Below are 121,896 nucleotides of genomic sequence, written 5' to 3'. Positions count from 1 at the left end.
GTAAACCGCCCAGAGGCCTCCGACAGGAGGAGATGGGCGGGGATAAATTAGATAAATAAATAAAAATAAATAAATAAGAGAATTCCATCTGGCAGGGTCCAGGAGGTGGGCCTTCTTGGCAGTAGCACCCGCCCTTTGGAACATCTTGCCCCCAGAGGTAAGATTAGCCCCATCGCTTTTAGCCTTCCGGAGGAAGTTGAAGACCTGGCTCTGCCACCAGGCTTGGGGCAGGGAGGAGAATTGACATATTTGGGGTTGGCTGGTGCCTTGAAGTGCCCCTCCTACATGATGGTTGAAGAGATCATAGCCATCTGGATTTTATGAGCTGGGGTAGTTAAGAAATTGTTTTGGTTTTTAATGGGATTTTATTGGAATTTTACTGTGTTTTTATTTGAGTTTTTATTGTATATTTATTCTGTGTTGTAAACCGCCCAGAGTCCCTCCGGTCGGAGGAGATGGGCAGTGACAAATTTGATAAATAAATAAATAAATAAATGGGCAGTTGTCCTTAGGGAGAGGCTGTCCCACAAATAACCTGGTCCCGTACCATATAGGGTTTTAAAGGTAATAACCAGCACCTTGAATTGCACCCAGAAGGAAGCTGGGGACTAGTTCGATAATTCAGCCAATTATCCTGAGATTCCAAACTGTCCTGTGACTCAGTGATCAGTCCTGCATGAAACAAATACTTAGTACCACAGTTTCCAATAAAGTGCTGGGTCAAGAAAAATCTTTTTTGATTGTGAGGATCCTATTGGTTTTAATCTGCAAAGATTATTTAATATAATCGTTACCAATTTCAAAATATAAACAATGATTATGAGAACAGTTTCTTCCACGTTTTCAGCAGTACATTTCATTGGAGTATAGACAAAAAATACTATATCTTGCATGGTCTAAGATAACAAACTGAAGATGAGATACATGTCTACAAATTTGATTTCTAAAATAATATGCTTTACTTCTACAGCTAAAAAAAATTTATTCATACAATTGCTCATTGTGTGAAATTTTAAGTACAGTAGCTAGCAGGAGAGCATGATCCAGATTGGAACCACAAAAGGATTAACCTTTTGCCCCTGCTCCTCTTTTAATCAGGTTTTTCATTCCCTTTGCAGCTACTATTTCCATTACTAAAAGCTTCCCTCCTGATGCAAGCACTAGTCATGGGCTAAAGCTACAAATATGAACAAGGTCGCAACACCATCAGCTGCTCTTTATTTAATACATAATCCTTAATGGCATGAATAAACATCATGGTTGTTTTGGCCTGAACTAGGTCCAATAGTCTGGTGGCCATTCAAGTACAAGAAAAAACATTTTTTCAGTGGAGCAACTAGATCAAGGAACAGGATCTAGGGAGGGAGGAAATACATAAATTAAAGGTATACAGTTTTCCAGCTCCAAAACTACTCTCCTTCTCCCTTGTTTGTTCTTCAGATTTCAGACAAATCCAAGTGTAAATCCTATCTTAAGCTGTTGGGTTTTCAGTGCTCTTTGAGCTTGGTTTTCAGAAGACTATTATAATCATTCACAAACATATTGACTGAAGTAGGCTGAGAGGATGACTTGGTGTGGAAAAGTGGCTAGAATGGTAAGGAACATAAAAATGCCATCAGGATATCCATTCCAGATTGACCTTTTCTGAAGCTACTTTTCTCCTGTAAAATTGCTACTGGCTTTTTATCACTTGTTTGTAAGTGAGTATCAAGTTAGGCCTTCAGTCATAGAAATCGCTGAATCCATCTTCCTGTGAACAGGGTACCTGAGGACGTAGGGCTGCTTCAATATCAGAATTGCTGTCGTCAGAATCACCCCAAAAAGCTGGTTTAGGAAAACAGACGGGGGAAGAAATGACAAGGCATTTATTTTCAACATAACCAATGATTTATATTATTTAGGATATTAAAAGCCTTCAACTAATGGCAACTAGGTAACTACAAATGTTAAATATTGCATGACACCCTATTTAACTGTAGTCAGAGCCATAGAAGTTTTCCTTCCATTGATCTATGGGCTGGTCCATCTGATTCATCATACCCATTGAAGGGGTTGTGCAGTTGTCACCTTCATTAAAACTTTTTTTTCTGGCTCATTACTTCCCTTATTATTATTATTATTATTTTTTAGGAAGGAAACAAAGGGCAAAACAAATTTCTTGTGGGAATAAGGGTTGAAAGATGGGGGAGTAGGGTTACATGCTCATCACCATTATAATGTAAAAAAAGAAAAAAGAAAAATACAAGAGCGCCTCACCTCCCACTCACTCAGACATAATAATCCTGAAGAAGTAGAAATTTTGCAGAAAAATGGTTTCCCATTTTGGGCAATGAAATTTTCTCAGGAAGTACCCAATGTAGTGACTATTAGCATCTGGTATACAAAAATGGCATCCGCATTATGATTGATGTAGCAAAACCTATCTTCTGTTTAGGGCAAAGGAAGACAATCTGTGGGCCCAGGGCCACTTGCAGCCCTCCAGTCCTGATTTTGCACCCTCTGGAATTCCATAATTGTTGAAAACTAAAGGTGTACTTTATCACCATTTTGATATATGAAACAAATGAAAACTGTAGTGTAAGTTCTCAAAATAGGCAGATCATAATTAAAAACTAAGCAATCTGCCAAAACTCCCTTTCCAAACCCTACCCCTGCTGCTTGGGATATGGCCCTAGCTACTTTGCTGCCCTCAAAAATGTGGCTTTTGGATACAAAAAGATTATTTACCCCTGATTCAGGTTCATAACAAAAATAAGAAATAAAATGTGAATGATCTAGGCCAGTTTATGTTTTAGACAATCAAATAAAAGCTGGAATCAACATATAAAAGTAACCACACTGAGAATGGTATTTATAGTACTGATGCTCATCTTCACAAGATTTTTGTAAAGCTAAAAATGATGCAGAAATCACTGGACTGGACTGGAGCACCTTCCTTATAATTAATGGCTAATTAGGGAACAAGAAATCTGTGGCTCTGCAGATGTTGGACTCTGGCCCCCCTCAGTCTCAGTGATAATGGCCAGTGGTCAAGTATAATGGAAATCCAACAACATCTGGAGGGCTCACATCTGAGTACATCTACAGTGTAGAGATAAATAGGTGGCCCCACGTTAAGTCTGTATAATACAAAAAAAGAAGTGCCTGTTCATATAATGCGTAATGTTATTTGTGGAAGTCACTGACAAAGATGTGAAGAAGTAGCATCTTCAGGCTCTCACTATTTTCATCAAAATGATGAAAGGAGGTTGCAAGGTAAGGTTCTGCCCTTTGTGGAAAGGCATACAATATTGTAATGCACATAGAAAAGGGATGGAGCTTGTATCACAATGCTGTTTACATCGTAACTGTGATCCCATTTGCCTCTCTCCGCAGATGCCACAGATACGAAGTTAACTATTAGCCCTTTTTCAAGATTCCTTTAACAGCTGTGATCACAAAATAAAGTCTTACTCTGCAAATAACTAAAGCTAGTTTGGTGCAGTGGTTAAAAGCACCAGGCTAGAAACCAGGAGACCTGCCATAGGGACAAAGCCAGCTGGGTGACCTTGGGCCAGTCACACACTCTCAGCCCTAGGAAGCAGGCAATGGCAAAGCACTTCCGAAATCTTGCCAAGAAAACTGCAGGGACTTGTCCAGGCAGTCACCAGGAGTCAAGACTGACTTAAGTGCACAACATTTATTTTACCTAACAGTTGGGGGCAAAAATGCTGAATGTTGTTCCAGTCCTTCTTGCAGGCTTCTCAGAAGCATTTAGGTTCTTAGAAGCAAGATGCTGGACTGTATGAGCCCTAGACTGTGTCTGGCAAGATTCTGTGCTGCCAGAAAGGCGGGGGGGGGGGGGAATGACATCTCAAATTGTGTTAGTCACTACAACTGATGATATCCTTACCTTTAGATTTTACTGTCGATATTATTCCTCTTTGGTTTTCATCTCTGAAAAAAAGAAAGAAATAGATATTATAGGGCATGTGAATATACTCAGACATAATTTTAAAAGATTAGAATGAATTCTAAGAACAGTGGACTAACAACTTTACCATTATTAGGGTTCAGTTACAACCAAAGCCAACCCCGACAGAAAGAATACTTGAGTTCCACTGTTCAAGATTTCCCAGTTTCCAAAGGGCTTCTCTATTCCAATGTGAGACCAGTTTTGCAATTTTTTCTGGACTAAGATTTTTTACATTTTTTTGCGGATGTGCATACAATACATCCAGCATGTAGTAACCCAGCATCATACCCCAGAAAAACAACACACTATGAACAATTTTTAAAAAATAAGCAAAGAAACACAAGCTTGTAAGTTGTTTAATAAAATCATATTTTTTAGGAAATGAATAGCTTGGAGGAAACAAAGTTCTACTGAAAGTACGTTCTATTGGTTAGAATAAAAGAGTTTTGAAATTTATTCACATTTGGTAAGCTATGGCCCCAAATGTCCTTATTAAAAATACCTGAACCTTCTGAAACTCAGCAGACTGGATTTTTTAAAAGTATTAGAAAAGAAATACATTTTTTCCTCCTCACCATATAACTTCATTCCCTGGCTTAAAAATATTCTGCTAGTTGAGATCCCTTACCTGCATCCCTCTTTCTATATAAATATAAGAGGTTTTTGGCTGCTTTTGATCTTGATGCAAATGCAACTCCCATTAGATTCTGCTAAAATAATGCCTTTGTCCCTTGAGCATCACAAATCCTATGAGCTCACAAACAAGCTGAAATCATTTAGATCTTTCGTGTGTTATGTGTCTAATTGTGTTGCTGCTACAAAATCATCTTAGCACAATATAATCGAATTAACTATTTGTATTATGAGACAGAGGTCACTGAAGCCATATATCCTAACTAGAGAAACCGTGAGTTGTTGGGTCATCATTTCAGAAATATTTCCTTACCAGATTCCTCAATGCCTTCAACATTCTAATGTACTGCCTTCACTGGAAAAGTTCTTAAAAATTCAAGGAGACATTCAGAGATGTTTCTGCCTTGAGAGCCAATGTTGAACTGTATAGCCCAGTCAAACATTAGGGGTTGACCACAGGAAATGTTTTATGACATTTTGTATTATGTCATAAAATGTTTTATGATAATTTTTATATAAAATGTTTTATAAAATATGCCAAATTTCTATTCCATGGGAGTCATGGGTCCCAGATTTTGGACGCATTTTGTAAGTTAGTCCATTTGAGGTACCTTGGTTGAAAAAGTTTTGCCCTATGACATGCCGTTTTATCCAGTTAAAGGTTACAGACACCAGAGTTTTAGTAGTAGTTGCAAATTTCAGTGAAGGTAACTGGCAAAAAATGGGGATTCTGCACAACAGAAGATTCCCCTACCACTTGTTCTGAATGTGCTTCTTGTTGGTGAGATATTGCTAAGTGGATAGTCGGACAGTCAACACTAACCAAACCAGGGCTGTAATCTAGGCAAGCTCTTCCACACTGCCTCTTTGCTATAGGTGATCAGTAGTGTCCAAACAAACAGTACCAGACAGCTTTATGGTGAAGAGATCTTTAGTTGTAGGCATTTGTCTGTCTGTCTGTCTGTCTGTCTATTTCTGAGGTGCATCGAGAGCCTGCTGTTTCAAATGAGACACTCTGTAATGGGAAGGAAGTGCTTACAGATGTTTCTGAAATGCAAAGGCACATTAAAATGTATTGAAGAGGAAATCTGCTGTCAGCCAAAAGTTAACATTTAAAAGCCAGCACATATAATCAAGGCTAGGATCTGACAAACTGCTGTTTCTCTATTAAAGACAAGTAAACCCCCTCCAGAAGTAAAATGTAAGACATTTGTATTAAGAGACCAACGTTATAGAATTACTTCTTGGTAAGTTTACTTCTTGTTTAATATATGAAACATGTTAATGAAGTACAATGAACACTTTTTCTCCAGAAGTCAGCCTTTTCAGATTTTGTATTTGAAAAAAACTAAGACTAATTGAATCAGTTAAAGGTTCTAACAAAGCTATGCTAACAAAGCTGAAGAACAACATAGTGCTCAACAGATTGGAAGAGGTCAATCCACATTCCAATATTAAGAAAAAAGGAGACTTAACATAGTGTGCAAACTATTTTACAGTACCCTTAATTTCACATGCTAGCAAAATAATGCTTAGGATCACCAAAGCAGAGTTTGGTCTAGTGGTTAAGGTTCTGGGCTAGAAACCAGGAGTCTATGAGTTCTAGTCCCACCTTAGGCATGAAAGCCAGCTGGGTGACCATGGGCCAGTCACTCTCTCCCAGCCCAACTCAGTGCAATGTATACTAGCCTCCTCATGGTGCACCCAGGCAACGTGACTTGCCACAGCTAAATAGTCTACACATCTGGCTGCTGGACCTCACAAGGATTTCCCAGCAAGAAAAAAGCAGCATGAACACCAAACTGCTGTGCCATAGGATTAAAAAAAAACAACCCAAAGTAGAGTAGATCCCTACATGGAAAAAGAGATGCCAGATATTCAAGCTGGCTTTAAAAAAGGCTGAGGAACACAAGAAATTATTGCTGATACATGCTGGATAATTGAAAACGCCAAAGAATATAAAAAGAAGTCACTATGGGCTTCACTGATTACAGAAAGGCCTTTAATTGTGTCAATCATGTCAAGCTGTGGAATGTGCTTAGAAAAATGAGAATCCCAGAACATTTCATTGTCCTCATGTGAAATCTATGTACAGCTCAGGAAGCCACAGTACAGACAGAACATGGCAAAACAAACTGGCTCCATGTTGGCAAAGGAGTGCAACAAGGCTGTATATTCTCCCCTTATTTATTCTACCTATATGCTGAATATATATTAAGAGATGCCTACTAATAAAAGTCAAGGAGTACAGTGAAAAAATGGGACTAAAATTAAATATAAAGAAGACCAAACTAATGACAACAGGTAGAACCACCAGTTTCAGAACTGACAATGGAGATATCGGTGGTGGATAGCTTCTGCTTTTCAGAATCAACCATCAATAGTAAAGGAACAAGCAGTCAAGAAATACACTGCAGACTAGCATTTGGTAGAGCAGCCATGAAGGCCTTGTAAAAGATATTCAAATGCCATGATGTATCTGTATCTACAAAGATCAGAATTGTGCAAGCAACAGAATTCTCTGTGACACTCTATGGAAGTGAAAGTTGGACTTTGAAGAAGCAGGATAGGAACAGTATTGATGCCTTTGAACATTTTGGGGGTTGGAGAAGACTCCTGAAAATACTATGGACAGCCAAGAAACCAAACAAATGGTTCATTGAACAAATCAACCCAGAGTTCTCACTAGAGGCACAAATGACCAGACTCAAATTATCCTACTTTGGACATATTACATGAAGACCTAACTCTCTGGAGAAGGCTCTAATGCTGGGAAAGGTGGAAGGAAAGAGAAGAGGCTGACCAGCAGCAAAGTGGATGGACTCATTTACAGTGGCTAAGAGCGCACTGTTGGAAGACCAGAAAGACCAGGTTAGGGACAGATTGTCATGGAAAAAAATTATCTCTATCTGATTAGACATTCAGATGGCAGCAACACTGTATAATTATGAAAGAGTGTCCAACTTAAATAATATATCGTTCTTTTCCCAAGATTTCCACAGAACTGCTATAAGCTTGTTGAAAAAAATGTCACATACTTATTGCAAGGTGACCGCATAAATAACGGGTAACGTGAATAAATGTCCTAACAGTCAGAAATCACGCTGAGACGAGGAGTAGGTCTCTAGTGTTTATTACTGCTACATTAAACAGAATCCTAACAAACTGAAGAACCGTGGGAAAAACCCAGACAGATAAACCCCAAAAGTTAAGGCGGGTCTGATCTGTCTCTCTTTGAATGGCTGCTTAATTCCTCAGTACTACGCATACGTTTTCCCCCCTGGATAGAGGCCCCCTCCTGCTCGCCATCAGTACTCATGACAATAAATGTGTATAGTACAATGATGGCACAGCACCATCTGAACTATTCGTATTTCTAGATTCAGACACTTCTCTATGGATATAAGAAAAGCGCTTACGTGCATACATGTATGTATGTGAAGTGGGAAGACAGGGAATAGCATAGACTAAAATTTTAAAGTAAATATACATACATTATGCTAAAATGGTGCTATGTTGAGAAGTGACCATGAATAGAGTAAGTGGCTTGATAGTTTTAATGGAAGATTTACAATAAGACAGACTCCAATGTGAGTAACATTAGTATACTATATTCCAGACTTTTCTTCTTAAGCCATACCATGATAGGGTTCCAATACCCTTCCATCTGACTGGTGTAGCTCCCCACCCCTACCCCTACTCTGTTTCTTCATTTTTTCCTGGTCTGTCTTTGCCACTTCTGTATAATCACAATTGTTATACCTTCTGATGCTAATTGCTGTATCTATGAGGCTGTTACTTTTATCAGTATTTTGAACTGTGCTGTAGTCTCAGTAGAAGAGGCTCTCAGGACACTATATAGAGTAGAGAAGGGAGGAGGCAACCCTGTTTTGTTCCTTGTATGCCTCTAGGGTGAAATGTTATTTTTTTCATTCCAATGTATTGGGAAGCCACCTAATCAGATTTCCATCTGTTTCTCCTTGATGTATCCATATTGGTTCAAATTAATGTATTTATCCATCACAAATTTAAATATATTAACAATTTGATTTGATAGTGAAATGAGTCTGTTATTCAAAATGCATGATTATTCTTTTCTAGATTTGAACCATTCATGGATTCTAGCTCTGGGAGCCCACCAGAACAAAATCCTGAAAACTTCCTGGTTGTGTCTAAGTGAACCTCTCTGGGCAGAGACCTGAATAACCTCTGTAACAGCAACAACACACATTAATCTAGGGGTATATAAAATGTGGAGAGAGAGAGAGAGAGAGAGAGAGAGAGAAGAAGGTAGAGAAAAATAAAATAGTCCAAGGACATTGAGCTCTCAGACTGAGTCTGAAGTTAACTATTGCCTAGTTTTAATTGTTGCAGTAATAAATTGACTACCGTGCGGGTGATATCACAATTTGAATTTGAGAGGAGGTAATGAGTTTAGAAACTATCTGTTTTTCCCTGCATGCACAGTGAAAAAGGAGTTATAATATTGTTTCAAAGATCCTTGTAGAAGACATAGTAAAGGAGAACATGTTGGACTGTTTTGATTTCCTTGGAGTTGCAAGGGCAGGTACGCTGTTGGCATACCTGCTGTATAGAAGCACTGATGGGGGCATGTTGTGCTAGCCCTAAAAGATCATTTCCTCAACTGAAAGGAAATGGAAGTGTACAAGAAGCTTGTTGGTTCCCAGGAACCTGTATCTAGTAGGAATCTAGAGCTCTGAGAGACTGAGCTGACTTCAGATTGATATTCATTCACTCAATATTTGCAGCACTAGCTTTTTGGCCCAAGTGTAGTCCAAAAATATCAAACAGTCTGCAGGCAACTCAGCAGTTCATCTTTAAATTTTATTTTTTATTTTGGTCATTGACCAGCATGTAACTAATAACATAGCAAGTACTCTAATTGTCAGTTGTCAGTTTCAGTTGGCTTCCAGATGCAATTCAAGCTCCTGATAATCACCAATAAAGCCTTACATAGTGCAGGGCCTAACTACCTGAGTGCCTACCTGTTTCCTGTAGTGTCTGCCTATCCTTTTTGCTCCATGGTCCCGTCAATTAAATAAGCTATAGATGTGGTAAATAAATACTGGGAAATAGTGCAAAAGCTCTAGGTAGAGAAAATGTGACACACAAGCACCTTCCAATAGTGGTCTCCATTACTTTTTATCTACAATATTTTGATAACTATTTTAATATTTATCAAAATATTAAAAATGTATTTATGAAATTTGTAATATAATTAAGAACCAGTAATACAAGTAGTTTAAACTTAATTATTACAGTTAGTTAAGTAATACTTGTGGCTACTGATTTCTTTTCTCCCTAGAATTAAGTGGCTGCTGCTATCATAGATTCTCCAAGCCTGTGCTACTGCTCCCCTTCCTTTCCATAGCTACGGAACTGGCACAGGAAGCTGAATTCTTTTGTCAGCCACACTCAAAACCATTTTTTTTAAACCTTCAAGAATACATGTCTATCCATTCTGTACTTAGACATCATACATAATACCAAAAGATAAATTTTCAATAACCATATTCAGAAATTTTGTGATATGTTATATTGCTACATAAAATAATATATCCTTTTCCTATAATCTAACAAATGAAATGGGGAAATAGAATAACCTACTACATTGATTATAAATGATTTGAATAGTTGCATAAATATAAATTGATTTCATTTGGAAATAGACTGAGAATGCAATTTTAATTTAGCAAAGAAACAGTGACCCCTACTGGTCATTGTAGTTACCTGTGAAGATTAAACTGAAGCATTTATCAGAGGATGTATTTGAAATCATCAGTACAAACAGCTATAATCAGCACCCAGCAATTTACTCAAGTGAATAAAATATTTAAAGAAAAAGAAGCTTCTGCACAGAAAGCCAATTTAAACAGCCAATCAGATATGAATTTTATGAAACTCAAAAGGAGTCCTATTGCCTTTAATGGGACATTATCTGGTAAATGGGTATAAACCGAAATCTTAAAGGCATATTTCTGGAATCCAACTTAAATATTTTGGGTAGAAAATAATTTATTTTTTACATTCAGATGTTGCAAAAGAAAAGGCATCTAAGAAAAGACATTGCATGTAGTCCAAACCTGCACAGACAGACTGCTACTGACATCCACTGGCTGATTGTATTGCTACAGAGCAATCAAATACCACACACATTGCACTGCGGCCATTGGTTTAATAATTAAGATATAACTACTAAGGATATGTTTCCTTTGGATCATTTGTTTCTTTTTTTTTTCCTCTCCTTTTAAAATAAGGTAATAATTAATTTTGAAACTTTATGTCCTAGTTTAAGCGTATTTGTCTTAAGCAGTAGAACTCTTCCAAGAAAAGGATTTTCAGCTAGGATACAACAGGGTAATATTTGCTGGAGAAGAGGAAGCTGTGGCATGCACCTCCATACAAAAGGGAACAAGTGACCTTCAATCGGAGAGCAGCTTCCTATTAAGACTCACTCCTTCGTACATTATGCCTTTCATCCCCACTCAACCACAAAATGATTTTGCTGTTGGACACACAATGGTGGAAAAGATTTACATTGAAAGAATCTTTAATAATAAACTGTTGCAGGTCTACACACTTCCCCCACAATTTATAATACAATAAACATTGGATTCTATTAAGTCTCATGTACTGAAGTTGCACTGGAAAAAAAAGAATATGAAAGCACTCAATTCTTCCCATCTTCAGTGCCATAATAGTGAAATGAGGATGGATAAATGTGCTAAGAGTATCTCTTTGCATCTTTTATAGCTTGTGTGTATTAATCTGTAAAGCTTATTAAGAAAGTCATTGCTATGCAAAGCAGCACCCAATCTCTTTTACTTGCTTTTCAACAGAGCGCAGTGTTTAGCCAATAGGACTTGTCCGCTGCCCCTCATTCTGCATTCATAACATGCAACATTTGCACAATGTATCTCTCAAAGACTGCTGAATAAAAGCCTTAATACTCATGTAAACAACTGCAAACCAATTACTTAATGAATCAGGCCCACGCATAATGAGGTGCCAGACAAAGAGCTATAAATGCATTTTTGCGCCCAAGCCTCTGGTTTAAAGTAAAATCCCTCAGCTGTAGTTTGAGCTTAACTAGCACATCATAATTATTGCCTGTAGGACATCAGTGGAAGCCATTAAAAAAAAAAAAAAAGGTCCATCAGGGTATTTTGCGAGTTGCTCATCAGCTCAGTGACTAAACACTGTGAGGGGGGAAAAAATTAAACGTACCACAGTGGTACTAGACTGTTATGTTTATTTTCGAGTACTGGGTTTCAAGACCACTTGTAATAGCAATAAAGTGCACGAAGTGACAATAAATGGAATCCTTAGACATCAGCCTGTAAGAAATTTCTCTGTATCCGAACTGCAAATAAGCACCTGAGTCGTATCTCTTCTTTCATACTTTATTCTTACACTAACATCTTTACATCTTTATAAGGTAGGGGTCCAATATGTGTTACTAATCAATGTGGTTTTAAAAGGCCTGTATTTTCCAGTTACAGAGAAAATTAAATGCAAGCTACTGATTTAGAAATAACTATTATTTCATGTTGTACTGTGCAGTGATTTTTTTTCCATTAGACTAAGAACAAATGTTTTCCACAAAACCATCCACCTTGCCTGCTTTATGCTAGAGAATTTGACCAATAATTTAATAAGGGTAAGAAACTGCTTGTTCATATTATAATTCAAACCACATTTCCAGAACATTTAAAAAAATGTTGATAGTGTTTACAAACATGCCTATTCCTTTTATATAGCAAACAGTAGTTGAAGACAATTCTTTGGCCTATTATTCCTTCAAATAGCAGTAACTTATTAAAATGAAAATGTAACCATTTTAATAAATAAGCTTCAGAAAGTATTACTCTCCAACTTCATTTCCTGAAAATCAGATATGAAAATGATTGTACTGTATAGTGTATAAAATGCATTACTATTTATACTATATGCTGCTCAATTAATTTTATTCCATGTCTAAAGAGTACCAATTTTACACAATTAGATAGTTAAAGCTTAAAAGCGAAAAAATATTGTTAAGAATATTACAAAGTAGGGACACATACTTTGTATCCCTTTGTATACATATCACTGTATAACTGTATGAATACATAATCATAAATATCAGAAATTACAAATGAGACTTTCCAACACAGAGCAGCACAAGAAGAACTAAGCTATGGAAGTGTGTTGACAATTATTATGTAACAATCTAAAGCCAATTTAAAATTCCAGAATTATTTACTATGCTTCATTTACTTGTACGTCTTGATTAAATCATGCTGCTGACAGGAAAAAAAAAGTGTAACACAAAATGACCCAAAGAACTGGGAAAAAAACCTAGATAAATTGCATCCCTTTAGGAAAAACAAGGGCATTAATTAAATGCTTTCAATTTGAAAATACAAAAAAAAGTAACGATCTAGTATCAAATGCTTATTTTAGTGGATACAAAAATAGGTATTGAGCTAAAGCTCATTTACATCTCAACTCCATCCAGAAGATGACAAACCACTTTATTTCTTGAAGACTTTATGTTTTACATCTGCCCTTTTCCTGACAACTTCCATTGTCTGGTCTCTAAGTAGTCCTACTGAGAGCAGCTGTACACGCTAATTTGTGGTTCACTGAGATGTCAATGGAGTCTTAAAATAAGAGAACAACAGCTGCAAAACAATACCTGGCTTTAACACAAATATTTTGTAAGGTATACTCATCTTTAAAGTTGTTGTTTTAGAAAAACACAGATCTGAACTGTAGCTCATAGATCAAAATATTGTTGACAGCATTCCATGAAATTCCCAGAGACATTTCTCACAAATAGTTGAAACAATTTACTAATGAAACACTTTAATGACTTTACCTTGACAAAGAGCTTTTCCTCTGCAGAGATGAAAAACTGGGCTCAGAACTGGTTCTATTACTTTTCTGTTCCTTTAAGCCCCTGTCATTGATGTTTAAACCTGTAAGATAAAAACCAAACACTTAATTAGTTGTTGGCTAAAATAAATGAGAAATTATAGTCCTGCATTGTAACTTCTGGCCTGAAGAATCCATAATAATAGATGCCATGTAGCGACAAAGTTTAAAAATATATTTAGATTTTAAAGTATATTATTAATAAACATAGTTCACTGCAGTACATCTAGCCAATTTAATGGTTTCCCGTAAATAATGTACCTATATTTTCCACTGCTATTGTTATTGTTATACAGTGGAAGAATAACATATAATGGTAGAAGGTAAGATAGAAGCTTTAATAGTACTTTTACAGGAGTTTATTTTCTTGTTAACAAAATGTCATAAGCCCATACCCAATAACACATTATAGAGCATGGTCATTTATCAGAGTAGCAAACAATGAAAATAAAACTAATCTGACATTGTGTGTTCTTTAAAATAATGATGTTTTCTGTCCTGATGGTAATTTGAGCTTTTCCTAAACTTTAGTTTACTCTTCCATACACTAGTATTTGATACTTATTTTCAGATGCAGAAATGGTCATAAATCTGGATTGATAATATGGCATTAGAAATCATTTGCCCTAATTCAACCCCCAGCATTGTTAAGGCCATGATGAACAAATATTGTGCATGATAGTAGAAACAAATCACAAATATTCAAAATAAACAGGAACCTAAGTAGAGAACATAATGTTATAATGCATGTCCTCTAAGTAGAGAACATAATGTTATAATTTTACTTATCATTATACATTGTCATGTCCTTATACATCATGTCATTATTGTCAGTAAGAAGACATGTAAAGATTGCAAGACCAAAGAAGTTAGCAACCAAAATCCCACTGATGACACTATATATTAATACTATAATTAGTAATTAATACTATAATTATACTATATATTAATACTTAAACCAGAAGCTAAACATTGCAAAATAGTTTATAACACACAAAACCATATTCATTTTTACTGATTTACATAAATTTTTCAGATAAAGATTAATGAAGCTTATAACCAAACGTGACCTTCTAAAATACTTTTTGTCTTATGCCTATCATTATAGTACATAAATTATGTTTCATAGAATACACTGGAGACTGAGATGGTTTTCCTAGCTATTTGAATGTGCAAATAATACAGGTAGTGCTGATACTCCTTGTAAGTCGCCTTGACCTCCATATAAAAACATCTGACGCACCACAGCATATTTAGTGCAGGACCCTTTCTCTCCATCTAAATGTAGGCTTTGAGGCCCACTAAGGCAGCTGCCAAGATGGTTTACCCTGAATTTGCCAAACCCTGCAATATGATTTCATCTGCACATCCAGTACTGAATTGCCAATATACTGGACCAGATCTCAAAGAATATGAAACCCGATATGGAATATCCTTTCTCTTCAGTGTAGTTCACACGCCAAGAGGGTTTTAGTTGCTTAACAAACATGATTTTTTTGTGAAGTTTCTTTAATATATTCCTAAGTGGTACCACAAATTCTGCTGAGCATATATGTTGGTTATGATTGAAACTGAAATAATTTTAAGCTTTCAAGCCTCAACTTAGTATTATGAGCACAAGAAAGAAATGACAATTTCTTTGTTTTAACTGTCATATGAAGATAGTGCCAATGATCCTTTACAGAATGCAAAAGATTTTCACATTTTTTCTCTGTGAATAAATTAATTATTCTCTGAGTAGATACTAATGGTATGTCCTCATTTTATTGGGTGAGGCACATTTTTTTGTCCAGTTTTTGCCTACTTCCCTCACTATGCATTAAAAATCATAATTCTTTGGTTGCCAACAGCAGGAGGAAAGAGTGAAAATATATGTAAAGGATATATCTAGTTAAACAATCCTATTTCTGTCCACTGCCCTATATTTCTTCTTTAGAATAACTTTCCAGTTATCATAAATGAACTAAAAGTTTCAGTTATTTATCTGGACTGAAATATACAGTATTGTAAAAAATAAAGGTTCCCATTCTTTTCACTATGCTACATGCAGTTAGTAAGTACAGTTTAAAACATTCATTAAAAATAAAATGACACAAAATGGATTTTTATTTTAAAGGGAAAACATTTATCAAATTTTTGCTTCTACCAAAAGGGTGAGTCAAGCAAGCAAACAACTTATAACTTAAAAACTGATGAGCCAGGATGGAAAAATATCTCACTGAATAAATGATCCTTCACTAAGAGATGTTTCTTAGACTTTTCACAATGCAGGAGTTTAATACTAGAATTAAGGTTAGATCCTAGCTTTAAGGAATATTGTAAAGCTGAAGGTGTTTAGATAGCCATCTCCAGAAAGTAAAAAATTCAGAGAGGAAAGTAAAAATGACTTCTCATAAGATTCTGACTAAAATCAGCCATATCTCCAGGCAAGTAGACCTTGTACTTATAATTAGAGGTGGGCACAAATGCCCTTTGGAAATTCTTGTGGGCAAAGAAATTGGGTGGACAATTTCTCTGAATTTCTCCAGGGATGGAAACATCTCCAACTATTTCTCAAGGGAAAGACTCCACTGTAGCTGTACAACTTAATAACTACTTACTACTTCCCATCCTGAAATATGGGAAGCCAGAGAGGCTGTGGAATGCTAGAAAAGATGATTATATAATATAATGGTTATATAATAAAAGATAGGACAATGGACCTACACTTAGGTCACCTTTTAACAAATTCAAACCATAAGCAAATTCTCTTTCATAAAATAGAATGAGAATTGATAGGAACAAATGCAAAGGATTTTTTTGGTATGCAATAATTATTAGGACTGCATGGCACTTCAGATTCATAAACAAAAAGATGCTTTAGAGTGGCACTTGTCTGCAGCTTCTTAAATCAAATTCATCTTTTTTCAAGGTCATGAAGCAGCTTGAAGAAGCTGCAGACAGATACTATGCACCTGTATTAAGCCAGGAAAGGAAACCCTCCAAACAGCAAAGCGTTCAATGGGTGAAAGGTGTTAATTATATGGAATGTGCTCTAAATGGCTCTCTTGTTCTCTGAGGTACACTTAACAATGAGGAGAGTTTAGAATGAGTTGTGCTCCGCAAGAAGATTCCATCCAGTTCAAGAGTTTCCAAGATCACCTATTAAGTAACATACATTTTACCATGGGTAAATGCAAATTTAAAAACTAACGAATTTAGATACTGTGTTAGCTACATGATCCTAAGCCATATATCTTAGATATAATCTTTGGAACATGGAGACAGAACATACAAGAGATGGAAATGTCCATTAGAAATGAAAGCAAAGAATAAAGTTATGATTTAGTAAAAACAATAATAATTATGGCACAATTCAGCCACAAAACATTATTGATCATACTAATTATAATAAGGACAGCCAATTACTAATATTGGGAATAATAATTTTGATTGAATATTGCTCCACATTTCAAAAACAGTTTTCTTGGATAAGAGTCTTCCCACTGTTATTCTAGACTATGCATAACTGTGTCAAAAATGTTAGACTGAAAGAATAGTTATGAACCTATCTAAGCATGACTTTCAAATGGACATTTACTGTGGACATAACTGCAGTTTAAAAATCCCAGCCCTTGCATGATTTGCATATTAATAAAAGTTTATTAGCCTTATATCTCCACTGTTTTTCTACTAAAAGTATTTAACATTTCGAATAAATAAGGCAGATAAAGTATGTACTTAAGTTTCCAAAGATGGCACAATTTGTAGGACTATGCAGCGCCTTGGATTTGAAGGGGGAAAAGTCCTCTGAAGCATACTGAAATGGTCATGTAGCACTTACTGAGAGCTCTTTAAAGTAGCTGTGTCTTTTCCCATGATGATATGCCTCCGTTCCACAAGTCTAAAATGATCCCAGGAAAAGATCTACTTGGTTTAAAAAGATGCAAGTGGATGCTAAATGAACACCAACGTGTGCTCTGAAGCACTTTTTTTTTGCCTTCAAAGTGCTACACAGTTCAGACAATTAGGAATTTTCTGTTGAATTTAATAGTACACCTGAGGGCAGCTCTTAACAAGACTATTTCTTTGATCTAGCCTCAGGAACGTAAGTCTATTGCTTCTTTGCCTTTTGGCTAAGATCAAGTGTAGTGTACCTTTAGAGAGAGAATAAAAGGACTCTGACTAAATCAGACAAGTGAATAAATTAAAGTTATTTAGTGCTAGTTAAGGCTATAGGATCACTGATGGAAAGCATGGCTATTCCAAATGTTCTGATGATTTGTGAAGGAAAAAAATTAGCACTATTTTATACACACACACATATACACATGGGAATGTTAGCAAAACTGTTTGCTCATTAAAACACAAAGGGCATTTTCTTTTTATATTATCTGATAAAGTGGGTATAGAACTGCAACCTAAATTATTCACAATTATTAACATCACCCATATTAATAAATCAATAGTCTTGAAAAGGCTACAGTATTTTTTAGCATTCTTCCTAATATTAATATGTTCATTATATTTGTTCAGTCTATTTATTTTGAATGTTAATGTGTCTTCACCTATATATTTGAAAAATGTCCTGAATATTGCTCAGAGGAAAGAAAACATAGCCATGTCCCTAGGGCAGCCAAACTTGTACAGTATTTCACTTCAACTGAACAAGTTACACTGGAGTAAATTTGGTTCAAATTGTATCTACAATCAGGAATTAGAAGATTAGAAGATAAATTTCACTCTCTTTGAACAAGCATTTCACCAAATCAACTATCACATATTTTATAAATCTTAGTCAAGAAAGCACTTTACAACATACTACAGATAGTCCTCGACTTACGACCACAATTGGGACCGGAACTTCCATTGGTAAGAGATGCGGTCATTAAATGAGTCGCACCCAATTTTACAACCATTTTTGCCATGGTTATTAAGTGAATCATATGGTTGTTAAGCAATTCTAGCTCCCTCCACTGACTTTGCTTGTCAGAAGCCCCCTGGGAAGATCACAAATAGCAATCACATGACACTAGGACACTGCAACCACCATAAATACATGCTGGTTGCCAAGTGCCTGAATTTTGATCATGTGACCATGGGGGAATGCTGCAACGGTCGTAAGTGCAAGGACTGGTCGCAAGTCACTTTTTCCAGCACCATCATAACTTTGTGCAGTCATTAAATGAACAGTCATAAGCTGAGGATTACCTGTACGCATTTCTCATTCACCTATAACTTGTTCACTAAAGAATAAAAAACTGATATGTTATACTTTTGCAAACTGAGCAATAAATTATTTTTAATATAAAAACTCTGAAGCAAATGCTTCAGGAATTATTCATTCAGATGTATTAACAGTACTCACTGATGATTCCTAGTGGTTTTCTTTATAAAGAGAAACTGCAGTCATTGTTGTTCGTTAGACTTCTCTCTCACCTTTCCTCCAGGAACTCAAGGTGGCATACATAAATCTTCCAACTTATGTAGATTGGATTGAGACATAGTAACTGGGCGAAAGTCCATTGGGTTTTTCTGGCTCAGGGTGAATCTAGGTTAGTCTAGCTGAACACTTTAACTGTTACAGCTACAGCAGTTCACCACACTGGCTCCAACTGAGTAAAAGTTTTCCGATAGGTTGAACAGATTTTTTGGAAATGGTTTACTTTGTGATATGTATGCCTGGTGCATTGATTAATATTTTACTGTTCTGCATTTTTTGTAAGACAGAATTCATTAATCGTATATTATTCAAGTGTCCAAGATATTTGTTTCAGTGGGCTGCTCTACTGAAATCAACCCATCTGTATAGCTAAAACTTTAAAAAAGAAAGGGACATAGACATGATTTTGTACAACAAAAACTTCACTGCAGCACAGAGGCATCTGCAGGGTCAAAAGCTTTCGTCAAAATGATGAAAACAGCATCATGCCATTGTAATGCAACCTCTGCCTGTACCATCACAAAACTTGTACAACATGGGCAGAGATTGGGTTGTGATGGTGTGATACTGCTTTTATCATTCCCACCCCACCCCTGCCACAAATGCTTCTTCTACATCTTTTCCCAGCTTCATATCTTCAGGTATGTTTGGATTTCAATTCCAGCATAGTTAAAGGTTTAGCTACACTGGCTACAAATTCTGGGAATTGACATCCCAACACATATGTGGGCAGAAGAGTGACAAAATGTAAGATAAAACACTATAGGGCTACTTTCTATTTAATTTTATAAAAAACAATATTTGTCTGCCACAAAATGGTATTTTGCACTTAGTCAAGAGCTGTGAGAGGGAAAGAATAGAAAAAAGTAGAACAAAGAAATTATGAAGATGGAACCAGATCATGAAGAAATAAAATACTGAATAATATTAATATATAATTCCATTTTAATCAATGTTCTCTTTCTTTTAAATTTAGTTTTAATATCTAATCAGTGAGCAAAGATGGTCAATTCACAAATTTGTTCATATCCTTAATAGATACAGTACTTCTAAGGCTGTATTTTGCCCTACATTATTTTAATGAAATACACTGATCATTTTATGATATACTGATCAATGATAGCAACCTTACATTTTTGTTAAACATTGACTTATTTGATTAGCTGTCTAATTAGCAAGGATTCAGAAAATGCATATGCTTTAGCATGATATGCATCACTCTAATACAGTAAGTATGTTTATTTTCTAAACATTTCATAATAAATAGCTCAGGTCCAGGATATCTAGAAGACTATCCCCTTTCAATGAACGGTATTAATAGCGGAAATGTATAGAACTCTGTGGGGAAAAAAATAACTTCACTCTTGCTCCCAACTGCTGTTAGTGCCCACTTGAAAGAGAGAGAGCTATGAACACTTTAGCAGCTTGATTCTAGTTCACTATGATTGACAACAACTTTTAACAGATGCATAGTAGAGTTTTTCATAGCTCTACCTCGAGATGCAACAAGGCTCCAAGATACAAAACTGTATTTGACATTGTGACTTCTTGAAGTAAGGCCAGTAGTAACAAAACAAATTGGATTATCTCCCCCCTTACAATTAAAGTTGTTGCCATTTTGTGCCTGATGCTTCCCTATTTGGCAGTTGGTCTATTGAGTTTTGTACTTCACTTATCGAGAAATATCCATTTTGTCATTACATTGGTCTTACATTCTGACTGCATGTTCTCTAGGTCATCCCTTACTGGCACACTTGCTCTATTTAATTTTCTAGTTTAACCTGAATATTTGACATCAATAAGTCATAGTCTGTTCTACAATCTGTATCCTGTAATGCCCTGGGTGACTGAATTTCACTTCTCCATCTTCTGTTTCCTATTACATTCCTGGTGTTATCCAGAAAAGTCCTTCAGGCTGCATTCAGAGTCCCTTTTGGGAGATGGGTGGTGATAAATTTGATTAATAAATAAATAATAAATAAATAAATCCATGCTGCTTGAAGCAGGCATCAGCAATAAAGAATTATTTTTGCAAAACTATTCAGTCCATGTTTTCCCATGATTCCAGAGAGATTGCCCCTCTATTTTTCTAAATTTTGCATCCCAATCACCCATTAGTAGTACTACAGTATGGTCTTTCTAATACTCTGGAATTTGCCTTTCATCCGAAGTAGTGTCAGACCTTCAAGATAGACCAGATCAGAAAACAGATTCCACGGGAGGACTACTACATTTTATTGAGAGAAGCTGTAAGAACATGTTGTTGTTTATTCGTTTAGTCGCTTCCGACTCTTCGTGACTTCATGGCCCGGCCCATGCCAGAGCTTCCTGTCGGTCGTCAACACCCCCAGCTCCCCCAGGGATGAGTCCGTCACCGTCACCTCTAGAATATTGTAAGAACATATTACTATTTCAATAAAGAGTAGTTTTAGTCTTCCTTTGGAATCTGTTTCCTGATCTGGTCTATCTTGAAGGGTTGACAAGTAGGTACATATATAAAATTTGTATTTGCTAGATAGCTGTTAATTCTAAAAGATATGACAACTGGAATATAGTTGAGCACACATTTCATGATGTCATTTTTAGCACAATTGCCACTCCATTCCTTCATGTGAATTCATGATCTGAATAACATCTCAAATGATCATTTGAACTGAGGTAGCCCATTCTGTTTCTATGACTTCAAATTTAAAACATTTTATTTCTGTTTTGAAATGTCAAGGTTTTCTTCCTTCATGCCTCTCACACTGCATCTTCCAGCTGTAAGTGCCCAAAGAGGAGGAACCGTCTAGGTTCAGAATTAATAGGAGACTACCAAAGAATACCATGGTTGCAGGGTTTACTGGGAAGTAAAAAACATCCCAAAATAAGGCAATGGTATGTACTGGCCTAAGACCGTAATAAATTATGAATGAAAAAAAGGCAATGGTAAACCTGTTTTGCAATGTTGCCATGAAGATTATGCATGGATGTATCCATGCAGTCACCAGCTGTTCAGCTACTTAATCATAGACAGTCTAGCTATACAACTACCAAAGAAAGCCCCTGGTTATGGCTTTCCACTATCATTTTCAAAAGACTGTGTTATAAATTTCATCCTAATGAATACTGTAGATATATCAGCCTCAGAACAAAAACAGGAGCATCCTAGTGAACTGGGCAACTTCCTCTTCTTCCAATGGCTAGTCATTCCATAAAATCTAGTTAGAAATGTAAACTTTTTTTTCCAAAATGACAAAGCTTGATTATCAGACACTAGGTGGTGCTGCAGTTGAAGTAGATACACAGGATTTTACTTTCTCAGATAATATAAAGAAACTGTCTTTTTCATTACTCCTTTAAAATCTACGCATGACTATCATAGACACAGCAACTGGTTCCTTTTAACATCTTTGAAATTTTGAAGGCCTTATTTTATGCTCTATCTTTTCCAAAGAGCAAACAAGCAGCAGAAATTCTTGGGCTACACAATAATCCAACATTCTTACTTTTAGTTATAAATGCATCTTAGAATAAGATCTTCACTTATAATTATCATGCACTGAAAACTGAAAAAATATCAACTTTAGTACTGCCACTTCTTAACCACACTAATTTCAAATAGTGTAGGGAAGGGAAATACCATTATTATTAAGGGCTGCCTTTAAGTGATTAAGTTACCAAACATAATTACTTGATAGGACAAGTACATATACTTAGCTATCAGATTTTCCAAATAATTTATACTACAATAATTGACATTTAAGGGACAAGCTATGCCCCTTTGTGTAAAAATAATCAAATAATAAAAGAGGTATGCACTCCTCCCTTCATTTCTTACATGAAAATAATTTTAAAAAAATATTGTTACTATTGTTATATAAGCATGAGAAGTTTCATCTCCCATCTTCTTCAATCATTCCTGACTGAAAAGCTTGATTAAAAATTGGGAGACTGCTACATCAGATCTATGGAAAGATGCACGCTTGCTCTTTCTCTTAAACACACAATCATATACACAAAGGTTTTATACATGTGTTTCTCTCTGGATCTGGCATGTGTTGGAAACATTATCACTATTCCAAGTTCTCTTTGAACATGCAAGTTTATGGTTATGCAAAAATTTAGATCCTTCAATTTTAAAAAATGTAACATCAAGCTATGAAACAAAATCATGAAAAAAATTGTAACAGTACTAACAAGTTAACTAACAGTTATTCTTTCAGTCTTTTTTTAATACTGCAATAAAAATCAAAATCTCAATAACGGAAAGAATGACATTAAATTTGTGTACATAATTCTGTTCTCATTTTTTCTCTCTCAAATCCCTTCAAAAGGTCATTTTCACTTGATACTTAAATTAGTTTTGCACATCCAGCGATCATAACCTATATTTTAAAAATGCCTTCTAAATCATTAACATTCACCTTTGATCACAAAGATACTTAGCCCTCAAGAGATATTTTTAGGCTGCTTCTACAATATACCGTATATTTCAGGCTTTTTCTGGAACTGACATATTTAGTTAGTATGAAGAAATCTGAATAAAATCACTGCTGAACTGCATTATAGTGCTTTTTTCCAATTTTTGTAGCAATCTACACAAACACAACTGACCTGGTTTGTTGCTATTTTTCCATAAAACACAATTGTATTATCCTTCTATTTGGATATAGCCAGAGTGGAATGGGCCCCAGTACCATACAAACTGAGACCAAGAGCATGTATACAGAGGATAATAATATAAGCAACAACAAGCTCAGTCACCAACTAAATCAAAACAGTTGCTTTTGCATTTTTAAATGCAAGAGATCAAGAACATGCACCAAGTACAATAATAATGAACAGCATATCAAGTCAACAAGCTAAACAAAATCTTTAAAAATTAAACAGTAGCAGCAGTAACTTACCTTCCACCCAGACAGGCAGGCAATGGCACAAAGTAGTTGATGATTCCTCCTGTCTCCCTCCTCTTTGTGTTTGAGTTGTGAAATCTGCTAGCCAGAGCATCCATGTTCCATTTGCGTGTTATTGTGGCCTCAGAGCCAGCATATCTTGCACAACCTAGTTGGGTCAGTGATTGGGGCCTGGCAACATCATCCTTGGCTGTAGGCAGGTCGGGGCCATGGTGCGGAGTTGTAAAGGTTCACTCAGATGTTTATCTGTCACCTCTTTTTCTTAGAAGATATACTATCTTTGGAATATCCAGTTTTATGGTATACTTGTTCTCAGTTGAGATCACCAACAAACTAGCCACTCCTGGGTCATGTTGTTTTGAATGACATTTTTGCAAAATTTAAATGTAGAGAATGACTTTTCTGCAGCTGCCACTGTCACAGGTATGCTTATAAATAAATAAGCATAAGACCTATAAATCTATGTTTTATCTGAGAGATTGCTATGCCCAATGTTGTAAAGAACCAGTTTACTCTGAAATGTTGGCCTTTGATTCTCTCAGAGGTCATCATGAAATTTCTTCATGTGTGGCAACATACTGGAAATTCCTATATCCCAAGACTGAGCGACTATATCTCACATGACGTTGTATTGGCATCTTGCAAATTATTGGAAAAGTCTGGTATGGAGAAGCCCTGTTGCTTTCCTTTGGTCAGTTTGTAATGAATAAACCAGTTCTGAAATGTAGCAGGTAAGCTCCAAAATTTTTGTAAGCAGCAAGTCAAATTGGAATTCCTCTGTTTGAAATTTCAGGGCCTTAGCTTCTGTTTTCTCATCCTTCTTTCCCATGAGAATAAACTCAGTGAGCACCTTGTGTATGTCTCTGAAACAGAAATGAATGTCTATCCTGCCATGCCTCCAGCATAATTTTGGACTGAGATGCCATAAATAGGGAGAGTGATTATCATAGTTTAATATTATGAACCAAGTAATTATAAAAATATTCTACAACTCTGAAGAAGTTTCTCATTTCTAAAAAGCTATAAATCTAGTTTAGACACCAGTGTACAGTCCACTCATAGCTGGAGCTCATAGCTTGATGGCACAATTTTGACATGCCCACTAAATTTTCACAGAATCCACCTGAAATATACCATGGTGTCTGTAACCATTAAGGGGCAGGTTAAAAGGAGCTGAGGTCACTGTGACCTTGATCATTCTATCAAGCACTTGTCTCCAAAAGCTTTGGGCAGCCTGTTCTAGATTCTATGTCAGTGTGTTCTATGAGCAGCATTGCTTGCAAATCAACAGCATCAAGTGATAGGGACCTGAGGCTTCATGAATCCAAATTTTGCTTTTTAAGTGAGGCCAGCCACAAGTATCAATCATCTAACTACTCATTCAGTTTCCTGGATGAAAAAGCCAACATGCCAGCGATGCATTTAATCTCAAGTTGAAGAGCAGAACTCCTCTCGTTGGACTTGCACCCCAACTTTGTTTTGTGATTATATAATCAGATTGTTAGAAGTTTCTCTCATCCCTTTCCCTTGGAAATGGACCAGGAGGATGGTCCATTTACGAAACGCTCAGCAGCCGGGGATTCACTAAAGTGAGCTGTCTGTAGAAAGTAACGGAGAAGCCAAGATAGCATCAGCACTGCTGTTGCCCTCTTGGCCTCTTAAGAGGCACGTTCTTTGTTTTGGTCATTAACAGACAGTGTAAGTAGTTCTCTGTGACTCAAAGGGTCCCTTTGGTCGGTAGGAAAATCTTGAGTGGTCAGAGTGCCATTCAGCAAATGCTGTGTTTCATTTTGTTCCTGATCACAATGATTACTCCTTTCTGTCCTTGGACTTTCCATATTTTCCTCACTGTGATTTCAGAAAAACAAACTAACCTTGGGGAGTCCTACTGTTTTCTCTTCCTGCTGTTTTCTCTGTTTTCACTTCTAGGTACCACTGTAAAAGTTTAGCAGCTTCTTTCCACTGCTACTTGAATTTGTCATGTTAAATTGGCCTGGATGACTCTCCTTGAACTTCTCAGAACAGAGGGTTTATAATCCAACCCTCAAAACCTTGAAGGAAGTTCATTAACTGCATGCTGTTCTGCACCAATATCCAGTAAACTATGCTGTATGATTTAGATCTTAACAAGTTTGTAATCCCAGCCAACTGTTGATATTTAATAAACTATGGTTAAAGAAATCATGACTTAATATTATGTGGGAATCCAGCATTAGTTTTAGTGGCAATTTATGTTAGATACGGCCAAAATAACAAAGAAGTCTATGGCATGTGTACACTCATGGGTATCAAATACCCAGGAGATGTAGGAGCAGTTGGGTCCCTTAGCCCTCCAAACAGCTACCTTCTGATAGCTAAGCCTCATTCCTGCTCCAAAGGTATCATCATTACCATACAATTGTACTAATAAAAAATTAACGATGACTTATAAGGACAACATGAATAGTTTGATAGTCTGGATAATGAGAAGCTGCCTTTACTTACTTCAAATGAGGAGACCTTTATCAACTGGTATTTAAAGTTTTGTTGATGGGGATGAACACTGCACATTTACATGGATTATGGCTTTTATTAAATACTAGAATTTTATCACATTTTTCCCCACAGAAATGTGGAAAAGCAGTATGAAAGGACATTAGTTGGAGAAACCTTAATTTCTCTGGTCTAGCAGATTTTCATGAAAAGTTGGAAATGTTACCTTTTTTGTTAGCTAATGGAAACAAATCTATACCAATCTTCTTGGATGATCTGTGGACCTCTTCAATAAAGTGACAACGTATTATAAAGAATAGAAGACACCCAAGAATTTATTGCACTGGTTTTGTGCTTTCTTTAACATCTAATAAAAAAGTTCCAACTATTTCTGATGACTGTAGAACCTGTTCTAATTAGAGATTTTTTTTAAAGAAGCTAACCAGAAATATACAAGAAAATATTAAAGCAGTTTTCATATTAAAAAATCTAATAGCTATTTAGATAATTACCCTTCAACATCTCTATGCTAATTGTTGACACAGTTATATATTTCAGTATTGATATGTGTACTTTGTTTCTTTTTCAAAAAAGGAAGGGATTGTAAAATGTTTACAGATGTGCATTTGTTACACACTATAGACTTACATACACATGTAAAAAAAAAAGAATGAGAAGAAAAATCTGCCATGCTATATTTCATATCCTTTTTAAACAAATATAATATAGCTACCAGTAAGAGACTGTAACAGATTCTGATGAAATCTTATTGCAAAATATTTTTTAAATTATCAGAATGCCTTTCTGAGGCAGACATCCAGCTTCTTGCCTGGCACTTTTTCCTGTGCTCTTACTCTAATGATACACATTCAATTACTGCTGAAAAGAAAAGAATCAAATCAGAAACATGTGTAGTTTGCCATATAATTACTGATCCTTCCCCATGGCGACTGACCTTTATAACACCGATACCAAGACCTGAAACGCTAAAATGACAGATGATATTCACGAGGTTTAAAACATATAACATGATTACAAAGAATTAAAAGGGGCATAAGCGTGGACTTTATGTTCTTGCATTTAATGTCTGAACCCAGAATGTAGTAGCTGGATTTATTCACTATCAGGATAATTCACAAGCCACTGAAATGCAATGTTTTATTGTATAATACAGTTAAACCCCACATTTGAGCCTATTATGCAGCCATTACTTTTACCTGTAATATGAATCTTTTCTAGGCGGCTCTTTTCATTACTCTCATCTTCACACCAGCTTGTGATTTTTGTATGTGAACACAAACAATAACGAAGCACATTTCAAAGTCACAGTGATCAGACCAGTTTGTTTTCTTTTTAAGTCCCATTCCCTTTAATTTTTCATTTTTGTTATCTCTTGTTTATTGATCTAAACTGTCCATTACAGTTTTTTACAAAGGACCCTACTGTGAACTTTAGTAAAATACTGTACATTGTTACTCTCTCTGTTCATTTGCCAAAGAAAACAGCAGCTGTATCTTGAGACTCTCTGTATTTAAAGTCAGCAATAACTTGCCAGCGAAAACATAACCAACTTGGCCATTAATCCCAAGAGTTTTTCTTTAATACACACACAAACATACACACACTAGATCTAGATAATTATTTTAAATCACTGCCTCTCTTTTATTGATAAAATTCTGCTAAAATAATCAAAACATGATTGCTTATATGTACTACAGTATATAAAAGAGCCTCTATCTATCTATCTATCTATCTATCTATCTATCTATCTATCAATCAATCAATCAATCAAATTTCTCACCACCCATCTCCTCCCACCAGAGGGACTCTGGGAGGTTTACAACAATAATCAATAAATATATTCTAATGGCTTGTTTCTTGTGGCCTTTGCTGAGCACATCACCATCTTCCACTTCTAAAATTATTACCTTTGGCACACAAATTTATCATTTAAACAAATAGATTTGGAAAATCCAGCAAATGCTTTTCTTGGTAAGGGAGTTTCCTTCTAAGATGGAGATGACACTGTTTCTTCTTTATTAACAAATTACAAATAAATCCCTACATCTTTGTTCTTCAATGTTTCTATGGAGAAATATATGTTACAGTATTCTACAGAATATTATTTTCTGTACTATCAAACCATTATGCATATTTACCTTGGGTTTTTTGGCTATTTTTTCCTTGTGAATTACAGGAGGTTTTATCACTACAGAAAAATGATCTGTCTTCACAGTCTTCTACAAAGCTGTCTTTCAACAGTGGAGAAGTCTAAAGCAAAAGAAATAAACAATATTTTTAAAATGTTCCAATATTTTGCAGAATAATAGTAAATGCAAAAATATACATTTCTGAAATCAGCTTCTCTCAGTTCCTGCCTTAACATATTTTGAAACAAATTAATGATGTTTCATATACATATTATTGCTCTGACTTTTTTTTTCTGTGTGTGAGAATTCTGAAAATGGAGATCTCATTATCACTGATCTTCCTTCAGAAAGTATACAATCCCTCAGACCCATTGCTCATTAAAGACCTTAGATGACCAAAATGCATTAGTTTTAGGCCTGTGCAAATGGTTTGTCAAGGCACTTTGCTTGTGAGCAAAGCATGCCTTGGAGTCCACTCTACAAAGTTGTAAAGCAGCTCTGAGATCCTCCTGAAGAATCGCTTTGCCTGCTATCCAGCAAAAGTGTCACCTGTGCATGCATAGGCATGTGCAGAATATTTTGGTAGGGCCTTGAAACAAACATACCAAGTTTTCAAATAACTGCATCTACTCTGCAGCTTCAAGGAGCACTTGAATAATGTGCACAGAACTATTCCAGATCTGCAAAAAGTTTGCTACTACTATAATTGATACCAATGTTGTTACAGTAGAGAGTCTGAACAATTGTGAGATGCTTGGATTATTCTAGTCTCCAGATAAGTTTCAGATAGTGGGAGTAGCCCTGAAAAAAAGACAAAAACTAACAATTTCTGATAAAAGAGATGTCAGCAAACACAGCTGTAAATTCAATCTCAGTAGGATCTTCTTTAAAATAGAAACAGTGAAAAGGTATAATATAAAATTGTATTTTCTGAATTTTTGCATATCGTTACCACCAATGATAGCAGAATATTATGAGGATCCTACTGATACATAAAAGGAGTGACTGAACAAATTATACCAAAGTTTGGTGCTTGTTTCATTTATTTTATAACGAAGTCATCTACTGTGCAATGTGACAGCATGAAAAAGTAATTGTTGAATCAATTCCATTAAAATAATAACTAGGGCAGTTGTGTGAGTACTTCTTTAAACAATGAGGGCCGATTTGGGCCAGCCTTGTCCTATATAAATCTCACAAACTTTGGTTTATTTATTTATTTTACAAATTTATTCACCGCCCATCTCCCCCTCACGGGTTCCCCTCACCCCAGTGAAGTACTCACAACACAGATTCTAGAGGCATATCATGTCCCACTCCGAATGAATTTCTGAAGATTTCCATTAAAAAGTAATTGATGCCTAATCATCTAGAAACAGTTACAATCCCAATTCTAAAGTTCTGGGACTTCATTGGTCCAGAAAAGTGGAGATTTAGAACAATAATGAATCTTCCCAAGAATGGCTACCCTGTCAAAATCATTCCAGAAGAACAGACAAAGAAGCCCACAAAAACTCTAGAAGAACATCCAGAGATCAGCAGGGTCCTCTTACCCTGGCTAAAGTCAATGTTTATGATTTCACTACCAGAAAAGCACTGGGTATAAACAGGATTATGGGAGAATAGCAAGGTGAAAACATTGTTCACTAAGAACATTGTTGCCAGTTTTCTAAAAAAAACACCTGAATGACTCTCCAAGCCTCTGTGGGAGAGTTCTATGGAAAAATGACTCAAAAGTGGAACTTTTCAGGCTATATTGAGATCATCACGTCTGCTAGAAACCAAGCATGCATTCCACTATAAACTGTCAAATAAATTCATATGAATTGTCAAACATGGAAGTGTCATGGTACAGGGATATTTTGCTCTCTTGAGACTCAGATGACTTGCCATTGGCAAAAGCATGACATCGACTTTGCATTAAATTATTCTACAGTATCTGTTTGCCCACTGAAACTAAAACACAAGTGGGTCATGCAGAAGTACAGTGATCACTAACATGCAAACAAGGGAGCAGATGAAGCAGTTCAGAGTTTTGGAATGGCCAAATCAACGTCTAGACTTAAACCACAGAGAATTTCTGGAAAATTCTCAAATGTTCCTGAGTTGAAGCAGTTTGCCATAGAAGAATGGGCCAACATTCCTGCATAGCATGGTAAGAGATCAATCAACAATGACAAGTGTTACAGTGTTGCATTTATTATAGCATAAGATGATACAACCACTTACTGAACCTAAGAGGGTAATTATGTTTTTTTCCTGTTTATTGTGTTGTTAAAAATCTTGATACATTGTATTATTTCAGTACAGTAATGTTTATACTGTATAATATAATTAAAGATTATTACATTCTATTATTTAGATCATTTAGAGTATTGTAATTGAGAAGAGAAAAAATATTCTATCCCTATCAATTACAGTTTAGGATATCAATATTACAAGCATTAAAATTATTTGGCTTTTTCATTCAAAGTTGAGGATAACATTGGAAAAAAAACTGCTGCAACTCACATCAAAGTATTTGTTATACAATAAAGGTTTCAAGGGTAATTATGTTTTCACCATGGCACCTCATATGTTAGATAATGTCATGAATTAAATGAAATAAAGACCAAACTTTGATGTTATTTTTATACTCTCTCCCTTTATATATCACTAGGACCCACCCGAAGCTCTGATAACATTCAGTGGCAAGGATATGCAAAAATGTCAACAATCCTAAAAGGGGGGGGGAGTATTTTTTTCACAAAACCATATGAAATAAGATGTATTCACCTCTTTATGGAAAGTTTTAGAAATTGTTTTGTACCTTGCCCTCAAATCAAAACATCTAGGTACTCTGACTAGTTACTGACCAGTAATCAGGACATGCATTTTTCAGAAAATAATCAGCAGCTAAATGCCAAAAAATCCTTCTTTTTCAGCAAACACACAACAGAACTTATATTGGTAGAACTACTACTACCCACACAGAGATACAGTTCCTCTATCCTAAAATCATTCATCAGATGTCATTCCCTGGCATTACCCAAAGAAGAAAAATTATACCAGCGGGAGGTTAAGTAACATACTGACCGGGCTTTCTTGTTTATGAGTCTCCAAAATCAGTAGGGTACCAAACATGTCTTTCACTTCTTGTCTGAGTAAAATGTGGTACTGTTGCAAGAATAAGATATGTTTGCTTAAACGTTCCCAAATCATAGCAAAATAAGATGTCAATTCAGGCCTAGCCAAAACAGAAAATAAGTTTTCATTTATATTTAAAATACTCAAAATACAGTTTTGTTGTCAGGAGATACTGCTTAAATAGAATTGAAATAAGGAATAATTCCCAATTGCCAAACTTTTTTGTTCCTGTTTTCATCAGTTCAGGGAGGTGGAATCAATTGTTTAAGATCTCAGACTCTTTTTGACTATGGAGGCTCTCTCCTATTGGATCTTGTCTTTGTTTTTTTTTTATTAAAATATATTGTTTTCACCAAAATCACTATTTTCAATATATATTATTTATAGAAAAATGAAATTATGTTAGAACATGGTCATTAAGATGTTTTGTGCTTGTATTGTTTTCTGTGTTTTTGCTATGCATTTGTGTTTTGTGGTATAAATTGCCAGGATTCACTTTCTGAGTTTGGCAGAATGTGAATACCATGCACAAAGATAATGGTTAGCGAAGACTAAACTCAGAGTTTTACCATCAATTTAATAGCTATGAAATCCAGTTATATAATCTGTAGTTGACATTGTAAAGGGGAAAAATATGGTATGTTTTCAAGAGTCCTAATGTTAGCACTTTGAGGTAGTCCAGACAAGAAGCACAACCAGGGGCATCAGCGCTTTCTTTATTGTAAGGTTACATTAAATAGAGTCTTGCAAGACTGAAAGTATTTCTCCCCTCCCCTCTTTTTAGTCTCTGGAAAACTAGGGAGGGTCCCTTCTGAAACACTTCCCATGCTTTCCCCCCACCTGTGGATTGAGCTGCCTCTTATCAGACGGTTGCCTAAGGTGCGGGTCTTCCTCCTGTCTCCCAAGGTCATTCCCACATACCGTCACACCTAAGATCATTATTCACTAAGATATTTTAGAAGTTAAGCATATTATTTTGAATTCAATATCTAATTCAAATGGCTGGAAATAACATATGCCATCCTAAAAAAGCTTCCAGAATTTTTTAAAACCATGAATAGCTCAGGACTGAAACAGGTTCTTATAGAACATTCAGACAGAAGCAAATATATTCAAACTAATTCAGGAACATGGATAGATGGAGGACTAATAACCTAACCGCTAAAGACTCAGCTAATTCTCAAACTTAATTCAAGAAGAGATAGCACCCTGATTTTATTTTACCTGAGTTCATATATATTACAAGTATATCTGAGACAATAACTATCTTGGATCATGTTTATTGTGCTAGATTATTGTAATGGATTGCCTCTCCTGTATTTTGTTATTATTTATTTATGACTCTGGACAGATAACAATATTAAAAGAAAATATGAAAACAGAAAAAACAGAAAAATAATAAACACAGAAACAATAACCAGGGGAAAAAGAGATTCATCAATCACAAATCAACATAACCAATGTACAGGCTCAGCCATACCTCCTGACCCCCAGTTCTTTCTTTCTTACAAAATTACAGGTAGTCCTCACTTAGCGACCACTCATTCAGCAACCATTTGAAATTATGACGGCGCTGAATGAGGAGACTTATGGCCTGTCCTTGAAGATGCGGCTGTTGCAACATCCTCGTCACATGATTGTGATTTGGGCGCTTGGCAATTGGCGTATAATTACAACGGTTACAGCATCCCACAATCACATGATCACTATTTGCAACCTTAGATGCAAAGTCTATCAGGAAGCCAGCAGGAAGATGCAAGTTGCAGTCATGTGACATCACACTTAATGACCATGCATGATTTGCTTAACGACCACAACCAGAACTGCCAGAGCTGCTGTCATAAGTTGGTGTGGTCATGTGATTTTTTGCTATATGACTGTGTCACTTAGCAACAGAGTTCCTGGTCCCAGTTACAGTCGTACCTGTACTTTCAAGTAAATTATCAACTAGAGCTTGAGCAGATAATCAAGCAATTAAAGTGACTATTCTTCCTAAAAATTATTGTTCTCCTAAGCATTTTCAATTTTTCTTGCCTATTACTTCATTTCACACTAATAATTTTTTCTTAATTAATATATAATTAGAAATTACAAAAGAATCGATGATAAAACAAACTTTGTAAGGAAAAACAAGGCTTAAATACACCAAACCAGAAACATTACCTTGGGTTTTTCATATTATTCAGGACTCAATTTTTAAAAGTTAGAATTAGAATTTTTGAAAAATAGAAACAACTTCTGCCTCATGGTCTTCCCCTCCTCTCCCACTCCTAGATTAGTTTCAAGTACCTGAATAAATATGATCAGTTCAAGGAATACAAAGAAAGAGAACTTCAATAGGACTAGGTGTCAGCTCTCACAGGTAAACCAGACAGGAAATACAACCAGATGAGCTAATTTTACTTTATTATAAGGCTACATTAACAGAATCTTGCAAGTCTGAAAGTACAAATCTCCTGCCGTCTCTTTTTACAGCCTGATCAATTATGGCGGATCCTTCCTAAGTTTCTTTTTTGACCGTTAAGCAGCTGCGGACTCCTCCCTCTTTTATCTGGTCGTTCCCTTGGTAGCATGTCTTCCCCTTGTCCTTAAAGGTTATTCCCACATACCATTACACTAGGGTAGAATTCTATCACTCAGGTTTACTTTTCTCACACATAATATGGTTTCCTCAGAATAGATTATCCTGCTGCTTTATTAGATGTAGCATTCATGAAATACAAACTGAAGATGAATTTAAATATAATTAAACATAACTTGGACAAGGTCAAATGGAGAAAAGCTGCTGCTTTTCACAAATGTCCTTTGCTGAAATTGTCTCTTTCTTCTTGGTTTTTCTCTATCTGAACTCTGATCTCTGACTGTAGCTTGAAGCTTCCAGGGAGCAGTGTTTTAAAGATATCCTGCATTAGTTAGCATGCAGCTCATACGTTCAGTATTCAAAAATTAGAACTTGATGACAACCTCTCTTTCTTGAATATATTTCACAACAGAACAGGTCATAATTATAGACCAGTTTCAAATAAGACTTGTGGAATAATTTAAAACTTATGAGACCTTAGCAATTAAAAATATTAAAAATATTTGAAAAGTGCATATTCATATCATTTAAAATCCAAGAAACATCTTCAGTAGTATACAAATGTTATGCAAAACTTTTATATCAAACATAACAGGCTCTCAAAAAGTATTTATGCAATTTATCTGCCCCTTCTATCCAGACAGGCTCTAGGCATTGGATGTATGAGAAAATGACTTGGGATTTGAACTCAAGTGATTTAGTTTGGAATTCTATAATAGAAAAAAATTCTCATATCTCAGTCATCAAAAATTGACTAAAATAATCTGACTTCCAGTGAGAATATGGCCAACTGAGCAGCTTTGCTCGTGAGCTCAGTGGGCAGACCTGACAGCATGGATTTTTGAGGGGGGGTGGAACAGGCAGGCTTTTCCTGATGCCCTAGAGTGCTTTCACGGACAGAAAATGCTCAGAATCATCCCATTTGTACTTCGGAACATCGCCTTGTAGCCTGAAGATCGCAAACAGCATTGTGTCAATTTGTAAGAGGCGAAGGGAGTCAGGGACGCCATCATTTTCCAGACCACATTGCAGCCGTAATGGGACACTAGATCAAGCCTTTCCCATGTCTAAATCACCCAATTTATATATTTTTAAAGTTTTTCTACCCCAAGAGAGGCTTTCCACAGCAAGAAGAAAAGAATCTCTTGGTGTTTACCGTTATTTCTGGATTAATCTTAAAACTTTATTTTAGTTGTTGGCTTACTTCCCATTTAAATTTTAAGGAGGACTGAGAATAAATAATCATCTCCCTGTTACTATTTTTGTATTTAATTTGAAGGATTTAAAATTTTCCTACACATTGACTTTGCCGTTTTGAATCTTCAGTTTTTCTATCCACTTTCTTTGGGCACGCAGTTGCTGGTTAGAATACTTTCTCTTTTGTCAGTATCACTCAATTATCACTCAATAACTTTCCGAAGCCTTTCCTTAACCCACTAGTTCTGATCTGTGCTAGCCAAGTATCCAGGGGGCGCCATAATCTACTGCCTGAAAGATGGACGACCTTAAGGAAACCTTCTCAGAGTTTCATTCTGGGTTTCACTGTGATCTCAAAGAGACTTTCCATGATACCTTTCAAGTTATTCTGCAAGATACTCAGGATATTTTAGAAAATATCTGGTCTAAAATGTGTCAACTGCCTGTAGATGCTCTGGAAGGAGAGGAAGAATTCTATCAAGAGCAAGATTTTTTTTTTTTTGACAACGAGAATGGATTTTTTTGGAGAAATGCCAGGCGATGAATACACTTTGGGGATGAAGGAGTTACAGTCTGACTTGCAAGATACTGATGGGTTTTTTTTTCCCCTAAGGGATTGTTTTGGGTATGAAATGGTTTTGTTTTCTGGGAGGATTTCAACTGAGGAGTTTGACTTTTTAAGTGGGGCAGTTGGGCTGTTTGATGTCTTTATGAAAAACACCTTATGTGTAACATGAAGACAAGTAAATGGTCTGGTTTATTTTGATGTGGGATAAAAAAAATTAAGAATATATATTTGGTCTGGTATTAGGGCTTATATGACTTCATTTTTCTTTAATGATATGATTGGATTTTTTAAAGGTTTGATTTATAAGATGTATAAGACACCTACTGTATAAGGTAGAATAATCATAGGTTTTTAGGTTTAATAGGGTTGTACTGTAGTATTATTAATTATAAAAGTAGACAATTTATATGTTTTTATAATTTGATTTTTGTTATAGTGGACAGAAATATATAGAATAGTGATAGGAAAGAAATAATTAAATGTTCTTTTTTGGGTGGGGAGGGAAACTGATCTATAGATTTATATATTATTTCTGTTTTTTTTATAAGGGGAAGGAGCAATTGTATTAGTGATTTATATATGTGCTAATGGAAGGATTTATAGAAATAACGTGAGCTGCATTTGATATAGAGTAAGGATTTGAATATGGAAATTGCTGTATATTCCTGTTATTGAAAGTCATAAGTCACTTTATGTAATCTCTAAAATTCCTTTTTCTTGCGTTTCACATTTTCATTTTTTCTTCTTTTTGTAGTTTTTCGGTGGGGGGTTGTAGTTTTTACGTTTCTTTCAAACTTAATGAAATTCTTATAAAAATGGACTAAAATAATCTCTAGATTGATTGTATTATATTTATCAGTCTTTCTAGATTGTTCTGGAGGGATTATAATTGAATGATAGCAATAGCTTTTAATAATTCATTTTGAATGAACACTTCTGAGAAAATTGGAAAAATACACAAATATTGTAATTTATTTGAGTATGGCTTTATTGTTTATTTTTTCTCAATAATGAAGCCATGTCAGCAATCAATTCGTTTTTCATGCTAGCTATTGGATATAATATAGCAAACAATAGTAAATGAGAGTACATCTTTCTTTAAATGATATTTAAAAGGGTAAGAACAGCATTGGAAAAAAAAATTTACCCTTCAGTACAAACACTTAAAGTTACAGCTAGAATTTTCAAAGTGTTTTGCTGGCAAATTCTAAATAGTGCTTGGTACTTGGAGCAAGTAGCACCTAGCCAACCTTGGCTGACTCAAAAAAACCAAGCAGGATCCGATGTAATTTGGATGGGAGAACTCCACAAAATCCCATGACTGTAAGCTAGCCCAGTGTTTCTCCACCTTGTCAACTTTAAGATGTGTGGACTTCAACTCCCAGAATTCCCCAGCCAGCTAGGCTATGCAGTTGAAAAGCACTTCCAAGAAGGCAATGACAAGCTATTTCCACTATATCCATGAAATCACCAGTTGGTAAGCTCAACTCTCGGGAGACTTTCCTTACATAGTATAATACTGAAGATTTCTTTCTCTAGCCTTCCTTTTCACACAGAAGGCCAGCACACCTGGTCTTCATAGTGCCCTTTATTTACTTGGCAAATATCTTTATTTGACTCAGGTCAAGACCCACATGAGCTGTTTCTGCTCTACAGCATGGCAATATAAATGTTCTTTAGCTGTAAATCTGAAAAAATGTAACAATAAATGACCCGGGATATGTATTCTTGTTCCCACTAGGGCAGGAGGCAAGCTGCAATTTGATGCACCCTTTCTATCTGTAATTGAAAGTCCATTATTAAATCAAATATTACACTTGGACAATATTCTCTACAAGGGGCTGTCTTTGAAAATCATCTGGAAGCTGCAACTAGTCCAGAATGCAGCCATCCAGATAATAATGGGTAAAGCTCAGTTCACCCATTTTACACTCTACTGCAGGAGTTGTACTGGTTACCAATATGCTTCTGGGTGCAATTCAAAGTACAAGTTATTAACTTTAAAGCTCTTTATGGCTTAGGACCTGGGTATCTAAGAGGCAAACTATTTCACATGAAATCTGCCCATCCAATGAGATCCAGGAAGGAGGTCTTGTAAAGGGCCCTACTCTGACAGAGTATCAACATCAGGGATCCCTTCTTGGTGGCAACCCCCCTCCTCTTGAAGAGCATAATTCTAGAGATAAGGTTAGCCCCATCACTATTAATCTGCTGGAAAGCTGTTGCTCTGAATTCTAGGAGGTGATTTCCTACACACAAGGGAAATGCTTTTCATAAAGAAACTGTTAGTGGGTCACTGGGAAGGATGATACTAAATACTTCATGACCCACAGACTACATGAAATGACAATCCAGATAGGTTTGTATCAATCAATTTCTTCAAGGCATTCTTGTACAATAACTACAAAATAATAACAACTTTACAGGAGCCTCTTCCTTTGATAAAAGGGAAGCTTCCTTGCAACTGGCTGGTAGGGTTTTCCCACCTTCCACTGAAATAAGATCCTGACTTGTGTTTCAAAGTGAGGAGGCGATTTCCAGAAAATAGGGCCAGGGGCAGGATTGTTCCTTAATTTCTGCTAAGGCAGTAGTTGGTAAGTTGGCTTGGTGACCAGGAGGCAGCAGTTGACTAGTTCAACATTCTGCTAATTTAAAATGGAGAGGCAGTAGCAACAACGGTAAGAATAAGTATGAGACAGTGCTGGCAGCAAAGTTAAGGAATAAAGGGTATAGGTGGAAGTAGCAAGGGTGAGGAGGAGAAAATAAAATTGTTAATTGATGCCTGCCATTAGCAGCAAATCAGTGATTTGTCCTCCATTGTTCAAAGGCAAATTCATTTTCTTTCCAGAAAAAATGCATTCAGAACTGCTCCATTTTATTGTTGGAAGAATAAAAAGCAACCTTTAAAAAGGAGGATTTTTAAGACAAACTACAGAATTTGAAGCACTTACACAGAATGAGGACCATCTATTAGGTCATATATAAAATGCTATTAAAATATGACATGGAGACAGAACAAGTAAAAGACTGTATGTTAAAGTGGATGTAAAATTTTCAAGGAACAATTACATTACACAATGGGAGGACTTAGGGAGAAATTCAATAAAATTTACCCCAAGCTATAATTGAAGAGAAAACTGGTATAAAATGTTTTACAGATGGTATATAACTCTGTCCATAATTGCAAAAAGAGATAAATCATGTAATAATAAATGTTGGAAATATATGTTTCTTCTATATCACAACATTTTATCATATGTGGTGGTCGTGTAAAAAAATTCAAAAGGACTGGAAAGAAATATGAAGGTGAAAGGTCCCCTGTGCAAGTGCCTAGTCATGTCTGACCTTTGGGGGGGATGCCGCTTTCGCGACGTTTTCTTGGCAGATTATAGTGGGGTGGTTTGCCATTACAGCATAATTAAAAAAAAATCTTAAAATCAAAGCTTGAATTGAAACTTCAGTCTTTTCTACTAGGAATCCTTCCAGAACAAATAAAAAAAATATATCACAGTCTATTAAAATGCATGCTGACAGCCATGAGGACAAATTTTGCCAGTGCTGGAAAAGTGATTGGGAAATTAAACGTGGCAAATACACAGCAATGGCAAAATTAATACGATACATCCAGAAGAGAATTTTGACTAAATTTAAGCAAGAATTGCTTTCCTATATATTACATGTGTAATGATTGCCTATTCTAGAACACCATCAGATGAGCAGGATCACAAAGATATCTGATTAATTAAAGAATAGTATGCAGGATCACAAAGAAAGCTGAGAATGAAAAAAGTGCGCCAAATGCAAACTAAAAACCCTCGGTGCAAATGAGATCCCTCCCCCCATAGAATCTTCCCAAGCTCACAATCCCGGTGCTCCTAATGGCTTCTGATGGTCCGCGGGAAAAGTCCTTGAGCAGAACACATAACCCAAACACTTTCCATTGAAATGAACATAGATACAGAGCTTGGCACAAGGTTTCACAGCAGCTCCCTCCCAAACAGAAACACGCATCAGCGCCATGGCATGTGAAACATTACAATGTACAGTGCACATTGAAACAGTGAACATGACAACATGTCACACAACAAGGCAAACCTAGATACTTAAAGAGTATGGTTTTTAACTGGCAAATATTTGATGGAAAGATAGTACCCAGAAGCAATTTTAATGTTAATAAATAATGTAATGTAATCACCAGTCAGGTATAATGGGAAGGAATTTAGAATTTAATATTATTGTTACTAATTGTTTTTAGTATTTTTCTTTTTCTTTTCATAAAACCATGTACATTTATTTTAGATGATGGCAACTAATGATGATTTCAATACAAATATTAACTCTTAGAGTTTTGCAGTGCATTCTCAGGATGATATATAAAGAGTTTAGTTTTATATATTCAATTAATTAATCAATGAAATAATGAATATGAAATTTTATGACAACTGTAAATTCTATTTACTGTTATTTTTTTTCCATCCACTATAATTTTTGCAATTTCTTCTTCCTTCTTTTGTGTAGTCATTTATTTTATTGTTGAAATGTTTTAAAACACAAATATTAAAAAAAAACCTGATCCATTTTTGCTGGCAATGGGAGTGAAAGTTATTTTATGCAGAACAAGGGTGGGTGTGTTGTGTGTGGGAAAGGTTTTGGTTTGTTGATTTGTGTACATCAGGGTATGTGTATACATATGGATTTATCTGAAGGGAAATTGTGTGCTATGAGTTGTCAAGCTCCATGTATCTGGCAACCTCAAGAAACTAGAACCACATGGATTTCAGAAAGGCATATTTAATGCTAGTCTGGGTAAAACTATAATTTTGAAAACTGAAGCAGCAGTAAACCAATTAGGGCAGAGTCACTGAAATATTTCCATCCCCAGCTCCCACCTCTGGGCTGGGCTATCCCTTGCCACACACATTGAACTCCTCCTCCCCTGTCTGCTTCTCACAGTCTCTCACATGAGTCTGTTTGAGGGGAGACTATGTGTGCATTGATGTGTTTGAGGGAGTTTTTGTGTGTTAGGGGTGGTGGGTTGGTAGCAGATTGTGTACATGTGTTATGTGTGTGCACCTATGTCCATGCTGACAGTTGCACTCCCAAGAGCCTAAGCTAGCATTTAACACCAAAAGCTGCCTGCCCCTGGCCTCAGCTGTTGTTCTGCTTACTTACCTCAGGTTTCCTTTTTCCTATTCATCTCCTTCCTATCCTTTTAAAGCTACCATCCAATACATTCTTCCCTGGGAAGAAGTCTCATTGAGCTCAGTGTAACTTACATCAAAGTAAACATGTATAGGTTTTGTTATTCAGTTGTTAAGTTGTGCCCGTGGACCATAGCACAGTAGTGTCCTGTAAAAACATCTATATTCTGAATAGTTAAAGTATACACCAGATACATGCGACTGTTTTGAAATGCTTTGATTTCAGTATTGCTCATGCATAGGATGTGACCTATAAGAATGATGACTGTGTGGGCCTTAAGTGATCATACCTGCCTTGTTCTTCATTCAGTTTCTCCCTTTTGTCGTTAAGCATTTTATCTTGTAGAAGACATCCATTCATTGTGTCTTGCAATAATTTCTGAAGTTGATAAAGGACAAGTGCTTCACATGCCTCAAAGTTTTCTTGTGCCAAATTGCCAGCTTTATTACAGAGGCTATAAACAAAAACAGGTACTTAAAACAGGTAGTTAATTATATTCTATTTTTATCAATTAAATTTAAAATACTGTTAATATATTGATCAAAATTTATATACCGTATACCCCAACTTCTTCAACTATAGCAACCTGACAATCAAGAAAAGTTCTTTCTTTGATTCCACATCTGAGAACTGATGTTTTACCCAGCTGGAATCATACAGATGGCCATGATATGCAGTTGGGTAACATGAAGTTTCCTTTGGGGAAGAATGTGATAGACCATTTAGGAAGTCTTTTTTCACAGTCAGCAGTTCTGCTTCAAGATTTGAGCCCACCTGCTTCAAGGTAACACAAGCAAAGCTAGGATATGAGCCTGCAATGTCAACATTGCCAAGTGTGAAATTTATTTATTTATTACTCACATTTCTACACTGCCCATCTTGCAAGTGACTCTGGGTGGTTTACAATTCAATTAAAATAACAAGAGATTAAAATCATAAAAACAAGTAAATCATAAAAATATAAATATAAAATATAAAAAATATGTAAAATTTATATAAAATATAAATTCCTCAGGGCCACATTACAGTGCCAACCACCCCCATGATTGACTATCCTGCCTCCCACTCAATGTGGCAAAGCCAGGTTTTCACTCCCTTTTGGAAGGCCAGAAGAGTGGGGCCTGCCTCACCTCTAGGGGTAATGTGTTCCACAGGGCGGGGGAACAGCAGAGAAGGCCCTCTTCCTGGACCCTGCCAATTGACAGTCTTTCATTGACAGCGTCTGTAGCATGCCCTCTCTGCCTGAACGGGTGGGACGGGTCAATTCAATGGGGGTTAGGTGGTCCCTCAGGTAACCTGGCCCCATGCCATGTAGGGCTTTAAAGGTGATAACCAACACCTTGAATTGGACCCAGAAGCAAACTGGCACCCAATGCAGCTTGCGCAGCAAAGGTGTTATATGCACCATCCTTGGGGCTCCTAAAACTGCTCGTGCAGCTGCATTCTGAACCAGCTGTAGCTTCCGGATGCTCTTCAAGGGTAGCCCCACATAGACCACATTGCAAGAATCTATACGGGAGATGACTAGGGCATGAGTGACTGACCGGAGGGCTTCCTGATCCAGGAAGGGGTGTAACTGGCACACAACATGAAGTTGGGCAAAGACTCCCCTGGCCACGGCTGCCACCTGCTCTTCGAGCAGGAGTCATGAGTCCAGGAGAACCCCCAGGTTCTGCACCGGATCTGTCTGGAGCAGTGCAACCCCATCCAAAACCAAAGATAGTAAGTTCCTGGATGCCAAGGAACCCCCAACCCACAGCCAGGGTTCAGCTGAAGCCTGTTGTTCCCCATCCAGACTCAGCATCACTTAAGTCACCCGGGATGGAGATGTATAATTGGGTATCATCAGCATATTGATGATACCTCAGCCCATGGTGACAGATGATCTCACCCAGCAGTTTCATGTAGATGTTAAAAAGGAGTGGAGAGAGAAGTGAAGAGAGGAGGAGGAGGAGGAAGCAGCGGAGAGTGAAGTATATGCATAATTCTTTCAACTATTCCTATCAGGAATGAGAAAGAAAGAGTCCTGGACTGGGTGTGGCCAATGAGAACACTCTGAGTACGACTTGTAATCCACCAAAGTAAATCAGAATAATGAAAACCTGGCTGCATTGCCAATATAAAGTCTCTTCAATTCAACAGTTTTTAAAATATGTTAATGAAGAATATTACTTTAAAGCAACCAAATTGTTTCTGCAACATTGTAATAAAGAGATCTTAACCACAGACTACTCAAGTATGGATGACCATTCCAAAAGGAAGAATATTTATCTTAAGTGTCAGGAGAGGTTTCTGGGTGTTATAGTGAGTCCACAAATTTGGGAGGGAAGTGAGAGGTGCCACACTAAATCTGTGCCTTCCTATCTTCCTCCAGTTTAACAAAACAAAATAATATTGCACTTTCACAAAATAAATAAATAAATAAATAACAATATATGTGCTGAAGAACATCTGCTGAGAGTTCTAATCACTTGGGCCCCATTAAATATGAACCCCAAAGTATACCGTGCATGCCACGGGGTTAAAACATTTCGTTTATATTATTCTTCTGACCAGACCAATTTGAAATGAGAACAATGCAGAATTTTTGCGATGACCAGTCTGAGATAAATTCAGATTGAGTTATCAAAGCCACAACCTGAATAATTAGGCAGACAGTATTCTAATTTTTCACTTTAAATGAAAACAGTCACTAACCTTATAAGCTTCTCTAGCTCTGCTGTATTCACAGCTTTCCTCTGGTATAATGCTGGGCATTCAGGAGGTACTCTGGCTACCAGCTCTTCTATGAATGTTAAGACATGACAGAATCCTTCAAATGACAGACGTTCTCTGCAGAAATAAAAGAAAAAATACATTTGCATTTCATACAGTAGCAAGAACAAATGCTGTTTAACAACCTACTAAAACATTGATATTAAAATAGGGCAAAGAAATATAAATGGGGAAGGAGGAACTTTTGTGTATTTCTTTGTATATCCTTCTCTGAATTATACCAAAAAACACTGAGCTACATCACCTAAAATAAAAACTTTTTCTCGTCCCTTTTCTATGACATTTAGATAGGGATACAACAGCATGATAAATGTTGTATGAGGCAATATTATCATATTATGTATTTTTTTATCTTCACAAGCAGCAATCAACAAAGCAAAGATAAGAAATTTGCAATGTGAAATCATATATATTGAGAATCCCTAAACGTCAAAGGAAAAAGAAAAGAATGAGACATACAAATCTGTATCAGCCATAGCTCAAGTTTTCACATCAGGGTTGTATACCATAAATTTGCAGAATTCATGTAACTAGTAGTAAAACACTGTCCTGATTTGGTTTATAAAAGTTGACTCTTTTCTGCTAGACTATTTTAGCACAAATAATTTATCTGATCATGTTTACTTCTATGTACAATATAACATGATGAGCAAAGAGACTTAATACATTTTAGGTCCATGTTTGAACAATACTGCAGTGACACTGCAAACTTTGAAGCAGCTCAGCATTCAGCTATTTCTAATTTAAAAGGGCCAAAAATGCTATAACTATATGAATGGAAAAGGCTAATGGCTCCCTACAGGTGGAAAACATAACTGCGACTTATGGGGAACTGTAATAATGGGATACCTCTATAATGATGCAAATTAAGATTTAAGCATTTTAACAATGGGGTATTGCTAATCCTTTTATAGACGTGTAAATAGCTATTCAGATGTTTATTTCAGACTGCCAGCTTTGTTCCAGCAGAACTCTATAAAGCAAACACACAGCTGGCCTATAAACTATAGTACAAAAACAACATTCAGAGATCTTACCAAGCTTCTGAAATACCTACAGCTTTAATGCATAGTCTGCATGATTCACATAATGGTGTAAAATATTTAAGTAAGTTACTGAAAACAATTGCAGTGCATTTCCACAACAGTAATGGTGAACACTGGAAAATGAAGGAGGTGTGGGAGTGAGGTTTTTAGTTTTGAACCAACACACAGTGAACCAGTAAGAACACACAGGCAGTTCAACAGGGCTTTTCACTACACTGAAGTCTTACAAAATCTCTATTTCAGCTAGGTCATTCCCTATTGTGCTCCTCCCTCTGGGTGGTCTTTCCAGGGTGCCACTTGAAGGGAATACATTAATAAAAAGAAGGGGAAGGAAAGGACACATAAATAAAGAAAAGCGAAATGGATGACATGATGCAGCAGGCTATGGATCAGGGGTCAGCAAACAAGGGGTCTTTCTCTTTACAGGTTGCTTCCTGGAAACAGTCTGATTAATCTGACAGCTTGAATTATGTGTTACATTTTGTAATGCACAATCCATCTGTGCTAAGTCCTCTTGAATGCAGCTGAAGCAACACAAGCAAAAGGTCTCTGCCTTGTTCCTTCTTAAACCTGAGCTTGAAATACTCATTATTTCCCTAAGTGCTAAGTCGAAGAGTCTGGACTTGCTAAGGCTCTAAATGAAGCACAGGTTAGTGATGGGAACTGACAAACTGCAAGACAAGATGTTGCCTCAGTTTGACAATATTGACACATCGAAAATTTCAAAAGATCCTCTACTATCTAATAGATTTGTTCATTGACTTATTTCTCATGGTAGAAGTATCAATACAAATAGGCTAATGGCTACAAGATTGCATTATACTGATCAGTTCCTATAAGATGTCAATAAGACGCTATCTTGTTGCTAGTTCCACTCTTAAATTTTAAAATAAAGATGTGGTAATGGGACAGGATTCAGATGTATCAATACAGGCACCTATGAAAACCAATGATAGAATTTTAAAAATACATATTGTGAAAGCCCAATGAACAAGAAGAAATACAAGAGTCAGAGAGATTCAATTCACAGAGATTTAATTACAATACAGTACATGTTGCTTAGGGACTTAAATGGACTAGTTAAACCTTAAATAGTACTGGGTGAGGGATGGGGAGTACATATTTAAAATACATAAAAGTATAATAACTTACTAAAAGTGTTACTGCCACTTGCAACAGCACACCACTTCAATTAACACAGAAAAAATATTTATAATAAAGACTGCATATAATAAAGGCTATACATATATAAGTGGGACGCGGTGGCGCTGCGGGTTAAACCGCTGATCGGAAGGTCGGCGGTTCGAATCCGCCTGACGGGTGAGCTCCCGTTGCTAGTCCCAGCTCCTGCCAACCTAGCAGTTCGAAAACATGCAAATGTGAGTAGATTAATAGGTACCGCTTCGGCGGGCAGGTAATGGCGTTCCGTTTAGTCATGCCAGCCACATGACCACGGAAGTGTCTATGGACAAACGCCGGCTCTTCGGCTTTGAAACGGAGATGAGCACCGCCCCCTAGAGTCGGACACGACTGGACTTAATGTCAAGGGAAACCTTTACCTTTACCTTTACACATATATAAAGGTGTTATTTTTATTTCCAAACAGCATCTAGCAAAATGTAAAACTGAACTACATTTTAAAACATCATGAAAGTTAACCAATTCCTTAATTACATTCAACTTTAATTAATAAATGCATTTATTTATTCCATTTATATCCTTCTGCAATCCAGAGTGACTCTTGGCATGTCTGTCACCATGATCCAATTATAATAAAAGAGCTTTAACTAAGATTTAAGGAAGATGACATCCTTGACACTATTAATATTTTTAAAACATATCAAATCAGAAGTTGCTTATCAACACATTCTCTGCAAACACAATCTAAAAGGGTCAGAAAAGAAGAAAGGTATAACCAGCAAGTAATTAGTAAGTATAAAAATACACAATAGCCACAGACTACATTACATATGAGCCCTAAACATATCTAACTGCTCAGATTTAACCTAAGCTTATGTTAGGACATAACCATCTATTGTTTTAAGGTATCTGTTCTAGAAAAATTTGTAAAAGATCAAACGGCACTTAGAAGGAAGACAGAGAAACTTATTAAGCAGGAGAGCTGGGGTGCAGGTACTTAAAAGGTACCTAATAAAACAAACAAGAGAAGCATCTGACTATTGTCCACATAAAGATCAGAAACTTCATAGGTAGAAAAGCACCACCCCACCCCAAACTGGACGACTATCAGAGTGGTTGTGTTAAGCTGGAATTTAGGAAAGCAACACAATTATTCTTGGTATCTCTCTGCAAGTTTTAACTGCTTTCCATAAAGTGCAGAGGAAAAACAGACTAGTTCTTTATGATAGTACCATATCTGCTAATAGCGAAAATCTTAACATAAGAGGCTGCAGTTTGCTACAATGTATGACACATGGAATTAAAATGAGAAGGCATACTCCATTAGACTGATCAATAGAAAGAAAAAATCCATAGCAGTTGAAAGGAATGGATATTATAGGGAATATATCATTGGTTATAAGGAATAGATATCCATCCTGTGCAGGCATCTAGAGAGGACATGATAATGATGCTGGCTGTGGTATGAGAAAAGTGAGAAAACAGGAGTCAGAAGACAGATCTTCTCAGTGGTTGCCCCTACATTATGGAATATACTCCTCCCAGAAGTACACCTAGCCTATCATTGTTGGCATTCAAGAAAATACCAACATTTTCTTTAACATTTATTTATTTAAATAAGTATTTAACAACGAATGCCTAAATGTTGGATCATCTTGATGTTATTCTTGTATTGTTATTGTTAATTATGTTCAACATATTTTAATTTTTAATTGTGCAGTAGTGTATATTGCTAGATACCTCTTTTGTTATTATTGTACACTATCCAGAATTGTAAGATGAGTGGGTATAAGAATAAAAAAAAATACAAATGAACATTAATGGTTTAGCTTTACCTTAGCTCAGGGCCAGAAGGTGAGTGTCCAGTTGAAATAAATGCTTGAGAATATTCTTCCTTATTACATACTGTGTTGTCAAATTTGCAGTCTACACTGTTTAGATTCTGTTGTAGTTTCAAAGAATATGATTCTTCCTCCTCCTCACTCAATGAAACAGTAAGATCAGTGCTTCCATTTAAACTTTTATCTTCCTCCTGCAGTATATTTTTGTCCAACTGCAGGGTGCTCCCCAAAACTATAACAAAAATATAACAGTGTTATTCCCATGTTTTAAAAAAGATTAAATGTAAATATTTATTTATAAACAATTTGAATAATGTCCTGAAACCTATCTGGAATACTATCATAGGATACAAAAGCTTTTTTTTAAATAATGTGTTTCCAAAAAAAACAAAATAAAACAAAACCAACCTGGCCAAAGAAATGCATACTATATATTTTATAAAACCAGCCACTATGATAAATTTTAAGACAAACCACCTCACAATATGTTTACGGAGGAATATTTTAGAAAACTATAACACATTTTAAAATTCTATTTAGAAATTCCCACAATACTGGGGAAGAAAATCAAGAGAACAGTGACAGAAACAGAGTATTTTCTTGTAGCTTAATGAGATTAATTTCTACCCTCCATTTCAAATTATATCCATCCTGAATTATCCTAGAGAGAACAGAAAGATGAGACTGCATACTTTTAAAAGCACTTTGATTATGCTCTATTACACCTTTACAGCCCTTTAAAGTAATAAAGAAAACAAGAGAAACACCTCTGTGCCTGAGTTCTCAGAAAACAGTTCCCAAATAAAGCAAGTTAAGGACACAAATAAACCAAACTTAACGTAAACAGTAATAGTTCCTAACTGCATTCTTATTATCCTTTGCTATTAAAAAGGTTTTGTTTTTGTTTTTTTTATATTTGTAGATCCTAGAGTTACAGGAGAGCATCATCAAAAATCCAGCTGAAGGATAGCTTTCCTTTCTCTATAAGCCCTGAGGTATATCATCTTTATACCTGGGATCTTTTCTTCTGAACTCTCATTTGCAGAAACAAGTAACTCAGGATGACTGAGCAATGAAATTGGCTCTTTAGCTCCTTGTTCATGTAGTAAAGAGTGGTCATGGGTCAATGATTTGGAGGAACTGTAACTTTTTAAACTGGAGGATCTGTTCTCAAAACTTAATTTTCTGTGTAACAGGGATTTAAGTTCAGGGTGGACACTGTTTTCCACAATATTATTGCTGTCGTTATTTGTCATACTTTCCATTGTTAAACAACAAGTTTTTTCATTCTCATATGATATACTGGATGTGACTGGCATTTCTCCACCCTTCAGCAGAGATGTCTTCCCATCTATTTTGTCAGACTTATTTGAGCACTGTAGATCGCTATTAGTTTGAACTACACAGCTGTCTGTCATATAGCAGCTCTGTGACGGTTGTCTATAGGAATGTGGGTCAGAAATTGAAAAGCTCTTTGTGAGTTCAGACTTCTGCAGTGCACTGAAATCTTCAACGCTTGAGACAGCTGACATTTGGCGGCCCATAAAGATAGTTGCTGTGTGATATAGTCCTCTTGACATGGCTGTCTTGGCATTAATTCCTGACTGCCTTGCTTCTGGCATCACCTGAAAAACAGTTGGAGATCAAGAGAGTACTGTATTTTCTATTATTTTTTTCATTATTATTATAGCAGATGGGATTTTTTTTAAAAATGCACCATTTTTTAAAAAAGATTAATCATAATGATAATAATAACACATTAAACTTGTATGTTGCCTGACTCTCAATGACTCAGTGACTGGATGCCTCACAACAATCAAACATAAAAAATAAAGAAAAAAGATGGCAAGCACAATGAAGTGAGGTGTCTCACTCTCACCTATATACCTATCTCACTTTAAAAATCTCATACATTAGTTAACTGAAATAAATGGGAAAGCATAGGAAATTTTCTAATGAAATTTAATCCCAAATCCATTTTGCAAATGCACATTGCCAAACGTTTTTCAGTTTTGTAATTTACACTGGGATTAAAGAGGATCACATACTGAGAAGTCTGGTATTAAAGCTAACTAATCAACAATATTAAATTTAATCATAACATGGAGGGTTATCATGTATGATGACCTTTACATGGCTTTTGACTCCTAGTGACTGCCTGGACAAGTCCCTGCAGTTTTCTTGGCAAGGTTTTTCAGAAGTGGTTTGCCCTTGCCTCCTTCCTAAGGTTGAGAGAGTGACTGGCCCATGGTCACCCAGCTGGCTCTAAAGTGGGACTAGAACTCACAGACTCCTGGTTTCTAGCCTGGTGCTTTAAACCACTACACCAAACTGGCTCCCATGTAAATGGTATAAGCATGAGGAAAGACACAGAAATACAAAGCAATAGGCAAACCAGAGCCATCTGATGACCCTGGAGAGAGACAGACAGATAACAGAAACCAGATTGTTTTTTCTTTGGCATGAAAGCAGGCTGTATATGGGCATAATAAATGCCATTGTTTATGGAGGACAGTGTTAGTATCTGTCATTAGCGTGGGTTAGAGTCCTGTTAGTAGAAAAGAATGTGGAGGTGCTGGAATAGCTATAGTAAGGTCATCCCATAGTATTACCAGATGTTATATTCCTGTTAGAAAGGTCAGAGTTCGATCTACATTGCTTTCTTTATCACTCCTATGTAACATTTCTTGGGGTATATAACCAAGAATCTTGCCTAGCTTGGGGGTCCTTTGCTTTCTTTTGGCTGGGAGCCCAGTGGCCACTGTGGTTGTGCATGCCAATAAAAGATACTTGGTTGCATCTATCTTCAAACACTTTGGTTCTTATGTAAGTGGGCATTTTTTCCCCAACCTTCTGGCCCAGTTGGCAGGATCAGAAGGTCAAGTGTCAGGGCAGCTTGCTGCTTTCGGTGCCCCCTGTCATTTCACAGGTTTGCGGTTTCTGCCATGCCTTTCTTCCTCTCCTATCCTGAACCTCTGGAGATACACGTTTAGGGTGAGGACACAGGGAAGTGTTTGGAGACTCTGCAGAAGCGAGTCTGGGTGAGTTGCAAATTTGAAAGGAGAGGGGCCAGTCCCTGCTGTCTGACTCTGCAAACAGACAGTGGAATGTTTGGATGCTGGCTTGTGTATTAATGCACAAAAGGGGGAATGTCTAGTATTATTTCAACTTGCAAGTTCTGTGATTGTTCTGTTGTTTTGTGGCTTAGTTAACTTTCTTTCTCAAGCCAGAAGAAGAGCAGCAGTTAAGTCTCTCTTGTTACTGGCTTTGATTAGATGTGATAAGGAATGCCAATATGCTGGGAAAAAAGAGAAGTAATTTAAACACATGTCTGAAGGCTAGTTTGGATTTAGCTCTACTACTGCAGAGGGAGGGCCAGGATTTTGCAACCAACCAACTCACACTACCTAGGCTCCTATACTGCTGGGATTTGCTGAGAAACATCTGACCACCTCAAGCACCTCACCCACAGCTCTATTTTTATAATGTTAAGTCGGCTTAGTTTTAAAGCAGTATAAGGACTCACAAGTTAGAGAAACAAAAAGATTGTCCCTTTCCCTCCCTGGCTTTTCAATTCATCGAATCATAGAATTAAGTGTTAGTGATCCCTAGTCTGAAACCCTGCCTGCTACAGGAATCCAGGATTCAACCATTAAAGTTAAAACACCTTTTTCCCTCTCCTTCAAAAAGAAGGAATGCTTGCTTAATTTGGGAAAATTAATTCTTCCAATGAGGTGTGTGTGTACTAGCTTGATAGCACAACAGTGCTGCTTGCTAGGCTGAACACATATGTGTGCACACACACACGTTATTAGGGTGCTTTCATTTTAAATCAAGCCTTACTTTTATGGCTTGATCCTCTCTTCCTTTCCTATAAAAGCTCAATTTCCCAGCATCGTGATCTGAAAAGGCAGAGGGGCAATTGGGAGGGTCAGAGAGAGAAGGCCAGGGCCTGGGCCTGGGCCTACAGATCAAGAGAGGTGAAGCTCCACTCAATTGTCCTTGCCGCTGCTGGGAGCGTGCAAATCATCCTGCTGACTAGCAGCAGGGTACCTGAAGCAGAGCAAGACACTGCCATAGTGGGTGAAACAACACTGGTATGCAAACACAGTACTTCAAAGGCATGCTATTGCACAGGTAATGACTTGAGATAACCAGGAATGGTAGTGTTTGCTGGCTTCCAGCACCTCTTATGGTTACTTGCCTCCCACTACAAGGCTGTCATATCTTCAGCAGGCAGGTTGAGCCCTCTGTGTGAAAAGTGTTGGGATCACTGTGAGCAGCAGGACCCAAACAAGCATGCACTACATTCCAGACATATCATTTACTTGAGGATGAGTTCATGCCTCTTACTTCTTCTTCACCTTGCACTGGTGCAGTAGCTACACAAAAGTGGGTGCTGGTTCACAATGAGGGGCTTTAGCTAGCTTACGTGAGGGGAGTATGACCATAATGTATGTCATTGAGAAGTGGCTATGAGGGCAGCCAAACCATAGTTGTGGCTTCCTGGTCAAAAAACAATGGAAACAGTATCCATAGAGTAGTTGTCATACAGTTTATCAGCATTACAGGTAATCCTTGCTTAACAACAGTAATTAGGACCAGAATTTCCATCTCTAAGCAATGTGGTCATAAAGCAAGATGTCATGTGATCACATTGCTTAGCAAGGACAATCCTGGCAATTTCCCTTGCTGTTGTTAAGCACATTTTACCAGTGGTTAGCTGAGAACCCACCACAAGCCAAGCCATTCTGAGAAGCTGCAGCTGCCCCAGCCAAGTCCCAGCTGAACCACTCTCACCAAGGCTTTTTTAAATTTTTGGAATGGGAAGCTAGCTCAGCCCAACCCAGCAGCTTTTTGCACAGGGGCTGCCTGTACCATTTTTTTCTTTTTATTCACCCGAATCCAGCCCAGCCCAGCAGCCAGGCCAAGCAAGCCTCACCAGCAGCAGGAGCAAGAAGATGGCAAGGTCAGCTGGGGCGGCAGAGCGCAGGGCGGCAGGAGGTCAAAAAGGCATAGATGGGGGGAAGATAGGTGGGGGGGGAGTTGCAGCACCCCTGCAGTCATAAGTGTAGGCGGGCTGCCAAGCACCTGAATTTTGGTCACATGACCGTGGGGGCGTTGCAATGGCTGTAACTTGAGGCACTGGTTGTAAGTCGCTTTTTCTAGTGTATTTGTAACTTCAAACGGTTGCTGAACAAAAGGTTGTTAAGCAAGGACTACCTGTGGTTGCACTGCCTCCAAACAGCAGCCAAATGAGTGGGATGGTCTTGGCAGGATGGGAACCAACATAAAGATTACCCCCATTTGGCACCACGGTTTTTGTCAGCTTTCATATGGCTATGTGATTGCTAATTCAGCACCTGATCCCCCAAGATGCCCTCATCCATTGGAACTCTATCTAATGGTGGCATTGCTTGGTCACATCCAACCAACCAGCTGGATCAGACAAGTCTTCCAAAAATCCATATTCCATATGCTGGATACAGCCAATAAACTTTTATGATGCTTGGATTGGTTTGTTGACTTCAACTTTTGAGCCTTGCTTATGTTGAGCTTCAGGTGCATTTAAAATGAAAACACATCAGCACTTGTTTGATCTGTTAAACTCTGATACGCATTTGTAGTTTTGTGCATGCTCTTGCATTCTATTAATGTTGAGCTTCTGAACGCATTTAAAAATAAAAAGTCACTTCAACATATATGACATGGCTATGCTGAATTTTCTGAATGATTTACAGAGTCCTACTATGTAAACAGGAAAATATACACCCTCCCTAAAGCTGCTTGAACCTCAATAGTTTCCAGGATACAGGTTGCAGGGGAAGAATGATCAAATTCTATCCAGCTACACTTACAGAAGTGTTTTTGTTTATATATGCTGTTATGTGGATCCTAGCCAGCATTTGTAAAAGCTATCACCCTCATACAGAGGATGCATAAATTTAAAATTCAGAACAATTTGCAGTATAATAGTACTATATGGCTTTTGTATATCTAATGTAAAATATGTAAAATAAAAAACATCCAGATAAATATTTTAGGTGTTATTGAATAAAATGCACATAGGGGAAATTTGTATTTTAGAATTCTATCCATATTATTTTATAAATATATGAACTAAATGAATGTTTATATTATCCAAGTTTACTTCTATAGGTAAAGGTTGGTGAGGCTCATTGCTCTGTATGTAAGGAAGAATGGTCTAAAGTCAAGGTTTCAACACCTTTTTAATCTACAACCAGGAAAAAAAAATCTATAACCTCAGATTAACGACTGCTAATGCAACGAAGAAAACCTTCCTGCCACTATTAAACACATCCACATCCACATCCGTACACACACACACACATGAAATAGTGTTGCCTCTGTTTCTTTCCTGATAAGAGTCTTAAATACCAAACAGTTAAATGCATAATAACATTTACTGGCAGCAAGACAGCCTGCTTAGCTGATACATAAAGCAGGTAAAAAGAGGAAAAGTTAATTTCTTGGCTGAATGATTCCATCGGTAGCTATAGGGCAAACTAGAAAGTCTTTCAGTAAAGTAGCAGTTGATTCTTCTATCAATCTGCAGCACACATACTCTTCCAAGGAATGCATTAAATATGAAAATCATATCCTGTTATCATCTGTTTCCAGCTTTCAGCCCAGTAAGCTTTCCTTAATGAATGTTGTAGCCTAAGGGACAAGCATGCTGTTGGCTTTTCTGAATAATAGAGTAATGCTACCCATTTTGGCTTATTACAATATCGACTAGCTGAGGGGGTTTCACATATAGTCACAAGTGACTACTCTTGCCAGCATGCTCCAAGTTATTACAAGATGTTTTTAGTCATTTCATCTAAAAGAGCTTTCCTGCTTTTAGGGAAGAAAAACAGTTCTGGTCTTGAACTGTATCATTTATATGGAGATAGGAGGGGGGATTAGAAGGCTGCATTACCCCAGATATATAGCAAAATATATTTGAGTATTACTTGTCAGCTTTGTCCGTGGTTTAGATATGCAATCTTCTCTTTTTAGGGAGAAAAGAAAGGTCAAAATGTATGAAATTATAAATTCAACATATTTCAATTAAAATTTACAAGACTCTGCCACACTATTTTGAGTCTAGAATTTAAGAATGCTAGATGAATGGAATACTAGGTAAAGTGAGAGCTTCTATTCCTGTTTATTAATTTCACAATGAAATACTTTGCTTCTCACCAAATGTCACACTGTTTAAATGGCATGTGAGAACAGCCACACAAGTTTTGCAACAAGATTTTTTTAAAAATGCAAAAACCTCCTCAATTAAGATAGATTGTATGTACAATCCAGTCAGTACCTCCAATCCCACTGATTCAAAAAAGAGATTTAAACATGGCCTGAATTCTCCATTAAAATACTGGAATTTGCCTTACATGCTTTAAGAATTTTCACTTACCTGATGTTTAGTAGCATCTCTTATTTCATCTTTTAACATATCTTTTCTCTCAACTAACAGCCTATTTTTAATTTCTCTTTCATACTCTGCCTAGTATAAACAAAGATATTATAAATAATCATTAAGCATTCTGGTTGTCATGTAACCAAAGTTAAACAGATGTGTCACTGATTCGAATGGAAACCAATTAAGCATAGTTTTACCTCTTCCTTTAAATTAAGTATTTTATTTGGCCAGATTGCTTTGATGTAGTAATATGTAGTATACAGTATAAAAATGAAACATATTTAAAAGCATTCTGAATAACATTTTCAGTAAATATTCTACATAGATTAATTTCAATCATACTGAATACTGTATTTACCCAAAAAGAAAGATAATATTAATTTGAGATGATTAACCACAGAAAAACGGAAGATTTTACAGGAACAAAAATTGTATGCCTCCATTACCATATTCTCAAGGAATTTAAGATAACTGTCCAATTTTAAAGTTAATTTATTTGGAAAATAACTAAGCTTCTATTCAGATGAATACAGTATATAAAAATGGCTCCAAAGCTAAAATAATGGTTATGTAAAATGCTTCCATTTTCTTCAAAATTGACTACGCTAATTTATTCAAGTTTTTCATTAATTCTCCCCATCTTCTACATAAGCAGCTATAGTCTAGCTGTAATATTTTATACTCTCTTTTATAAGATTTATCATTAGACTACAGAAAAAGTTTTAGAACTGTTAATTGCTTCTTCAGAGTTTATCACCCCAGCAAAATTCTGTGTTTTAGATGGCATGTATGTAATAACACTTTTCAAAGATAAATAGTTCGTAAGAACTATGAATTACAAGAAAATATGTAAATTTGCAGGAGCCAACAAAGGTGATGATGCAGTAAATTCAATATAAGACAGATATTCAATATAAGACAGTTCACCAGGCAAACCAAAATCTTCTTATAAAACATAATGAGCATTTGAGAATGATTTAATAGCTATTTAAAATCACACGCTGCACATGGGGTAGAGACAGAATCACAAGAATTTGAAATAAAATGAAATGCCAAGAAATATTTTCTCTATATTCTTTTAGGTCCAATTTCACTGATCTTACAATCAAGTTGTATATTTCACAATTAGAGATCAGTTGCATAAATACATATTGCAAGAGAAATATTCAGGTCCCTCAAGCTCTCCAGCCCTGCCTCAATTCCAAAGCTTTAAGAATATAAGAACAGTATTGCTATACTTACCTATCAACATACAGTATGTCACATAAGACTTCCTGAATGGGTAAGTCAGGCTCCTTCAAAGTTATTGTTACTTATTAGAAAGTAGAACACAACATACCTTTAGCTTTTGAAGGGACTTTGAACTTGAAGCAAACTTCCTAATGTGAGCTTCAATACAATCAAATTCTTTCAATAAATCTTGGTTTCGGAGCAGAGACTTCTTCTGACGCTCACATATTTCATTTAAATATTTTTTTAGATTTCTGTATTTCAAGTTAGTTCTACACAGAGAGAAACAAAAAGTCAACCATAAACTTATTTTTGTAAAGACAAACATTTCTTAAATATACACAGGATTATCAGAAGAACTCCATCTAATGTCAGTGTTAGACAGAACTATAAAAATGAGCTGCAATCAATGTCTGGGGTTATTCTTTTTTTCTTTAAATGTGCAAATAGATTTCTTGAATAGTACATTCAAGACAACAATTTAAAATTCTCTCCTTTGGTTCTTTCAAACCAAAATTTTCACACAACATATTGGTTAGCATCCATCAGCTACCTTTAAAAAGAGTAGTTAATAGGGCTGTTCAAATTTCTCAAACAAGGTGTTTCAGATTACTTAGGAGCACTTGCAGAACATTTTCAAATTATTAAGGACCTGCCATTTTTTCCAGGCTCACAAAGCTGCCTCAGAAACTGCTTCTGGCTAAATCCACATACTGCCCTGTGAAAAAGACACGGTTGCTTTAACAATTCAAAAAGAGATGTTTTGTATATGCTCCCCACACATTTCAAGGGTCCTCTTTCAAAGGATTTGCATAGGCCTTGCTTTGAACAGTGTAGTATTCTGCAGCTATTGGTCCTATGACTGGAGATGAGCATTTCATATTATATGCCATGCCTCCTTAGGGCAAGTTGTCAACTCATCACTGCAAAGAAAACCTTACTTACTTATTAAATAGTCATTAAAATCTATGCAAGCAATAAAGAAGCTATAACTGTTTTAAAAGGTGGGGGCCAAGGGAAAAATCCAGTATCAGTGGGTTAGGCTATGTTTGAGCAACGAAAATTAATTTTCTATCTAGGATTACAGCCATTGGAAGCCTGTAAGTGTCTGACTCCCAAACTAAGATTATGCCTACCTTCTAAGAAGTTTCAACAATAGTTTTGTTTTGTTTTCTAAAAAACTAAGTCTCTAGTTTTTAAAGTAAGTCTCTAGAAATACCAGGCAAGTAGGCTGCTAATATTCTAGCCAAGTGGTCAGCCAAATATACTTGCAATGTATATCCGCTGATCAATTCATAGGCCCATTATGATAACTAACGCGAGGCATGCTTTCTTCTGAATAGTTGAACTGCATGCTCTTCACTTTTCCATGCAATTAAGTAATTTCAAAGATAGTGGCTGACCTGTATCTATATTCTTATTTTTCTACATTACTTCTTTATACCTCTCTTTCCATCCTCTCAGGTTATGTTAGGATCCATAAGGTTTCTAGCTACAGGTCTATTTTTATCCAGTGATAAACTAGAATTAGGTTTTGCTTTCCCTGGGTGCCTTCTCTCCACTCATCTTCCCCCATTCCAATTTTCAATACACACTGAAAATTCACATATACCCATAAAACCTAACCATATACACCAATCAGCACTGTAATATATCATATCATATCACATAATATTAATTGTTAAATAAAGTTTAGACATCAATATTTTCAAATTATACATTACATAATAACACACAGTAAAACTAATAAAACTACATATTTATTTAAAAAGCTTACACGCAAGTATCAGATGTGCTGTATTCAAGCATTTTTCTTTCCAACTCCAACCTCTTTGATTCACTGAAACAAGCATAAAATGAAGTTACTGTACAGTCCATATACCATAAATAATTTTACAGTAAACAAAGAGAAGCTACATAGTATTGTAAACCTTCTAGAGTTTTGGGAGTTGGGTGGTATATAAATTTATGTAGCTTCATAAATAAATGTTCACAATGACCTTAGACTCCTTCATTCACCACATGTCCCAAAACACTGATAATTATTAATCAAAATGCCTTACAATTCTGATCTAGACAAGACCATACAGAGGTTACAGTGTCATGACAGATAATGAGTGGCTACAGATGAACATTGGCTCTGGAATGATCTTTCAGAAACTCACAAAATGTAAAAAACTGAACATTTATAATAGTGCTGGGATTATCCATCACTGAAAGATGAAAATTGAATACACACATTAAGAAGTTCTCTGGGCCATATGTTGCAGACAATTGGCTTCTCACATGGCTACACATGCACTAGAAACTACCAAATACTTTAACATGTTATTATGGATATCTCTGGAAGGACAGCTGTCTGCAATAGCAAAAGTAAAGTTATCATGTCTTTCCCCAAATATTACAAAATAAAAACTGTGCATGATATCGCTGCAAATATTCCAGAATCCACATTATTTTCCTCTTTTTCTTTTCTATTCTTTTTTCCTGAACTATAACTTGAATAAACAAAAAACATAGTGACCGCATGAGGGCAGAAAACATCCCTGAAGACCATTTCCTTGAAACTATAAGTAAATCTACTTTGTGCTACTTTTTAAAACTTTTTAAACAATTATAATTTTGTATGTACTGTATAGCACACGATCTAGCACAAACCTCAAAATCAGAAGATTTAGCTCTAATGTGCTTTTTATTATTCAACAATTCCTTATTTTGGATTTTGATGGTTTTAGATATTGCTGTCTTATTATGGACATCTTATAATTTTAATTGATTTGATTCATTACTTAATTTTTTAATTAGCTGTAAGTTGAAGCCCTATTTTGCAAGCTATTTTGAGAATTTTTGTGGCAAAAGAAAAGTCTTACAGTACTATAAACTAGGCTACCATGCCTGGGCAAAAATCTGGATGAACAGTAGGTGGCAAAAAAGAAGTACAGAAAACTCTTAATCTTTGCTGCCATTTAATCTTCATCTCATTTTTACATTCCATATTTAGTATCCCTACTTAAAGACTAACCAAATTTATTATCACGTAAGTTACAAACACTGACTTTTATCAGAGTAAATAAACAGATTTTTATTCCTATTAAAAGCATGTGCCAAACCGGGATATGATGTTAAGGCAACATTAGTTGTATTTGGTTATAACCGTAAGTCTCAATGGAGATACAAATTTTAAACATGATAAAAGCAATAATAAGTATAATAAGTACCTATCTATCCATTGCCAACAATAAGGGTAATGCATATACTGATACATGTTACTTATAAAATCTACCTCAACATTTTTGTCTTTTAAATAAAAAAAATGTTTTTAGATTAAAAAAAAGATACAATTACCGATAACCTTGTAAGACTATATTACAGAAGTGTGAATGATTCATTTCCTCTTAAGTCTTCCTTGAAGCAAGTTACTCTGCTACAGATGTATTTCTCAAATGATGGTGTTGTCAGAGCATGGAAAGATCATTCCTTCCCAAAAAAGTATCTGTTGTGCTCCTCCATAAAGAAGCCAGGTTAGGGAATACCATAGAATTCTCTGCAGCAGTTGAGTCAAGCTCTAGTGCAGAATCTCAGCCAGACTGAGCCCCGGAAGCCCAAAGTTCTCTGCCCAGAATCTGATCTGGGTTTGTAATGAAGTGATTCATGACTGTAGAGTGCAAGTAAAGGATTAACAGGACACGTCTTTATCAGGAAACTTCTAGAAAGCTAGAAGAACTTAGAGAGAGAAGTGAGGAGAGGTAGGTGAGGGTGGAAAGTGTTGGAGAAATATGCAGGGGTGGGGACCAGTGCACTCGGGTGGCAAGGCTTGCGTCCATTCTTCCACTCAGTCAGGACATGGTTTAAAAGTCTCCAAAACTTTATTAAGAGTTTTGATCACACATGCAAGGACACATGAAGTAATGTTCCCAGGTAAAAGACCTAAGGTACCCAGACAAGCAAGCTTATTTGGTCAATTTCACACAAGGCATTTTGAAGTATGCAGTTGCATTGGCTAATCTGCATTTGGTCATTTACACATTTCTAACCAAGTGGAAAATACACAAAAAGTTTACCTTTCCACATGCATATAATTGTGGCATTTCCGTAGCAACCCACTATATGGTTTGTCTACAGCAGCTCTTTTGCAGCACAGCGTGCACTTCTATTGCACCCGAACTGCACTTTTGCAGCCGTGTAAGCATGGTGACTGTTCTGTGCTACTTCAGTTAACTTTGCATCCTAATACAGATAGTCCTCGCTTAACGACAATAATTAGAACCAGAATTTCCATCACTAAACAATGTGGTCATAAAGTGTGATGTCACATGACTGCGCCACTTAGCGATGGCAATTCCGGTAATCCCCAGTTACCATCATTGAGTGAGGACTGCGCAGGTCATTAAGCGAGGACCATGTGACCACGACTTTCTTGTGGGAAGCCAGCAGGGAAAGTCACAAATTGCAATCTGTTATTATTAATATCCCCCATCTACTATTTTTTGTATTAGCTCTGTTTTCTAGTTTTGAATGTTTTTTTAAATAATAATGGTTTTATGTATTTATTATTTTAGCCTGTTGTACGCCACCCAGAGTCACTGGTTTTGTGAGATGGGCAGCTATATAAATCAGACAAATAAATAAATAAATAAGATAATGCAGTAAATCCTCTGAGAATAACCACAAGAGCAGAGCCTTTACTCAAAAGTAATTGGCTGATATCTTCCCTCAGTCACTGCATCCTTAATGCTGTAAACATTTGCCAACCTTTGGAAAAGGTTATATTGAATTAATATTTAGTTCTCTTATAGTCCTGTTTCAACCTGCCATACCACAGCGAGAGTAGTTGTCAAAATATGGTTCTTATCCCTCCTACTGTCCAAACTATAAATCACCTGTTATATGTAGTTACTGTATATTCCAAAGAAATAGTCAGCACTGAGTCTGAATACTTACCCAACAATTCATGTAAAGCAGTAGTTAACGTGCTTGTAGTTGCCTTGGCTTTTTACCAGTTTGGCATATATCCATACTTCCATGCAGACATCTAGAACAAGAACAAGGGTCCACACAGGATAGACCCTGTATTTGGACAACTGATATATTACTTCTAGTTGACTGCATACCAAGGAACAGAATACTTTGACTTCTACAGGACTGATATCAAAATAGCCAGACCACAGCTAAACTTCTCTTTGTCACTTGACTTCACTGCTGAAACAGCATTTACTATCCTGGTAAATCCAAATTATTATTTGTTATTTTATTAACAGATGTGAAACGACAGTGTGATATTAAAGAAATTCCTTATCATATCATTTGTTCTTCCAGCCTGCTATAGTCCAGGACAAAACTTTTAATAGTCTTTGTATATAATTTGATTTAATCCTTCTTTCAGATCCACAAATACACTTCCATTATAGATGGAGGTTACGTTAATAAACAGAAAAATAAATTGCACACAGACACCTCTCATATTTTTAGTCTATGCTATGTGCAATTGTATGGCTGGTTTACAAAAAAACAAGAGAGAAAGAAAAAAGCCTTGAACTTTTGGTAGGGAGAGCAAGCTGTTTAGCTGTCATTCCTCCTGATGCTGTAGTTTGTCAGCCAAGTGCTATTCCCAACAGCTACAACAATGATTGTAAGTTGTAGTGTAAAACCTCTGTTTATAGGGTGAATTGGGGAAGATGCCTAATGTGAGCCCACAGGCTAGGAGGCAGAGTGAGGCAAGAGTTCAGGTCATGCTATTTACAGAAGCAGAATAAAGCAAGTGAAGCATTTTTATGGAATGAAAAGGATGTTTGTTCTAGCTACACAATAAAAAAAACCTAAGTCACGCTAAATGATATGATGCATAAATATATTTATGTTTTAAATTACCAAGCCAAGTTCTACAGAATCTCTCTAATTACCATTTTAAAAATACTAGGTTGCCAAGTACATTTTTAATCTTGCTATTCATAAAAATTTCAAAATGGGTGTAACAATGTAAAGTTATAGACAAATGTCTAGGCTGTTAACTGTGATTTGACTGTAAGGTCATCTATAACAGCTTGGACACAACTTGTGTATTCATATTGATTTCTCCATACTTCTCAGAGAGATCTCGCTTCTATTTGTTCACACTGGCTATCAGTTTTATAATAGGTAAAAGGGTTGTTTTTTTTAAAATCATTTAAACAGCGATCTCTCTGAATACACCTGGATCTGACTATGTTATTAAGTGGAAGTTCTTAAAACATGCATATAGTTTTGGCTGAACTGGGAGGATATAGTGTCATGTTCTTTTACGGGGTTTTTTTAGGATTCTTTGTTACATAGAACCTATTTATAACTTTTTTATTTGTTAATTTCCAATTAATAAGTTGTTTTTTAAATACTGTATGTATGGTATAAGTCTGATTATTTCTTATCCTACAGCCAGGAATTAACACTGACTCGAAGGCACGCACACACTGCTGAAATGCATAGAATTACACTAAACTACACCAAATTGTCTTTGGCACTGTGGAATCAGCCTGTCAATCAGATAAAAAAGAAAGGTCTCTTTTTAACCTGCTTTCTGATCTCTCCTGCTTGAAGAATAATATTACTATTTTTTAGCAATAGGCACTGCAGTCATTATGTTGCTCAATATAAGGAAAATTAAAGCCCTCTTGAATAACCTATTTGCTTTATCTTCCCATTCATGACTTCAATAAATTCAGTCAGGGTTGATGTACATTTCCTGCATTCTGTTTGAACAAAGTGATTCTCTTCTGGTGACTATTTTCTATAAACTTTACTAATTAATTATTCAAAATTATTATTAATTTTTTATCCTGCCTTTTTATTTTATATCTATCTATATATCCATCCATCCATCTCAAAGCAGCAAACATACCTAATACTCCTGCCTCCTATATCCCCCATAACAGCAACCCTCAGAGGTGGGTTGGGCTGAGAGAAAGTGACCAGCCCAAAGTCACCCATATGGCTTTCTGATGGGGTTAATAATTTCAGAACATTATTCATGCAGTTTTTATTTAAAGAATTCTTTTACCTAACCAAAGAAGTCTCCCTGAAAACTTACAAACGGTTATTAATAAAAGATCATACATGCACTTTGGCTTACAGTCTAACATGAACTGGAAGAAAAAAAGATTGGGAAGGAAAAAGAAAATAATTCAGGTACTGGTTTTTCTTAGTTATATTTTTACATGTTATTTCTAATAAGAAAATATAAATCAAGTTGCTTCAGCTGCTTGGGCTACATGGTCTTCCGGGGAAGCAAAAGATTCAAACTCCATATTGCCTTTGGTTCCACAGTTGATATAAAATTTCAAAATGTGTTTTCCTTCAGTTTAGCTCTTTAAAATCAAAACATACCTGGTACACTTCTATGCATTTAAGAGCAAGTTGTATCAGGGAAGATTTGGCAGAATTTAAAGGTGTGCCCATGAAACTTGACAGAATAGTTCAAAGAGTCTTGGTCGTCACAATTAAGATGAAGGTATGGTTATACAAACCCCATGCTATCTTCCTGCAGAATGGGCCATGAAAGAGGGAAGCATAATACAATCATTTGAACAAGAATAGCTAAGTACAGGCAGTCCTCATTTAGCAACTGCCTTGTACAGCAACTGTTTGCAGTTACAACAATGATGAAAATGTAACTTTGTGACCAATCCTCACATTTACTACCTTCGCAGAGTCATGGTTTCACTTAGTGACCACTTCGCCTAATGACCAAGTTGTGGGTTCCAATTGTAGTCACTAAACAAGGACTACCTGTAACCTCTGAAATTCATTTTTCATTTTGTACTCTCAATATTTACACAGCCCTGAGCTCCCAGAGGAAAAAGAGAATTTAAATCTAGCAAGTAAACAATATTGTTCTTCATGACAGCAATAGCATTTGTGAGAGAGAGAGAGAACAACTTCAATGGGTTGAGTAGTGATACCATAGCAATGGATCTCAAGCTCCATGGCCATAGTGATGACATGACTGGGCCTCAAGCCCACATAATATTTGCAAATTAAGATAAAGTCAAATAGCATAAATCATTTTATTGATAACAGTAGTGTTTTACTATCCTTTGCAATCATCTTTATGCAGCATGTTTGTAAAAGTAAGGTTGGAAAAACTGGGTCCTTGCAGATGTTGTAGCGCTACGATTCCCATCATCTTTGAACACTGTCCATATTGGCTGTGGTTGATGGAACTGGAATCCAGCATTAGCTGCAAGGCCACAGGATGCCCACTCTTGATGTAAAGGGAGGCAATATCGAAGTTCCAAAATGATTCCTTCTAAGAGATCCTTAACATTTTCAGAAAGAAATCAATAGTATTTCTACTCTCTAAAATTGCAGTGTCTGGCTTTAAGAAGGTGTCAGCACAATAAAAAAAATCCTTTGATAAGTCATTAAAGCATAAAAAGGACTAGAACATGATACTGCACTCGAACTATGATAGCCTTTTCAAGGCTCTACTTGCTATTAGGAAGCATTGCAGCCAGACTGAATAGCAACCTAGATGCCCCCTAATGGCCAGAATGAACAGGTACCCCAGACAATGGCTCCCACAGGTAAAGAATGAGTTACAAAAACCCAGTCTCTCAAAAGCACTGCAGCAACTAAACCCAAAGACAGACTACACTGATTTCCAAGGCCAGGGAAACACTAGAACTAGAAAAGGCCACAGGTTCAAGGAAATGAGAGAAACCCTGGGTAAAGTTATCAAGCTTGAATAACCCTGCACTTGTTGTCAATGACCTAGTTGAGGTAGAGGCAGCTGCTGTTCAAAAACATGCTAAATTTGCTAAAAGGGAAATAGAGTTGGAACCAACATGTCTAGAATCAGAAGCAACAGAAAGAATTAAGGGCAGCTGAGGCCAAAGCTCATATGAAATTAAAGGCAGCTAAAACAAAAGCAAACTAGCTACACTAAAGAGAGGGAGGCTGTCCAAGTCACATTAAGAACTGAAGCAGTCAGGTACACTATAAAACCAGAACATGAGCTTCTTCCTGAGAAGCTGGCCGAAGGAAACCCTTCCCACAGGGTATGTCTTATCACAGTATAATTCTATAACCACAGATGATGCTGACGTCCTTGATGAGAAGCCCACCCAGTAGACTAGCCTCCTCGTAGTGCACCCCGGGCAATGTGACTTGTCACAGCTAAATAGTCTACACATCTGGCTGCTGGACCTCACAAGGATTTCCCAGAAAGAAAAAGCAGCATGAACACCGAACTGCTATGCCATACAATTAAAAAAAAAAGTACTTCTCAAACATTATACAAAGGCTCAGATGGACTGACAAAATATGTTTGGCAATAAACATGCCTTGGGAATAGTGCCTTCCAAACAGCATCTCACAGATCTTGATAAAGGTCTCAATTCAAACAGAAATTGTACAAGCACACCTGATTTTGCCAGTTAACTTCTTCTTCATTCAGCAAGTGTCTGGGCCAGGCTGATCTTGGAGACAGTACATTGCAATGGGTATCACTGGACAGAGGAAATGTCTGATAATGGTTTTCCATGTTTTCCAGTTGAGGGCACTTTGTTTCACATTAGATTTTTCAGATTGTTTTTAATTTGCTTCACCCATATTTTCTTTGATGCTGTTTGATGGACTTTCCACTGGATGGGCCACTTTCTCTACAGTGGACTGTAAAAAAAGCAGTCTTCTGCCATTCCACATATTTGTCCTATCTTTAATCAGTCCTTTTGTATTTCATCCTTAGATGGAGGTTGTTCACAGCATCTTAGTCTGATGATATAATTTTTGAGACTGTCTTGTAGGAAGATTCCAGATATACATCAGGAAAACATTAGCTTATTTAGGTACGTTTTAGCTAGGAGAGAACTTGCAACTTTGGGACTTAAGGAATTTTGTGATCTCCCACAGAACTTGGGAGGGGCAGCTTCTACACTGCAGTTAAAGATATTAAACCCACCCCCTGGCATCCAACTCAGTCTTTTGATGAAATGGCTGGGACACAAATCCATCAGAAACAATCAAGGCAACCTTTGGAAATGATCCAGAGAGAGCACTGGACTCAGACTGGGACAGACTTGATAGAGTGCATCGAAACTGCTAGAGATTCCTCTCATGCAGAGATTAAAGAACTTTCCAAAGGTAGCAGATTGTGATCTCTCCAAGATGTGGGAGTTGCATGACATATTGACTAAAGTGGTAGTAACCAAAGAAGACCCATAACATGCATGCCTACAAAACAAGGGTGCTAGAAAACAGCTGAACTTCCCACTCCCAACCACACAACAACCATCATGTAGTGAAATATATCTCTGTGATCAGGGCTATCCCCAAAATAAAGAAAACCTCTATCTTGGGCACCACATTGCCCACTAATCAGAATCATTGGACCACACCACTCAATTCATTCCTGCAGCCTAATACAGGTGACATGGTAATTGTGAAAAAAACAGATACAATGCCATCTGAGCAACAAAGATACAACAATCCTCAAGATTCAAATCAAAATGCCAACATCCACCCAGAAGTCACCTCCTCAAACATGTATGGCACTATCTGATCACGAAGAAGTACAACATTTCAGGTAAATTGTTAGCTCTCTCACATGAGATGGTATGACTCATCAGTTACACCCAATCATCTCTCCATCTACTGAACAAACCCTCCAAAGAATGTTGCTTGTGACAATGAGACTCCAAAGCCACTATACTAGAGGACTAAGGCAGAGAAGATGATCTTGTGCAGTATATAGAAACAAACTATGCTCAATAGCCATGGAGGGGAATGACATTGTTGTAACAGTACTCTGATGAAACTGAGTCCCCACTCAACAAAGTTGGTCTCCTTAGAAGTGGACAACCACTAAAGCCAAGCCTAGGTGGCCAAACAGAAAATAACAGAAACATTGCCTAATGCTAATGTTTGGAAGTTGGGACTATAAAATAAGGAAACACAAAGACTGTGGTCATGCTTCTTTTAGCCAGCAAATATGCCTAACCTTGACCTACATTCTACAGTATTGTCTTACCTTACCAAGTATTACACTGCCATGAATTGTGAGACCTGTAGCAGCCTGACATGTATAGCCAAATTTTCACTTTAGCTGTAAGCAAAGTATGTTAACTACATTAGTTGTAACCACCATATCATATAGCTGGCAAAAGTATATACTTGATTAAATTCAAATTGCAGATGGAGAGTGTTCCGCCCCCAAACTGTTAATCTGCCTGTTTCCTCAGACCCCTAATCTGTCCTGCTCAGCATAAATTGCCCTATTTATTTTAATGGCTGCAACTACTTCCTCCACAGTTGCTTAAAATCCTCTGGCAATTAGCCAAGCCTGGATGCAACCTGATCCAAAGAGATCCTAGAGTGCTCTGCATGGATTAGGTGTCTTGGGATCCTCCTTTATTAAGATATGATTGTTAGACACTAGCACCTATTCACACTAGGAAAGCAACAACTTCTTACATTATCACTCCTTAAAATCTAATCATTTCTTTTCACTTTATCTTTACATCTGAAGTAACCAGCAGCTGTTCTGGACTTGGTGGATCTGCATTTAAATCAGTACTATATATGGTTCAAAGTCTCTATTTTTCTTTCCTTATGATTTATGATTTATTTGAAGATTTATAAAGCCACCCAAAGACAGTGTGACTCTGGGAGGCATACAACATAAATTACAATAAATCAAAAAGAAAAACAAAACAAAACCATCTACAACAAATAGACAATATATAAATACAAAACAAAATGTAAAATGGTGACCAAGCACCCAACAAAACAACCACAGGGGGTACTTCCACTCAACTGGCCCTGAATACCTGGGGGAAGAGCCAGGTCTTAAGGGGTTTCTAAAGGCAAGAAGAGTTGGGGCTTGTCATATATTGGGGGAGGGGGAGATCATTCTAGAGAGGAGTAATCACAGAAAAGGCACATTTCCTAGTTCCCATAAGATGACAAGATTTAAAAAGAAGGAACTTTATGGATTTTGATCTAGGAGACAGTACATCAGATACTGCTTGTGAATTTCTTCTCTTTTTATGAATACAGCAAAGCAACACAAGCCTTTAGTTTTGATTCTAGATAACATTTTACTTTCTTTATTGTTGTTATCTATAGCTCTCCTGGTACGGATAACAATATCAATAAAACCATCAGCAGCAGTTTGAATTAGAAGCAACTATCCAGACATTTCTAAAGCTAGTTCTTTCTCTATTGGCAAAGTAAAGTTTCCTGCTCCCAGTCAAGTCTACCTTCTTTCATGTGTAAGCTAGAGTGTTGGCTACATAAAAGTAGTGTTACACCTATGTTTTGGCTGGACTTCTCCCTCTTGGATGTCAGTCTCTTTCTCTGGATGGCAGAAGTGGCCTCCCTTGTCTTTTTCAGCTTTCCACAAAAACCACATGTGTTGGGGAGATTTGTCCCACAGTGGTTCTCTTCTTTCTTCAGTGGGTCCTCAGACCCACATCCAAACATAATCATTTCAAGAGTCTTGCCCAGGCTCTCTTGGAAAACAAACCTTCAATAGCCAACATCGTCTAGATCCATCTTTGCCAGTCTTTTATCTCCATCTCTCCTCCCTTCTGCACAGACTTTTAAGTTTCCACCTTAAACCTTTAGACTTTCCAGCCAGTGCAGCTTCTAGAAACTTCCAAAACATATTATACAACTGTAACTTTTAATATTAGACTGGAAAAAATTAAATGCATGACTGTAGAATAACCAGGTTTACTATATTCAAGGTTAAATAAATGTGACTGTGAAATACAATCACATTTAGTTTTTGTCTACTTAACTAGTTTTTGGAGTATAGCCCTGACATTCCACTCAATGGTCAAAGGTGGCTCAGACAGTTGCACATCTTTTTCTTAGTGCAAAATGTGAACTCACCTACAGAATGTCATGTGTGACCCAATTCATAAGGCAGTTCTTTAAACATCACGCCTAAGCATGATGTATAAAGCCAGCATAAAATCTGCAACTCCAATGTTGCAGAAAATAAGCAGATATGGATCGCCACCTTGAATTTAAAAAGTTACATACAGTAGTGTGTTGTCTGCCTTATAACAGGGATTTGCAAACCCAGTTCACACTGTTTCCACAATGAATTCAAATCAGGAGCAGTGCAAACATAATAAAGTATGGAAAGGAAATATTGGCATACTTCTATTTTAGAATGTTTTGCCTATTCTGGGCTTTATTTTTTTTCCTTATAATTCAGTTCAATCTGCATTAAATGGTAAATCAAAGTTTAAAAAACCTAGCAATTTTTGTACAAAACAATGCATTTCTATAGACTGGAAAATCAGCATTCATATTTATTTGATAACATTTCAGATTAGTTAAATTAGATTAACTAGCACATGTCATCATAAGAACAAAAATAATAATTGCTTTGGTACATTTTAAAAAATTAAGCAAACTTCAACTTTTAGAACATGTTGAAACACATTTGTACAATCATTTTAGAAAAGGGATGAAGTAAGGCTGCAATCACCCCAGAGCTTGTTAGGTAGTTGTAGTGACAACATGGAAGACCATTGTATTTCGAGGAGCTTAAGTGACATATTTTGATTTTTCTCCTTCACACAAAGAAGCTTAGAGTTTATTTTGAGTTACACTAATGTTTAGCTGGCTTGTTTTTTATTTCTGTTTGAAATGGGGAGGAGAAGAGAAAACCCCAAGATTGTTTTTGTTAAGCACTGGCTTATCTGTATAGCTTCCCAGGCTCTTGGATTAAACAGGTGCTCTAGACCCTGAGAACTAGAGCCTGCAGCCTCTGTACCATGGAAACAGGGTCACGAGGTTTTAGGGCCAGACTTTGATAAAAACCTGAGGATTGCCTTTTGAGTTGGGGAGCTTCTGGATGGACCTGGGTGCTGTGAAGACTGAGCTGTCCTGGGGTATCTCCACTGTCCTCACTAGGGCTCCTGAGAGCCTATGGGAGACTGGGTATCAACTTGCTTGGTAAATTATGATTTTTCTTTCTTTACGTTATGCTGTTTATGCTTCTGTTTAATCTGCCTAAACTATGTTTCTGTTTAAATCTGTTTGCTTAAGTTAATAATAAAGCTTAAAATCTCTTTACCCACCGGCCTGCTTATTGTCTCTGGATCTAAAAGAACCAATTGTCTGGGCACCTGATCACTGCTTGGACACTTGGCAGAACATTAGTATTTCCTCAGTATGTCAATTTAGTATTAAAACATCTACTGAGGATCAACAGAAAAGAGCTTAAATTATAAATTTCAATAGTTCTATAGGAGTAACACAACACAGCATATTTTAACCTATATATATATATATACATACACACACACATACATACACGTGATTATTGTAATAATCTTTCAAGAAGTCAGTAATTTAGGTTTGAAGGTAAAATTTGCTTCAATCAGCTGCCAGCTAGACAGACAGATTCCATTGGGCAGTCCTAGGGTGTGAAAATTAGATCGTTCCCTGATGTTCATACTGTAATATCTGAATCAAAACTTCAGAAGTAACGTTCAATCCAACCATATAGAACCAGCAAGCAGGAATCCTATCGATCACGGCCAGACAGGCCTAATCTACATGAATTTGTTTAACTGCACCTTTATAGTAATTATACATAATAGAATGAACTGGTGGGTTGAAGTACTTCAAATCACAGGTGAAGGTATTTCTTTTTATCGGTTTAACTCTCTCCACCCCGGCCCCTTCCAAATTTCAACATCTTTCAAAATAAAAGCATTTTGCGGGAACCTCGGGCAAACTCTGACGCTTCATCTTTAAAAAAAAATCCTTGGCAAAACGCGGTATTCTTCCTTAGAAAACGTAATTTGTTTAGCTCCGTGCAGTTAGAAATTCCATCGGCGCACAACCTCACGTTCCAAAGCCGCAGACATTGAGACATTCTACCTGCGCCGCTGCTTAGCAGTACGAAAAGGAAGCCCCGCCTTCAAAGCTACCGGCAATTCTCGACTATACCAAGTGAGGACGGGGGGACGGGAAAAGAGGAAGAAACCGTTAGGTTGGAAGTTACCATGTTTTCTCCAAGATAGATAAAAAAATCGCGCAGTGACCTCACCTCTGCCGGAGTTGCGACTGAATACGACGCAGTTGTTCATCATAATCGCCTTCGTCGCAGCCAGCGACAGTCGGATTTCGGGCACCACACACATTTCCCGTCATCACACAAGCACTGCAACCCAGGCCTACGCAATCTTGTTTATTTTCCGGGGTCTCTAAGCTACAAAATTTACTCCCGACATGCAACGCGGCCAATTCACGTCTCTTATTCGCAAGCCAATAATCGACGAGATGAAAGCCACGCCTTCTCCCCGAATGCTGAAGTAGTAAAGGTACTGTAAAAGAAAGTGATAAATCAATTTGTATTCCAATATAATCAATAGAAGAAATCTCGGGTCAATTCAGGGACGCTAAATAAAGGTAAGTGTGATTTCAGTAGTGGCTTGCTCTATGGGCAGTTACTCAGAAGTAAGCAGTAACAAATTCAGTGAGATTTAGTCTGTAATAAGTATATTGTTGGATGAAATCAATTACATTTAAAAGCATCTAAATTTAATTGGATCAGCATGGTTGTTTAACGCATACAGATTGGTGTGGTGCTTCTTTATCTGTAGATAAATCTGATGAGTTCAAAGGAATTTAGTTTCAAATTAGCTTCAAGAGTTGTTATTTAATTTGTGTATGACATTATTGTTAGGCATGCAGCAGAATTATCTAGGTCTTGACCAAGTCACAACATTAATCAAAAGAGTGTCAAAACAGAGCATTAAAAGCTTTTAGCTACAGCTGAACTTGTCAGCCAGGTCTACAGACAGCTTGAAGTAGCTGGACTTGAACTTGTTTTTATCTCAAAATATCTGCATACCATATCAGATTCCCATTGTCAGTATATAGGATTCAGATTATTGTTAATATTATTTCAGCTTTTTATTTGAAATGTAACACTGTAATAAAAGAATTTAGATTCCAAATCATGTGGTTCTTATTGTGAATTAATGTGTCCTTTTGACAACCCATCCCATAATCCTACCTTTGTAATGCATTCTTGTGTGAAATCGTATTCCATTTGTTAATTGTATCAAGCTGCATGGCTCAGAACAGGATAATAATTGTAGAATATTCAGTTTTTGTGCAGATTGCAGGCACACAAGATTATTATAAAACTACAGTGGCTGAGTCCATAAGTGCACTAATCCATGGTTTGTTTGAACAAGGGTTTATTGTGTGTGCTGCTGTGGGTGAGTTTCTCCCATGGTTCCCTGAGAGATCACAATTTATTTAAAGAATTATTTCAAATTTGGGCAACTTCACATTAAAGAGGTAAGTTTCATTCTTTATTTTTAGTTTAAGAACAGTGTTAATGCATACATACAGGCCTACGCATAAAACGAATATAATCGTTTTGTAACTTGTGGCCTATATTTGAGCCTGAATGTGCAAGGGTTCCCCAAGGTCTGAAAAATGTTTCAAGGGTTCCACCAGCATCAAAAGGTTGAGGAAGGCTGCATTAGAATGTTGAAGGCATTGAGGAATCTCGTAAGGAAATATGTCTGAAACAACCCAATAGGTCACAGGTTGTCTAGTTCTAACTAAATTTCCACAGTCCATCCCATTTCTCTTCCCTCTGAGAAAAGCGCCTCTGAAAAAGCTTTATTTTTGTAAAATGAATAATAACACGTTGTCTTTGAGGTTGTATTTACCTAATTTTAAGACCTGCTAAGGACCAGATGATTTTTATTATGTCCTGATACGTAAAACCATAGAACTCAAAGAGGGTGTACTTCCTTTTTCGCACAACTGTATATGCACATGCAGCCTTAAAAACAGAAACTGAACATGGGAATCATTACTTTTAATCAGTTAATTATTTAATTATACCTTTAATGTTTCTGAAAATTTGCAAAAATATATAACATACCTAAAATGGTTGAATTGGCAATAAAGATGATATGCTCATTGTTTGGCCGCAATGTCTTTGCAGGCTGTGCAACTCTAGAGGTATTGAGTGGAGAAAGCTGTCAATGAGACTACATTTGCAATTTATGACTATCATACATTTTTAAACTCTATAGAACTAAATTTGAATAATATATAAGAAATTTGGAATATAGCATTGGAATACCTATATTGCTCAATCAATGGCTTCAGGTTGTAAGGAATGTTAGATTCATATGATTTAAAATATACCTACAGTATATATTGGACTTTCAAAGAATGTTTTTAAAAGGTTGGTTTTTATTCTTTCTATGCTAGAGATGTTACAGTTTGAAAGAACCTTACCGCACATGCTGTGGACATGTCTGTTACTGGTTCCTTATTGGTTAGATGTCATTACAATGGTTAACCAGGTTCTTGGAAGGAAGTTAGAGGTCAAAGTTGTTAATGTGCTGTTAAACTATAGTCCTCAACATTTAGAATTTTTGAATTTATATAGAACTTTGGATATATACTGTGTTTAGACTTTTATGAAGAAGACACTTATATATTCCTGGATGTTTATGTACCAGACACTAAAATTGGCTTAGTGACAATTGTCATTTCTCAGACTTTGAGTTGGAATTATACTGAATAAGAGGCAAGAGTAGATATTATTCCTTATAGTCTAGGTTCAATTCACTGTTTCAAAACTGAATGGTAACAATTTGTATTAATTATAAAATTAAGAGCCTGACATTATACAGTGGATGGAAATATAATTTTGAAAGTTGGCATTTTTTAATGATTTTTTCCATTTCCAATTTTGTCTTTTTAAACTTTTTTCATATTTCTGGTTTTTGGCATTTGTCTCTTTTTAATGTTCTAGTTTTTTGTTCAGTTAAAGTTTTTTTCTTTTTAATCATATAGTAAATTTTATAATTGTTTTTGAGTTTATGCATATATTTATATATACTGTATCTGTATATATTTATGCTGAAAACCCCACACCCAGCCACTTTGTTGGTAATTCCAGCAGAAATATTGTCTGTACATAAGTATGCACATGTAGACAATTAGGGCTATCTTTTGCAAAAGAATAAAGCTGCAATTGTAAAATACCTCTGTCAAACACTTTTCCCAGCCTTAATAAACCCATAAACCCAGGTTTATGTCATCAATAATCATGCTTTCCAACTCCTTATACAAGTCATTAATAAAAACATCAAATAGTACTTGTCCAAGGACAACAATCTGTGGCGCTCTACTTAGCACTTTCCAGTTTAATAAGAAATGAAAAATGATAGCACTTTTGGTCTGATTTTAAGCTGGATGTGGCTCCACCAAATAGCCATTGTATTAGCCTGTACTTAACTAGCTTACTAATCAGAATGTTGGAGATACTTTTATCAAATACTTCACTGAAATCAAAATATATTATGTCCTCAGCATTCCCACAATCTATTAAGGAAGTTAGCTGATAAAAAATGAGATAAAGTGTGGTCTGGAGTGATTAGTTCTTGACAAATGATTTCTGGTAACCACCATGTTGCTGTACAGACTAATTTCTTTATTACCTGCTTCAGATTCTGCCCAGATATTAAGGGCAGTTTTTGGTCTATATATTTCCAAATCTTCCTTTTTCTGCTTTTTGTTTGTTTGTTTTGGAAGGTGGGGACAATATTTGCTGTCCATAGGGTGTCTGATACATTATCTGTTTTCCAGGATTTCTCAGTGATAATGGATAGAGGTTTGACCAAACCATCAGCAAATTCTTTCTAAATCCTAGGATACATTCCCAGTTCATTTGACTTTGGAGATTTGAACTCATTTAAGGTAAATGTACCCTGACTATGCCTCAGTCAACCTCAAACTACAGTTACCTCAAACCTATTCTTCACAACTGCCTAATGGAAAACATATTGTAGGAGAAGACTAAGACAGAATTAAAGTTGGGTAGTTGCCCCTTTTCTTCCTTAGTATATTGCCATCTTCACTGAGCAATTGGTATTTTGAAAGTTCCTGAAGACATAGCTTTTCCCCCAGGCCTTTGGCAAGGATAATTGATTACCCTTTTCTCCTTTTTCTTGTTTCTATCCAGGTTTGTTTTCTCTGCCACCTTTGTTCCTTTTGTTTTGTGTTGTTTTTGTTTTGTGTTGTTTGCATTGTTCCTTGTTTTTAAATGTTTCTAACAACTGGTAAACCAAGCAGAGTTACTGGGAGCAAGGTAGCATATAAATTTAATATATTATTATTATTATTATTATTATTATTATTATTATTATTTCCTCATACTGAGATTCAGGTTAGTAAATACCAAAACAGGTAGTCCTCGCTTAGTGATCACAATAGGGACTGGCAACTCTGTTGATAAGTGGAAAATCATGTGACTGCAGCAGGCTTACAACCCCATTTCCTGTTCTGTCATTAAACAAAACATGTGACCACAACTTAAGATTTTACTTCCGCCTTGTCTATTAATTCTGTTTGGTGCAACGCAGATGCAAAGCACACAAATGGCTATAATGTGACCTTGAGGACTGGTCACAAAGCTTTTTTTTTTTACACTATTGTCACTTCGAACAGTCACTAAACAAGGCTGTTAGTAAGTGAGGACTGCCTGTACTATTGCCATCATCATCATTACTAATGCTGCTATGTATTTCAGCATACTTGCTTGTAGCTATATCTATAAGTTTAAGTTCACTTTGTGTTATAATAATAATAATAGTAATGGATATTAAAGGAGCAGGCATCACACTCTTCCTGACCTCTACATGTTCAGCTAGGAGTTCTGAAGGAGAGGTAAACTTACATTGGCTTACATTGGCTTGGATCTGCATGATCCAAGATCTTTGCTAGGTAGATTGCATAGAAAACACTTCTTGCATTCAGTGAAATATAAGTATAGCTCCTTTATAGACCTCTCAGCTGAATGCTTGAAATTTAAAGAAAGAAAGGGGAAGGAACAGTGTGGGTGCATTGTTCTTTATACAGTTTAGAGCCCTTAATTCATGCAGTTAGGGCTGCCAAATCTGGGCTGCAAAAATATAGATGACAACTAGGTAGAGCAAAGAGATATAGAAAAATAAATCTTTGCTGTCAAATTATGGTTGTTCATATTTTTACAATCCAGATCTGGTAGCTATTGTTCAGATGACCTCTGGGAAAACTGTCAAGAAATGTATTGTAAATAGGAGAGGGTATATTTGTTTTAATGTTTGAATCAGAGATAGAGCTGTAGTTTGCTGCTGAAATTCAGTGGTGAAGTACATCAAGGACAATATAGATTGTGTTGAACAGGTCAGGAAGGACTGAAGGATTGCCTAAAAACTTCTGAGTTGCCCCATCTTAATTTGAGTTAGCATGTTGTCTGATTCAATTCAAATGTGACATATTCTCCATGGTTAGGTAAATAGATTAGGATGTGTAGCAGAACCCTAGAGTCCAGTTCACATGAGGCAGTTGTCCCACTCTAGCCTGCCTTGGTCAAACCCTACTTAGAATGCTGTGTCCAGTTCTGGGCACTGCAGTCTAAAAAGGACATTTATAAACTGGAGTGAGTTTAGAGAAAGCCAACTAAGATAGTGAGGATTGAAAACAAAGTCCTGAGAAGAACAGTTAAAGAAACTGGGCATGTTTAGCCTGCAGAAGAGAAAACTGATTTATTAAAATGTTTCTCTTCACTGGACAACTGTCTGAAATACTTGAAAAAATCCTGCACTGAGCAGAGGACTGAATTTGATGTTGTGTGACATACCTTGCAGCTCTTAGATTCTGTGAATTTGTGGATGTGCAATCATTCTGTTGCTTCGATTATTAGTATTAGGCAATCCAAAGTTTATCTGGACATTGTAACAGATGATGGCATTGGAAGATGAGCAAGCATATGAATCCTTCATCTTTTAGGTGACGTTACGGGATATTATTAGGTCCTGTCATACATTGCCAGAACAGATAGAAAAGCAGAATTTATTTATTTATATTTCAAATTTGCATCTGGTTATACCACAGTGGTGGGTTCTCTTGTTAACAACAATAGGCTGTATCATATTAATTGAGATGATACAGCCTATTGTTAGTAATCAGTAACTGCTATTGTTTGGTGGCTTTCTATAAACAAATGCAGGCATACTGTTCACTGATAAAGATGTACAGTATGAATCACTGGTTATATGTTTGAATAGCTTTAGGTGGAAACTGTAAATGATATGGTGTTCTCCTATTTAGCTTCTGGTTTGTCATGATTATTCCCAGTATCAATCTGGACCTGTTCTCTTCTTTAACTTCACTGTGTATTGCATTTTGAAAAATAACTAATTTAAGTTCCTTAGTTGTACATGTAAACTGATAAATCTGTTCTGAATGGAAATTGGAAATACATAGGTGTGTGTAGTGGTCAGCCTGTTTCCAATGGAAACTGATTGTCCTGTTCAGACCATGCACCAAACCAGTTCTCAGTAAAACTCTTTATTAAGAACTAATTACAATCAATAAGTCCTTAGAAAAAGGAGACTGGGGTAATCAAGGCTAGACAATGTAGCAAGGGAGCACTAGGTATTCTCTGGGAGTGAGACTGGATCCAATCAGAACACTAGGACTGGAGACAGCACAACTCAAACCCGAATAAACCTGGAACAACATGACATGGGATGGCTGGCTCAATGGATCTGGATGCAAGGCTACGATCAGCAAACTGAAGAACATGGAATCTTGGGCACAGAACTCGAACTCAGAACAAGGCTGGACTCAGCTGGAATCACCGGACTGGACTGGATTTCTGGAGGAGACAGGTAGGAGCTTGACTTGGAACTTAGCACTGGGCTGGGCTGGAAGCCCCGGACTGGGCTGGATTCTCTGGGCAAGAGACTTGAAGCAAGGCTCGGAACTCGACTTGACTCGACTGGAAACCCCGACTGGACTGGATTCGCTGGACAGGAGACCTGGAACAAGGCTTGGAACTTGGGAATAAGGTGGACTTGGCTGGAAGCCCCGGACTAGGCTGGATTCACTGGGCAGGAGACTTGGAGCAAGGCTTGGAACTCGGAATTAGTCTGGACTCGACTGGAAGCACCATGTGTGCCACGAACTCAGATCTTGAGCAAGGCGAGCAACACCCCCCGAAATTCTCAGGGGTTTGTGAAGAGCGGCTGCGGTAAACTGCTGATGGGCAACGGCATGAAAAACCCTCAGCTTGATTGTGCTGCTGAAAGCAAAGCAGGCTCTCAAAGCTGGAGGCAAGACGCTGGCTGCCAGGCTCAGGTGATACTGGTTCCTCAAATGCAGCGGGTGCGAAGTTCCCTTCCTCAGAATTCAAGTCTGATGCTGCTTCTTCAGTCACAGATGCCGCTTCTGATGTCGGTAGGGAATCTTCTTCTGGATCTGCAGGTCTAGAGGATTTGTCGTCTCCGGCAGCATGCTGTGTGCACTGCTGCCTTTTATCCCGTTCCTTGGTGCGCTTGGAGTCTCCTGCAGCCAATCGAGCTGCCTTCCCCTTCGTGCGCTTTTCAGCGCATCTCTGGCGCGCACTGATAGGCGTATTCAAATCCCCCTCCAGATCTCACCCAATCAGCGTTCTGGATTCTTCCCACTTTGCTGAGTCATGTTGGAGTTTCGTTTCTCCAACTCCAGCACGGTAAATTTCTAATTCCTCCTCTGACTCAGAAAATGAAACTAAATCTGAACCAGAGGCAGGCCTGGTCCTGACACTGATTTACTGCTACATGTATTTATAGGTCTGCTTTTTAGTTTCATAGCAGGATCCGGAAAATGAATTTGTTGCATTGATTAATCAGGCTCAGGTTGATAGTGAGAAGAAAGCTGTTGATCCTGATGAAATTTGAGATCACCTGACCACAAGTACAAATAATTACGGTATTTTGAAGGCATATAGAGTATAGATGATGATTCTGGAGCACAAACACAACTTCATTTTCTGAATACATTATGAAGATATTGGCTATACAAGTGTAAACTGATGCATGCCTTTGGCCTGAAGGTACTGTATATGTTCCCCAACTGAAGTGACTGAATGCCTGTAGCAGAGCTTAGTGTCCAGATATACTATAACACCATTAGAGATGGCATTTCTGATGGCTCGTTGTCTTTCATTATGGAAGATATTGGTTTATATGTCATAAAAAAACATTTGGCTAGTATACGTGTTCTTGAAGATTGTCACTGCCCTGCAGTTTTTTGAAGACATCTATGGTATCCCACATGCGAGTTGGAGTGTTGGTGGCACATAGTCTGAAAATGAAGTCAATATAACAAGTCATCTCAACAGCAATTGTGTGAATTCCTGAAAAATTGGGGCATCCAAAGCTGCTTGATTTATATATTTGGATAGCAGAATGTGGTTGATTGAGGCTTTTGAAGTTTATCTGTACAAATGTGTATCTGGAAGAAACTAAGGATAAGAACCTGAAAAATAGGGATATCAGGAAACTGTAGTCCTCCAAATGCTGCTGAATTACAGCTCCCAGCACACAACCCAGATAGTCAGTGGTGAGGCTTGTTGGGAATTGCAGTGTTGAACCATAGAGGCCATAGATTCTCTATCCTTGCTATAAAATGTGCTTTTGGAGAGTAGCCTCTCAGTTTGTATGTATGATGATGATGATGATGATGACAAAGATAATTGCACCTGCTTTGTTATAATCCTTTTAAAATTATAATATTAGTGCTGTTTCTGGGGCTTTGAGTGGCTTCACATTCCATGTAATAGTAATCGTATGTATTACTTTTCTGCAAAAGCATCCACATGATTTATATTTTATAATGGTTTACAATCTAAAATGCAGAATACAAAGGAAGAGAATAGGAATTAGAAGGTAAAATGAAAAGAGACAAATTGAGAGATACTGGTGCTCAGTGGTAATTACTACAGTTTATTTTAAGAAGGGAACAGTTAAATGAAAATTTGTCCCACCCTAGATAACGAAGAGGGCCCTGAATCTCAAAGTGCTACTAGTTTATGTGACAAATTTCCCTACAGAGCATGTGCAGGTATCTCCCATCCTGCTGCTCTCAATAGCATTAGAAATCTGCTTTTGAGGCAGCCACCATTCCTTCCTAATTGTCTCTTAATATAAAATGTACTTGTCAAAGCTATCTCAGTAGGCACTCTCCTGAGCGTATACACTGCATGGTAGGATGCCAGCAGCATCATAGCTTGCACAGAATAACATGAGCATGCTTTGGGTAAAACTAGGCTTTGGAGCACTTCTGGCGTATTAGCCGAAATCTGCTCAAGTTGTCCAGTTCTGTCTTGTCATTATGGAATGCTGCATGTGACACAAGTATATCTAAAGCTGGTAATCTAATCTATGGTGTTTCGGTATTGATAAAAACATTACATGAAAGCCTCAATTGACCAAAACCACGATGGGTGGTAGAGATCAGCCCATCTGATGACAATCCTGGAATGTGGAAGACTTCAACTTGGAATATAACAGAAGAAAATGATAAAGAATCTTAATACATAAAATAAAAGATATATCTATATCTATATATCTATATCTATATCCATGCTGTCCATTACTTCTAATAAGAAGCCATGATTCTGTAGCTTGCAAAAACAAAGATTTGCATCAATTCAGCTGTGATCTACACTTTTCTTTAAAATGTTATTTAATGTCTTGATTTGATTTCACTGTGTACTTAGAAATAGAAGTACATCTTCAGAACAGCAATATTAAAAAAACATTAAAAAAAGTTTACATACTATTTAGGAACTGAACCACTTGGGTAGGATAATCATGCTACATAGAGCTGGACCATTATTAAAGTTTAAAATCTGTTTAGATAGCATTGTTTTCAAAATGCTTTATTCCATACAAATGAAGAGTTGGATCCTGTCAGATTCTAGAATAACCTTTACCCAAAGAGTAAGCACTCTTATTATCTTTCAGATTTCATCATTTTCTCCAAGCCACTGAGTGAAATAAGGGGATCAAGACATGAGTGACTTACTGAGAAACAGTGACCTAGAACAACTGGTTGGGAAATAGAAGTTTGATCTAAATCTCAAAAGTCATAGTTAACATCCTAGTAATAATACCATACTACTAATTTTTGTGCATTGAAATTAGAAGAAAAATTACTGAAATAAGTTGGTAGTAGGTATGTACAAAACGTCACATGAAACATTTTACTTGCCTGGGAAAATCAGGTAAGGCATTGATGGAAGAAAGGAATTTGGATGAGATTGATGGAATCTTCTCAGGGATGGTTTTGTACATTCCAGATTGATACAGGAGGAATCATTGCTTATGGCAAACAATCTCTCTCTCTCTCTCTCTCTCTCCCTCTCTCTCTCTCTCTCTCTCTCTCTCACACACACACACACACACACAGAAAAAGGAAGCTGAGCAGCAAGTCAATTCTATAATAATAACCATAATTATTATCTCAGAATTAGCTTATCTTGATTCTGTGAGCAAATTTATCCTACAACTTTAGAGAAGGAACTAAATGGAATTAGTTTGCACAGTCGATAAGAAAAATATTTATGTATAGTAAATATTGCTGTAGAAAGATTGAAACTAAACTAGACTATATTTTTAACAATACAGTTCTGGATATTGAGAGGATGTAAACCCCACTGTATCTAATAAGGCTTATTCCCATTTAAAGCTATAATTCTGTACACATTTACCTGGACAAAAGTCCTAATGAATTCAGTGCAACTTACGTCTGAATGCACACACACAGGATTGCACTGTAAGTCAACAAGCTCGCCTCATCTTTCTGGAATAAGCCTTTTTGAGCATAATGCTAATATGCACAGACTGAGCATAGTTGATATGCACAGATTGCATTTCAGTGTTAGCAAGACTGGAACTGGAAATTTGTGACTGTTAGTTTTTTAAAAAGTAATTATATCTTAGCCTGAGAAATAATTGTTTTAATATATCACTGTGATACTGGATACCTTGGAGGTTTCCCAATATTTATAGAATGATTGAAGGCAGCTGTTAACTACTATAAAGCAGCGAAATGAGGTTTCATGCATCTGTGGGGATGATATAATTAAAGCTAAGAAGTTTGAGGAAATAACCCTTGAAACAATGCTTGATTTTCTTAATGCCAAATGTCTCTGGTTCATTAAATTATCTGAAGAATGGCATAATCAGAACAAAGAAACAAGGAGTGATTTTAAATATATTGGGATGCAAGCACAATCCGTTTTATTTATTTATTTTTGTCAACAGTTTAGACAAAATGGTTAAGACAATAACATTGACTGCATGTAAAGCACGAATAGGAAAGAATAGTCAGGGGACAAAGACACAATAGTTATCGCTGGGTGCCTCCCAAAGTTCACAGCCTTGGCATCCTCAGGAGCCTGATGCTGCGGAGCTCCATCTTGCTGCCTCTGCCAGCTTACTTGCCCACTCCAAGCATACAAACAATGAGAAAAGTAGAGCACCTTTCCTTTGTCTTTCTAGCTTCCCCTCTTTCAGCAAATGCGTGGATTAAGTTTAGGGAGAGAGAAAGTGGATAGACAATTATCCTTTGAACAGAGTTGGGCCCTATAAAGGGATCATTCTCCAAAGTCTCTCAAAATCTGGAGCAGCAGTTTTAGAGAGTATGAATGAGCCTGCATTTGTATAAACAATAAAAATATGCTGACCATGAATAAGTTTTGGATGCATAATCAGTATTCTGTGCACATGTTTATGTGACAACTACATAGTCAGTTTTATGAACATGTGCTAAACGTCTACACCAACTTGATGGCACAATACACACACACACATACTGTATACATACACACACACACACACACATACTGTACATACACACGGAAGGAAGGAAGGAAGCCATCAACATTCCACTGGAGTCAACTAGCTCTCTAAACCAAAAGAAGAGCTGGATTGTATAATTCTTTATTCCAGTCGATAATCTAACTTAAAATAGCAGTGATTAGCCCAAAAAGCAATTACTTCTTCTCAACGAATCCTTTATTTCCAAGGAAGCACTTCTAACAAATCCTTTATTGCTAGGTAATCTTACTACTTGAGGAACTGAGGAGCCTTATGATGAAGGTGAAAGAAGAAAGTGCAAAAGCTGGCTTGCAGCTAAACCTCAACAAAACCAAGATTATGGCAACCAGCTTGATTGATAACTGGCAAATAGAGGGAGAAAATGTAGAAGCAGTGAAAGACTTTGTATTTCTAGGTGCGAAGATTACTGCAGATGCTGACTGCAGTCAGGAAATCAGAAGACACTTAATCCTTGGGAGAAGAGCAATGACAAATCTCAATAAAGTAGTTAAGAGCAGAGACATCACACTGACAACAAAGGTCCGCATAGTTAAAGCAATGGTGTTCCCCATAGTAACATATGGCTGCGAGAGCTGGACCATAAGGAAGGCTGAGCGAAGGAAGATCGATGCTTTTGAACTGTGGTGTTGGAGGAAAATTCTGAGAGTGCCTTGGACTGTAAGAAGATCAAACCAGTCCATCCTCCAGGAAATAAAGCCAGACTGCTCACTTGAGGGAATGATATTAAAGGCAAAACTGAAATACTTTGGCCACATAATGAGAAGACAGGACACCCTGGAGAAGGTGCTGATGCTAGGGAGAGTGGAAGGCAAAAGGAAGAGGGGCCGACCAAGGGCAAGATGGATGGATGATATTCTAGAGGTGATGGATTCGTCCCTGGAGGTGTTGACCGACAGGAAGCTCTGGCGTGGGCTGGTCCATGAAGTCATGAAGAGTCGGAAGTGACTAAACGAATAAACAACAATCTTATTACTTACACTCTTAGGCTAGGTGAGGAAAAAGAGAAACAAAAGGTAGAAAGAATAAAACAAGAGATTAGAGTAAGTAGTTGCAGAAAGAATAAACAGTGGCCCCACCACATACTTTTAGGATTGCCTCTCTTCACTCACTGCTTGCTGGCATGCAGATTGGCCCCCAATATACTGTATTAATCACATAATATGACCTTTCATAGATAAATAATTGCTTACCTCTTTATAAATACAGGTCAAATTATCAGGCTGTTGCTGATAATTCACATTCATATTACAGCCAGAATGATGCAACTTTTCATTAAAGGGCGCTGCATATACAACAACAGATATATACATATCCATTACATTAAATTGGAGAATAGCTATTTATAATTTGATTATTAATTAGCTCAAATTCTTATTCAAAGTTATAATTATAAACAGTGGAGAATGGTTAGCTCACCCATTCATGAGGAATGATTGCTCAGATGAACATTATAGTCTCAAAGATTTATACATTCATTTTACACATAAACACTAAGGCATGGACTAGCAATCATTCATGTTACAGAAGAAAAGTATAGCTATCTTTATAATACATGTACTAGCACAATCCTAACTTAAAATTAGAAAAGGCAGGGAGTGAAGAAATAGATTTCTAAACATGGAAAAGGAGGAGGCACTATGGAAATAGCCATATTTTAGTGAAGATTGTGGACTGTGGGTAAGAGTAAGAGACACAGAATCAGAGCAATTGCTTTATTAATTATTCCAGAGAATAGAGAACCCAGAAATGATTTCTAAAATTTGTCCTTAACCACAGTTATTTCTAGAGTTACAGGTTCTCTACAAAAGCATTGCCCTTAAATCCCACTGAGAGCTTGTTTTCTACTAGGGAAGTTAAATGAGCTGACAGTTCAAACTAAGGCTGTGCAAAAGTGGACTTTGAATACAGCAGGTACTTCCTCAGCATTTAGAAAGAAATAACTGCCAAATAAATGCATATTGATATTATTAATATGACATAATATCAATCATTATCTTGGTAATAGTAATGTCCCAATTAATTTTTTTAAGTTGCTGCAGAACATAGTTTGTGGTTAATACCCATATGAACAAATTATAGATTGTGTTTGTCCTCTGAGCCAGAATTTTAAACAAGCTTCAAGCCATACATTATTATCCTTGTTTAAAGATCAAATATAAGTCATAGTTTGCTTTTTAAGACAGCAAGCTATGATTTCCTACAAACTAAGTAGCTAATCAGAATACATGAACTCAGGGCTTGTTCTCTTATTGTTATATGAACCAAGGTTATCTACATAATTAATGTCGCTATTATACAGTGATATATCTTCAAAAATCTTTTACAAAATAAGACAAGAGTTCTATGTGTAAAATTGTTGCTATTTTAAAATTACTTACGTTGTAAAATAAGAGATGTGGGGGTAAAAATATTTTTGTAATTTTTAAATCTAAAATTCCACTCTTGATAACAGAGTTGGTTTTATGAGTTAATGGAGCCTTTACTCATAAGAGAGTATATTGCCTAAATATGGAATGCTGTGATCCAAAGTGCTACTATCTAATAAGGCACTCATCCTTCACCCAAACCTTAAAAAATACACATAGTAATGCATTTTCATTAGTTGTGGTATATCTGCCCTTTTGTGCTTCTCTGACAAAAATTAAAGCACAACTTGGGGTTGGTGGGACAATAGTGAAGGGGAAGAAAACATTCTGGGTGTTTCAGATACAATAGAGGTCATCAAATCTAAAACTGCCAAACCAAGTAGTGGGCAGAGGAGCAATAAAGTCTGGGAAACTCGAACTCAGAGTCAGGAGCAGGAAGGCTTCCCTTTCTCGCAGGTGAGCTTTTAAAAGGGGAGAGAGCCAACTCCATTTTGTCTTTGTTCTTTTGCCTTCCATCATGGGGAGACATGGCTTCTAGTCTGACTCCTACATGGTACGTAATATGGAGAAGGCTTGGAGAATTAGTAGAAATTAACCATCTAAAGAAATGTGAATATTTGTGAATTATGGTGGTTTTTAAAAATACATTATAGATAAATCTGAGCTGTTTGTTTCTGTCCTTGGTCCAGTTGTACTTGTATTATGTGTGTATCCATGGATGTATTCATTTTAGGTAGTCCTTGTTTAGTGACTGCCTTGTTTAGTGACTGTTTGCAGTTACAACGGTGATGAAAAAGTAATTTTACAACCAATCCTCACATTTATAACCTTTGCAGGTCTGAAAAGCCAAGGAAAGCTGAAATAAGATCATAAGCACAGTCACTGTTTGACTTAGAGACTGCTTCAATTAATGACTGAGTTGCTGATCCCAACTGTGGTTGCTAAACAAGGACTACCTGTAGTTAAAGCCTACAGGATCCATAAAGGTGTCCATTTCCGTTCTTCTGTTGTCTTTGATTCTCAGTTGGCTTCTTAACTTATTCTATATAATAAATAACTTGCATCTTCTTCTGAAATAAATAGTGTCAATCTGACAAGGAATGTAAGCTAGCATGCATCCTAGCCATTCTGTTAGCCACAGATGGGCAAGAAACCCAAGAGCAGATGATATTTTCCCATTTTCTTCCTCATGAATAAAGATACAGAGAGGAATTGTCCCTGTAAAGGGTGGGTGGTAGCAGTGACCAAACAGACTTTCCCCCCACAACCAGGTGGGATGCAACAGTCGGGATTGTAGGGGAAAATTTTAGGGAACCCCCACTTGGAGGAGCCAGAGGGGACAACCCACTGCATGCCTGTGTGTGTATTTGTGCAAGCGAATGCCCCATTAATGAATGGATGCTAGGATTTTACCCCAAAATCAAACCCTTTAAGTAACAGGTAAAGGGAATTTTAAGTAATGAATTTGGGTTGCAAAAAAGAAAAAAGAAATATCCACCCTTCTGAGAGGCTGTTCTGTGAAGATTGTGATGAGGGAAGATTTCTTGTGAAAACACATCTGGACGTGCAGTTCCATGACTGTGAGGATATTGCAGTAAACATGCATTTTAAAACCTGAAGGGCTGGAACGATGGTTGAATGGTGAGAATCCTATACACAAAATCCCTCCCAATTGCTAGATGTTGGTATACAAAAAGCCATGGGTTGAAGGAAGGTAAGTTGTACACATATTTAAACATGAGGACATGGCTTCTCTGTGAACAATTGCAAGATGGGTGGCTACAGAAATAGATATAATGAACAAACAAACTTATAGGAATATGCACAATCTCTACTGAGAAGAATGTCCTGATTTCAGATGGCAGTAAATTCTGAGTCTGCACATAGGTGCAAAAAGCTAGGGATTGGAGATGGGGTGAGAAATTCCTTCCATGGGAAAACATTATAGAAATACTGTTCCCATGTCGAGAAATGCTGCTGAGATGAGAAAGATAATGGGGATTATGGGATTCTATGAAAAAAACTGGAATTTCATAGGGAAAATGATGAAGAAAGAACGCATAGATACCAGATTATCTTCACCTTAGCACTGGTATCAACTAAACAGCCAGTAAGTAAGCATTCTGCTTGCAGTTCAGTATAATTATTTCAATTGTAAATAGCCAGATTGGGTGAAAGTGAGTGGAAAAACTGATGAATTTTCCCACCCTATCTCAGTTAAAGTGCCACTTCTATATGGGCTCTTCTATTTCTTTTCTGGAACCCAGAAAATAAATAGCTCTCCTACCTGCGGTTTTCATTTAGAGATCTCTTGGGATTTTTAACCTTACTTAAAGCTGTTGCCAAGGTTTACGAAGAGATAGGCAGATTGCAAATAGACAAAGGATGAAGTGTGAATGGCTAGAACAATAGCTGGAATTAGGATGAACCTGTAAGCAAAGCAAGTTTGTAGTTATGCTGCATCCTTATTTCGGAATACAGTAACTTAGAGCTATAGAGACATGTATTAAATGGATTGCATAATTTCATACATTTATAATTCCTGCAAGACCAAACAACAGTCCCCACTAAAAATGCACCAGTCTGATTTTATGTTGTTTCTGCAGGCACTGCTGCAGAACTGCAGTGAAAATGACTTTGTCCGACATTGTAAACATCTTCTCTGTAGAGGCTTTGCTTTGGAAACATGATTTTCAGATATGGTAAATAAGTATCCAAATCTCTATTTATTCCTTCCCAACATGAGGCCTTGAAGTTCTCTCCAGACTTGCCTGGGTAGTTTCTCTGACCATACCGGAATCACTGTGCCCAGTAGCTACTCTGGGGTTGACAGGGCTTACAGTAGTGCCAAGCCCTATAAGGTCAGGAGATAATGCCACTAACATGCCTCAGTTCATCTGCCAGTTCAGTAAGACTCAGCTGACCTATAGCTGAGTCTCTGCAGCCGCTGGCTGGCCCCAAGCACCAGTCTGCGTTTGAGGAATCAGGTTTGCTTACGTTTCTATCAAGGGAGTCAGCAACTCAGCAAAGAATGATTAACAATAATTTACAGCATGCCTACCTTTTAATTCAAATAACCTTTGTGCACTGTAGTGGCCACCCACATAACTCTTAAATGCTGATTCCTCTCTGATTGCACCTCATCCTCTTTGAAGACAAAGGCAACTGTTGTAGTCTAATGCTCTGGCTTCTGTACTGAGCGGTATAGAGTAAGGAAGATATTACCGAAGCGACAAGAGGGAAAACGTGGCTTAAGTCCAAAACGTGAATTCTTGATTTGGTCTACATAGTGGTGCTGACATTAGCACAGCTGGGCTTTGCAGAAAATCAGTATAGGGTCTTTAACGTTTCTTCCCCAGCAGCAACACAATATTTGGGAGGAAGTTCTTTTGTATGGGCTGTTGTATTTTTTGTGTACATGTAGGAATGTGTATGCATTTCAAAGTATATATAATGTGTAAATTTCTTCATTCTACTACCCAACGTTGCATGTGACCTTTGACCCCTGAAGTATTGTCTAGCCCTGCTCTAATGGTATCTATAGTCTTATCTTTCACAAATCTCATAAGTGTCCTAGTGTGTTGCTATATCCACATACTAGAAGATATAAAAGCTAATTGAAGAAGGCACCGTCTGTTTGTCAACCCAGAAGACCTAATTCAGCTATCAGACAATCACCACAAAGATGTAATATTTAAGGTAACAGGTGAGATTGACCTCATCTGTGTATAAAATGTCCATTCCAGCCTTGTATTGAAATACTGAAGAAATTAGCATAAAATTTAGCAACCTGTGTGGAAAATCAGATTCACATAAGAAAGGTCATTGATGCATCTGCCAGCGATTCAGAGAGCTCTGGAATTAATCAGCATTATCTGAAAGACTGATTTAATATTATATGTCCCTTGCAATTCCTGAGGCATAACGTTGAACCACTCTTGCTTTCAAGCTATATGTAGCACACTGAGCAACATTGTGCAACATTATAACTACTGGGATAGTATCATTCACTGACCAAATACCTCAAGTACCTCCATCATAAGTTGTGAAGAGCCTTAAAGAACAAAATGATCACTCTGGAGTCAGTATAGTTGATATTCATAACAGCCAGTCACAATGAATATAGCAAAACATTCATACTCTTATTAAAGCCTGGATATGATACTGCCCTTTGGTGTTGTGTGTGGAACTTAATGGATGTACTAAAGATATACTAAATGGAACCACAGTTCAGTGGAAAAGAACTAGAACTCTGCATACAACTAATATCATATTTGATTCTTGTCTATAGATTCCTAGTGATTGACACGAATAACCTTACTTGGGTAACTTCCTTATTTAAGTTTATGATTTTCCTCCATCGAACAGCATCATTTATGTTTATTGGTTTTTCGTAAGTACCTGCTGTTGTTGCCTCATACTCCTATAGAACAGTTATCACTATTTGACTGTCTCCCACCATAAACCAAGTATTTCATTTAGTTCCATTGTTGACTCTGATACTCACTTTTTGAGATTGCCACTGAGTCAGTATCAACCATGGGACTTAGTTCTCACAGGATATTTAGTTATCTTGTAGTTCATGGGTTACAATATGCAAAAATGTTATCCTGCTTACCCTGTTGTTATGGTGGGTAAATGAGCAGAACAGTTCCATAACAAAAGCCATAGAGACATAATGGAAGTAATCAGAGCTTTTACTGGCTTTATCAGCTGTACAGTAAGCAAGCTGTACCAACATTACATAGGAATACTGTTAACAGTTATGCTTTCAGAGCTACATGACTGACAAGCACAGCTTTCCCTATCTTTGCATCTTCATGCTGAGAACCTACAGTATATCCATTACCTATCTAGCTGCCCTACATTTATGAAAGACATACAAGCTTTGAGAGGGTAAATACAACAATCTTAGATAGGAACAAGTACTTTCCTATTGGCCATCGCTGATGATGGCTTCCCCTTATGAACATTCTTCCTTCTGGAAGCTCTGGATTGGATTGATTGTAGAGAGACAACGGATACAATCCTGGATAGTGCTCAGTTGCTGAGAGATTTTTCCAAGTGCTGAAGAGTTGGCTGAGTGAATCACTGTGAAAAGGATATCAACATCTTCCAGGCAATTCTCTACCAAATAAAAAACTTAAAACTGAGCTCAACTCTTGGTGACTACATTGATGTATCTATGTGGTTTTCCTAAGAATAATTCAAAACTGGCTTGCCATTCCTTTTTCCTGGAATATTGTTTCAACTACCTTATTTAACCTGCAGGTTTAAATTTTCCTGGTGGCCACCCATCTGATATTTAATCAGGCCTGAACACACACAGCTTCTCAGACTTAGCGAAGGTCAGCAAAGTGCTACCACCTGGGTTGGGCTTCTAAGTAATATGTTTTTAAACTTTATAAAGAAATAAAATATATCAATTAACTCATGAAAGGTAAACATTTCAAAATGTCACAGTGTCTTAAGTAAAGCACTTATTATAGCATTTTTTGTGAAAGAATGGCACAGTGATTTAAATTTTCATGGGCTCTTGTTTTGGATAGAATAGACTCACAGGTACTCTCCACCTTTTTAGAATGTTCCAAATCTATTATAATGTCTAAGTACATGCTTAATTTAGACAGTAAAATCAGTGGGTTTTTAAAATTCTTAGATTTAGCTTAATTTTTTGTTTCTATAAAAAGTATTTTTTCTATTAATTTTGAATTAAGGTAGGTTTTGAAGAAAGAATTCAGATTGAGGTAGTGACAGGCAGAGGGAAATAGAGCAGGAGCAGGCTGAGCTGCTCTCAGAGAAGGAGAATAGATCTTTTAAGTCTAGTTTTCGCTTCTGGCTCCTGGTCATCATTCCAGGAGCCAGAATTGTTTGTCTGTTTGTTCATTGGGTTTATCGGCCACTCCAGCAAAAGTCTGAGCAGTTCTCAGGTTGTGCTTCAGATGCTGCTAATTAGTATCAGATCTGCCTGTAATAAACCTCTTCTCATCCATGCTTTGATTGTGGATGGGAAGGCAGATCTGGCTTGCATCATCAAGACCTGAATGGACAAAGAGGAAGATACTCTTCTCTCTGAGATGTGCCTATTTAGCTTTCGGCTTTCACATCAGCCGTAAGCCCAGAATAGGGGAGGTGGGTGGATATTGTTATTCAGCAGGCTCTGCCTGGGACCAGCAGCAATGTCCCAGATGAGGTTTTACTCCTGAGGCTGGGTGCCAGGGAGAAATGGGAGCTACTTAAGTTGTACCATCCCCTCTACTGGACAGCAGAATCCTTCCGTGAATTGCTGAAACTCATTACCAAGGTGTCAGTGGAGTCCCCAAAAGTTGCAGTCTTGGGGGACTTCAGTCTGTTGTTGCTAGAAATGGTTTGCAAGTGGCCTAGGAATTCATAACCACCATAATAAGTATGGACTTGTCTCAAGTCATCACAATCCTAACTTGTGTGTGACCACATATTCAACCTTGGTTTCCTCTCAGAGCAGATGTGATATGATCCGAAGGTGAAGGACATTAACTTCTGTACTTGGTTGTAGTCAGGTGACTCACTGACTGCTCTTGAACTCAGTGGCACCAACTTTGCAAGAGGGATAGACCTGTTTGATTGATCTGCCCTAAACACCTACTGGCGTCTCTTTGTTTAGAAGTTTCCCAATGGCCTGATAGGTGTCTGTAGAGGCCTCAGTCACCAATGGAATACTGAGGTAGCAGCAGCCTCACACAGAATTTCACCTGAGACTGCATCTCCCTTTTTTTTAATAAGAAACTTTATTAAATTTCAGAATACAAGTAAAACATATAAGAATAAAACTTAAAAGTGCAGAAACAGAGAAAAAAGTGACTTCTGACTATCTTCAGTACAGATACAAGCATAAAAATACATTAACCTCTTACCCTAATTTATCTATAAAACACATTATTTCTATATTCTTATATAATCCTAATCATCAAATCCCAAGATTAAAACTCCATCTTTTTCCATTTCAAGCAAAAAGTCCAAAAGTACAGTAGTTTCCAAGTAAAACCGAAGTTAGACAAATTATTTTCTTTAATCAGTGCAGTCAATTTCACCATCTCTGCCAGCTCCATTAATTTCACCATCCATTCTTCCACTGTAGGAATTTGTAAGTCCTTCCACCTTTGTGCATATAAAAGTCTTGCTGCTGTTATCGTGTATAGAAACAAAGTCCCAAATTTTCATTCAAACTGTTTATCCATCAAGCCTAAAAGAAAAACTGGCTTCAACTGTATGTTGACCTGAGACTGCATCTTCCTGTTTGCCAATTCAGAGGAGCTCCTTGATTTAGCAAGAAGCTCTAGGAGATGAAGCAACACAGGAGACATTCAAAGTGATGCTAGCTGAAGACTAATTTGACTGGACACAGGTAAGAACTCAGGTCTGAACCTATGCTATGGCAATAAGAGCAGCAAAATATCTATCTTATTGCATCTGCAGTTTGTAATCCAGTAGCTTTTGTTTACAGTCACCGGACACTTTCATTGGGCCTCTGAGAAATTTTCAAAACATCTGGAGGATAAAGTCACTCAGATTTGCTTGGTTCAATGCCAGCCTGGTGGGTCCTACTGAAGTGACTGAGTCTGCACCTTGTAAGGTTATACAGAATGAGTTTGAGCCTGTTAATCTTGAGGAAGTGAGTAGGGTTCTTCATGAGAATAGTCTGGCCATCTGTACTTTGGACCCTTATCCTTCCTGTTTGGTGAAAGCCTTCAGGAAAGTAGCAGGAGGCTGGGTGAGGGAACTGGTGAATGCATTCTTGAGAGAGGGATGATGCTACCTGTCTTGAAGAAGGCAGTGGTGCACCGTCTTCTCAAAAAGCCATCACTAGAGCCAGCAGAGTTACCTTGCCGTGGTGCTGGAGCTTGAGCACCTCCGTGATGCCATGAGCTAAACCGTGAAGGGCCACCCAAGACAGGAAGGTCATGACAGAGAGGTCAGACGAAATGCGATCCCTGGGGAAGGTAATGGCAACCCACCCCAGTACTCTTGCCATGAAAACTAAATGGATCAGTACAACCAGAGATATGTCAGTATACCATCGGAAGATCAGACCCCCAGGTCGGAAGATAGTCAAAATGCTACTGGGGAGGAACAGAGGATGAGTTCAACTAGCCCCAGACGTGATGACGCAGCTAGCTCAAAGCCGAAAGGACGGCTAGCGGCCGACGGTGCTGGTGGTGAACAGCGAATCTGATGTTCTAAGGATCAACACACCATTGGAACCTGGAATGTAAGATCTATGAGCCAGGGCAAATTGGATGTGGTTATTGGTGAGATGTCCAGATTAAAGACAGACATTTTGGGCATCAGTGAACTGGAATGGGCCACTTCACATTAAATGACCACCAGATCTACTACTGTGGACAAGAGGACCACAGACGAAATGGAGTAGCCTTCATAATTAATAGTAAAGTGGCTAAAGCAGTGCTTGGATACAATCCAAAAAATGATAGAATGATCTCAATTCGAATTCAGGGCAAGCCATCTAACATCACAGTGATCCAAATATACGCCCCAACCACAGATGCTGAAGAAGCTGAAGTAGAGCAGTTCTATGAGGATCTGCAGCACCTACTGGACAACACGCCTAAAAGAGATGTTATTTTCATCATGGGAGACTGGAATGCTAAGGTGGGCAGTCAAATGACACCTGGAATTACAGGTAAGCATGGCCTGGGAGAACAAAACGAAGCAGGACATAGGCAGATAGAATTTTGCCAAGACAACTCACTCTGCATAACAAACACTCTCTTCCAACAACCTAAGAGATGGCTTTATACGTGCACTTCCCCAGATGGACAACACCGAAATCAGATTGACTACATCCTTTGCAGCCAAAGGTGGCGGACATCTATACAGTTATTAAAAACAAGATCTGGAGCTGACTGTAGTTCAGATCACGAACTACTTCTTGCACAATTTAGGATCAGACTAAAGAGATTAGGGACGACCGACAGATCAGCTAGATATGAGCTCACTAATATTCCTAAGGAATATGCAGTGGAGGTGAAGAATCGATTTAAGGGACTGGACTTAGTAGATAGGGTCCCAGAAGAACTCTGGACAGAAGTTTGCAACATTGTTCAGGAGGCAGCAACAAAATACATTCCAAAGAAAGAAAAAACCAAGAAGGCAAAATGGCTGTCTGCTGAGACACTAGAAGTAGCCCAAGAAAGAAGGAAAGCAAAAGGCAACAGTGATAGGGGGAGATATCCCCCATTAAATGCAAAATTCCAGAGGTTAGCCAGAAGAGACAAGGAATTATTTTTAAACAAGCAATGCGCGGAAGTGGAAGAAGACAATAGAATAGGAAGGACAAGAGACCTCTTCCAGAAAATTAGAAACATCGGAGGTCAACTCCAGGCAAAAATGGGTATGATCAAAAACAAAGATGGCATGGACCTAACAGAAGAAGAAGAGATCAAGAAAAGGTGGCAAGAATATACAGAAGACCTGTATAGGAAGGATAACAATATCGGGGATAGCTTTGACGGTGTGGTCAGTGAGCTAGAGCCAGACATCCTGAAGAGTGAGGTTGAATGGGCCTTAAGAAGCATTGCTGATAACAAGGCAGCAGGAAATGACGGCATCCCAGCTGAACTGTTCAAAATCTCGCAAGATGATGCTGTCAAGGTAATGCATTCTATATGCCAGCAAATTTGGAAAACACAGGAATGGCCATCAGATTGGAAAAAATCAACTTATACCCCATACCAAAATGTTCAAACTATCGAACAGTGGTACTCATTTCACATGCCAGTAAGGTAATGCTCAAGATCCTGCAAGGTAGACTTCAGCAACTCATGGAGCGAGAATTGCCAGATGCACAAGCTGGGCTTAGAAAAGGCAGAGGAACTAGGGACCAAATTGCCAATATCCGCTGGATAATGGAAAAAGCCACGGAGTTTCAAAAAAAATCTATTTCTGTTTTATTGACTATTCTAAAGCCTTTGACTGTGTGGACCATAACAAATTGTGGCAAGTTCTTAGCAGTATGGGGATATCAAGTCATCTTGTATGCTTCCTGAAGAATCTGTATAATGACCAAGTAGCAACAGTAAGAACAGACCACGGAACAACAGACTGGTTTAAAATTGGGGAAGGAGTACGGCAGGGCTGTATACTCTCACCCTACCTATTCAACCTCCAACAACCTAAGAGACGGCTTTATACATGGACTTCACCAGATGGACAACACCGAAATCAGATTGATTACATCCTTTGCAGCCAAAGGTGGCGGACATCTGTACAGTCGGTAAAAACAAGGCCTGGAGCTGACTGTAGTTCAGATCACGAACTTCTTATTGCACAATTTAGGATCAGACTAAAGAGATTAGGGAAGACCCACAGATCAGCTAGATATGAGCTCACTAATATTCCTAAGGAATATGCAGTGGAGGTGAAGAATAGATTTAAGGGACTGGACTTAGTAGATAGGGTCCCGGAAGAACTATGGACAGAAGTTGGCAGCATTGTTCAGGAGGCGGCAACAAAATACATCCCAAAGAAAGAGAAAACCAAGAAGGCAAAATGGCTGTCTGCTGAGACACTAGAAGTAGCCCAAGAAAGAAGGAAAGCAAAAGGCAACAGTGATAGGGGGAGATATGCCCAATTAAATGCAAAATTCCAGAGGTTAGCCAGAAGAGATAAGGAATTATTTTTAAACAAGCAATGCGCGGAAGTGGAAGAAGACAATAGAATAGGAAGGACAAGAGACCTCTTCCAGAAAATTAGAAACATTGGAGGTAAATTCCAGGCAAAAATGGGTATGATCAAAAACAAAGATGGCAAGGACCTAACAGAAGCAGAAGAGATCAAGAAAAGGTGGCAAGAATATACAGAAGACCTGTATAGGAAGGATAACAATATCGGGGATAGCTTTGACGGTGTGGTCGGTGAGCTAGAGCCAGACATCCTGAAGAGTGAGGTTGAGTGGGCCTTAAGAAGCATTGCTAATAACAAGGCAACAGGAGACGACGGCATCCCAGCTGAACTGTTCAAAATCTTGCAAGATGGTGCTGTCAAGGTAATGCATGCTATATGCCAGCAAATTTGGAAAACACAAGAATGGCCATCAGACTGGAAAAAATCAACTTATATCCCCATACCAAAAAAGGGGAACACTAAAGAATGTTCAAACTATCGAACAGTGGCACTCATTTCACATGCCAGTAAGGTAATGCTCAAGATCCTGCAAGGTAGACTTCAGCAGTTCATGGAGCGAGAATTGCCAGATGTACAAGCTGGGTTTAGAAAAGGCAGAGGAACTAGAGACCAAATTGCCAATATCCGCTGGATAATGGAAAAAGCCAGGGAGTTTCAGAAAAACATCTATTTCTGTTTTATTGACTATTCTAAAGCCTTTGACTGTGTGGACCATAACAAATTGTGGCAAGTTCTTAGTGGTATGGGGATACCAAGTCATCTTGTATGCCTCCTGAAGAATCTGTATAACGACCAAGTAGCAACAGTAAGAACAGACCACGGAACAACAGACTGGTTTAAGATTGGGAAAGGAGTACGGCAGGGCTGTATACTCTCACCCTACCTATTCAACCTGTATGCAGAACACATCATGCGACAAGCTGGCCTTGAGGAATCCAAGGCTGGAGTTAAAATCTCTGGAAGAAACATTAACAATCTCAGATATGCAGATGATACCACTTTGATGGCTGAAAGTGAAGAGGAACTGAGGAGCCTTATGATGAAGGTGAAAGAAGAAAGTGCAAAAGCTGGCTTGCAGCTAAACCTCAAAAAAACCAAGATTATGGCAACCAGCTTGATTGATAACTGGCAAATAGAGGGAGAAAATGTAGAAGCAGTGAAAGACTTTGTATTCCTAGGTGCAAAGATTACTGCAGATGCTGACTGCAGTCAGGAAATCAGAAGACGCTTAATCCTTGGGAGAAGAGCAATGACAAATCTCGATAAAATAGTTAAGAGCAGAGACATCACACTGACAACAAAGGCCCGCATAGTTAAAGCAATGGTGTTCCCTGTAGTAACATATGGCTGCGAGAGCTGGACCATAAGGAAGGCTGAGCGAAGGAAGATCGATGCTTTTGAACTGTGGTGTTGGAGGAAAATTCTGAGAGTGCCTTGGACTGCAAGAAGATCCAACCAGTCCATCCTCCAGGAAATAAAGCCAGACTGCTCACTTGAGGGAATGATATTAAAGGCAAAACTGAAATACTTTGGCCACATAATGAGAAGACAGGACACCCTGGAGAAGATGCTGATGCTAGGGAGAGTGGAAGGCAAAAGGAAGAGGGGCCGACCAAGGGCAAGATGGATGGATGATATTCTAGAGGTGACGGACTCGTCCCTGGGGGAACTGGGGGTGTTGACGACCGACAGAAAGCTCTGGCGTGGGCTGGTCCATGAAGTCACGAAGAGTCGGAAGCGACTAAACGAATAAACAACAAACCTATTCAACCTGTATGCAGAACACATCATGCGACTTGCTGGGCTTGAGGAATCCAAGGCTGGGGTTAAAATTGCTGGAAGAAACATTTACAATCTCAGATATGCAGATGATACCACTTTGATGGCTGAAAGCGAAGAGGAACTGAGGAGCCTTATGATGAAGGTGAAAGAAGGAAGTGCAAAAGCTGGCTTGCAGCTAAACCTCAACAAAACCAAGATTATGGCAACCAGCTTGATTGATAACTGGCAAATAGAGGGAGAAAATGTAGAAGCAGTGAAAGACTTTGTATTTCTAGGTGTGAAGATTACTGCAGATGCTGACTGCAGTCAGGAAATCAGAAGACACTTAATCCTTGGGAGAAGAGCAATGACAAATCTCGATAAAGTAGTTAAGAGCAGAGACATCACACTGACAACAAAGGTCCCCATAGTTAAAGCAATGGTGTTCCCCATAGTAACATATGGCTGCGAGAGCTGGACCATAAGGAAGGCTGAGAGAAGGAAGATAGATGCTTTTGAACTGTGGTGTTGGAGGAAAATTCTGAGAGTGCCTTGGACTGCAAGAAGATCAAACCAGTCCATCCTCCAGGAAATAAAGCCAGACTGCTCACTTGAGGGAATGATATTAAAGGCAAAACTGAAGTACTTTGGCCACATAATGAGAAGACAGGACACCCTGGAGAAGATGCTGATGCTAGGTAGAGTGGAGGGCAAAAGGAAGAGGGGCCGACCAAGGGCAAGATGGATGGATGATATTCTAGAGGTGATGGATTCATCCCTGGGGGAGCTGGGGGTGTTGACGACCGACAGGAAGCTCTTGCATAGGCTGGTCCATGAAGTCACAAAGAGTCGGAAGCGACTGAACGAATAAACAACAACAAAGAGCCAGCAGAAGAAACCAATTATTCTGGTCTGTTTTGAGCCCTGGATATGGTACCAAAACCACATTGATTGCTCTTATGGATGACCTGTGTCAAGATTAGGGCAGTGGAAGTGCAACTGTCCTGGTCTTTCTGGATCTGTCAGCAACATTTGTTACCACTGATCATGGTAACCTACGGGACCACTTTTATTGTGGTTAATGGAAGGCATTGTTTTGCAGAGCTTCTTGTTATTCCTGAAAGGGGAATCAGTAGCAGGGGAGAGGAGGGGCACTGCATTGCAAGACACCAGAGTTTGATCTTTTCACCACTGCTATTTAATATGCATCTGTCATCTGCTGGCACAGGGCAGACAGCAATGTCTGGTGGGGCAAGGGGAGGGGGGCAAAATGATGAAAGTAGTATCACTGCACATGCCCTGTCAGTTTTGTACATGTGTTATGACATCACACACTGATGGAAAACATATGGAGCTTGTGTGATGTTACAATACTGGTTTCATCACGTTGACAAAAGCAGCAAGCTCCTGTGGATGCTTGTGAGGTCAGGCATCATCAGTAAGTGGATAATACCCAATTGTATATCTTGATCCCAAGCCAAACTGGAGAGATGATGAAGGTCTTAGCCTGGAGGGAGTTACGTCTGTGTAGGAATGAACAGGTTCAGGTTTAATCCCAGCAAGACAGAATGGCTATGAGTTTGGATACCTTCCAATATCAGGGTTATTCCCTCTTTGACTTTGTTGGGGTTGCATTGCCCCATGCAGAACTGGTTTGTAACCTGGAGGTCTTAGAGTTATAGCTGTTGTATGAAGAAGTGGCAGCTGTGGCTAGGATCTTTTTGCATCTAAAATGCTAATTATGGCTTTCCTGAATTGTGAAGACTCACTGTCACTCACGTCTTGTTCGGATATTGCAGTGAACTTTGCATGGGGCTTCCCTTAAAGACCACCCAGAAGCTTCGCTGTTGTGATGGGAACCTCTTAAGGTTTTCCATGTACCAGTTTTACTGTAAGAGCTGCAGTAATTGCTGTTTTCTGTCATGCGCTGCCTACCTCTGAATAACGTTCAGACACTGGGTTGCAAAGCAGGCTCTGGTTTATTTCAGGATAGGTACAACGTTGTTAGAAAAAGCTGAGAGTGACAGGAGCGCGCCGGTGCGGGGTTTAAATACCCCGCGCCGGTCAGCGCCCCCTCGCTCTCGGTCACGTCACCCCCCTTTGTCCCATGCGTTGCCCTGCCATTGGTTGAGGGTTTCTAGGATCGCCCATCCTCAGGTTTTCATTCTTCTGCTGATTGCTTTCAGCTGGGCGATCCCCGTGGTATTGCTGCTGATGGCTTGGGTGGCTCCGTGATCCGTTTATCTATTGTTTGTTAGCCGTTAGTCGTTGTGGGTTGATGGCTACTTAACTTGTACCCCTTCACCTATTTCCTTGTCATTGTCATGAGTGCCATTGCGCTGATTACTTTAGCTCAACGGCACTCATGACATACTGCCCCCTTTCCGAATAGTGTTCTCCCCCGGGTTTCTGGGTTTCCCCCATGGAGCTGTCAAAACGCCATTTATTTTTTTTTTTTTATTTTTTTATTTTTTTTTTTTTCAAAGTTCCCGCCGGAGTAGTTGTCGCCCCTCCCTTTGCTCCTCCCTCTACCACGTGCCTTCCCAGGGTGTGTCCATGGTGCGCATGCTCGGGTTCTGACCTGGCGTGCGCATGCTCCAACCACACCCTGTTTGTTTGGCTCAGTTCGGCGAGGCGAGAGGCGTGGCTGGTCGGGTGCTGCTCAGCTCCAGGTAGGGCCCTTTTTTGCTTATTTGGAGTGCGTCGCCTTTGTTGTGTCTCCTGGGCGTTGCCCCCAGGTTGCCCTGTTGACTTGCTTGCCACTCCCCCGCGGCCAGGGGGCGGGGGGAGGGTGCTGGCGATCGTTTGTCACCACCCCGTGGGCCCGGGGCGGGGGGAGTGAGTCCCGGGGGGGGGAAGGTCCACCCAAGTCGCGGGCTTGGGGGGGGCCCCTTCCCTTGGGGCACGGGAGGCGGGGGGAGGCCTGCGGGGGGGGGGTTGGTTTTGCTGACCTTGATTGCGGTTTGTCGGGGTATGCCCGGTGGAATGCTCTGGTCAGGTCAGGCGCTTTAACGTTGTGCGCCGCCACCCATTCCGGGTGGGGGAAGTGTTTCCACCTGACCAGATAGTGTAGGGTTCCTCGTTGCTTGCGTGAGTCGAGGATGTCCCTTATCTCGAAGTGGTGTTGCCCGTCGATCATAAGCGGTGCGGGCTGAGGCGTGCTTGGGTGCCATCGGGAGGTGGTTGCCGGTTTTAGGAGGCTGGTGTGGAACACCGGGTGGAGCCTCCGGAGGTTGTGTGGCAGGTCCAGGCGTATTGCTACCGGGTTCACTATTTGCGTGACTCGGAACGGCCCGATGTACTTAGGCCCCAGTTTTTTCGAGGGTTGGGTTGACTTTAGGAACTTGGTGGAGAGATAGGCCATGTCCCCCGCCTGGAACGTCGGTTGTTGGCGCCGGTGCTTGTCGGCCTGCTCTTTGTAAGCAGCCTGTGCCTCCTTCAGCGCCGCCGTGATTACTGGCCATGCTTCCGCGATCTTCCGTCCCCAGTCGCTGGCGTCCACCTGGGGTTCCGGGGGTTGAGGTAGCTCCGGTATGGGGACGAAGTCGCGCCCCGAGACTACTTCGAACGGGGTTTTTCCCGTGCTCGTGTGGACGGCGTTGTTGTATGCGACTTCGGCGAACGGGAGCAGTTCAGCCCAGTCGTCCTGGTGGTAGTTCGTATAGGATCGTATAAATTGCTCTAAGGTGGCATTAAGAACCTCAGTGGCTCCGTCCGTCTGCGGATGCCAAGCCGTAGACAGGGCCTGTTGGGTCCCCGTCAGCTTCAAGAAGGCCCGCCAGAATTTGGAGGTGAACTGTGTGCCCCTGTCGGTCACCACACGTGCGGGACATCCGTGTAGCCTGTACACGTGGATGAGGAAGAGTTTGGCTAGTTGTTGTGAGGATGGGACTGACGTGCAGGGGATGAAGTGGGCCTGCTTTGAGAAGTAGTCCTTCACCACCCAAATGGCCGTTTTCTTCTGGCTGGGTGGGAGGTCCACTATAAAATCCATAGAGATTTCCTCCCATGGGCGGGAGGGTTCTGCCACCCGTTGCAATAGCCCCGCGGGTTTGCCTGGTGCCCGTTTGGCCCGAGCGCACGTTGGGCAGGACGCCACGTAGGTTTTTACGTCTCGCCTGAGCGCGGGCCACCAGAATTGCCGCCGTGTTAGGTGTAGGGTCTTGAGGAACCCAAAGTGTCCCGCTTGCTTGGCGTCGTGTGACCTATGCAAGATCGCCTGGCGTTGCGAGTCCGGGACGTAGATTCTGCCTTCCCCCCATGCTAGGTCTTGCGCCATCGTTACCTTGTCGGGGTTTGCCAGGAACCAGGGGTCGGTTTTGAGGGCGGCGGCGAGGTCCGTGCGCATTCCCCCTGGTAGTTGCGGTTGCCTTCTTTCCGTCGCCGGTTGTCCCGCCGTCGGCTGCGCCGTAGCGTCGAGCTGCCTCCGTGCGCCGCTTCGGGTGGTCACGGCCATCCCCAGTTGCGAGGCGGATAGGACCGTCCCAATGGTGTCTGGGGCGGGCTCTTCGTCTTGGGGCAGCCGGGAGAGGGCGTCGGCCAGGAAGTTCTTCTTGCCCGGCATGAACTTCAACTGGAAATCAAAGCGGCTGAAGAATTGTGCCCATCGGACCTGTTTTGGGCTAAGGCGTCTAGGCGTTCGTAGGGCCTCGAGGTTCCGGTGGTCCGTCCAGACCTCGAATGGTTGGGTGGCTCCCTCGAGTAGGTGACGCCATGTTTCTAGTGCCGATTTCACCGCAAAGGCTTCTTTCTCCCAGACGTGCCATCGCCTCTCTGTCTCGGAGAACTTCCTTGACAGGTAGGCGCATGGTTTCAGGAGCCCCGTGGAGTCTTTTTGTAGGAGGATGGCTCCCAGGGAGAAGTCTGAGGCGTCGGCTTGGACCACGAACGGCCGTTCTGGGTCCGGGTGCGCGAGGATTGGCTCCGTCGTGAACAGCGCTTTCAGCTTGTCGAATGCGGTCTGGCACGCGGGAGTCCAATTCAGCACTGTGCCTGGGTTCTTGGCGCGTCTGGTGTCCCCCACCCCTTTGGTTTTGAGGAGGTCCGTTAAGGGTAGGGCTATCTCAGCGAACCCCCGGGCGAAGGACCTGTAGAAATTCGCGAATCCCAGGAAGCTCTGTAGTTGCCGTCTGTTGCGGGGCCGCTCCCAGTTTAGTACCGCTTCGACTTTTGCGGGGTCCATCTCGATGCCGTCCCCGGAGATTCGATACCCCAAATAGTCTAGGCGGTCTTTGTGAAACTCGCACTTTGTGGGCTTTGCATAGAGCTGCGCCCTTCTGAGCTTGTCGAGGACTTGCCTGACTAAGGTTACGTGTTCCTCGTATGTTTTTGTGTAAATAAGGACGTCGTCGATGTAGACCAGGACCCCTTTAAACAGATGTTCATGCAGTACCTCATTGATGAGCTGCATGAACACCCCAGGGGCCCCCGCGAGTCCGAAGGGCAGTACCTTGTACTGGAAAGCGCCTAGGGGGCAGTTGAACGCCGTCTTCCATTCGTCCCCCTCCCTGATTCGGATGCGATAGTACGCCTCGCGCAGGTCCAATTTGGAAAAGACTTTGCCCGTGGACAGGTGGGCGAGCATGTCCTTCACCAGGGGTAAGGGGTATTTGTTGGACAGGGAAGCCGCGTTTAGGCCCCGGTAGTCGGTACAGAGCCGTAGGGTCCCGTCTTTCTTCTCCCGGAATAGGACGGGGGCTCCGACCGGTGAGCATGCTGGCTCTATAAATCCCCTGTCTAGGTTTTTATCGATGAACTCCCGGAGGGTTGCCATCTCCTTCGGGGTCATCGAATAGATCTTTGGTCTAGGTAGGGGGACGTCGGGCAGTAGGTCGATTCGGCAATCCGTCTTGCGGTGGGGGGGTAGTTGGTCTGCCTCTGCTTCTCCGAAGACCTCGGAGAAGTCGGCGTATTGTTCCGGTAGGTCTGCAGTGGTAGCGGCGTTGTCTTGTGTGGTCGCCTCCGCTCGTCCTACCGTGGGGTTGCTTTTGCCAGCTGGTACTGGTGCTCGATACTCGCCGTCGCCGAATGTGAAGGTGCGGGTCGCCCAGTTGATCCGCGGGTTGTTTTTCGCGAGCCATGGCATCCCCAGGACTGCAATGGGCCGTCCGATGGGCGTGACTACGAACGATGTGCGCTCGGTGTGAGTGCCCATTTGCAGGGTGACCGGCTCGGTTTGTAGCGTGGCTGGTTTCCCCCCCGCTGTGGAGCCGTCCAGCTGGTGGAATGCCAGCGGCGTGGGGAGGGGGAAGCAGCGGAGTTCGAGTTTGGCGACTAGGTCGGGGTGGATAAGGTTTTTTGAGCACCCCGAGTCCACTAGTGCCGCGGCCGTGGTGGCTCCGTTGCCGGCAGAGAGTTGAATTGCTGCCAATATTACGGAGCTTTTGTCGTTTCGTTGAGGTGGTTCGCGTTGCTGTCCCGCCGCCTGCCTCGCCACGCGTTTCAGGGCAAGCGGGGAGCATTTCCCGCCGGCTGGTCGGGGTCGGTATTGTCCTCTTCTCCCCAGTAAGCGTCCCAGCCCTCTTCCGGTGTCGCTGTGGCCACGGTCATTCGGCGGTGAGGGGGCGGCCCCGGGTTGGGTGGTTTGGGGCTAATTTTCGGGGCGGGCTTGGGCGCGCTGGTCGGCGGTCGGTTGGCGAAGCAGTCCGCCGTCTTGTGCCCTAATTTGCCACACCTCCCGCAGGGCTCCCGGTTGAACTTCTTTTTAGGGTATATGGGGCCGGCCATCCCCCCGTGTGGTGCGGGTACCTTTTTCCCGACGTAGTTTGTGTCTTCCGTGGTTGTCATAAGGAAGGTGCGGTGCGCGTGTTCGGCTTTCCCCGCGAGGTGGATCCACCCGTGTAACGTTTCTGGGTCGTCGCGGTAGAGGGCCCATTGGAGAACGTCGCGGTTGAGCCCCTTTTTGAAGATTTCCAGCAGGGTGGTCTCAGACCAGTCGCAGACCTTTCCCGCGAGGGCTTTGAACTCCAGGGCGTAGTCAGGGACCGTGCGTGCGCCCTGTTTAAGTCTCTGGAGTGCGCTTTTCGCCCGTACTTTGGCTAGGGGGTCTTCGAAATAGTTTTTCATCTCGTTGATGAAAGCAGGGAAGGTGGCGAGGGCGGGGGAGCTGGACTCGTACAGTTGGACGTACCAGTCCGCCGCCCTGTCTTGGAGTTTGATCGCCACGGCGCCGATCTTGTCGGCCTCGGAGTCATAGGAGTGTCCGTGCCTCCCCATGAACTCCCTAGCGTTGGTGACGAAAAACGAGAGTTTTGAGGGGGTCCCATCGAAGAAGATGGGGAAGTCCTTTGGGGCCCGGGCGTTTTGCGCGGCCCCGCCTCTCGCTTCCCGGGATGTGGTGTCGGCCGCCTGTGCCGTCTGCTGGCTTTCCGCTGGCTCGTGTGGGTTCGGTGCTTCGCTCGGGGTGTGGGCTTGTGCGGGGACGTCATTGGGTGGCGCGGGGGGCATAAGCGCCTGGAGCATGGTCCGGAGTTCCGTCAGCTGAGCCCGCATGGCCGCGAGTTCAGCTCGTGCCTCCTCGTCCACAGCCCGCACCGCCGCTGGGGCCGGTTCCGTTGGCGCGTCCTCGGGGGGGGGGGGTTCATCGTCCCTCCGCCGCGGGTCCGCTTCCTCCTCCGTCTGATGGGTGTCTCCGTCGTCCTCCTCCGTGTCGAGCACCGTGGGGCTGTCGCTCCACGCCCGTTGCTGGGGTGCGATGTGGGGCGCGGGGTCCTCCGCTGGTTTCGGAAGTCGTGCTGCTCCCTCCCGCGGTCGGGTTGCCTCCGTCGCCATCTCCCCTTGGGGTTGGAGCTGAGGCTCGGGTCGGGTGGGGCGGGCGTCCATGGCTCCGGGAGTCCGCGGTGCCTCTGGCCTCGGTCGGTCCTCCTCTGTCTCTTGCCGCGCGGCTCGCCCTCCTTGCCCGCGCCGTTCCGGCCTCATCTTGCTGGTCTTCTCGCCGTCTACTCCTCCCGCGGCTCGTTGTCGTCCGGTGGGGCTCGGCGAGGCTGAGTTTATGACTCTCAGCTTTATGTCATGCGCTGCCTACCTCTGAATAACGTTCAGACACTGGGTTGCAAAGCAGGCTCTGGTTTATTTCAGGATAGGTACAACGTTGTTAGAAAAAGCTGAGAGTGACAGGAGCGCGCCGGTGCGGGGTTTAAATACCCCGCGCCGGTCAGCGCCCCCTCGCTCTCGGTCACGTCACCCCCCTTTGTCCCATGCGTTGCCCTGCCATTGGTTGAGGGTTTCTAGGATCGCCCATCCTCAGGTTTTCATTCTTCTGCTGATTGCTTTCAGCTGGGCGATCCCCGTGGTATTGCTGCTGATGGCTTGGGTGGCTCCGTGATCCGTTTATCTATTGTTTGTTAGCCGTTAGTCGTTGTGGGTTGATGGCTACTTAACTTGTACCCCTTCACCTATTTCCTTGTCATTGTCATGAGTGCCATTGCGCTGATTACTTTAGCTCAACGGCACTCATGACATGTTTTCCTTCTGGGTGTAATTCAAGGTGCAGGTTGTCACATTTAAAGCCTTACATAGCTTAGGACCTGGAAAGCTATGGGACTGCCTTCTTCTAGTGGCTTCTGCCTACCCTGGAAGATTGAGACTGGTGTGCTGTCTCTAGGTCCTTCCCATTAAGGAATGTCATCTCCGTGGACCATGGGGACAAACCTTGGTCACCGCCCTCCTTCCCTGGAACAAAGTTCCTCTCAAAATCAGAGTGGCTCCCACCCTATTGGGTTTTTGGAAAGCCATTAAAACCTGGCAATTTCAGATGGCCTTGAAAATAGATCTGTGATGAAGGGAACCCTCATGCTATGTGTTTGGAAGTTGTGTGGGCTGTTCTCAGGCTGACGTTTTTAACAATATGTTTTACTTTAATGATTGTATTATTTTATAAGCCCCTTAGAGCCTTGTTTGGATTAAAATGACATATAAATTATGGTAAATAACGTTGACTTTCATTGCCTGAATTATTGAAAACTAAGGGTAAAAATAGTTTCCAATAATAAAGATCAGTTAGGTCCATCATGAATGAATGTAATTTACTTCATTTCTAAATTAAGTATAAGCATTCATAATTTTGTAGTTAATACTATTTTTAAGAGGGTGGGATACTACATCAAAAAGAGCAAAAATGAGGATGATTGAACAATATTTCACATTTACAATGTGCATTTCAAAATTCACATTATACAATTCTGAAAAATTAGCCAGATTGGAGAACAACTGAGAGAATGGCTAAGAAGATTTAGTAAATGCATGGTAAAAAGAAATTCAGCCAGATTTTTTTTTTTGAGGGTGGGTGTTATATCCAACACCCACCCTCAAAAAAAAAAAAAAATTAGTTACTATACCGTTTTGGATAAATTTGTGTTTAAACTTAGAGTGCAATAATTAAAATGCAAGGAATGTTTGTATTCTTGGTGAAAACCGATCTTTGATAATGTTGCTACTATTAGGGATGGTTATATTTTTCACACAGCCCATTCTTCCACCCTCTTCTGCTGTCCTTGTTTACATAAATCAAATCTAACAATATTCTAGTGAATATTATAGATGCTTCTGGTAGTTTAACAAAAAAAAAATTCATTACAAGTATGCTAGTAACTAACTCTCATCCTCAAGCTTTCCACCAGCGCCATTCACCTTACAGATTCATTCACAATATAGGATAATGGTTACAGATGTTTCTTCAAGGATTACTGAAACAATGCAAGTGAAATGCACAAAAGCTCTGTAGAAATGCTAAATGTTATCATTGTTAATAGGGCTATAATTGAAACATATACAGCCACAATATATTGGGAGGGGGTATGGGGATTTTCCCCTGCTGGCAAAAAAATTAGAATCAACAAACTGAAAATTGTCAGTGTCAAAAGTTGACAGTCTAAAATGCACACATGTATGCATACTGTAAAAAAAAATCACTTCCTATTTTCTTGCAAAAGGAAGGAGCTGCTGTTATATAAGAATGCTTTATATAACGATCTCAAGCTTCATTGTTACAACAGTTTCAGTTTATGCAAACTGCAATTTTATGTATTCATAATTAATAGGGATATGATTGATTGAAGGTCTGATACTTCAATACCAATTGTGACTCAATTATAAGCAGATGAGATTGTGGAGAACAAGAACATGGTTTTGGTTTGAAAATTCTGGAATATTTATGGGAAGAGGTTGGGGGAAGAGGAAGAGCATTATGTGGATGATGCATTGGGTGACTTGGATTTTCTGGGTGATAAAAATGCTTTGACCAGCATTTCCTGTCAATACAAGCAGGAGCAGATAATAAAACTGAGGAAATCTGAGACTGGTTTTGGCTAGGTATCCCAGAAGGTGAAAAAGGAGAAAAGCTACCAGTGACCAGACCTCATTTTTATAGGTGAATTTGGGATCTCCATGTTTTTAGATATAGGTTGCTAAAATATTTTTTCTGACGTCTTTAGGAACGCAGCATGTACCAGCATTACAAACACTGAAAGAGTTTAGAAATGAGTGTATGTCAATGAAGAGAAAGGGAGGAATCCAAAATGCCATGCAGGACTGGGGATAAGCACCACTTTAACTATATTGCTTTGTTTTTAGTCCACTGACATACCTGCTGCTTTGTAGGGTATAATATGCCAACATTATATATATATTTTTTTTAAAAGTAGGTCCCTGTCCCCACACAGGATGCAAAGACAAGGGAGAATGGGAAGGGAGAGTTAATACAAGGTGATTAGGTACAAATGCAAGTACACGTCCTTTGGCATTGTTTGGATGAAGGAGTTAAGTCTAGGATTCCACAAAAGAGTTAGGTCTGCAGCTTTCTTTTGGCAAGCTGTCAGTAGAGGGAATTGTCCAAGGTGAGCGGGGCTGACCTTTGTCCTTCCCTCCCCTCCTTGGTCTTCATTCCTTGGGGTCACCCTTCAAGGTCTTTGGTTCTATTCCCAAGGAGGTCACCACTGAGGTCTTGAATGCCAGGTCAATCTTTTGCTGATGTTTTACCAGAAAGCATTGCTGAGGCTTTCTAGCCCTGATCTCCCCACCTTCTCATTAGCCAGTGAAGGCAGCCTTCAGTGTAATGGTTACTTTTTCTGGTCTTTTAAAAGAAATGTTCTGAAAAAGACGTAGTATGTTTGAAAGCAGGAAAATTGATCCCAGTGGATAAATATAGAATCCTAAGCGGGGAAAGTGTCAAATCCACCTCACACCCAGAGACCTTGGCTCTCTGCAAAAGCAAGCTCCTGTTTAATCCTTCCCGTTGAAATGGTGATTACTTAAGGGAAGGCGGGAGGATGGTGGCAGAACATGATCGCTTAATCATTTGCGAGTATTCCTTTCCTATTAAATGGTCAAGTAAACGTTCAGGGTAGCATTTATGTTTTTCTTGTCCCCTCTAAATCGGCCTTCGACTGTGCCGATGTTATTCATTTATTCATGCAGGTATGAATGGATTCAGGTAGGTCTCCTTTGCTTTTTACAGCTTTTATATATTGATGGCTTAGTTGCCTTCCTTCTTTTTTTAAATATAGCAATGCCACCTACTCTCAAGTTTTATAAGAAAGGCCATGCACATTGTTGGACCACTATAAAGAACAGTGAATCAGGCAACCCAACTGAAGCAGAGCATTTCAGAGACACTCAGTGCAATTTAATCCCAGGTTCTTCAGTGTGAGTTAAACTCATGTAAATCTGGGCTATGGATTCTGATCTGGGGGTGGGAGGGAATAACAGTCATAGTTTCATTTTGTACAAAACACTTCCATTTAAAATGAGGTGTAGATCTGACTTTTAAAAGAGATGCACTTAAATGTCACTCATCTTTTTGAGGGTTTCTACATAATGGATCTTCTCTTCTCTTCTCTTCTCTTCTCTTCTCTTAACATGCCAATACTACTGGAAAATAAGTCTAATGGATATCAGTGAGACTCTAATTAAAGGTCCTGCATGTAGTATTAGATGTAGGAAAACAAAAGCTGAAATAATAAACTGGAAAAATAATTTCTCGTTGTTTTCCCTTCCAAAAAATGCAGTAAAATGGAACGTTTCGTTCATATTTTCTTGTGCTTGTGCCCCAGTTTTGCATGTGCTTGCTTGTACGTAAAGTCCATTGCAATTAATTAGGATTACTATTATTATCAGTGGGTATGGGAAGGGAGGTAGGAGACTAGAGACAAGAAAAAAAAATGCATAGCAATTTATCAGAAAGCATAAAGCTCTCCAGAACTTATTATGTATAAAATGATGAAGAAACATCTTGAATCTTGGCTAATGGTATTATCCAATGAGGGAAGGATAGTGCAGGGTTTCGGGGGAGGGGGGGACACTACACAAAGCCCACTGAAATGAATGAGAGCTGAGCAAGAGCAGCTTCCATTTACTTTAATGGGGCTGCAAGAAGAAGGTTGTGCACATCAACTCATTACTCTGATTAATGAGGGTTTGAAAATCATTTATTCAGGGGATATACATATCTACTCAGTGTGGTCTTAAGATATTACTATAAATCAGATCAAAATGATAACTACGTTTTAGTAAGTGTGCAATCATATTATAAGGACATAGAAATACAGAGAATGTCGACATTGCCATGTGGTTATCAACGATCTGTTCAGTCTCTTTTTGTACAATATGGGGTAAAAATGAAAAACACATATGAAGATGGTTCACTTAAATTATTGATGGCCATCAGTGTTAGGTATGAAAAAGAGTTCTGTATACATAATTTCAGGCATGTACAAATAAGTGGGGAGTATCAGTGCTGCATATATTCTATTTGCATGCAAAGAGAGAGAGAGAGATTGTGAATCTGTAAGAATGCATATAAGCAGAGCAGACGACTATCTACACACACAGGCACTTCATTACAACCTGCAGCTCCCAAAATGTTCTGAATCGCTAAACCAGCTTGCTAAACCAGTTAAAAAAAATCAGATCTGTATAGGGGCGAATCTCTCTGAAGAGCGAAGGTAAATTCTTAACTTTTACACAGCAAAAACCTTGTTCTGCCCTTTCCCCAATAAAGTGATTTATATTTCTCAGAGAAAGCCCTTTGCAAGGGTCGTGTATTCGCTACAGTGAAAAAGAGTGAATGGGGATTCCTGAAAATGTGGACAGCTCCGCGCTGATCCCATCGATTTACATGGGCTCCGTCCGGTGTTTCCTACACTTCAGATTTTAATGCCGCCCGGAGGAGAAAAATCATTAGAACAGCCTGTTTCATAGTAGTTTGCTGAAATACTACACGCAAACTGGATTATTTGTAAATAAGTGTAAAATACGTTTTTTTTAAATAATAGAAGGTGGCAGAGATAACTAAATCTGTGTCAACCTATCTATCTCTACCACTCCTGTCCAAGAGATTTTTAATTGTTTCTATTTAGCAAATAGATGGGTCTCCAAGAGTTTTGGCCAGGAAAGGCTGCGGGAACTGAGAAACAACCTCTTTTTAGAGGTTATGGGAAACTCCAGTTAAGATGCAAGGAAACGCATTGGGGAAAAATCTTTTTTAAACTCTCTGCCCCTAAGCTTTAAATACTAGCCGTTTAACTACTGTAAGACGTTTTGTTTATTTTAATCAAGCTGAGGAGAAAACTGTTGGGATCAACTTCATACTACACATATCTTCACTTTTATTTTAATATCAGCCTTTTATTGTTTTTTTCAGATAATTTTTATCCTCGTTTTTATTACAACTTCCAAATGTAAAGCAGAGGAACAGGTGTTCAACGAAGGACGGGGGGGAAGGTGGTTTTCCCATCTCCTTTTTAAATGAAATAATCCTAGACTAAGGATATTTCGGTTGCTTCAGCGAGGGGAAATCACCGAGACTATGAAGAGAAGTCAGGGAATCCATTTAACTTGCTAAAATGCCTGTCACCGGGGTCCCTTTTTGTATCGTTATTATTTCGACCAACACACAGGCACACACACCGACTTTCTTCTTTCTGTCTCTCCCTTTTTCAGTCCGCTGCTGACTGGCATTTAAGGCCAAGATTGGGGATAATGGAAATAGCATCAGGAGACAATTACCCCTTTCAGAGTATTCACTTCCCCTCACGGACACTGTTATTTCAGAAATAGGATCATTTGATTTCATATTGCACTAAATAACACCCAGCCGACTTAAATTGCCAGCTTCTGAAAAGCCACCCCTCGGAATAAAATTGCGGGAGTCTCACGCTATAGTTTTAGGCAGGATTTCAGACCAAGAAGAAAGCAGGAACGCGCGCGCGCCTTCTGCACAACAGTGGGGGAAGGGAAGGGGCGCCACGCGAGGGTCCCGCGGGAGCTTCGATTCGAAGGGACTTGCGCGGGAACAGCCTTTCCAGGTGGGAAATGTGCTTCCAGGTATCTGCGGTCCGGATGGTCCAGCTTTAAAGCTTGGCCTGAGGGGTTGGAAGGGGGCGGGAGATAAGCGCGCGGGGAAGGGCCCGCGGCACCAGCCGGCCGGCTCCGTCTGCCCCGCTGCAGCCCGAAGTCTTTCGCCTCAGCCGAGCCTCGCCGCCTCTTTCTCCTCTAGGCGCACGCTGGCCGGGAGACGGAAGAGAAGGACCCGCGCGCAGACGTACCCCCGCCGGCGCAGCTGGATGGTTTGGTGGCGCGAGTGCCGCGCGTGGGCCTGTCCGGCTCTTTCTGATAAGGGGGCTCCCTCGCCCGTTCTATAGAGGCTGGGGAGGGAGAGGTTGCAATTGCTCTACGGGTCCGACGCGACGAAGACGGGCGCCGGGTGTCTGCCTTCTTTCTTGCACTCCGGCGCGGTCTACTGCCCCCCAGCAAAAGAACAACCCGTGCGCTCCCCTCTCCTCACACTGCCCGGGTGACACTGCCCGGGTAGATCGACGGCGCTCGGCAACACGCCGAGGCCCCTCTTCGAATGGCTACTTGGCTGCCTAAACCGTCGGCCCGGGCTTTTCCTTACGGCTCGCCTTCTTGGCTCGTGATTCGCCCCGGCGTTGTCGGCTCAGCTCCCTCGGAGGCCAAGCGAGCCGCAGGCAGGGGAGCGTCCTTCTCGGAGGTGCTCCTGACGATCTCACGTGCTGGCATTCTTTGTCTTAACTTAGCCCCTTCCCTCCCCCCGCCGGGATTACTAATTAGATGGGGAACGAAAACAGGCAGGGAAGGAGGCGCTGGGATTGCTTGCGCGCTCGTCCTCGCAGCTGGAAAAATGGTTACCGGGACGCAGGCGACGCCCAAGAGCTTTCGAGCACCATCTTGAGCACTTTACCTATACCAAAGCCAAATGATATCTCCCCTCCCCCCCGCCCCCGTCAATGTTCTTGTGATGGAACCTCTAATATCAGCGTAAATTTCATTTAAATTTGTGGGACAGATGGATTGATGAGTGCAGCGGAAGAGGCTCGATCTAAATTAGGCTGCAGTCGGATGCATCTCAACTTCAATCTGACGTTCTTTGGTATAGACGTGCATCAGGTTGGGGTGCACGAATGTGCTCTTACTGGTGTTTCTCTAAACACAAACTGTCTCTGGCTTTCCTGTCCCTACTTTGGGCCAGAGTGAGTTATTCAAGCTATTTTCTTAACTCTCTCACTAAAATAATTGAGACTTAAGAATTCTCATCGAAACTACTCACTGAAGTTAAGGAATTTATTTCTTAATCTGCTTGCTTAGAATTACAGACTGGATCATACTCCTTTCTTAGAAGTAAGCATCTCAAACCAAAGTCAAGGATTGTGAAATTCGTGGCACTTACTAATAGCTATTGCTAATTATACACACACTTCCTTGAGTCCCACTGAATTCAGTGGAATTGAATTCAGTGATATATGAAGGATGGTGCTATATCAGTGTTTAGGATCAGAATGAAAGAAGTTTCTTCCCCCCCACACCACACTTAAAATTTGACATAAATATTGACATGTTGGATCTGACCAAGTAGAACATATTTTTTAGCGCTTGGTTTTCACAGCTTTCCTTCAATTTTTCGCCCTTTGGAAGACATTGTAGCTCAGCCAGGATAAGAACCAAATACATCCAAGTTCCCATTTCAGGATTTTGGAGTGTTTTCCTTTATAAGCCACAAACCAGAGAAGCAGCTTCCAAACAGAGGCACTGTGGTCACTATGGAAAAGCTTATAAAATTCAAGAAAGCTAAGATAATCTCAAGCTTGAAATAGTTTTACAGAAGAGAGTAATAACAGTCATATAAAAAAGGCACCCTAGTGATAGATTTCATTTGTTACAAAACCATGAATTTTACTAAAAACTTTTCCTGGTACAACAGCCTAGGCAAAATAGATAATGGAAGAAATGGGTGACAATAGCCTTGGCTTGCAGTATTAAGCCATAAATACAGGCATTTGAATGGTCATCTTTATTCTTCCCATTCTTAAGAGTAAATGATTTGATTTGTGTCTTCTGTTCTTTGATGTTCCCACGCTGGACTCATACTCAAGGATGATATGATTTTGGAATCTCCCCTTCACAATTGCCCAGGATCTATCTTAAAGATGGCAGCCAGTTTATTTTAAATTTGTAAACTGCTATGATGTTTTGTGATCATTTATATAGTTTCCATGCCTGATCCACTGCACTAGATGAAGCTTTTATTTTCCACCTAGTGAGCCTGCTGAAGTTGCTACAGAAACCAACCGTTGGGATCAAAATGCACATGCGCAGGCAGTCTCATTTAAAAGATGGGTTTTCTATTTGCAGACTCCACATTTGTGGCCACTTACAATACAACCTAGTAGCAAAATAAATATGTTTAGATATGTGGGCCTAATCCATTGCAGAGCTGTCCCACAGAGCCTCATTAGAATTAGTGGAATCCATTGGGCTCTTACAGGGCTCCCACTCAAACCAGTTAGGCCCCCCGCTGGAGAACTTTCCTGAAAAGCAGCACAACCAACAGACCAACACGAACTGTAATATTCTGTCCCCACACAGCAACTTGCATGCATTTTGCCAAAAATATCCACAAATAGAATAAAGATAGTTAAATGGTTTGCTGTGTCAGTAGCATGGTTTAGCTCATCTAACTCTAGGCATGTGCTTTGAAATATTTTCCCAAAGACTACAATTTGTATTAGTGACCATCATCATCATCATCATCATCATCACCACCACCACTAACACTGTTCTGCATGAACAGTATTTAAGCACCATTTGACTGGCATGTGGGTTTAAATAAACATTTTAAATGTATTTTTGAAAAAGTAAAGGAAATATGAGGCATTAAAAATGTAAAATATTATTTTAACCACATTTTTGGTCTTTGCACAGAAAAATAAGAACATCAAAAATAAACATGGATACACTCATCTTTCTACTCAAGGGTGTGATTTTCCGCATAATCTGAAAGGCTGCACAGTGGCAAGAGAAACTGCAGGTCCTTTTTCTGAGTTTAGGATCACTCTGCACAATTTTTAATTGATTCACTTCTGATTAAAGTAATGATCTCTGCAGAGAACATTGGTTAAAAGCAAGATCTTTGAAGCACTGTCCCCTCCTACTTATTCAGATGACAGGAGTGAATGTTAGGAGAGCTTTGGCCAGAAAGTGCTTCAGTTCTATGTGGGAACTGAGATGTGTGAGGGTGGAAACATTTGCTGTGTCAGTACAGATGTTATATACACTCAGATGCTTTCCCTGAATGTTGATAACATTATGATAAACCATTAACAGACTGGCAATCCTCCTTCTGGATAACCAGAATCACTGGCCAGACCACCACCCACCCTGTATTTGAATCTAAACCACTGAACCGTTTACAAGCCTGCCATTTAGATGAAACTACACAAAATAGTTTTCAGTGTGGCAGTTCAACAATTTTACCACAAATCCTATTGCTGAGATCTCAGTACTTTGATTTAGCTTATTTACAGACTCAGAATGCATTTGTTTAATTCTCTGAATGAACTCAGAACAGCAAGGGAGGGTTTTCCCCTTTGGCCACAGTATAGCCTAGAGAAATGGGGTAAGATGAGAGATGAGGTAAGATGAGAGACAGTGATCTGGTTCACAAATCACACTGTTGTGGTTTGGTTGATCATGATTTATTGAATAAACTACAATTGGCTAGGTTTGCACAACTCCTAAGTCAAATCCACACAAATCCCATTATGATTTAGTGCAGGATGTGAAACAGGTAATTAACTTATCATCCAGATAACATCATGACTGAGGATTCGAACAGAGACCTGGGGGGGGGGCATTGTGTGTGCGTGTGTGCACACTCACATAGCATTCTGCGTATTCACAGTTAAGAATCTAAGAAACTGTTTAAATAAGACCAGGAATGCCAACATAAGCAGAGATCGTATAAAGGGGTCTCTCAGAAACTGCTGGAGGTTTGGGGGATTCTCCCCTGTGCCACACCACACGAACCTCTTCATATGATGCACTCTGCAAGTTGTGAAGGATGGGAAGGAAACTGAGTGCCTCCACATGTATAATACTCTCAAAAACTTGTGATTAGAATTCAGATGTAAATGTATGACCAAGAAACGTATAACGATCTATCCTCTCTATTATGCGTGAGAACATGCAGAGAAAATTAATATGTGAGGGTCCGGACTCCTTAAATGGATCTGTCCAGTTCAATAGAGCTTACTCTTAATTAAATCCATTTAGGGTTGATTCTAAAGGCTTCGAGTCTCCTAAAGCCCACACCCCATAACATTTTCACCTCCTCCTCTCCAGCTCGAAATTCGTTTACTACACTATTTTTCCGAAAATCGTGTAGGTAAGAGAAATCAGTGTTATGATCTTCACTCTGGTGATAGAGGGCTGAAGCTGAAAGAAAGGGGAACTTCCTAATTTCCTTATGTGACTTCTTGGGAGGCGGGATTCCAAGCGGCGCCTGTGGGATGTCTGGTTGGATCTCTTTTGCAGCTCGGAGATACCAACGTCTTTAGAACAAGGATGCAAATAATTCTAAGATCTGGAGAGACAGATTCCCCAGATGAATAGCAATTCTCTCTTTCCCCCTCCCCCCCGGAAACCGAGAAGGAGACCACTGTTGTTTTCATTTCAGACCGACAACTGTAGTGTTCTACCAGAACTTTTATCAAAGACCCGGCTCTTTAACGAAAGGCAGCCCTGAAGGGAGGCACGCATTTTAAAGGCAAAAGAAAGACCAAGGAGATTTGTGTAGGCGACTGTGGGTGTGTTTAAAAATACCCCGAGTGCGATTCGGCTCCTTACGACGCTACTACTGGGGTTGGGCGTTGCCTCATTATTTCCAGCCACGAATTCGTTACCGAGCTGCGTGCGAGAGAGAAGCCGTAAAATGAATTGGCTCGTTTTACGTACAGTAGATCTGTAGGGGACCAAAATCAACCTATGAGATGCCACACTTGCGAATAAGGAATAAAGGGCTGGATTCACCCGTGTGCGTATAAACAGGTGCATCCACGCACGACGTCCTCCAGCTAAATATGCAAATTGGCTCCAATTGACCTGTAAGAGTTTATTAGACATTCGCCGCTTACTATTGCAACAACCCAGCACCGATCATTCATTGCTTTTCTTACATTTGCTTTCAATAATGTTTATTTGGGATTTCATTTCAACTACTAGTCTGTCCCTTCATCTGTCTCCCCAGAAATGTCCCAGTACAACTATGTTTAGTAAAAGGCCGCAATGGGGGGGGGGGGAGCGGGCCATGTGCCCCGGGCGCCGCGCTGTGGGGAGCGCCAAAATGAGTGCTGGGAGGGCGCCAAAATGAGCGCTGGTGGGGGGGCGTCAAAATGGGCGCTGAATCCATGTTTGCCCCGGGTGACACAGACCCTAGTTGCAGGCCTGAGTAAAAGAATCAAGGAAAGGAGTATAGGTTTCTAGCAATTAATAAGACCACACCTCAGCGACCCATTTATTTGATTTATATCCCACCTTTCCCATAAATAGCATTCACATTAAATCACTAATGAGGAGATGGCCTGTGAGAGAGAGGAAGAAAGGAAGAATCCAGTAAACATTCCTTAAGGCATGTAGGATTGCCATTGTTTATTATCCAAATTAATGAAGAGTTTTGTGGCACTAATACTTTTAGTTTCTCTGAGAAATAATAATGATCAACAATAGTCTCAGTAAGTGACGCTCTCATTGGGCTATACATTCATTTGATTGGATTCTGTGTTCATTTCTGTTCTGCAGAAATCTTTATCTTTCCTACCTGATCTTTTGCCCTCACTTCTTAATAAAACAGCCCTTCCTTCCTTCCACTTGGAGCATATCCATACTTGAAGCAGTCTGAACACAGTGAACCTCATTGGCCCTGGATCTGTGTCTTAACACTGCTATATACCTGTTTCACAACAGCAGAAGTACAGCGTCTGGCACAAACTATGTGCCTGCACAAGGAGCTTCAGGATGAATGTTCCCCATCAAATTCCAGGAAAAAAAGAACAACCTGTGTTTCTTCATGGAATAAAAGCAGGGAGGATGGTGGCAATGTTTCTTTATCCCACAAATTAACCTGAGCCATAACCTCAGTATGTGGATCTCAATTTGCTTTTGCCTCATTGAACAGCGAGATAAACTTCATCTAATAACAGTGATCCTGCTCATTCCATGCTGACTCATTAAGTAAGCAATCGATTTCCAGTACAAAGCAGTTTATAGCAATATCAGATCACCCTGGCATTATCATATCTCAGCTCAGAACCATCGTGTCCCAAAAGACAATTTGGAGTTTTCACTTCACTCTCTCTCTTCTTCTGACCCACTGTGGGTGTAGCCAGAGTTGTGTCCTGGTGCACAGAGGGCATAATAAGCCCCTCCCCCCCTTGGATCACTACAGCCACTGACTGACCAAACACTGGATTGAAAATAATGGCACCCAACCTAGGAGGTCAAGGCACTTGGTTTGAAAGGCCCTATGAATGCAAGATGGAGGCCACAATCTAGACAACTCAATTTATGCCTGCTGGCTCTTTTTACAGAACAGGGAAGGTTGAGCAGCACATTAAACCAGCAGTGAGGAAAGACATGTTTATTCAGAAGGAAAGTTCCTTTATGCCCCATTGGGCTTTCTCCCAAGTAAGTATGAATAGGACTAAAATCTTAATCACTGCTGTCCTATTAAGGGGGGGATGGAGGGGGGAAAGAAAGAGACAGAGACAGCAGAATAAGGAGAATTTAAAATGTTCCTGTTGAAATCAAGTGAAATAAAAGGATCATGTCCGGTATTTCTAATCTACTGTGCACATTTATTTACTTGGAAGTAACTCCGAGTGTAACAGAAATTGTAACGCTGCACAGTTGCTTAGGTGAGAGTAAGTCCCACTGAAAGTCAAGAGGAACTTGGCTGAGGTTAGATGTAGGTGGGTCCTAGATTGCTAGTCAGGTGTATGTCTTGTTCTGCTGCCAAGCTTAAGCTTCCGTTCATGGCCTTATAAGTATTAGTAAATAGTAAGTGTAGTAATAGATTTTGGAGTTCTATCAGTCTGGATCGTTCTGTATACAGACCAACAAAAAAATATTTAGACCCTGCCCCGAGAAGCTTACGGGGCTTTGCTCCGATTCTTCTTCGCTGGCCTGGTTTCGATCCACGAGTCCAAGTCGTTCCCGCTTTACGGCTACGGTGCTCTTTAAGCCTGATTCTTTTCCAACAGACGCTAATCAAGTAATTTCCCCATCCCAGCCCCATCAAATTGCTCTTTAGCTGTTGAACTGTGGAGTTTTGCTCTGCTTTTCTCATGCTAATCACCCCCATTCAGCAGCTCTCTTTGAGGCTATTTGTAGTGGAATAAATCTCCTTGTTTGCCTGCCGCATGATTAATTGATACTGTGCTATAGCGGTCGTGGAGGGGGGGCGCGGCGACTATACTGAGCTGAAAAGGCAACGCAACATCGAAGCCCAGCGAAGGCGCTGGAGAGACAGCAGCGCGCCGCGGAGGTCTCGCAAAGGTCGTCGGAGAGGGAGGAGGGAATAGACGGATCACGTTTATTTGGTCCTATTTATTTACCCCTTAATAGAAAATGCGACAAAAGGAAAAAAGGCAGAAGTCTTTAGCTCAACGCCCCCTAAATACTGCGCTGGGGATGGGCATGGTGCCCTAACAATAAAAAGCCCCCCAAATAATCTGTCTCTTCCACCCACCCTTTTTCCTCGGTGGAAAAAAAAATAAGTCTTGTCAACGCAGACTGCTTGCGTCCTGCCTGGAATGACGTCATAATTGACTACGTTTCAAAGGCCAAACACAAATCACCGCGTCCTTTGCGTGCATGGCTGGGTTCTCACATCGTGCTAAGTCATAATTGGTTTAAGCATGGTTAGTCAAGTAAGCCGCAGCGCTACGCCCAAAACAAACAGACCAATTTGGCTCAGTACAATGCGTGGAATCCGCCACTGTGGTTGTATAAACACTAAATACTTCGTTGATCTGCTCCCAGTTGTAAAGATCAGTCCCCGTAGCTGAATGGCATGGAAAGGAGAGAGGGATGAAAGGCTTTTCTACAGCGACTCCTTCGCTGTTCTTTAAAAAAGTAAAATTCACAATAAATCCCACGTAATCAAACGGAGTCCGTTCCGCAAGAAGTTGCCTGCCGAGACCCAGCGGCGGGGGCGGCGCAGGGCCCGGCGCCCCTTCCCTTCGCCGCGCGCCCTGAAGTCGCTCAGGAGGAAGGTCACTCCCCGTCTCCGCCCCAATGCTGCCGTGCCGGCCGCCGAGGCAGGTTGGTGGCGTAAGGTGGAGGCTGCAGGCTTTTCCTTTTTTTTTCAGAGAGAGTCAACCCGTATCGGGTCGCGGTCATTCAGACACGCATAAGGAACCCACCGTAGTCCCTGGAAAGGCGAGGCGAGGGTCTGGGCCGCCGTCCTCGCCTCTTCCCCCGCGGTCGGCCAAACCATTCTTTCTTAAACCGCGGAACTGCAGCTCGGCGCTTCAATTAAACGAGCCTGCTCTTTGCTTCTGGCTTCATTGCAAATATTTTCCTTTTATAAAAAGAAGACGAAGAAACTGTTCCCGTCTTTCTTCTTCCTCCATGCAGGGTAATTGATAGGCTCTAGGAGAGGTCAGGATTAGCATAAGAATTAAGAGCAGTAAATTAATTTAATATTCCACGCACGTCTTCAATTATTTCTCCAGACCTTTGTCTCCGCAGCTAGCAGCGAGAAGGTTCAGCTGCTCTTCAGCCAAACAACATCTGTGCAGTTAATAATTTGATAAATAGCTCACACAAATAGTTTCTGAATTATCTGCCAAGCCGGGACTCTTCAGGGCTTGACTCGCTTGCCAAGGCCTCCCGCGCGAAGGTTTGCCTGGCTGCGGCCGCTGGTAGCCCTACTGCCTCGGCTGGTCGGCTTGCCTGGGCCCGGCGGGCGTCTCTCTCTCCCGTCTCGCTTCAGCAGCGCCTTTCCTCGGAGGCCCAGGGAGGCCGACGGAAAGGCATAAAGCAACCAGCCGCCACCGCCGCCAAACATTGACAGTAAACCTGGCCTGTCAGGCGGATGGGCACTCGATTGAAGTTCCTTCCCGCGCTGGGGAGGACTAGGCTGGAGGATCAGGAGGAAGCAGCGCAGCGCTAAAGCGATTTTCGAGGAAAACGTCGCTGGATCTTTTTAGGTACCAACCCGAGCGAGGTGACTCCCGCTTGTTCCCAGGCAGACCCTGACTCCGGAAAACGGACGCGGCACCCAGTGACGGGCGGAATGGGCTACTAAGTTGGCGAATACTTGTACTGGGACTAACTAAAATGCCACAAAGAAGTATCAGGCTGAGTAATCTCTGCTTTGAAGGCTGAATGAACATCAGGAAGAAATACCTATCACTTCCAGTATCAATCTCTGAAGAGGACTAATTTATGCATTCTGCCACCAGTCATAAAGAAATAACTGACAGTGTGCTACTCT

At 39.3% G+C, this 121,896-nt stretch overlaps 1 protein-coding gene across 1 annotated transcript; it reads right to left on the bottom strand.

The window, feature by feature from the left end:
• Positions 1-749: 749 nt before the first annotated feature.
• On the bottom strand, positions 750-71,810 carry KIZ (kizuna centrosomal protein). Its single transcript, XM_063298699.1, has 13 exons — positions 71,652-71,810; positions 58,383-58,445; positions 56,715-56,877; positions 55,370-55,459; positions 48,956-49,568; positions 47,938-48,175; positions 43,839-43,973; positions 41,431-41,595; positions 31,543-31,693; positions 28,477-28,588; positions 13,473-13,572; positions 3,893-3,936; positions 750-1,824 (listed from the first exon to the last, which is right to left on the bottom strand). The coding sequence occupies exons 1-13, from the start codon at positions 71,753-71,755 to the stop codon at positions 1,721-1,723; spliced, it is 2,082 nt and encodes a 693-aa protein (XP_063154769.1). The 5' UTR covers positions 71,756-71,810; the 3' UTR covers positions 750-1,720.
• Positions 71,811-121,896: the final 50,086 nt, after the last annotated feature.

The sequence above is a fragment of the Candoia aspera genome, chromosome 3 (assembly GCF_035149785.1).
Source record: "Candoia aspera isolate rCanAsp1 chromosome 3, rCanAsp1.hap2, whole genome shotgun sequence".
In the NCBI taxonomy this organism is placed as follows: domain Eukaryota; kingdom Metazoa; phylum Chordata; class Lepidosauria; order Squamata; family Boidae; genus Candoia; species Candoia aspera.
The sequence above is the reverse complement of the archived record's forward strand: the minus strand, read 5'-3'. Positions and strand labels throughout refer to the sequence as shown.

Excerpts from the sequence above, each read along its gene's own strand:
- KIZ (XM_063298699.1), bottom strand. The coding sequence starts at position 71,755 with ATGACGGGAAATGTGTGTGGTGCCCGAAATCCGACTGTCGCTGGCTGC. Across the intron at positions 43,974-47,937 it reads CCTTCTGGCCCTGAGCTAAG|AGAACGTCTGTCATTTGAAG; the intron begins GTAAAGCTAAAC and ends TTATTTCTGCAG. Across the intron at positions 3,937-13,472 it reads AGGAAAAGCTCTTTGTCAAG|AGATGAAAACCAAAGAGGAA; the intron begins GTAAAGTCATTA and ends TCTTTTTTTCAG.